This window comes from Macaca fascicularis, chromosome 4 (genome assembly GCF_037993035.2).
Source record: "Macaca fascicularis isolate 582-1 chromosome 4, T2T-MFA8v1.1".
NCBI lineage: Eukaryota > Metazoa > Chordata > Mammalia > Primates > Cercopithecidae > Macaca > Macaca fascicularis.
In genome coordinates, this window is record NC_088378.1 from 142732067 (window position 1) to 142853962 (window position 121896).

Sequence of the window (121896 nt, forward strand, 5' to 3'; positions counted from 1 at the left end):
ATAATCAATGTGCAAAAGTCACAAGCATTCCTATACACCAATAACAGACAGACAGCCAACTCATGAGTGAACTCCCATTGACAATTGCTTCAAAGAGAGTATAATACCTAGGAATCCAACTTACAAGGGATGTGAAGGACTTCTTCAAGGAGAACTACAAACCACTGCTCAATGAAATAAAAGAGGACACAAACAAATCGAAGAACATTCCATGCTCATGGATAGGAAGAACCAGTATCGTGAAAATGGCCATACTGCCCAAGGTAATTTGTAGATTCTATGCCATCCCCATCAAGCTACCAATGACTTTCTTCACAGAATTGGAAAAAACTACTTTAAAGTCCATATGCAACCAAAAAAGAGCCCACATTGCCAAGAGAATCCTAAGCCAAAAGAACAAAGCTGGAGGCATCATGCCACCTGACTTCAAACTATACTACAAGGCTACAGTAACCAAAACAGCATGGTACTGGTACCAAAACAGAGATATAGACCAATGGAACAGAACAGAGCCCTCAGAAATAATACCACACATCTACAGCCATCTGATCTCTGACAAACCTGACAAAAACAAGAAACAGGGAAAGGATTCCCTATTGAATAAATGGTACTGGGAAAACTGGCTAGCCACATGTAGAATGCTGAAACTGGATCCCTTCCTTATACCTTATACAAAAACTAATTCAAAATGGATTAAAGACTTAAATGTTAGACCTAAAACCATAAAAACCCTAGAAGAAAATCTAGGCAATACCATTCAGGACGTGGGCATGGGCAAGGCCTTCATGACTAAAGCACCAAAAGCAATGGCAACAAAAGCCAAAATTGACAAATGGGATCTAACTAAATTAAAGAGCTTCTGCACAGCAAAAGAAACTACCATCAGAGTGAACAGGCAACCTACAGAATGGGAGAAAATGTTTACAATCTATCCATCTGACAAAGGGCTAATATCCAGAATTTACAAAGAACTTAAACAAATTTACAAGAAAAAATCTAACAACCCCATCAAAAAGTGGGCAAAGGATATTAACAGATACTTCTCAAAAGAAGACATTCATGCAGCCAACAGACACATGAAAAAATGCTCATCATCACTAGCCATCAGAGAAAAAACTTAGGAAACAACAGGTGCTGGAGAGGATGTGGAGAAATAGCAACACTTTTACACTGTTGGTGGAAGTGTAAACTAGTTCAACCATTGTGGAAAACAGTGTGGCAATTCCTCAAGGATCTAGAACTAGAAATACCATTTGACCCAGCCATCCCATTACTGGGTGTATACTCAAAGAATTATGAATCTTGGTGCTATAAAGACACATGCACATGTATGTCTATTGAGGCACTATTCACAATAGCAGAGACTTGGAACCAACCCAAATGTTCATCAATGATAGACTAGATTAAGAAAATGTGGCATGTATACACCATGCAATAATATGCAGCCATAAAAAAGTATGAGTTCCTGTCCTTTGTAGGGATGTGGATGAAGCTGGAAACCATCATTCTGAGCAAACTATCTCAAGGACAGAAAACCAAACACCCAATGTTCTCACTCATAGGTGGGAATTGAACAATGAGAACACTTGGACACAGGGTGGGGAACATCACACACTGAGGCCTGTCATGGGGTTGGGGGAGCAGGGAGGGATAGCATGAGGATATATACCTAATGTAAATGATGAGTTACCGGGTGCAGCACACCAACATGGCACATGTATACATATGTAATGAACCTGCACACTGTGCACACTTAAAGTATAATGATAATAAAAAAAGAAATACCTGAGAGTTCATAATTTATGAAGAGGTTTAAATTGGCTCATGGTTCTGCAGGCTATACAGGAGTATGATTCTGGCATGTGTTCGACTTTCGAGAGGGCCTCAGAAAACTTTTAATCATGCTGAAAGGTTAAGGGGAAGCAGGCATGACTGATATGCCTGGAGCAGGAGGGAGAGAGAGCAGGGAGGTGCCACACACTTTCAAACACCAGATCGTGTGAGAACTATCACAAGAACAGCATCAAAGAGATGGCTCTAAAGCATTCATGGAGGATCCATCCCCCTGAGTCAATCACATCCCATCAGGCACCACCTCCAACATTAGGCATTACAAGTGGACATGGGATCTGGGTAGGGACATAGATCCAAATGATATCAGGGGTCATGGTGGACATGAGGGTTGGCTGGTATCCCCACTTCTCATCTGTTACCAGGGACATAGTCACATTCAGACTGCTTGGCAGAAAAAGAAGTCAGAGGCCCTTGAAGTCTCAAAGAGGAGCCATGAACAAATCTTGCATCTTAGTCGCTCACAAGGCAGTCTTAGAAAAAAAATAATCGTGAACAAATTCAAGTCAGCCATGGTAGGTGGTGACACTGAACAGCCCACCACACATTGACAAATCCCAAATCAAAGAATCTCCAGAGCCTAGTTGTGTCCCATCTGCCCCAACTCCTCCTTCACTTCAGGTCCTCTAATGTGTCACTTTTACAAGCCTTGAGGGACACATCAGAGCCCTGGGTACTGTTCCTGTTCAGGGTGGAACAAAAAATCTGTTCAGAGCTCACAGGTGATGTGATTAAAGGAGGAATTGTGGGGTGGTGAGCTCCCTCATGGGCTCCTGTCTACACTATCCCAAGGATCTCAGGGATCACTCTCCCACCCCTACCACACTTACATGAAGCCTGACTATGGCTGCCTCCTTTTCCATCTGTGGAAAGAAAACAAACTGTGAGAGGCCAGGGAGGAGGCAGGGCCATGAGATCCCAGAGGAGTTTCCAGAACTGTGACTGCAGACCCAGGTCAGGATCAGGAAACCTGAGGGAAGAGGATATGTTGAAGCTGGACCAATTGTCCTACTAGGTCTGTCCTCAGCAGGGACCTTCCCCTGACCTGTGACTGCTGGGAGTCAGGTTCCCATGTCCACAATCAAGGTGATACAGTTGTCCAATTTCACAGGTGCTTTACAAAAGAGTAAGAGTTGACAGGGCGTCTGAACAGGGTAAATGTGCATGGAGATGGTGCCTTACAACTAGGCAGGAAATGAACCAACGTCCATCTGGGGCTTGAAATCCACCAATGGAAGAAGAAAACTCAGAGTTCACCTATTTCCTACCTGGGCTCTTATTCTTCCACATCACAGCAGCGACCACAGCTCCCGGGACCACAGCACCAAGAACATCCAGGACAGTAACAATGCCCACAATGGGGAATGTGGGCTGGGAAGATGGCCCTAAGAAAGGAGGGGACCGTGAGGGGCCCTGACCCCCAGGCCTCAGCCCTGACCCGGCTGAAGGGCTCCAGAAGGGCTCCTGCTTTCCCTGAGAAGGGACATGACCCCCTCATTCATCTCCTTAGCCCATCTCAGTGTGAGGGGCTCTGGCAGCTCCTCGTGCTGCACATGGCATGTGTATCTCTGCTCCTCTCCAGAAGACACCACCACAGCTGCCCACTTCTGGAAGGTTCTATACCCTGTAGATCTGGTCCCCACAAGCTCTGCATCCTGAATTTGGTCCTTCCGATCCTGCTGCTGGGTCAGTGTGATCTCCACAGGGTAGAAGCCCAGGGCCCAGCACCTCAAGGTGGCCTCATGGTCTGAGACGGGGTGGTGGGTCACATGTGTCTCTGGGGGATCCTAGTCAAGAGTCAGAAAATTCAGGCACTTTGCATTCCTCATGGGACACTCCAGCAGCATACATGTGCCCATCCTGAGAATGGACAGGACACCAGGGGTGGGGAAGGGAGCACAGAACCCAGACACCATCCTGGACACAATCTCCTATTCCTTAGAAAGTTCTAGTGTCTGAGGCAGGAACAGAGATTTCTGGTCTTTACTTGAGTGGAAGCTGAGGGACTCAGAAGAGCTGGAATCAGACCAACAGATACACATTGACTGTGAGGCAGATAACAAAGGCTGAGAGGAAAATGCCTGGTGCTCAAGGCTGCTGCGGAGTCAAAGGGGACAGCTGATCAGTATTCCAGGGATTGTCTTCCCTCCTTTCCCTCAGAGACTTCATCCTTTAATTGTCCCAGAGCGCAGGGCGAGTCCGCAGTCACTCTCTGGTGTAGGATATGAAACCCAGAAGGACTCTTCTTCCTCAGGACAAGAGGGAGAGGGATGTTTTAGCGTTGGTCCCATTTTCCTCTCCTTTTGGAAGATGGGTCGGGGGGATCTGCAGGAGATCTGGGAGGCGCCCCTTGGCCCCTGGTACCGGCGCACTGCAGTGTCTCCTTCCCATTCTTAAGGCCTTGCTGAGCCGCTCCGGCCACCTTCCCTGCAGGTGGATTTTGACCAGCTCTGCATGGTCAAATGAGCATGGTCATTTCATACACCAGGATATCTGAGCCGCCTTGTCCGCTGCGGTCCAAGAGCGCATCTCCTGGTTTAGGACGAGGTAACTGGCGCCGTCGTAGGTTATGTTCATACCCGCACAAGAGGCTCCAGTCCGGGTCCAGGTCGCAGTTGTGTATACAATGGAGGGTGTGAAACCCTTTTCCCGTGGTCGCTGACAGTCCAGGCCGCTGAGCCCCTCCTCTAAGCCAACTAATCCCTGGGGATTTGGGCCTGAACAGAAAATGGAATCTGGTGTAGGCGCCTGGGGCTCTTGTCCGGTCAAGGGTCTCCTCGAGTCCGCAGCCTCCGGGTGGGTCTCCGATTGTGCTACTGTGGGTAGCACAATCTTGGTAACCCCTGAATGATCACGAATCTAATTTGTAAAAGAGGTGATTTGGGGGCCCTTTACATATAAATGTGTCTATATGCATTGCAATTAGACTCACAAAGCTAAGTTTTACTCTCCCAGACTATGTATCTGTGACTCTGGTGTGCTGTATTTTTAAATTATCTTTATTTCATAGTCTTGAGTTTGTGTGTGTGAGTCCAGGACATCTCAATACAAAGGACGTGTTACCGTATATTGCAATCAGGAGCCTGGACAGAATTTAATCACCTCCGAATTGCAAGTGCCCAATGCAGCCAAAGTGCCCTTCACCAGTGCTCATGAACTGCCTTGTTTGTTTGTTTGTTTATTTATTTATTTCTAGGCAGGGTGTCACTCTGTCACCCTGGCTGGAGTACAGTGGCACACTCATGACTCACTGAAGACTTGACCCCCTGGGATCATGCTACCAATGCTCCTCCCTCAGCCTCCCAAGTAGCTGGCACCACAGGCTTGTGCCACCACTCCTGGCTAATTTTTCTAAGAGAAATATTTGTAGGGATGAGGTCTCCCTATGTTGCTATGGCTGGTCTTGAACTCCTGGGCTCAAGCAATCCTCAGCCTGCCACAATGCTGGAATTACAGGCATGAGCCACCGTGGCCGACCCATGCACCTGCCTATTTTTATGAATTATTCACATCTAAGCTATGTGCATATTTTATTGGGACACTTAGTATTCTTTTTTAACCTATTTAACTTAGGGAGGCAATTAGTTTTTAGACAGCTGCATAGAATGTATTAAAGACCAAGCTGTAAGTAACACTGTGCCAGGCTCTCTGGGTAAATACGTTAAAAATCTATAAAACACTGTATTTAAGTCTGAGAATTCCATCGCTTTCGAATTCTTTCTCTCTGTTCCTTTACCTCACCTCCTGCTTCTCCAGCCCTTCTCTCTGTCCCTGTCATCACTCAGGTCCTCCTCTCCCCTTAGTCTCTACTACCCTGTCACTACTGAATTGTGGCCCTAGCTCTGTCCCCTCTCCTGCTGCCCATGGCTGTTTCCCCCACAATAGTCAGCAATCCTGCTAATGTGAGTCAGATTGTGTCATTTCTTCACTTAAAACCCTCCAATGGCTCCATCTCACTCTCAAGAAGCCTCTAGAATGGAAGGCACAAGCACAGGGACTTTGGGTTGTTTTGATCAAAGTTGTGTCTGCAGCATATAAAAGCATATCTGGCACATAGTAGGCACTAAGTGAATTGTCTTGAATGAATGAATGAAATACAATTGTGTTGAAAATTGCATCACACAAAAATCACAAAATGAAAAATGCAAAGCAAGTTAGGAAACGTTTGGTTTTATGCAACTACTGTGCATATCAGTTCATAAACTCATTCCAGTGGAGAACATGTCATATGTTTAGCTATTGAATCTGTTTGTTAATTTTCTATTAGTACATAACCAATTACCACAAACTTAGTGGCTTAAAACAGCACCCACTTATTTGTCTACATTTCCTTCATCAGAAATCCAGGCCTAGTGTGACAGATTCTTTGTTTAGGGTTTTGTAAAGCTGTATGCTCACTTAAGATTGTGATTCTCCCCCAAGCTTATGTAAAGCTTGTTGGCAGAATTCGGTTTCTGGCAATTGTAGGACTAAGGTCCCTGTTTCCTTTGGGTTATCAGAGTAGACAGTGGGGAGAGTTTCTAATTCCTATTGGCCACCAGTGTTCTTTCCCCATGATCCCTCCATTTTCAAAGCCCACAGTGGAGGAAACCCCTCACACTGAACCCCTCTACACTGTGAGTCTCTGTTCTCAGGAAGAACCCAGTCCTTTTCAGAGCTTACCTGATTAGGACAGTCCAAGCAAGATAATCCCCATCTTCAAGTCAACTGACCGGGGACCTGAAATCTATCTGCAAAACCCCTTCACAGCAGCACCTGCATTAGTGTCAACTGAGTAACTGGGGTAACGTGAGTAACCAAGGGTGGTTATTGAGGTGTCATCATAAAATCAGCCTACCATAGCCTGGATCTTCCTTTTGTGTTTAAATAGAACATACAAATTGAAGATAAAAAAATAGATCATGGTTAATGATAATAAAATATATCTTATATAGCCATGTAAATTTTTATTAAATATTAAAAGCAAATGACATGTTTAGTATCTTATAATGAATTTAGAGCAAATGAAAAAGTTCAACGACAAGTCACCTCAAACTTAGTAGCTCAAATCAACAAATATTTGCCATCTGGCACATCTTCCAATGGTCAGGAATGCAGGAGAGGTTTCTCTGGATGCTTCTGACTCAGGGCCTCTCACAAAGTTGCAGTCCAGTTGTCATCCAGGGCTAAATTGTCTGAGGGCTCAGATGGGCCTGGGGATTCACAAGACACAAGAATCTCTCACATGGCTGTTGGAAGAGGCTTCAGCTTCTTGTTGTCTGGTCCAGGGAGGCCTCACTCCTAGTCACATGGACCTTTCCACAGGCCTGCTTTTGACACAGCAGCCAGCTTCCCCCACGGCTCATGATCCCAGAGAAAGAGAGAACCAAAGTAGAAGCTGCAGTGAATCTGGTGTTCTACACCCAGAGTCACAGATTATTATGTCAGCATTACTCTATCAGTTAGAAGTGAGTCATTAAGTCCAGGCCACACTCACAGGGAGGGAATGAAGCTGCACCTCTGGAAAGGAGGAGAATCAAGAATTTATATGCATGTTAACAGCAAAATTAACATTATTGTTTCAGGATTTTGTGAATCAAATACTTCTTGTATCTGACTAACTTTCATACTTTAAAATTGTTTTTTGTAAAGTGATGATTAAAAATTTGAGACAGAGAAAGGAGATACAACAAGATCTCAGATTTTTTGCAAATGCCTTTGATATTAATATTCTCTTTGACAAGTTGCAACAAAGTTGAGAAAATACAGTAGCTAGATCAAAGAGTCCCAAGACTTTGGTGCCATACAATAATGCCTTTACAATCATAACTACCTTTGTTTTTCCTCAGAAGTTTCTAATGCAGTTTAAGAATGCCCAAAACGCAAATTTTCTGACTCAAGTGTCTACAAAAATATTTGCTTAATCAGGGTGCTTTGCAGTTAGGAAAATGTGAGTCTCACATCTCTGTCTATACACTAGCTTAGCATCATGACAATGATTTGGTTTGATGTGGTAGGCAGAAATGGTTAACTCCAGTCTAGGAACAAGATTTTTCAGTAACTGGCTATTCAGTGGACATCCTATAATTAGTTTAACATCTTTCACTATGTTTTTTAATTAGATGTGGTAGAAGTGATTTGGACTCCCGTATGATTCTGAAAAATGCAGTTATTTTGTACTTCTAACAATGCTTTAGAAGCAGCTCTTTTGTGTTTTCTGTTCTTATTGCTATTTCCTTACCAGTTATTCCTTTGTCTTTTCATTTATTTTGTTCAACAATGCTTTTTTTTTTACGACTCTGTAAAAGTTTAATTATGTGAACAACATTTCAAATTCTCAAATTCTTTGCAAGATACAATTGCCTTGCACATCAGATTGAAGATTGTATATCAGAAAATGTAGAGAGCTGTCAATTAGCCAAGGATCAAATGCCCATTTCTAGCCAAGGCTATTTTTCATGGCATCCTGGTCCTCTCTGTCACATGACTCCTTACAATTGGCTGTGGCTTGTTTTGTTTTTGTTTTTGTTTTTGTTTTTTTGATGGAGTCTCCCTCTGTCACCCATGCTGGAGTGCAGTGGCACAATGTCAGCTCACTGCAGCCTCCACCTTCCAGGTTCAAGCGATTCTCCTGCCTCAGCCTCCTGAGTAGCTGGGATTACAGGTGTGCACCAACACGCCCAGCTAATTTTTGTATTTTTAGTAGAGACGGGGTTTCACCATGTTGGTCAGGCTGGTCTCAAACTCCTGATCTCATGATCCACCGGCCTCAACTTCTCAAAGTGCTGGGATCACAGACTTTAGCCACCGTGCCCAGCCAGCTGCGGCTTTGTTTTACCATGAGTAGTTATCGCTGAGAATCCTTGTGGTGAACTTTGGTATATTCCTTTATCTTTCATTTCCAAATAATCAATCAAGAAAGGCACACACGGTGCATTTTGAAAAATGCCACTTTAAAGATTTGTGAGCCAGGAGCAGTGGCTCATGCCTGGAATTCCAGCAATTTGGTAGGCCGAAGTGGGTGGATCACCTGAGCTCAGGAGTTTGAGACCAGCCTGGTTAACATGGTGAAACCCGTCTCTGCTAAAAATACAAAAATTAGCCAGGAGCTGTGGCGCGTGCCTGTAATCCTGGCTACTCAGGAGTCTGGGGCAGGAGAATCCTTTGAACCCAGGAGGCGGAGGTTGCTGTGAGCCAAGATCACACCACTGCACTCCAGCCTAGGCGAGAAGAGCAAGACTAAATAAATAAATAAACAAAGTTTTACGATCAAGTAACTAACCACCTGGGCATCCCCTCCTGGCATAAAAGACAGAACCAATGAAGCCACCCTAGACTGTTGTCCAATCCTATCCCCCATAAGGAACCTCTGTCTTGAGTCTTGTATTTACTATTCCTTTGCACTGTCACTAAAGATTTTTACAACAAGTATTTATATACCCAAATCACAGTTTGATCTGTTTTTTTTTTTTTAACTTCCCCATACAGAGAACTCACACTATATCTATTCTTCTGTGATGCACGTTATGTGTAGGAGAGTTATCTCTGATGCAGGATGGTGCTTTTCCTTTTAATTCTTTGTTTTATTTTATTTGTCTATTTATTTTTTTTGTGATTGAGTTTCTCTCTTGTTGCCCAGGCTGGAGTGCAGGGGCACGATCTCAGCTCACTACAACCTCTACCTCCCTGGTTCAAGCAATTCTCCTGTCTCAGCCTCCCAAGTGGTTGGGATTACAGGCACCTGCCACCACGCCCGGCTAATTTTTATATTTTTAGTAGAGACGGGGTTTCACTATGTTGGTCAGGCTGGTCTGGAACTCTTTTTTTTTTTTTTTTTTTTTTTTTTTTTTTAAATAGAGTCTTGCTTTGCTGCCCAGGCTGGAATGCAGTGGGGAGCTCTTGGCTCACTGCAAGCTCTGCCTCCCGGGTTCACGCCATTCTCCTGCCTCAGCCTCCCGAGTAGCTGGGACTACTGGCACCTGCCACCACGCCTGGCTAATTTTTTTATTTTTATTTTTATTTTTATTTTTAGTAGAGATGGGATTTCACCGTGTTAGCCAGGATGGTCTTGATCTCCTGACCTCATGAGCCACCCACCTCGGCCTCCCAAAGTGCTGGGATTACAGGCTGGTCTCGAACTCTTGATCTCAGGCAATCTGCCTGCCTTGACCTCTCAAAGTGCTAGGATTACAGAGGTGAGTCACCGTGCCCGCCTTCATTCATTTTCACTGCTAAAGTTTTACTTTTTGCGATTATATCACAATTTTGTTAATTCCCATTGATGTATATGTGATTGTTTCCAGTTTTTGTCATAAACATTGGTGTACATGTCTCCTGGACACATAGCCAAGAATATCCCCAGAGTATATGCTCAGGAGCAGATGGTGGGATTATTTGGTGCATGGATGTTAATCATACTAGATAAGGCTAATTGATTTCCCAAGTGCTTGTACCAAGAATGGGAAAGAGCTCATGTTGCTCAGGTGTTCTGAAAACATTCAGTTGAAGGTGGAGATTAAATGTTAAAAACCACTGTCTTGGCTACAGAATCACTTTAGGCATTTTTTCATATTCCATTAATAGCTTCTGTTTCTTTATTTTTATTCTATAATTTATGGCATTATACTTTTAGCCTAAGATTAAACTAATGCTTCCTTTTAGCCTAACCACATAGCATTTGTGAAAAAAATGGAGGGAGGGAGAAAGCTGTGAGGGAGAAAAGGAGGAAAGAAGGAAGGAAGAACAGAGAAAGGCAAAATAAAAAGTTTCAATAAGGAATAGCAGGAAAGGACTGGAAACGGCAAGTATGGCTAACATTATTAAAATGCAACAAATTAAAGAGATGCGGATAATATTCATAGAATAATAGAAACTTCAGAAAGCCTTAATAGTTATTAACACAAACTACCTAAAAATTTAGTGGCTTAATACAAAAAATACCTGTTAACTCAAACAGATACTACAAACACAAGCAAAATCAGTTCTATGAGGGTGGCAGAAGTTGGATAAAGAGAAGGATTTTACCAGTTGGAATAAGTAAGAGTTATTGACGTGCAGATGGAAATGATTTTTAGTCCAAGTCCTCCAAGGAGCAGATGCCAAGATGAGCTTCAAGTCTGTGGCATTTTATGAGGGAACACACCTGTAAGGGTATATGGGAAATGAGCCAGAAATCCCTGGAAAAAGCGGCAGACCAAGATGCAAGTGTGACCCCAAGTGCAGGACAGAAGGAGAGGAGGTCTGTTCAATGCATCCTAGAGCACAGACAATCTAAGGAGGGTTGAACAAGGCCATGGAGGAGTCCTCCAGCCACAGTTGGCCATCAGAGGAGTCCCGTGTCTCCCAGAAATGGCCTGCCTTAGTGCGCCTGCTGTGCCTTAGCGGTCACTGGCTGGGAACAGCCTATGGGGGAAGCAGGACTTCTGCACCAATGCTACTGAGGGTGTCAGAGCACAGGAGCACAGCCTTAGGAGATTACCCAGGAGTGTGACTCAACCTTCCTTCCTGAGGGTCTGGGCTCTTGAATAGGAAACCCTCTCAGCCTGGGTTGCTGGATGTTTCTGCTCACACTTAACAATGGGACAAGGGGAACCAGGAGGTCCCCATGTGGACCTCTGGTTTCCACACACTTCTGCTGCCCTCATTGTGTGATAGCAGCCCTGCCTCCTCCTCTTTTTACCTGCCTGTTTCTGGGAACATTCTATTCAAACTTCCCTGGGGGCACCCATAGTGTGTAGTTCCATGGACTCCCATTTGTCTCCTTACCAGGGTGCCCCCTTTGGGAAACCAGGACCTCCTACCCTGCAGAGTCCAGATTTTGGAGATGAGAAGTGCAAAATCACCCTGGGGGGGAATATAAGGGATGAGACATGGAGCCACACCTGTTTCGACTTTTTGGTTTTTGGACCCATGTATTCTTCCTTCTGAACACACAGAACCATAGAGACGTGTTGGATTCAATGCTTGCACCACATCCTGAAAGATGGCCCCCATTCCTCAGAGGGTTTCATCTAGGCTGGTACTGAGTTGTGCCTGTAGAGACCTGTCCATGACTCTGTGTGGCTGGCAGCCCCTGGGGAGGTGCAGGTGTTGATGGGAGGCACAGGTGTTGATATGACCAGGGGCTCCCATGGTCATGGCCCACACTTCATCCCCTTCCCTCTGAGGTGTGTCCCGTGGGCAGATAATGTACTGAAATTCTGAGCCAGTGGATCAGGAATGCAGATAGTGATGCTGGCTGAGGGTGTGAAGGCAGAGAGGAAAACCACACCACATCGAATAGGTGCCTATCCCTGTGAGGATGAACCCCTGGCCCTTCCAAGATGGATGGGGCTCAAGCTCTTCAACCTGTCACTTAGGGGCTAGTCAGTTACCTGAAGAAACAGTGCCCTATGGGGCCCATCATTGGTCTGTAATGCTCATAAGCAGAGTATTCAGAGGAAGCAGCAGCTGGACAGTCCTTCGTAAGGGGGAGTCAGTGCTGCTGGACCACTTGTATCCTCATTCTTGCCACTGTGTTTATCCACTTATCAGTGCTTCCTGTCATACCTGGGCTGATCCGTGATGCCGGCTGGCTAACTTCAATTTATCTTCAATTTGTTTGGTTATTCAGGGCCACGTCAGGACTGGGTGTTTTCTGTGGGTGTTAACATGGAATTGAGGCTCAACCCACATGGACCATTTTCATCTCATGATAGATGCCGCTGGGCCTGTCCCATCTATGCCTCTGTGGGTCACATAGAAGCCAATACACACGGTCACTTGGAATCACAAGGTTGCTTGGTGTCCCATGATCAAGCATTCTATCTTATCAGGGTCAGTAATATGCTAAAAGTTGCTTCTAACAGGGAGCATGTTTCTCTGTTGTGGATTCCATGGCCTTACTCCAGATCAGAGGCCCTCCATTCTGACTCTCCCATTGATGCTTGGTTCAGCTCCATCCTGTATCTTTCCCCACACCCCATCCTGCATCTTTCCCCACACCACCACCTCCAGCACCAGGAGTCTGAGGGATGGTGACTGACTGTACCACAGCCTGGGTCTGCTGCAGTGTTCTTTCCTGTCCAGGCCCTACTCAAAGCTGGCCTCCTCCTATATCACCCAGAGTGTGGGCCAAAGAAATATACTTAGATGTGGAATGTGGTGTTGACAGAACCCAGAGAAGCTGGGTAGTGTGCGTCCTTCCTTCTGGTGAGGATACAAGATGCAAGTTTGACTTTTACTTTGGAGGGGAGAACCTTGCATGCCCCTAACCACTGGACTTATGAAACTTCACTGCAGTGTCCACTCTTGAAGCTCTGTAAGGTTAATCTTCACCTTCCATAGTGCACATGTTTTGCCAAGGAATTCAGCGTACTTTCCTCCTCTTGCTCTTCCATCCTGATCTATGTGATATTGCCAATGAAATGAGCAGATTTAGTATTCTGTGATATGTCTGATTTGTCCAGGTCTCTTAAGGTGATATTTACAGAAGGTTGAGGAGTTGAGGTAACCCTGAGGCAAGCTATCAATCAATGTATTATAAATCCCATGTGAATGTGAATCATTCCATATCAATTTTCTACATGGAATGGGAAGGAATGTACTCACCAAATCCACAGCTGCTTGCCATGTGCCTGAGGCCTTATTAATCTCCCCAAGCAGTGATATCCAGCCAGCATGGCAGCTGCAATCAGGACTCCTACTTGGTCAAGTCTGGAGAAATTCCATTCATGCTTTATCAGGTTTCTTCAGGGACAGATTGCTGAATTATATGGAGATAATAGGCAATCCCAACCCCCCCGCACACCATCCTTCAGCTCTCTAATGGCAGTGCTACCCCTACAATACCTGCAGTACCCACCACAAGTCCCACCCTGGTGCACAATATTGCTTCTGGTTAGGCTGGGATGAGGGAAGTTTTAGAGGATTCTCTTTGGGCTTCAGCACAATGAGAACCCTTACTCTCCAGACTAGGGACACAGTGTGAGGGTGACCAAAGTTGCCAGTGTATGAAAGCCAATTATGCATATGGGGAATGGGGAGATAACCAGGACTGGGTTTATGGACCCAGTGGTCCCACTGTGGGCCATAGTGTGTCCAGGTTTATTTCCTGGCCTCCTTAAGCCCCACTGTGGATTCTGAATCTGAAGCTTGGCTGAAGTCTAGGAATTGAGACTGGGATCATGACTTTGTATTTGGTCAAACACCCTCGGCCTCCTGCTCCTCTATTCTTGCATTCTCATCATAGATATGAAGCAGTGCCCTCGCTGGCTGCCCATCTGTTCTGACCCTGGGACACCACCTTTTATTAACCTTCCCCACAACTCCTTGAGGGCCGATCCCTCTTGGCTGCTACTCTGGGTTCTCACAGTAACCGTGACCTCTATCTTTTGCAGGTCACTGCAAAGGAGGGTTCCTAAAGCATTCACTCCTGATCCTGAGGGAGGCGGGTGCACCCACTCCAGGTCTCAGGTCCGCCACAGAGAAGCAAAAACTCCTGACGTTCAAAACTGTCCTGGGCCACATTCAGCCCACGAGCTGCGGGTTGGACAAGCTTCCATCTAGAATGTATGTACCACAATGCCAGAAATTTTTTTGTTTTCACTTTAATGCTGCTTTCTAAATGCAAAAGCAGTCAAATCCCTAGCAGACAACAAATGTCAGTGGAATGAATGATCACTGTAGAGCACCTCCCTATTCTAAAGCCAATATTTTTATTAATGTAGCCTCAGGGCAAATGCTGTTTCATGGCAGCTAAAGAACAACATCATTTCACGTGGACATCGATGCCGCCAGTGCTTTTCTCACCAGGGCTGCTTGTGCATCCTCCCTTCTTCCCCCTCCTCCCACACCAACCCTCCTGCACACTGCAGCACGAAACCATATTTTTCTCTTCAGGAACAATAACCCTAGCCTTATGGGTACAATTTTCCAACCACATACGAATCTAAATTAGACTCTGCTTTATACATCCATGAGTTTGGATTGGAGCCAGCGCTAGGATTACTACAACTCAGGGCAGGAAGATGAGTGGGACAGCAGAAGAGGAGCTCCAACAGAAGGTTACCTATGATGAGAAACTAGGGGACCCATCCTCTCTGCAAATTTCAGAATCTGGTTCCTTTAAAACGATTGGAGACAAGATGGAAAATACAATCCAGGAAAGAGCCCTGGGAGGAGGGCAAGATCTGGACAGGTCTGAAAATTTATCTCTTGATAACACAAGGAGATTTGTATGCAGGGACCGCCCTAGGTGACATCCAACTCCCTGTGATCACAGATTTTGGTTGGACAAGGTTCTACTGAAGGGCCAAGGACAATGAAGGAGCAAAGATGATTCAGCCAAGCAGTGACCACATAAAGCCCATGGTGGCCGGAACACAAACTGGGCACAGCCCCATCTACTCTCCTCTCCTGCAACAAATCAGCATAAGAAACACGTGGACTCTGGAAGGTTCTCAGGTCTTCCATTTATTTTCTCTCTCAAATTTTAGGAATATTCTCCTTTAATTAACTCATCAACCTCTCATGGCAATAATTTGAAAAAGTAAATTTATACTCAGGTTCTAATTGTAATAGGGAAGGAAGAAGATACAGCTCAGTGCACCATGAAGTTGAGACAGTGATAGAGACACCCCAGCCCAACCTCCCTGGAACAGGAAAGATAAATGAGGAGGGAACACAGGTCAGCGTGGGGAAGAGGGTCATGGTGGACATGGGGATGGGGTGTTCTCCCCACCTCCTCACATTATGCCTACAGGAACACAGACACATTCAGGTGCCTTTGCAGAAAGAAAGTCAGGGTTCTTCAAGTCACAAAGAGAAGGCGTGAACAAATCTTGCCTCGCAGTCCCACACAAGGCAGCTATCTCACACTACAGAAAAAATATTCATGAAAAAATTCATATCTGTCACAGTGAGGAGTGACACTTTAAACAGCCCATCACATGCTCAATACATCCAAGTCAAAGAAACCCCACAGCACAGCTGTGTCCACTGTTCCCCCCAACACCCCACACACATCAGGCCCCCCAGGATCTCACCTTTACAAGCCGTAAGAGACACATCAGATCCCTGGGCACTGTCACTGCCTGGAGTAGAACAAAAACAGGACCTGGTCAGATCCCTCTGGAGATGTGACTAGAGGAGGAACTGTGGGCTGGGTGAGCTCCCCCATGGGCTCCCAACCACAATATCCCAAGGATCTCGGGGATCAGCTTCCTTCATACTTACTTGCAGCCTGAGAGTAGCTTCCTCCTTTTCTATCTGTGGGAAGAAAATGTCCTGTTAGATATCAGAAAGGGACCAGGGCCATAAGGTCCTAGAGGAATCTCCTAGTCTTGGACCCCAGAGAAGTTTCCAGAAATGTGTGACTGCAGCCCCAGGGTGGGATCAGGAAACATGAAGAAAGCAGGTGTGGATCCTGGACCAACTGCCCTCCTGAGGTCTGTCCTCAGCAGGGACCTTCCCTTGTGACTTGTGACTGCTGGGATCAGGTCCCATCACCACCGTAATCGAGGTGATCTATCTGTCTTCATTGTAACAGGTGCTTTACAAAAGAGTAGGTGCTGGCACACAGGGCCCAGGCTGGGTCGGCCCATGAGTGTGGATGGTGCGTCCCAGTAACCAGGCAGGGCACACTTCTGCCTGGGGCTTGAAACCCTCAGTGAGACAAGAAATCTCAGACTCCACTCCTCACTCCTTCTTTACCTGAGCTCTTCCTCCTCCACATCACAGCAGCGACCACAGCTCCAGTGACCACAGTTCCAAGGAGAACCAGGCCAGCAATGATGCCCACGATGGGGATGGTTGACTGGGAAGACGGCTCTGGGAAAAGAGGGGAAAGTGAGGGGTCCCAACCCTGCGAAAGGTCTCCAGAGAGGCTCCGGTTTTCCCTGAGACATGACACCCCCATCTCCCTCTTTACCCCATCTCAGGGTGAGGGGCTCGGGCAGACCCTCATGCTGCACATGACAGGTGTATCTCTGCTCCTTTCCAGAAGGCACCACCACAGCCGCCCACTTCTGGAAGGTTCCATCTCCTGCAGGCCTGGTCTCCACGAGCTCCGTGTCCTGAGTTTGGTCCTCCCCATCCCGCCGCCAGGTCAGTGTGATCTCCGCAGGGTAGAAGCCCAGGGCCCAGCACCTCAGGGTGGCCTCATGGTCAGAGACGGGGTGGTGGGTTACATGTGTCTTGGGGGAGTCTGATAGGAAGAGTCAGAAAATTCAGGCATTTTGCATCTGTCATGGGACACTCCACCAGCACACATGTGGCCATCTTGAGAATGAACAGGACACCTGGGGTGGGGAAGGGAGCCCAGAACCCAGACACCATCCTGGACAGAGGTACCTGGGATAATCTCCTATTCCGTGGAAAATTCTGTTCCCTGAGGAGGGAACAGTGACTTCTGGTCCTGACCTGAGTGGAGGCTGAGGGACTCAGCGGAGCTGGACTCAGACCCCCACACACATTGAGTGTGAAGCAGAGAACAGGGCCTGAGAGGAAAAGTCACGGGGCCCAAGGCTGCTGCCGGTGTCAAAGGGAACCCCTGATCAGTATTCGAGGGATCGTCTTCCCTTCATTCCCTCAGAGATTTTATCCTTAATTGTGTCAGATAGCAGGGCGGACCCTCAGAGTCACTCTCTGGTACAGGATCTGGAAACCCAGGAGGATTCCTCTCCCTCAGGACCAGAGGAAGGGCGGTATTCTAGTGTTGATCCCATTTGTCTCCCCTCCTTGTGGGAGGCCAGCCCGGGAGATCCACAGGAGATCAGGGAGGCGCCCCGTGGCCCCTGGTACCCGCGCGCTGCAGCGTCTCCTTCCCGTTCTCCAGGTGTCTGCGGAGCCACTCCAGGCACTCGCCCTCCAGGTAGGCTCTCCACTGCTCCGCCACACCCGCCGCCTCCCACTTCCGCTGGGTGTTCTGAGCCGCCATGTCCGCCGCGGTCCAGGAGCGCAGGTCCTCGTTCAGGGCGATGTAATCCCTGCCGTCGTAGGCGGACTGGTCATACCCGCGGAGGAGGCGCCCGTCCGGCCCCAGGTCGCAGCCGTACATCGTCTGGATGGTGTGAGACCCTTAATTGTGTCAGAGAGCAGGGCGGACCCTCAGAGTCACTCTCTGGTACAGGATCTGAAAACCCAGGAGGATTCCTCTCCCTCAGGAACAGAGGGAAGGCGATATTCTAGTGTTGGTCCCAGTTGTCTCCCCTCCTTGTGGGAGGCCAGCCCGGGAGATCCACAGGCCATCAGGGAGACTCAGTACAGTCCCCGGAGCCCCGCCCCGCCCCGACCAACCGGCGGGGATTTTGGCCTCAACTGAAAATGAAACCGGGCAAAGAGGCCTGGGGCTCTCCCGGGTCAAGGCTCTCGGGGTCCCGCGGCTTCGGGGTGTATCTGGGACCCGGAGACTCGGGGCGACGCGGGCCGTCCGTGGGGAATGTGGAGGGGTCGTGACCTGCGCCCCGGGCCGGGGTCACTCACCGGCCTCGCTCTGGTTGTAGTAGCGGAGCAGGGTCCGCAGGTTCTCTCGGAGAGTCTGTGTGTCGGCCTTGCAGATCCGTGTGTTCTGGTCCCAATACTCCGGCCCCTCCTGCTCCATCCACGGCGCCCGCGGCTCCTCTCTCGGACTCTCGGCGTCGCTGTCGAACCGCACGAACTGCGTGTCGTCCACGTAGCCCACGGAGATGAAGCGGGGCTGTCCGCGGCCGGGCCGGGACATGGAGGTGTAGAAATATCTCAAGGAGTGCGAGCCTGGGGGCGAGGAGAGGCTGAGACCCGCCCGACCCTCCTCCCCGCGCGGCTCCCCGGGTCCTGCGCCCCCGCCTGCGGTCCCGTCGCTGCTCCCCGCAGAGGCCGTTTCCCTCCCGACCCCGCACTCACCCGCCCAGGTCTGGGTCAGGGCCAGGGCCCCGGAGAGCACCAGGAGGAGGGTTCGGGGCGCCATGACCGCCATCCTCGGCGTCTGCGGAGACTCTGAGTCCTGGTGGGTGAGTGGGGACTTTAGAACCGGGACTGCGGCGACGCTGATTGGCGTCTCTAGAAACCCGACACCCAATGGGAGTGAGAACGGGGTCCGCGTCGTGAGTATTCCGGAAGAAGGACACGACGCAGGTTGTCAGAAGAAGAGAAACTGCGGAGATGGGGAATCCCCAACGCTGGCACTCCCCAATCCATACACCGCCTTCGGGGCCTGAGACCCTAAGAGCCACACCTGGAGCCCTGGGACTTTGCCCTGACCCCGCTCCTCCTGTGCCAAGCGCTCTGTCTCAATGTCTCTCTGAGTCTTGGCCCAGGAGCTGTCTGAGAAACCAGGGAGAACCCCTGGGCATGGGCCCCGTCCCTCTCCCTTCACTTTTCATCCCGGAATCTCCATCCCTGAACTGGACTCCCTGCCTCCCACTCCTTACCTGTCCCCCTGGACTCTTCTAGAAGAAAACTCACCCCACGGAGCTTGGTGCCAGAGAGTGAGCTTGCTCTGGGAATGAAGGTATAGAGACTTTTTTTTTTTTTTAATCTGGAAAAGTTGCGCCTGAGTGCATGAGACAGAATAGAGACCAGTTTGCTGTTTGTTTATTAAATATATTGGGTAGTAGAATCTTGGTAACCCTCGAATGATCAGGAATCTAATCGGTAAAAAATGTGACTTTGGTCCCTTGATTTATAAATGTGTCCAAAAGCGTTACAACAGGACTCACAAAGCTCCTAAATTTCACTTTTGCAAATAATGTATCTGTGACTCCCACTTGTCGTATTTTAAATGTACCATCATTCCATGGCTCTGAGTTTCTGTGTGAGTCCAGGATATTTCCTCAATACAAAGTAGCACACTGTGTTATTATATGTTGCAACCACGAGCCAGTACAGACTATTCACCTCACAGTTGTAACTGTTCAATGCAGTCACAATGCCCCTCACCAGTGCTCATGCACTGCCTGTTTTCGGGAAGTATCCACTTGTACGTGTTCTATAATTTTATAGGAACACTTAATATTTTTAAAACCCGATTAACATAAAAACAATTAGTTTTTAGGCCGACCCACATAAGGTAGTAAAGGCCAACTGCCAAGGACACCTTGCTAGGTTCTGTAGATGGATATATTAAAATCCATAAAACAATGTATTGAAACCTAAGAATTCTGCTACTTTCGAATTCTTTCCTCTGCTCCTTTTCCTCACCGCCTGCTTCTCCAGCCCTTCCCTCAGTCCCTCTCATCCTTCAGACCCTCCTCTCCCCTTAGTCCCCACCACACTATCACTCATGAATTGTGACACTAGCACTGTCCCATGACCTGCTACGTGAGTATTGTCTTCACAGTGGTCCTGCTCCTGTCAGTCAGAGTGTGTCATTTCTCCACTTAAAACACTCTGGTGTCTCCACCTCGGTCTTGTGAAACTTCTGGAGTGTCAGGCACGTGAGAATATGAAGGCATACCTGGTTCATCATGGGCACTAAATTAATTTTTGTTGACTTAGTGAATGAAATATGAGTGTATTAAATTGCATCTCAGATAATTATAAAGTGTAAAACACTGAAAAAGTTCAGAAAGATTTTATTTTATGTAACTAGTGTGCATATCAATTCATCAATTCATTCATGTACTACCACCCCTAGCGAAACAACACCCATTTATCATTAGAGTTGGTTGAATCACTGGGGGAAGGTGAATGACCAGGAGCTGGCTGTTGGGGCCATCATAGAATCAGCCTAGCAAGGTTTGGATCTTCCTTTTGTGTTTAATTGGGACACAGTTGGAAATTGAAGTTCAGGTAAAGTGATCATTGCGAACGATATTAAACGACATCGTCTTCGGCCATGGAAATTCTCCTTACCTTTGAAAACTAAGTCACGTGTTTAATGTCTTATAATTACTTTAGGCCATATGTGGTGGCTCACACCTGCTATCCTAGCACTGTGGAAGGCAGAGGAAGGCAGATTTGTTGACTCCAGAAGTTCAAGATCAGCCTGGGCAAAACCCCCATCTCTACAAAAAAATTAGAAAATTAGTCAGGCATGGTGGTTCATGCCTGTAGTCCCAGCTACTCAGGAGGCTGAGATCAGAGGGTCCCTTGAGCCCAGGAGGTCGACACTGCAGTGCATGGTGATCATGCCACCGCACTCCAGCCTGGGTTACAGAGTGAGACCTTGTCTCAAAAATAATAATGATGATGATGATACATTTAGAGCAAATGCAATTTAACATGTAATAATACATCCTCTCTTGTGAAAATGTATTATTTATGATTGCATAATGAATTATGTAACACTTAGCTCAAAAAAACAAATATTCATCATCTCCCATAGTTTCCAATGGTTAAGAATCCAGGATAAGTTTCCCTGAGTGCTTCTGGCTCAGGGCCTCTCACAAGGTTGCAGTCCAGTTGTCAGTCAAGGGCTGCATCATCTGAGGACTTCACTGGGGCTGAGGATTCACAAGAAAGATGGATCAGTCACATGGCTGTTGGAAAAGGCCTAGTTCCTTGTTATCTAGTCCCAGAAGGCCTCAGTTCTCAGTCACATGGACCTTCCTGCCGGGCTGCTTATGGCGCAGCAGCTGGATTCCCCCAGAGCTCATGATCCCAGAGACAGAGAGAGAGAAGGTGGAAGCTGCAGTGAGTTTTATGTTCTACACCCAAACTCGCAAACTGTTATGTCAGCATTATTCTGTAAGTTAGAAGTTGTATTAGTCCATTCTCACACTGCTATCAAAGAAATACCTGAGACTGGGTAATTTATAAAGGAAAGAGGTTTAACTGACTCACAGCTCTGCATTGCTGAGGAGCCTGCCCCAGGAAACTTAGAGTCATGGCAGAAGTGGAAGCAAACACATCCTTCTTCACATGGTGGGTGGTAGGAGAGAGAAATGCAGAATGAAGTAGGGAAATGCCTCTTATAGAACCATCACATCTCATGAGAATTCCCTCAGTATCATGAGAACAGCATGGGGGAACTGTCCCCATGATCCAATCATCTCCCATGAGGTCCCTCCCCCAGTAGGTAGGGAGTACAATTCGAATGACAATTCAAGATGAGATTTGGGTGGGAACAGAGAACTGGGCCGTATCAGAAGTGCCTCATTAAGTCCAAGCCACACTCAAGAGAGGGAATTAAGCTGCACCTCTGGAGGGGAACAGTGTCAAAGGATTTGAATATATGTTAAAAGCAAAATTAAAACTATTGTTTCTGGTTTTTCAAAATCAAAGGCTTCTTTTATCTAATTATTTTTCATCAACTCTTTAAACTTGTCTTTTAATTTTATTTTATTTTAAGTTCCAGGGTACATGTGCAGGATGTGCAGGTTTGTTTCATAGGTCAACGTGTGCCATGGTGGTTTGCTGCACCTATCAACTCATCACCTAGGTATTAACCCTGGCATGCATTAGCTATTTTTGCTAATGATCTTCCCAACCACTGCCCTCTCCCAACAGGCCCCAGTGTGTGTTGTTCCTCTCACTGTGTCCATGTGTTCTCATTGCTCAGTTCCCAATTATAAATGAGAACATGTGGTGTTTGGTTTTCTGTTCCTGTGTGAGTTTGCTGAGGATAATGGCTTCCAGCTTCATCCATATCCCTGAAAAGGACTTGATCTCATTCCTTTTTATGGCTGCATAATATTCCATGGTGTATATGTACCATATTTTCTTTATCCAGTCCATCATTGATGGGCATTTGGGTTGATTCCATGTCTTTGCCATTGTGAATAGTGCTGCAATGAATGTAAATATGCATATATCTTTATAATAGAATGATTTATATTCCTTTAGTTATATACCCTGTATTGGGATTGCTGGGTCAAATAGTATGTCTGGTTCTATATCTTTGAGGAATTGCCACACTGTCTTCCACAATGGATTAACCGCTTTACTTTTCCTCCAACAGTGTAAAAGCATTCCTGTTTCTCCACAACCTCACCAGCATCTGTTGTTTCTTGACTTTTTAATAATTGCCATTCTGACTGGCATGAGATGGTATCTCATTTGTGGTTTTGATTTACATTTCTGTAATCATCAGTGATGTTGACCTTTTTTTCGTATTTTTCTTGGCCACATGTATGCCTTCTTTTGAGAAGTGTCTGTTCAGGTCCTTTGTCCACTTTTTAATGAAGTTGTTTTTTTCATGTAAATTTGCTTAAGTTCTTTGTAGATTCTGAAGATTAGACCTTTGTCAGATGAATAGATTGCACAAATTTTCTCCCATTCTGTATGATGTCTGTTTGCTCTGATGATAGTTTCTTTTGCTGTGCAGAAGCTCTTTTGTTTAATTAGATCCCATTTGTCAATTTTTACTTTTGTGGCAGATGCTTTTGGCGATTTCATCATAAAATCTTTGCCCATGCCTATGTCCGGAATGGTATTGCCTAGATTTTCTTCCAGGGTTTTTCTAGTTTTGGGTTTTACATTTAAGTCTTTAATCCATCTTGAGTTAACTTTTGTGTAAAATGTAAGGAGGGGGTCCAGTTTCCATTTTCAGCATATGGCTAGCCAGTTCTCCCAGCATCATTTATTAAATACGGAGTCATTTCCCCATTGCTTGTTTTTGTCAGGTTTGTTGAAGATCAAATAGTTGTAGATGTGCGGTCTCTTTTCTGAGTTCTCTATTCTGTCCCATTGGTTTATGTGCCTGTTTTTGTAGCCTTGTAATATAGTTCTAAGTGGGGTAGCCTGATGCCTCCAGCTTTTTTTTTTTTTTTTTTTTGCTTAGGATTCTCCTGGCTATCCAAGCTCTTTTTGGATCCATATGAATTTTAAAATAGATTTTTCGAATTCCATGATAAGCTTCTCTTTTTAAATTCATGATTAAAAGTTTGAGACATCACAGAGCTTTGGGTGCTGAGGGAAACACAGTTGGAGACACAGTAGGGAGATACAACAGGATCTCTGAGTTTTTCCTGCCAATACCATTGTTATTAAATAACAGTGTTCTCTTCAATGAGTTAACACAGTTGAGAACATAGAGTAACTAGATCAAATAGTTCCAAGACTTCAGTCCCTTAAAACTAATGCCTGAAAATAAGTCTTTGTTTTGTCTAAGATGTCTCAAACTTAGTTGAAATATGCCCCAAGCACCAATTTTCTTATTGAAATATCATCTTCACTAAACATTTTCCTGCACTTAATAAAAAAAACACAAAAAAACTCTGTGGAGTAGCTGTTCTTTTGTTTCTTTACTTCTCTAATAAAGTTGCATTCACTTAGAAAAAAATTGCCTAATCAAATTGCTCTCCATTTACAAAAACATGAATCTCATAGTTTATTCAGCACATCTAGCTTAACACGATGCCAATAACTTTGGTTTGATGCTGTAGCCCGAAATGGTTAGCTTGAATTGAGAAACAAGTTGTTTTTTCCCCCAAAAACTGGCTATTCGGTGGACATTCTATAATAAACTTAACATCTTTTGTTGTTTTAGTCAATGAGATGTGATAGAAGTGATTTGAACACCACTATGATTCTATATAGCACTCTATTATGTGCTTACGATTTTTTTTTTCTTTTTAGCAGTCCTATTCTGTTTTCCATTCGTATTTACTATTCCATGACTGGATATTCCTTCCTACTCTTTGTTTCATTTGTTTTGATCAATGATGTGCATTTCCAATTCTGTAAAAGTTTAATTCAGTTTTATGTGTGGTAAATTGTAACATCAAATCCTTTGCAAGACTGAATTACCTTGCACAGCAGATTGAACATTGTATCATTGAAAACCTAGAGAGATGCCAGTGAGCCAAGGATCAAATGGCCTATTTGTAGCCAAGGCCATTTTCATGGCATCCTGGTCCTCTCTGTCACGTGGCTCCTTACAGTTCTCTGTGGTTTTCTTCGAATGTAAGTAGTTCTTGTTAAGGATCCTTGTAGTGAACTTTGAAATTCTTTTCTCTTTCATTTCTATAAAAAACAGGTATATTTTAATTTGGAAAACTCTGTTTAGGAATTACAATCAAGTAACTAGCAGGGTGCCCAGCACTGGTGTAAAACACAGACCCTGCAACGCTTCCCCGGGCTGCTGCCCATTCACTTCCCCAGAAGGAGACTCCATCCGGAACCTGTGATTTTTATACCTTTGTATTTCTTTAAAGATTTGTGCAGTAAGTGTATACACACAGACACACACACACATACATACATATATATATAAGCCCAAAGCAAATATCAGTTAGTTTTGCTGGTTTTTAAGCCTCCTATACAGCAAATTCCTACTGCATTTATTCTCCCATGATGCACATTACATATAGGAGTTATCTGTGGTGTGGGAGACTGTCATTCACTCATTTTTACTGCTGAAGGTTTACATTTTATGGTTATACCACAATTTCACTACTTTCCTATTGATGTATATGTGGCTGATTCCACTATTTGCCATATACATTAATGTGCCTGTCTCCTGTGCACATAGGTAAGAAAGCCCCCCAGAGTGGATGATTAGGGATGGGTTGGTTGGATGATACGTTGTATGGACTTTAATCATACTAGATAATGATAATATGATTTCCAAAGTGACTGTGGCTACTTAAACTTTTACAATAAATGTGTAATACTTGATGATGTGTTCTGAAAACACCACGTCGAAGGAATTGAGTTAAAAGTCACTGTCTTGGCAGTAGAATTACAGCAGACATTTTCATTCAGACTCTGTTAATAACTTCCTGTTGTTTACTTGTTTCTTATATACTGTGGCATTATACTTTTGGCATATAGATTCAGAAAATGCTTACTTATAGCACAATCACACCGGGTTATTTTATATTTAGGAAAATTTCATAAGAAAAAGGAAAAAATGGAGGAAGGGAGGGAAAGAAGGAGGAATGGAAGGAAAAGTGAAAGAAGAAAAGAAGGAAGGGGAAAAGGAAGGAAAGGGGAATAAGAAGGAGGGAGGGTGAGAGGTTGAATGGAAATAGAGAAGAAAAAGAGGGAGGGAGGGACAGAAGGAAGGAGAAAGGGAAGGAACAAAGGAGAAAAGAAACTAAAAGAAAAGAATAGGTGTTGAGAAACTAGAAATCCTATGTATGGCTAATATTATCGAAAAGGGAGGAAATAAAACAGGTGTAGTTAACCTCTATAGAATAATGGACATATAAGAGGGCTTCATGAGTTATCCATTGCTGTGTAACAAACTACTCCCAAATTTAGTGACTTAAAGCCACGAACATTGACAAACTCAAAAGCATAATACAAATACCAGCAAAATGGAGCCAATGCAGGTAGAATAATTTGAATAAACAAAAGGATTTTACAAATTAGAATAAGTAAGAGGACACTGGTGTGCAGTTGAAAATGATTTTGTAGTCCAGATACTCCAAAAAGCAAGTTCCATCATGAGATTAAAGTTACAGCATTTTATAGGGGACACACCTGTCAGAAGGTATAGCGAGGGAGACAGGTTACCCTGAGAAAGGCAACAGACCAAGATGCGAGTGTAACACCCCCCTGTGATGGACAGAAGGAGAGAAGGTTTACTGGACATGTCCTAGACCACAGGCAATCTAAGGAGAGTTAAGCAAGGCCATAGAGGAGTCCTCGAGGTACAGTTGGTCATCAGAGGACTCCCCTGTCCTGCCTTAGTGTCACTGATATAACCCATCACTGGTTGGGAACAGCCCATGGGAAGCAGGGCCTCAGCACCAATGCTACTGAAGGTGTCAGAGCACAGGAGCAGGGCCTTGGGAGATTACCCAGGAGTGTGACTCAAACCTTCTGCCCAGATGGGTCTGCGCCCTTTGAAATCAAGTCGTCTCTGGCTGAATTGCTGGATGATTCTGCTCACACTTACAATGAGGCAAGGGGAAAAAGAAGGCCCCCAGGCGGATCTCTGGTTTCCACACACACTTCTGCCCTCATTGTGTGAAAGTAGCTGTGCCTTCTCTTGGGGATGAGGATCTATTACCTGGGCCTGGAGAGGATGAGAATCCTCTATTCACCAGGTGGTCTCTGGGCACACACTGTCCAAACTTCTCTGGTGACAACCATCATGTGTAGTTCAGTGGGCTGTCTTTTGTCTCCTTTTAAGGATACCCTCCTTGGAAAGCAGGACCTCGTACCCTGTTCAAAGATAAAACATGCAAAATACCCCATTGGGTGAATCTAAGGGATTGGACATGGAGCCAAACCTGCTTCCGCCTTTTTATTTCTGGACCCACATGTTCTTCCAATTGAGAACACAGCACCATGGAGACGTCTCTGATTCAAACAATGCACCATGTCTTGAACGATGGCACCCACCCCTCAGAGTGCTTCCTCCAGGCTGGCACTGAGCTGTGCCTGTAGAAGACCTGTCCAGCATTCCTTGTGGCTGGCAGCTTCTGGGTGGTGCAGATGGTGATAGGATTAGTGGAACCCACAGCTGTGGAAACTGTAAAACTTTCCATGCCAAGTGGCTCCTTCAGGCAGATAATGGGCTAGGAGCACCGTCTGGCCTGCAGACCAAGAATGTCAACAGCACCCGGAGAGTGGTGCTGGCTGAGTGTCTGAGAGCAGGACAGGAAAACACCCATGGAATAAGAGCCTATCCCTGTGAAGATGAACCTCTGGCCCTTCCAGGATGGAAGTAGCTAAATGTAGTCAACTTGTTACTTAGTGGCTAGCTAGTCACTTAAAAAATAGTGCTCCTGTAGTCCCAGCTACTCGGGAGGCTGAGGCAGGAGAATGGCGTGAACCCAGGAGGCGGAGCTTGCAGTGAGCTGAGATCCGGCCACTGCACTCCAGCCTGGGCAACAGAGTGAGACTCCGTCTCAAAAAAAAAAAAAAAAAAAAAAAAAATAGTGCTCCATGGCCGGGTGCTGTGGCTCACGCCTGTAATCCCAGCACTTTGGGAGGCCAAGATGGGCGGATCACGAGGTCAGGAGATCGAGTCCATCCTAACTAACATGGTGAAACTCCTATCTCTACTAAAAATACAAAAAAATTAGCCGGGCATGGTGGCGGGCACTGCTCTACCAGTGATATCCAGACAATATAAAAGCTGCAATGGCAGAGCGGTTTGGTCTTTCGTTGGGGTTGTGTCGGTTCTTAGCTCGGCGATTGCGGCTGTTCTTTGGGCAGCGGAAGCGGCGCGGTGGTCGGAGAAGTGGCCTGAAACTTCAGCGTTGGGTGAAAGAAAATGGCCCGAACCAAGCAGACTGCTCGTAAATCCACCGGTGGGAAAGCGCCCCGCAAACAGCTGGCCACAAAAGCCGCCAGGAAAAGCGCTCCCTCTACCGGCGGGGTGAAGAAGCCTCATCGCTACAGGCCCGGGACCGTGGCGCTTCCAGAGATTCGTCGTTATCAGAAGTCGACCGAGCTGCTCCTCCGGAAGCTGCCCTTCCAGAGGTTGGTGAGGGAGATCGCTCAGGATTTCAAAACCGACCTGAGGTTTCAGAGCGCGGCCACTGGTGTGCTGCAGGAGGCTAGCGAAGTGTACCTGGTGGGTCTGTTCGAAGATACTCATCTGTGTGCCATCCACGCTAAGAGAGTCACCATCATGCCCAAAGACATCCAGTTGGCTCGCCGGATACGGGGAGAGAGAGCTTAAGTGAAGGCAGTTTTTATGGCGTTTTGTAGTAAATTCTATAAAATACTTTGGTTTAATTTGTGACTTTTTTTTGTAAGAAATTGTTTATAATATGTTGCATTTGTACTTAAGTCATTCCATCTTTCACTCAGGATGAATGCGAAAAGTGACTGTTCACAGACCTCAGTGATGTGAGCACTGTTGCTCAGGAGTGACAAGTTGCTAATATGCAGAAGGGATGGATGATATTTCTTGCTTCTCATGATGCATGTTTCTGTATGTTAATGACTTGTTGGGTAGCTATTAAGGTACTAGAATTGATAAATGTGTACAGGGTCCTTTTGCAATAAAACTGGTTATGACTTGATCCAAGTGTTTAACAATTTGGGCTGTGAAGTCTGACCATACATCACTGTGATAGAATGTGGGCTTTTTCAAGGGTGAAGATACAAGTCTTAACCACAGTGTAACTTACAGTTTCCTTTAAAAAAAAAAAAAAAAAAGTAAACCTGGCAGCTATAGAATACACTATGTGCATTTATAATAGCTATTTTATATATTGTAGTGTCAACATTTTTAAATTAAATGTTTTACATTCAAAAAAAATAAAATAAAATAAAATAAAAGCTGCAATGATAACTCCTACTTGGTCATACCTGGAGCAATCTAGTTCATTCTTTAGGCCTCATCAGGCTTCCTCAGGTACAGGTTACTGGATTACATAGAGACAATAGCCCCAACACCACCCTGCATCCTTCAGCTCTCTAATGTTGGTGCAACCCCCCTCCAGTTCTTTCCGCGTCTTCCACAAGACCCAACCTGGGACACACTATGATTTCTGATTTGGCCAGGATGGGGGCAGTGTCAGAGGTTTCCCTTTGTCTTTCAGCACATTGAGAGCCCTCACTCCACAGACTAGGGACCCAGTGTGGGGGTGGCTCTACTTAGCAGTGCATCAGTGTCAATTATGCACTCAGGGAATTGGAAGATAACCAGGGCTGGGCCTGTGAATCCAGTGGTCCCATTGTGGGCCATAATGTGTCCAGGTTTACTCCCTTACCTCCGTAAGCCCCACTGTGATGGGAGACATGATGGTGCTGTGGGCATCTGGGCATCAGTGTCCCCTCACAAGCAGTGTCAATAATCCCCCCAGTTCTGCCTGTTTCCTTTCTCCAGTGTACAGTCTCCTGAGTAAATGACTATAGGTTCCTTTGCTGGAGGACTGAGGGAATTGTCCCGGCATATACTTCCACGAGGTTACAGGGTCTTCCTCCTAGGGATATGGACTCCACATCTGTCACTGGGATCTGAATCTGAATCTTGGCTGAGGTCTAGGCATTGAGGATGGGATCATGACTGTATTGGGTCAAAAACCTTTACCCTCTTCGTCAATTCTTGCTTATTATCATAAATATCGACCAGTGCCCTTGTTAGTTGCCTGTCCTAACCCTGGGACACCAAACTCTATTAACCTTCCCCACATTCCCTGCAGCTTGAGTCCTCTTGGCTGCTCCTCTGAGGCTGCCATAGTAACGGTGCTGTCTGGCATATTCAGATCACTGCCACAACTTGGTCTTTGTGTCTTCAGGACCACACCCTCCCCAGGGATATAAATAAATGCAACACTGGGACCATCTTTACTACCGTCACATCCAGCTTGCAGAGGACAACACCCCGACACTTCTTAGTGATGCAGCTCCCTCTCGCCATCACGTTCCTGAGGCTCCGTTAGAAGGTGTGCATTCTGGATCCTCTTGTGGAGCATGGTCTTGGTGGGGCTTCACCATGCCCAGTTCACTGAGCCTCGTTATTCCATCCTCTACATGTTCTAGGGCACCTAAGATATGTCTACCTTGTTGAGATTTAGGAATCATTTTATCTAAATTCACCCCAGCAGTGGGTTTACCCCCACTTATCGAAATTCTGGGGTGTCTGATAAACCCATGCCCTGAGATAGTGCCTCCAAGCCAATGGATTTACATTAATCCAGCCTGACATTCTGACCCCTTGATCACACACCCTCAAATTTCAATCCCAGAAGCGCTCCCCGTGCTCCTATTGGGACACGCCGGCTGGTTCCTGCAAAGCTCCTGAGTGGGATTCCCGCTGCATCACAGGGATGAGGCTTCTGCAGCATCTTCCAGCATAGGGAGTGGGAACCATTGCTAGAGAAGGGTGAGCCTCCTCTGTATGCCCAGAGGATCCGGGCGGCACCCATCGGATGATCTTGTTCCAAAATGCAGAATCTCAGGTTTCCCCACCATGGCCCTGACTTCCTTATAACGGGCCTGCATTGGCTGAGTGTCAGACATCTCTGGAGCACTGTGGCTCTCATAATGATGTCTTCAGCTACTATTCCATGGTATCTATCCTTTTGCTACAGGAGATAAAGGCTTCTCCATGAGACACTGCAGAGGCTCTGACACGTAGCCAGTGACAGCTGTGAACAATCTGCAGATTCTCATTATCCTTTTATAGGGCATAAATACAGCTGGGAAGTAACCAGCCAAATCCACTGTCTTTGTGGGTTTCTCCCCAATTCCATCATTATGTGCAGGGCATTCTAGCACCCCACCTGCCACAGCTTCTTTTAACCAGGACATCGTCTCAGGTTAGCACTGGTGATACCCACAGCAGCTCAGCTGCACCTTGTGCCACGGACTGTCTGTGTCCCCCACTAACCCAGATGGCATCCTCTTGGCCTGCCAGGCAGTGGGAAAGCTTATTTCAAATTCCCATTTTTGCCCATTTTCACCCTTGATACCTCATTGTGGTATCACCCTTGATACCATTGTGTTAGCTATGGTCTCCTCAGGAGCAGACCCCAATACAGTATTAAACGTGCAAGGACTTATTAAGGGAAATGCTTGTGAGAGAAATTCAGGAGAGAGACAGAAAACGCTGGGAAAGCCATCAGACCACACTGCAACTCTGAGCCCCAGTGAAGGAGAGAGGGCAGGAAGGTCAGCTGGAAGCATCCTAGACCCTGTGCAGGCTAAGGGAAATTCGGTAAAGGTGGCAGGGAGCCCTGGAGCCTCAGTCAGCCTTCAGAATAGAAATATTCCTGCCTTCCTCAATCAGGAAAAAGCCAAGGCAGGTGTGGTCTCAGAGCAAACATGACAATAGATTTCAGGCTGCAACAGCTGGAGCATCATCAATTATTCTTCCTCTACCTGAGGGCCTGGGATGTGCATCCTTATGACTGCCACAATGATCCACTAGAGTAAGAGGAAAAGGGATGATGATGGAGGGAAAAAAGGTATTAATTGATGAACTAACACCTTTAAGTAGATGAGATGATGTTCAGGGCACCCACAGAGGTACTGGCTGTGTCTGGGAGCAGGATGGTTAACACACAGCAATCCCCCATGTAGAAAAATGCCTGCCATGTGGTGCAGCTGCAAATGCATGAGTAAACAGTGGTGGAATCTGGGAAGTTGTCTTCTAATGTATTCAGTTTTGTCAGTGAAGTAGGAAGCAAGGTCATCAGCTAAAGTAAGAATGGAGAAGGAGGGTTGGATATGTGAGCACAGAGAGAAGGTGTGTAAGAGTCACCCAGGCCCGGAGCTGGCTGAGGGTGAGCCATGGAGGGAGAGGGTGATTGCTGGCCATGGTGGGGGTTCCCCATGAGGTTTGGGTCGTGAAGGTACAGAGAACAGTCAGTGTGCTGTGTGCTGCTCTCCTGCAGCTCAGGGGGCAGGTGCAGTGTAGGCAGTGGTGGAATCCACCAGCTATGTAGTTTTGCCAAGCAAGTGTGACAATGCAAGGGAGAGGCAAGGGAGGGATGGAAATTATTTACTACAGAATCCAAAATGGGTGAGGAGGTGAATCCAAGCACTGAGGGAGAGGGAGGATATGGCAGGATCACTGGACTAGGAATCCCAAGGGGGTGGAAGGATTGTTGGAATTGATGTACTACAGAATGGACTCCACGCCTGGAAAGCAGGCACATAAGCAATGAGTGTTTCACTGATATTACATCACAGCATATAATAAAATAATAGTATCAGTGTCCTCAGAGCCTGTGGCTACCCTGCAAGGGATGAGTGGAAAGATGGTGGGAGAGTGGGAAGTGTGAAATTGAGAGTGTGGAAGGGCTGGGCTTCTTTGCCATGAGGAAGCCTAAGGGATAAGAAGGGCATGAGATTCAGGCAGAAAGAGGACACGGTTATGAAGGAAAGGAGTTCCAGGACCTGAGAAGCCATGGAGCATGGACATCTTCTGTGCTGTATAGGTGTCTATTGCTGCCATAAAAATTACCACAAACCAAGCGGCTTTAAATAGCACCTAATTATCATGTCACAGTCCTGTGGGCTGCAAGTCCACACAGTGTCATGGGGCTAAGATCATGGTATGGGCAGGTCTGTGTTCCTTCCTGGAGATTCTGGGGAAGAATCCACATCCAGCCTCATTCAGTTCTTGTCTGCATTCACCTCCTTGCAGATTGAACAGAGCTTCCCACTTTCTTGTTGGGAACCACCCTTAGCTCCTAGAGACTTCTCTCTGCCACTCACGTATGGTGCCTAAAGCACATCCAAATCCTCCTCCTTGGAACCTCTGATCTCCCCTTTGCTGTGTCTCCCCTGTCTTCCTCCTCTGCAGCATCTGGCTCCATCCAGAGCAGATTCTCTACTTTTAATGGCTCATGTGATTTGATTGGGCCACACAGAGAGTCCAGGATAATCTCCCTATTTTAAAGTCCTTTACCTTCATTACATGAGTAATGTCCCTTTTGCCATGTAATGCAAGCTGTTCACAGGTTCCAAGGGCTAAGACTGAACCTCTTTGGGGACTATTACTCAGCCTGCCACATCTGCATATGTCAAAGTCACAAAGAATCAAGGAGACAGCCCTGCTGAAGACGGTGATGGTGATCCAGGAGCTACAAGAGTCAGGATTGAAAGGAACGGCCTGAGGCCCACAGAGAATGGCTACAGTGAGGGAAGTGGGGCCTAGTCTGATGACAGCTTAGGGGTTTTAGGGAGGAGGGAGGCAGAAAGGTCTGAGAACCACAGTGAGGAGCAAGGACCCCACCTCATCTCTGAAGCCAGGGGTACAAGTTCCTGGGAAACTCCCCCATATGGAGGAACTTCAGAGGGGGTCCTCAGGAAGGCCAAGGTTCCTGCTAGAGCTTTGAGGTGAGGGAACATCCTGAGAAGAATGAGGAGGTTTTGCTGATCATGGACTGTGGATTCCAAGTGGTGCAGTGGGAAGATTTCTGGAGTTACGTAGGGGGCATGGTGTGGGGACAGAATAGGAGTGTGCGGAGCCTTGTGGGGATGCAAGTGTAGGGAATGTGGGGGATCCACTGTGACTGACACAAACAGGGAAAGGGTGTGAGGAGCTCAGTCCTGGTGGACTCGAGGCAGACGGTGGTGCTGAGGCTGTGGTTGAAGAGGGAGGAGGAGCAGGGGTGGCTCTCACCTGGGCTCTGTCCATGGAGGTGAGGATGGTGAGGTGGTTGGGTCTTAGTGCTGTGTGGACCTTCTGGTGATGGATGGAGTGTCTGAGGGAGGAGGGGTCTTAGAGGATTCATTTGTGACCCTGAGGGAGAGTGTGCTCACTCCAGGTCCCAGGTCTGCCCTGACACCTTTCTTTCTGGCTTAGGGCTCCCTACTGTAAGTTATTTGGGGTTAGTCCATTTTGGAGTCTATAACCTAAAGCCAAAACTAAGATGGTTGAAATGTCATTTTCATGAAGCTTTGTTATTAGCATATCATATAGACTGTCTTGCAAAAGTCTCATTTGTATTTTTTTTTTTTTCCTAAATGACTGTCGATCCTGTTTTAAATTTACAAATGGGGTTAATTTATCTCCACTGTTAATTGATTGTGGGTTGTTTAATTTTGTACTGTGTAGTTTTACATATCTATAACAACAGTAGTTTGGGCCTCTTATATTCTAATAATTAAGACGGGAAGCTGTGTACACATTGCAGTTCACGCATGCGTCATGCATAACCCTAGCACTATGAGACAAGTGGGAAAATTTCTCTCTCCTAAAATTTTGCGAAGGTTCTGAGTTCTTTTTCCACTGAGTGGGAATAAGTCAGCTAGTGAGGAACATGAGGTCTTAGGCCTCATCTAAAGGTGATTCAGCTCCCAACTGTGAGAAGCACTGACCCACAGGAAGCCCTCCTCGCCTGGTTCCTGGACCCCTACACCATGGCAGTGGCCATCTTCCCCCCCAGTGCAGAGTGATGTCCCAGATAGCAAGCTGTTTAGCTGCTGCCAGCTTTGGGGCAGTGTTGTCTTTTAAGGCATGGGTTTTTGTCTCAGGATCTTCCTGTTCCCAGATGACCAAAACTGGGGTCATCTACTCTTTTCTGAACCACCTCTGCCCGGAGACCTGTGGCTATGGCCTCCAGTCACAACAGGACACCCTTTCAGAACACCCTGCAGGAAGCCGACATCTCTATACAGACCCACGTGAATGGTGTGTGCACAGAGCTTGGGTTCTAGTTCAGGAGGTGTGGAGGGAGGCTCACTACTCCAACAGAGGTTGAGGCTAGTACCAGTGTCATAAGCCAAGAGCCTAGATTGCAAGGGATACAAAGTGTCCAGACCTACCAGAGAAAGCAAACCCCTACAGCATGCAGGGCTAGACAGGGACAGGAAACAAGGTCATTCTGGGCCAGCAAGAAGAGGGAAAGGGAAATTACAGACATACCTCAGAGTTATTGCAGATTTGGTTTCAGACCATGCCAACAAAAGAAGTCACAATTGTTTTGGTTTTGCAGTGCATATAAAAATTATATTTATACTCTATTATAGACTATTAAGTGTACAATAACATTATGTATAAAATAGATATGTACATACCTTAATTTATAATTATACTACTGCTAAAAAATGCAAACAGTCATCAGAGGCTTCAGCTAATACTAATATTTTTGCTGGAGGAGGTCTTGCCTCAATGTTGATGACTGCTGACTGACCACAACGGGGGCTGCTGCAACAACTTCTTAAGACAATAAAGTTTGTGGCATGGATTGTAAAGCAGGAACCAGTGCTTACGTAAGGTCAATATGAGTTTTCAATCTGTGAACCTGAATATGAACCCTCCAGGCCCTTCCACCAGCTAGCTATAGAGCCCTGGGCACATCTGGCCCACAATTGGCCCTGACAGACACTTGCCCAGTGAGTGAGTGCTGAATGAACCCATCTGAGTCCGTTTCCTCATCTGCAAACCAGTGATGTAATTCCTGCCTTGCCAATTCAGAAGAATAAATGAGAAGAAACACAGTGCCGAGAAAAACAGACACAAGACCTGTGGAAGGCTGGGCACCAGTGCTCTGAAGCAAGTTCTGCCTAAACTGACAGGAACACTTTTCACATCAGAAACAGGAGTTGGTCTGGATTGTGTCTGAGACCAGGCTGAGAGGGAGGTGGAGGCAGCAGAGCAGGGCAGGCGTGGGGCCTATGCAGGGCCAGGCACTGAAGTAAAGCCAAGGCCTGGAGAGAGCGGTCTCGGACTGTCTTCTGGGCAACTCAGACTGCTCCCTGCCTCACACACCATGGTTTTTCCTCTTCAAGGCTCTCTTACTGCTGTTGTCTTCACCTCCTCCTGCCCTCCTGGTCCCTAACACTCCAGAACTCTGCTCTGGAAACCCCAAGGCAAGCATGGAAGAGCAGAACAGCCCCAGGGGCAGTGGGAAGATGAGGTCACCCCCACATGTTGATGGACACCAAGGGTAGGGGTGGAGGATTTGAAGGGGATCCGCACAGGAGTCGCGGGAGTATCCTCTAAATCCCAACCTGCACCAACCTCACCCCTGCAGCTCCTTGCCTAGTTATAGCTCTCAGCTCTCAGCTCCTTCCCACCCCCACCTCAGCCCAGACCTCAGGGCTCCCTCTCCCCATCCCCTCCAGAGCAGCACAGACCACAGAGTCACTGAACAGGAATTCCCCCTCATCTAACAGTTATTTATTTCTTAGCAGGGAGGTACAGCCGGTCCTCTCTTTCCAGTGACCCCATATCCTTGTTCAAGGAATCCAATTACACTCCCTGAGCCAGGAAACTCTATTTGCCCCCCAGAAGCCTATGCCTGAGGCAGGGAGCTCGCTGGGCCTCTCAGTACAGGGGCCTTAATCTAATGGGCTAGAAAAAGGAAAAGGGAAGTAGAATTCCTCCCTTAGAGCCGACCCTGCAACACAGGTTTTGAGGGCCTCAGCCCCCTGCTCTGGCTGATGTTCCTTTCACCACTCCCTCTCACCAGGGCCTTGAACCCCCCACACAGCTGATCTAGACCAAGCTGTGGAGTTACTGCAGCAGCAGGTGGAGCTGGACCAGGCCCTGGTGGAAGGGCAGAAAGGGGTCAGCGGCCCAGGCTCTGGTGCTCAAGGTCCAGAAGCTGAAGGAACAGATGAGGAGGTACCAGTGGAGTCTGGGAGGAGACACTCAAGCTTCCAACCAGTGCCCATGGCACCCTTCATCCATGGAAATACTGGGCACCACCCCCCAGGAGCCGCGGGATCGGAAACATCCCAGTCTCTTTCAGGCCAGATAAAGCAGAAGAGACCCCAACAAAGGGCCGACAATTGGCAGGTAATGGGGGAGCCAGGGCTCCGCAGTCTTAGTCCCATCCTCCTTTGACCTCACAGCAGGGCACCCAGGCCTTAAAAGAATTTATCCTGGACCATGCCCTAAAATAACCTCGCCCCAAATACAATAAAATGAAAGAGCACCCACACATAATGCAGATGCCCTTGTGTTTCATGTTTAGTTGTGTTAAAAATTCTGACAATCAGTAATGGGGGTTCAGAAGTGGTGCTGATGCAGAAGAGTGAAGCTCTGGGGTAGGGGTGGAGGCTTTCAGGGGTGGGGGCAGCAGGGTCTCCTTCACCTCACCCTGCTGTCCTCTCCTGAAGGGCAGATGGTCAGGTTCCAGAATGAGCGAGTATCCTACTGCGTCTGTTCAACTGAGAAGGAAACATGGCATAGTGAGAATAAGGCATGAAAAGGGCCAAGCCGGGCAGGAACACACAGCACACATGCGGATGCTGGTGTACTGCGTGGGTTCCATGGATGGACTTAGGGATGGGGCATGAGATGTAATATGATGAGGGAAGACAGAGACCCCACACAGAGGCCAGGAAAACATCCCAACATAGCATCAAAGGCCAGGGGGCATGAACCAGTCAAGTGTCCATTATGCAACAGATGCCCATGACCGACATGATGAGATTGAAGACAGACACGCTAAGGAACAGGGAGGACCTAAGGGTTTCATGAGATCAGCACTCACTGTGGAGGAGACGTCTGTCTCATCAGTCATCTCACTATCACTGACCTCAAAGCGATGCTGCCCATCACTGAGGATCCAGGCATCATTCTCATTTGACACAAGCATGATGGTCAAGCCCTATTCCAAACGAGTCTACTCTAGTCACCTGGAAGGAGACAGAGGGTAGAAACAGAAGACCCCAAAGTAGGAACACACCCAGAGGGAGGGATGATTATGTGAAATGTGAAAAGGTACAGAAAATAAGCAGGTAAGAGAGTGAGTGTCCCTCTGTGTGTGGAGCTTACCTGATTCACGTGGGTCTCAGAATCTTCAGGCAAGTCATAGGCAAAGGCAGTTTTCACCTGCTCCATGTCCATGACTTGGCCAAATAGGTTGGTAGCCAAAGAATTAATCTTCAAACATCTTTTGGGGTCATTCTCAGACTAAGTGCAGAACAACAGAAAATGTTAGTCACCTGAGGTGCATTCTCCTTCTCAGGTTCAGAAATGAACCACATGTAAGAGAAACCAAAGGCTGGAATTCTCATGGCACCCAGAAAACTGGACTAGGGACCTGGAGAGTCGTGTGCCTGTCATTGTTCCACCGCTCACGTGCTGTGTGACCTCAGGAGAAGCTCTCTACTCCTAGGGCCTCTTCGATTCTTCTGGGAATCATGGACAACCACTTCCGTTCTAGCAACCTTACTGAAATGCAGGGAGGAACAAGTGATCAATGCGGAGGAAAAAAGTGATGACATTTACTCCTAGAGAAAACTCTTTAGGAAAATGTACCTTAAAAGCAGGAGAAAACATAGTGTACTTGCAATCCCCTGCCAGACAGCCTCTTTAGTTTAGTAATTATGATGGTTCACCATCTTTCTATAAAATAAGGGCAAAGCTATTTCACTCAGTATCTCAAATAAATTAAATACAGTTTGTGATTCTGTGTCAGCTTATGTCCACAACTTTTGCTCTGTGTGAAACTGAAAAGAATTGGGGACACATGCATGTTTGTGTGGTGGCTAGGAAACCCACAAAGGCTTGGAAATGACCCTATATCATCCATTTTCCATTGACTCACTCTATGTTTTGGAATCACAGGCAATTCATACTCTTAAAAAAATCACATGTTGATACGCAGGACAGGGTAGAAAAGGTAATACTTCTGTTTTAATTTGCTAGGGCTGCCATAACAAAGTACCACAGGCTGGGTGAGTAAAATAATAAATACTTGTTGTCCCACAGTTCTGGAGGCTACAAGGTGCAAGGTCAAGCTGCTGCAGAGTTGCTTTTTTCTGAGGCCTCTCTCCTTGGCTTGTAGACAGCCACTTCTGTCTTCTCAACACAGGACTTCAACATATGAATTTTGGTTGGGGAGGGACACAATTCATCTTATAACAGTGTGGATCATCCTTGGTAGTGGATATTCTAAAAAAAAAAAAAGAGAGAGAGAGAGAACATCCCTTTAGCTTGGTGCTTCATCTTGGTTTTCTGAAATTTTGGTCTTGCCGTAAGAACAAAAAAGGACAAGAAGCAAAGTTTTGTTTTTCCCAGAAGGTGAACCCTCCCTAAGTCTGGGTAATCCCAGACACCAAGAAGAGGTGTGTGCAGTTCTCCAAAGTCTTACTTTCTCCAGGAATTCTGTTTCTGCCTTTTTAACTGGGAAGAAGATTCTCTCAGGAGAGCCACCTCTTCTGATGCTGTATGGGCTTCATTCTGCTGGGACTTACAAAAGATAAAAGTTGATATTAATAAAAAGAAAATATTGGCCAAATTTTTAATATGCTCATTATTTTTGTACCGTTTAAAATGTCCCATATTGTGTTGAGTTTGTTTTAAAGTAATACATAACATTTGTACATGTTTATGGGGCACATGTGATCTTTGATACATGCTCAGAATGTGAAATAATCAACTCAGGGTGTTTCGGGAATCCATCGCCTCAAACGTTTATCTTTTCTTTGTGTTGGGAACATTTAAAATCCACTCTTCTAGCTATTTTAAATATGCATTTTTGTTAGCTTTAGTTGGCCTGCTGTGCTTTAGAACATTAGAACTTATTTTTTGTATATAACTGAATGTTTGCACCCATTAATCTACCTTTCTACATCTTCCCACCCCTACGTTCTTCCCCACCTCTGGTAACTGTCATTCTACTCTCTACCTCCACGAGATTAACATTTTCAGCTCACATATATGAGTGACAATGTGTGATATTTGTCTTTCCTTGCCTGGCTTATTTCACCTAACATGACCTCTAGTTCCATCCTGGAGCAACTGACAGGATTTCATTCTTTTTTAAATGGCCGAATTGCATTCCATTGTGTATATACTACAGTTACTTTATTCATTCACCCATTGATAAATTCACCCATTGATTTCACATCTTTGCTTTTGTGAATAGTGCTTCAATAAACATGGGTGTGCAGGTACTCTTTTCATATATTGATTTCATTTCCCTTGGATAAATACCCAGAATTAGAATTGTTGCATGGGATAGTAGTTCCATTAATAGTTTCAGTTTTTTTGAGAAATCACTCTGCTGTTTCCCATAATGGCTGCACTAATTTACGTTACCACCAACAGTGAATAACAGTTCCCCTTTCTCCACATGCTCACCAGCATCTATTATTTTTTATTTTTTAATAATAGCCATTCTAGCTAGGGTGAGATATATCTCATTGTAGTTTGATTTACATTTTCCTGGTATTTAGTGATGTTGGGTGTTTTTCATACACCTGTTGGCCACTTGTATGCCTCCTCTTAGGAAATGTCTATTCAGATCCATTTTCCACTTTTTAGTTGGATTATTTGTATTTTTTATTGCTAAGTTTTGAGTTCCTTGTATATTCTACATATTAGTCTAGAATATACTAATTGGATGAATATACTAGTTGGGTGCATACTTAGTAAATATTTTCACTATTCTGCAGGTTATCTCTTCATTCTGTTGGATGTTTCCTTTGCTGTGTAGAAGCTTTTTAGCTTAGTATAGTCCCATTTGTCTATTTTTACTTTTTCTGCCTGTGCTTTTGAGGTCTTAGCCATAAAATCTTTGCCTAGTCTCATGTCCTTTAGTGTTTCCCATATGTTTTCTTCTAGTAGTTTTGTAGTGTTGGGTCTTACGTTTAAGTCTATAATCCCTTTTGAGTTGATTTTTGTATATGGTGAGGGACAAAGTGAGTGACATTCTTCTGCATCTCGTAGCATTTTCCCAGCATCATTTATTTAAGAGACAGTTCTTTCCCCAGTGTGTATTCTTGGTTGCTTTGTCAAAGGGACTCCTTTGAGAGTTCTTATTAAGAAGCAATGTTTAGTTTCACCAAATGCTTTTTCTGCATCTATTGAGATGATAATACGGTTTATGTCCTTCATTCTGTTGATGTGGTATATCACATTTTTTTATTCACATATGTCAAATAATCCTTGCATACCTGATATAAAACTCACTTGATCATGGTGTATTGTTTGGATCTGTTATTGGATTTGTTTGCTAATATTTTCAATTACTCTTTTTTATTAGTAACATTTAAATTTTTATTGTAAGCATTTAAACTTGTAAAATTTACATATATCAGATCTGTATCAAATTCATCAATGAATTTTGACAAATACAGCCATATCACCCATGCCACTATCCAGATACATGGAGTTCTCTTTATTCTGCATTCAACCTAGCCCCTCTTTGCCCAGCAGCCATTGATGTGATGACTATCATGACAGAGTAGTTCTTCCTGTTTTAAAACTTCATACGTATCCACTCATGCCATGTGGCCTCCCTTGTGTCTGGCTTTTGGCACTTGGTGTAATATCTATGTGGTCCAACCGGGTTGTTGCATGTATCAGTAGTTCATTCATTTTTATTGCTGGTAGTATTCCATTGTATGATTGAATCACAATTTTTTTGTACATTGTGGGGCTATTCTTGTTTTTTTTATTGTTACAAGTAAAGGAACTATGGAAATACTTGTACAGGAATTCTTGGACATAACTTTATTTCTCTGGAGTAAAAACTTAGGAGTGGAAATGCTAGCCATAGAGTACTAACTTGTTTAACTTCATCAGATGATACAAAACTGACTTTCAGAGTGGCTGTTTCATATTCTTATAGGCAACAGATGAGACTGTTTCACATCCTTGCCAACATTTATATTTATTAATCATTGAAATTTCAGCCATTCTAATAAGCACTTAGTGGTTTCTCACTGTGGTTTTACTTTGCAATTTTCCCTGATGACCGTTGGCTGTTTGTATATCTTTTTTGTAATGTTTCAGAGATTTCTCTAAAGATTGTGGAAGGAGATAAATAAATGTGATTTCTCTTTCTGTAAGTGCTAGACCTAAAACGGAATGTCCAGAATCCATCCACACTTCCCAGTCTAACCCACCCAACCCCATATTTGCTCCCTGAAGTCCCCACTCCTTCATCTGTCTTTATATTCTATCCACTTCATTCTGGCTCCAGCTTACTCTCCTCCAAAAGGTCTGTTACTGTGAAGGTCACTGACATATTCAGTATTGTCATCACTCCATCTGACTGTACCTCTCCGTAGCTTTCCTCACACTCAATAACTCTTTTCTTATTTTGCTCGATTCCTGTGGATTCACTTCACAAATATTAATTCAAAGTAGTTGTAGCTGGAAGAAAGAATAGAGTTATAAAAAAATCTTTGTGAAGGTACCACTCAGGTTTGTCAATTGGTGACATTTTAATATTATTGGCTGTATGTAGTATACACAGAAGAATAACAGAAATGTATGTAGATAGCCTTGATTTTTCACAGTTCTGATATGCATGTGCTTCAGTCAATACTGAGCAAAGCAAGAACTGCAGGAGGATGTGTGTCTTGAATGTGGTGCATGCCTTTATATTTTTACTAAGTGATAAGAAATCTCTTTGGTTGAAGTCTTTTAGAGTTGTTTTTTAGACCGGATCTTACTCTGTCACCCAGGCTTGAGTGCGGTGGCACAAACACAGCTTACTGTACCTCAACCTCCCAGGCTCAAGCGATCCACCCACCTCAGCCACCCAAGTAGCTGGGAGTATAGCCATGCTCAACAATGCAGGGCTAATTTTTGTAGTTTTTGGAGTGAGGGTTTTTGCCATGTTTCCCAGGCTGGTCTGGAACTCCTGAACTCAAGCAATCCACCCACCATGGCCTTCCAAAGTGCTAAGATTACAAGTGTACACCACTTTGCCTGGCTTTGTTTTTTGACTTCTTAGAAATTGTTTCTTGCTAATTTTATCATTCATTTGCTTGCTTTTTCAGTTAACATGTTCTATGACATGAACCCATGTTCATAAAAATAATTAATTTGCTTTCATTGCTGGATAGTATTCCATGGGAGGAATATAGTACAATTTATCTCTTTCCCTCTTCATTGACCTTTAGGTTGTCTCTATTGTAGACCTCACTGCAATGAACATCCTGGGACATTGCCTTCTGCTCTCAGGGATATGTGAGTTCCCCTACGATGTGCGTGTGGGAGTGGGGTCACTGCACTTTTTCCACGTGATGCTACATGATGCAAAATTGTTCTCTGAAAGAAATAATCCAAATGTCCATCAAGAGGGGGCTGGTTAAAAAGCACCACACTCAAAAGAAGCAATCTCTATTTTTTAAAAAAATATTACATATGTATACAATGGAGGATCATGAAAATTTCAAATGAAGATGTAGCGAAGCTCTTGGTATTTCTTCATGTGATCGTCTTTGTGATACAATGTGAAGGCAAAAGGGAAGGTGCTGGAAAGCAGATGAAGTTTGCTAAAATTTGTGTCAAGTGGGAGAAAGATTATATACCTATACATTTAGATTGACTCGCATATGCACAAAATGTCTTTGAAAGAATAAGCAGGAAACTGATAGAAATGGCTGCCTGTCAAGATAGGCTAGCATAAGAGAGAGACTTTTAACTTTTTGAATTTTGAGCCAAGTCAAAACATAAAATAGAAGATAATTCCAAGGCAGACAAAAGAAACAAAATCAAATCCTTCAAAATAAAAAACTTAAAAAAAAAAAAGCCTGACAGAATTAATTCTCTTACCTGTTTCCTGTCACTTTAATTCAGTATGTTGTTTTCTTTTTCATTGCACTATCTCTCTTTATGTGTGTGTCTGTCTGTCATTCATTAAAAGGCAAAATGAGGGCATGGTTAATTAACAAATGCAATTGGCTTGATGTAGGAAATTTAGACCAAATCCTGATGTAAATGGTGAAGCCCAATCTACAAGGAACTCTACAGGGTCCAATGTGCCAATTGTGGCTTCAGCAGGCTCAGAACTCCCTCTACTGTCCACGTGGGCTCAAGGATGTGATATTTAAAAGAGAGAACACTTGGGTAATTCTCCTGGAAAACATGTGATTGAATCCATTTGCCGAATTTGGAAGGTCCTCATTATGAGCCCATTCTAAGTATGTGTCATATGAGGTCATCCTGTATTTGGATCAGAAGGTACAGTCAGAGCTCCCAGGGTCACATCTCAGGCCCAAACATCCCAGGACAGCAGAGCAAGGCCTATAGGTCAGTTTCATAAGGGGTGGGAAGGATTGAGGGTGTGGGGACCAGTTGTGAAGTAGTCGGAGCCCCAGATGCTGTGTGAAGCTGAGCCTCTGGATTGCCCTGTAATCCCATATTTGGTTCCTTCCTGGGTGTCTGCCATTCCCTGTATCCCAAGGAAATCAAACGCTGCAGCCTTGGCTGGGGTTCTCTCCAGGATGGGCCAGGCATGGTCTAGTGTATCCTATACCTCTGCCTCTCAGCCCTCTTCTGATATTAGAAATCAATATGGATTGCCATACGGTACTGATTCTCAAAGTGTGGTCCTGGGACAAGTAGCATTGACATTACCTGAGAACTTGTTAGAAATGCAATTTTCAGGCACTGCCTCAGACCTACTGAATCAGAAACTGCATTTTAACAGGCCCCCAACAGAATTCTGCATTTCAAATCAGGCCTCTCTCTCTGTGTCTCAAGGCTTAATATTGAGCAGCTGTGACTTCTGGATGGTCAGATGTGGGACACACTTCCTTTCCAGGAAGCTTCTGGCTCCTCAGTCAGTGTAGTCTGAGTCCTGGCCTGGCCTAGGGGAGAAAAATTCATGTTCCTGGGTTCTGAGCAATGCTCTTCTATCCTGGATACCTGTCGGGTTCCTACTTATACTTCAAAACACAGCTCAAATGTTGTCTCTTATGAGGCTTCTGTGACTCCTTGGACAGAGCAGTTGGTCTCCTTGTGCATCTGCAAAGAGAGTTGCTTGTTCTGTCAACCATTTGTGTAAGAATTTCCTTACTGATCTCTTCCTGAGCAAGACTGGCTCAACCTTGAAGACAAGGGTGTTTGGTTCCTCTTTCCTCAGCCCCAGTTCCTTAAACACAATGCCTGACACATAGTAGGTGTTTGATAAATGTTTACCAAATGAAGGAATTCCCTGCAATGACCTAGGAGACAAGAAGGTGGAATAAAAACTCACAAGCCAAAAGTGGCTGGGAGAAGGTTTTCCAAATCCCAGTGCTGTGTGAGCACAAGGCCCGCTGATGTTCGCTTTTAGAAGCTTCCCATCTGCCTTGTTCTCTTCTCATCAGAGACATCTATGCTTCCCCGCCAAGGTCTACCTAATCACACATTACCTTTCAGAACCACCTTTCAGATTAGCCAGGTGCAAACCCCACATCAACGTCCTGCCTTAGCTCCAAATACTCAGCGTCAGGCCTGGTGTGGGGCTTCATGCTAATCCTAACACTTTGGGAGGCTGGGGCAGCAGATCACTTGAGCCCAGGCCTTAGAGACCAGTCTGGGCAACATGGCACAACCTCATCTCTACAAAAAACACAAAACATTAGCTGGAGCTTGTGGCGCACACCTGTAGTGCCAGCTATTCAGGAGTCTGAGGTGGGCGGATCCCTGGAGCCGGGGTGTTCGAGGCTGCAGTAAGCGGTGATCATGCCACTGCATTCCAGCCTGGATGACAGAGTGAGACCCCTTCTCAAACAAACAAAAACTACACCTCTGAGGCTAATTTGGTGGGAGTTAAGAGCTTATCCTACTGCGGTGTCACTATGAGTGATATTTGGTGGCTTTAAGATTGGGGGGTGTTTACATTTCTAAAAAGAAAACTGCTCCACAAAGAATGTAGAGTTTTGGTGTGTGCAGGGGTCTTCAGGAGAAAAAAGGCAATAACTCCAGTAATATTCAGTAGCTGACTGTCCCGCCCACCTGTCACCCACAGCCTAGGCAGGGGCTGGACTCTTACCTCAGCCCCTCCTCTGTGTGCCCTGGATGTGGATGGTCCCTCAGTGTGAACCCACCTGGGCTCTGACCCTGGCTGCTCTTCCCACTGTTATGGAGCCTCTGTGGGTGTGGCACGTGCAGGGGGCCTGCTCAGGAGACCGAGTGCCCTTTAAGTCTCAAGGCCTACATTTTTGAAGCACCCATGTCAGATGTTCAGGATGGAAGAGACTCAGATGCTCACATCATAATAAAAGAAAGAATCCATCCCACTCTCTCAGGTGTGGTGGAATTAAAATTAAATGACAATCGATAATCTAAAATGGTCATATTCTCAGTGTTGACTTTATCATTCAGCCGATGCCTATAACCAGGGATGGATCAGACATTGTGGAGGAAGAGTGTATTTCTTCTTTCTGAAGGCTCCATCAGCTGGAGTTTTTGTGCTGTGATGTTGTGAGGAGACTTTGCTTCAAGGTAAGTTAGGACTGAGCACAGTGGCTAACCTATGTCATCCTAGAACATTGGGGAGCCTAAAGGAGGAGGATCACTTGAGCTCAGGAGTTCAAAACCAGCCTAGGAAACAGTGAGATGTATTCTGTTCAATTTTTTTTAATTGGATGGTAATTTTGGTGCTTTCCTGTAGTCTTGGCTACTCTGGAGACTGATTCTTCACTTGAGCCCAGGAGCTCAAGACAACAGTGAACTATGATCAACTTGCTGCACTCTAGCCTGGGTGGCAGAACAAGTCCCTATCTCTAACAAAAAAAGAAAGTGACCTGACTTGGGACAGGACATTTGGACTTTTTCATTAAAATTGTATTTCAAATGTTGTAAAACTTCATAATCAGCATTTTATCCTTTTAGAAAGTAGAATCTGCTCAGTTACAGAAAATATAAAAAATATGGAGAAGCAGAAATGTGGAAAACACTTGCCTCCCCACTGGGGGGATCAGGATGAACCTCTGCCTGGCAGAGCCTCAAAGACTCCAGTGAAGAGGGGCCCTGGAGCTGTGCTTTGCAGCTGCCCCCTGAGTTTCCATCCCTGGTTTCTGTGCTTGTGGTGTCTGTGCAGGACGACTTAGTGTAGTCACACTGTATGAGTTATTTTGAATCTTTCTTTTTCAAACTTCGTTATTATCAATAAGCAACTTTATATGTTATCACAAATTCTTCTTAAACAGTACTGTTCCTGGCTGTATACTATTTCCAAAAAATGACCTACCTACTTTTCTTTTGCAAGTTCTTCTTCCTTATTGTCAATAATATCTGATTAATATCCTTATACCTAAAGATTCTTCTATATTTTCGATTTCATTGTAGAATTATAGATTTCTCAAATATAAGTTATTTGGTCAAAGTGCACGAACTTTTTTTGTTTGGTTTGGTTTTTGAGACGGAGTCTCACTCTGTCACTGAGGCTGGAGTGCAGTGGCAAAATCTCAGCTCAGTGCAACCTCCACCTCCCAGGGTCAAGCCATTCTTGTGTCTCAGCCTCCCAAGTAGCTGGGATTACAGGCGTGCACCACTACACCTGGCTAATTTTTTTATTTTTAGAAAAGACAGAGTTTCACCATGTTGATCAGGCTGGTCTCGAACTCCTGACCTCAGGTGATGCACCCGCCTTGGACACACATGTTGTAAAATTGCTTCTCAAAAGCAGCATACCAATTATATTCACCCATCTTTCACCCCTTATTTTTCAAGTCCCTCCTCTGTACTGGGATATTCTAGATGCTGGGGATGCAAGTGGTGACTGGACAAGGTCCTGGCCTCAAAGATGTTTCAGTGGCATAGATGACAACTTTCAAATTTATTCTAATATCAGTCATAATTGTTATGGAGAAAATATACCTGGGTTAGAAGATTGGTGGTGGTGAGGATGGCAGGAGATGTATTTTGTTGGGTAAGAGGTTCCTGAAAACTTGACCAAGGGACATTTGAGCAGAGAACTAATGGCATGAAGAGTGAGCCATGTGGATCTCTGGGGAGCAGGTGCCTGTGGGAGTCCCAGCAGGGGCCAGTGGCAGAGGCAGGATGAAGCAGTGACAAGAGACTGGTGCGAGTGGAGATGAGTGAGCTGGACTGAGAGTGATGGGATGAGGCTAGAATGGCCGGAAGGGCCCTGTGATGAGGGGCTGATAGGAAATGGTGAGAGGAAGGGAAGAGGCTGGAGTATCTCTGGGAAGTGGTGTTGAGGATGTGCTCTAATTCCCATTTGAAAGGTTCATTGTGCCTGTCGTGTGGGTGATGGACAGCTGCATGAGAGGCCACAGGCAGCCCAGCTGGAAGGCCCTTCTGGGTTACTATCCTACAGAGGGTGGCTCTGGGGAGGAGGCAGTAGAGGAGCGTGAAGTGATTGGATTTGGGGTTAATACATTTTTCAGATGGTCTTAGCAGTTATTTAATAGAGAACCACACATTTATTTACCGATCTTCATTCCACAATTGATTCCAGGTAGCTTACTGCAATAAACCTAATTAATAAATATACATGAATCATTTAAAAACCAACAGTTACAAAAAAATAGACTTAAAATATTACAGCGGTGGTAAAGATAGAACATTGCTAGGCAAGAAGGAACCGCTGAAACATTTGCTGAAATGGAGTTGACTGTTTACCTAGCCATGGATTTGTTGGCTCACAATTTTATTGCATCAGGGAGCCACAGAGGGGGGTGACAGTGCAGGTCACCTGGCCCTTGCTTCCTGTTTCAGGAATATTTTCTTGTTTTACACTTAAAGTTAAAGCAAATTATGTAACTGTAATTTGTTCAAAAATGAAGTCAACACCTAAAAAGTCAGAAAGTGAATGTACAAACCCCAGGGGTCTAAGGACAGTCTACATTTCTCCCCCAAAATATCCATACCCTGCACTATTGAATGGAGAGGGTCCTTTCTAAGGGCCCTAAGATGCAGGGGCGATTGGGCTAGAGGTGACCTTCTTTATGCCTGCAGTTTCCTTAACACCTGACAGCCAACTTCAGTGATCTCACCTGAGCTAGGAATTTATTTATTTATTTATTTATTTGATATTGGTTCTATTTGAGCCATTGTGCAGGCTTAAAAGTGTGACATGGAAATTTTGCTATAATTTTTTTTCTTTGATGGAATTTGACATGCACGGTGGCTCTGGCTTGCCTGTCGGTCCCAGGAGAGAATGGAGTGTCCTGCACTTTTTTTTTCAAGATCCTTGTGTGTAAGAGGGATCGGGAGACTTGGAGTCAGGGAACCCTCCAATCTCACCCTCCTCTCTAACGCTTTCCAGTGTGGGGGCCTTGGCTCTCTGCACATCTGATTAATATAATTGTCCCAGCTCCTGAAATAAAAGCACAGGTGCACATAACACTGACTCCTGCGTGCAGTGCCAAGGTGGGGAGGTTTCCTGGATGCCAAGTTTAGCACTTTGACTCCCATTCTCACACACACACACACACACACACACACACACACACACACACGTACACACTCTCTCACAGACACACATGCTAACTCATACACACAGGCACACACAGTCGCACACACATTCACACACATATTTAGACAGATTCACACACACGGGCACACACGCACAGGCACACACTCACACACACACACACAGCCTGAAGGAGCGTTGTGGGGCGGGCTGACTTCAGGGGCGGAGTAACAGGAGTGTCTCAGGTCCCTCCCAGTGGCCTTTGTCTCTTTTTCCTGGAGGTGGAGGAGTCTGTACTCCATGAGGCGAAGTCCTCTGAAGAAGGGGGGAGATACTCAGGAGTGGGGTCCAGAGATGGACAGGGATGGGAAAGTGGAGACAAAGTGGAGGGGGCGGGGCAAGAAGAGAGCACGCGAGGAATGGGGAGGGGGAGGACCTTCTAGCGGTCAGAAATATCACAGGCAGAATTTGGTTCTTGGTTTTTGTGTTTTATTAAGATGGATTTAGTAAACCAGCCGAAGCGCGAGATACGGAGTCTACATTGCAAAGGACGAGTCTTAGTCTCCTCCTAGTTTGAACTCATCAGGAGTAGCTGGGAGAAGGGTGCCAGAAGCCTTGTGTGGGGCGCGCAACGCCCCTTTGCAGAGACCCCATTCTCTGCACCCCACGGACCTCCCATTCAGGGACCATGCTGGTCCCCTCCAATCCAACTGGAAGGAAAGGAAGGAGAAGTTAAAGGCTTTGGATCCTTCCTAGCGCGCCTTTTTCTCTGCCACTTATTCCCAGAGTGTCCTTGCCTGTGCACCGCTACCCCAACCTCACTATGACAAAGCACATCCTGCGCCCTCTGGCCAGAAATCCTCCTTTGGCCTCTGACTCACTGGTGCCATTTCACTGTGTCCTGTCCTTTCGCCCATTGTCACTGGGTGAAGCTCCAGAGAGCTTGGAGCCCAAGTGAGCTGGATTCTTAGAGCGTCGCTATCCGCACAAACATTCTTGAGATTTCTTCAGATCTGAAAGTCAGCCTGAGTTTTTAGACTTGCTTCGAAAGGCTTTGGCCCTTGGAAAAAGGAAATCAACACTCCAGGAACAAGATTTTCCTCGACTTTGTCTCAACTCAAAGACACTATAGCAGTGCAGTTTTCAAACGTCCTTTGAAAATAAATGGGACAGTCAGCGTGTCCCCACTGGATTTTGCGTTTCCCTTTTTATTACAGCCTGCCCCTTTTGTAAAATGGTTACACATCTCCCTACTGCACTAAAAACAGCTCTATCAAAGACACTTTGAGAAAGATTTAATGACCTGAAAATATGAAGTCCCCTTAAAAGTGAGTTTCTGGAGTTGGGTTTTAATTAACACTTTGGTTTTTAAAATCCTGTAACTATTTGGGTGTGCAGCTTACATTCATAATATTTTCAAACAAATATTTTTCTTAACCACCATACAAAGCCAAGTTTATTATTTTTATTTTTAAATTTTCTTTATTTATTTTTGAGACAAGTCTCTTTCTGTCACCCAGGCTGGAGTGTAGTGGTGAGATCCTAGCTCACTGCAGCCTCCAACTCCTGGGCTCAAGCTATCGTTCAGCTTCCAGAGCTGGGATTACAGGCCTGAGCCATCGTGCCTGACCAAAATCCGAGTTTATACTGTAATATAAAATTCCAACATTTCAGAGAAAGCAAAAGTCACAACGTTACCACAGTCCCTAGGGTCCCTGCCAAAATTTTGGTGAGTAATCCTCCGGGTTTTCCCTACTTAAAATATATATTATGTAAATGGCATTAGTGGTACATCCTTACATCCATACATCCTTATCCTTTTAAAAATGAGTAAAAGTAGGCTGGGCACAGATCTTCTCATAACAATACTTAAAAATTCATCGTCCTCTTTTTAAGGACTGCATGGAATTTTAACGCATGACTGTTCTTTAGAGGACTATGGAAATGTTATTTCTTTATCTCCATTGTGGTAGCAGATATGTGGTTGTGTAAAACAGCGAAGCAGTACAACTCCATGAGCTGTACATTTCAAATACATAGATTTATTGTATGCAAAGTATGTCCCAATAATGGTTTAAAAATATTACCCTATTTGAGGTTTGTACTCTGACTTTGTAAAACAAAACAAAACCCTTGTTTTTGTACCCAAGAGATACACCCTGGCACATCTGGAGGTAGAAGCTTGTGTTCTCTGCAGCTGGACCACCTCGCAGACTCTGAAATAAGAATAATAAGCCATATATTTACAGATTCACACACAGAGAGAAAAAAGCTATGGTAAAAATGTTCATAAATAACAAAACTAGATAAAGGGCAAAATTAAAAGTTAGAAATAATAAAACTACATCTTTCAAATATTATTCTCACCTTCACCTTTTCTCTCCCCTTTTCTCCCCCTCCCTTCCTTTCTTCGAAACGTTCCCCCCATTCTTCCCTCCTTTCTCCATTCTCTGCTTTCGATCCCCATGTATTCCAGCCTGGAGGCCAACACACATCACCGCGTCCGCCTGGGGCAGGTCAGGGAAGGGGCGCGAGGCAGCGCTATCACCGGATTCCGTGAGCCGCAGCGCCCTGGGCCCCGCTGATCTTGTATCATTTCAGTGACCTTCGCTCCAGTCTTTGATGGGGCCACACGCGGGGAGTAAATTAGGATCCTCACTGAAGGGGCGGGACCCTGGGAGGCTTTTTCCTGGCCTGTTAGTTGTGGGTTTTCCTTCGGACGGCTGAGCCCCTTTCCATCAGAACGGCTCAGAGGCGGTCTCTGCCTTCCCGGGGAGACGGAGCAGCAGGAAGCGTTTTCGGATCCTGGAATCAGTGGGCGGCCCGTGGGAGGGACTAAGGCGCATTTCCCTACTCACCCGGCTCCGAATCCACCGCGGTGCTGTTTCAAGCGAGTCAGATTCCAGATCGCGCTCCAGCCCGGACTCGGAATTCCTGCCCCGCGGGTCTGCATTTCACAGCGGCAGGTGTGAGTGACCCGCAGCTGGAGACCAGAAGCCTGAAGGCAGCTCCGCCCTCCCCAGCCCGCAGCGCCGTTATTCCGTTTCTACATCAGTAAACACATTTCATTTTCCGTAGACCAGGGCGGGGTGACGGGTGATCCCAGTCCTCAAAGTGAACTCCGGGCCACAGACTTGAAAAAGCGCGCGGGCGCATAGCGCAGCCTCGTCCTGAGTTACACAAGCGACCGTGCTGGGACGTTTCTCTTTCTTTTCCGGACCCAGCAGTGGCGCCTAAAGTCTGCGAGGAGAAAATCACCTGTGTGCTGGTAAGTCCAGGAATCTAAGGCAAGTGCTGAGGGTGAAAGCGTCGTTGATGGGCCTGAAGAGAAGAGGCTGGAGATGGGATAGAGGGGGAGGGCTTTGGACAGAAAAGACCTGGGGGATTTGTTTAGGGAGGGCAGCCAGGCCTAGACCTGGGGAGCCACTCGCCCAAAGTCCAAGATCATCAGGGCCTCCCCTACCCCAAAAAGGGAGGGATTGGCTTCCCGTCTTGTCGTGATCACCTCTAAATGCGTAGGAACAAACTGCATATTATTATTATTATTATTATTATTATCGCCATTGAAGTATTAAAAGTCTTTTGGGGGGTGAGCTGAATAAGACCCTTTGCTGGAACTGGAACAGGGAGAAAAAGTCCTTGAGAGAGGGTAGACACTGTGGAGGGAAGAGCTTGGGACCAGTGTCAGGAGAGCTGGGTCTGTCTGCCTCTCTACCCTCACTACCCTTGTGACCTTTAGCAGTGTAAATAATCCCTCTAAGGTGGGGACAGGACCCCAGTCCCTGCTGTGCTCAGTAAATTATGATGATCAAAATAAATAATCAGTGAATGTGGATGGGAAAACTGAGTAATTGTTAAAACTCTGTGATGTATGACATTTTCATCTACAGAAAAGTGCAGGCTAGGGGTTTTGGGGAATGGTTAGTAATCATAGGTAGAGTTCCGCTTAAAAAATAATGTTCGTAAGGCTGACGAAGATGGAATGGACATGGTTCCTGATCATGGATTGTTCATTGTCTAATGGGGGCTGGTACCAGATGGTAAATGACAGTTGGGCATGGTGGCACTCGCCTATAGTCCCAACTACTCAGGAGGCTGATGTGGCAGGATTGCTCCAGCCCTCGGCGGAGCGGGAGCGGCGTGGCGTTTCTGGGGTGTCCGAATTTGTCGCTGCGAGCGCTCTGTGGTCGCGTCGGGGCTCAGGTGCGATGTCGGGAGTGGCGGAACTGAACGCGACTGGTTGCCGCCACTCCTCAGCCCTGCTTTCTCATCTCTTTTCGGTCCTCCTCGGGGTCGCGCATCACCCGCCCCCTGCACTTAATGGTCTCTTCTTGCATTTGGTCTTCTCACCTCTCTTCCGCCTCCTCTGACTTTTCGGACAAACCAGCCCTTCTGACGTCACTGGGTCCCCGGGCTGTTCCTGTGAATGGCATTCGAGGGCCCTTCCAGCTCTGCCGCTGAGGCAGCCACATTTCCCGGTGCTCGGAGCGACTTTCGGGTCCCTGAAGCCCTGTCCTGTCCCTAGAGTCCTCGTGTTCTCAGCTCCCGGGCGGGCCGCCATCCCTGGAGTTGGGGCCCTCCTTTTTTCGGGACCAGGAGCTGGTGCTTCCTGTTGCTGTGGGGACTGTGGGGCTCCTGACTCTCAAGCTGAGGGGTTGGAGTCTGCAGGCTCCGGGCAGAGGATTCTTCATGCGACTTCTCCCATCCAGCTCATTCTCCCCTGGCCGGCCCTTCCCAGGGTTCCTTCCTCTCTGGCAGCCCTCCCCGCTGCTGTGGACTCCAATGATCTAAGGACACCAGGTTCCCTCCAACCTCCTCCCTGTCCCATCTCAGGGCCCCCTGGGTCCTGTTGTCCTCCCTGCTTCCTGCTACCCCTTTCTGTCTGCAGTTCTCTGATCTATTTGTAGGATATCCTCTGCCCTCATTCCCTGCCCTGCCACCGCAGGTCCCTCTTGCCTCCCTTATGGGCCATTCCTACAAGCAGCCTTCACCCAGTGCTGCCCCTATGCCTCCCCCTTCCCAACTGTCCCTGACCCTAACTTTCTGGTGCTGCCTTTTGCCCCGTGGTCTTCCCTCCATCCGACTTCCCTCCAGGCCACTTGAGGGGAGCCCTGGTGCTAATGAAAGTTGGGCCTTAGGCAGGGGACAGGGCAGCACAGATGCTTCCTCCCCTCCAGTGCAGGTGCCTGCTCTGGGCCCTGCCTCACGGTGGCCCCTTCCCCACTCCATCCTCAGCCTCACCCACTTGAGGACCCCACCCCCGCAGCACACAGGTGCTGGACCATCCCTCCCTGGTCCCTCTGCCCCTCTCCGCCTTGGGACCTTGTGTTGCTCCCACCTCTTGCCCAGCTGCCTTGGGCCCTCAGCAAGTTCTCACCTTCCCCAAACCCCACCCTCCCCCACAGAACCCCTCCCTTCCTGTTCTTACTTTACCCCAAGTTCTCCCAGAGTCACCCCCACTCCATGCTCATGCCATCCTTTAGTCTTTGCCCTGCCCATCTCCTCACCCCCACCCAGACCCAACACAGGCTCTGGTCCAAGGGCTCCTTGACCTTCATCCTCTTTTGGTTCCTTGACCCCAGTGGGCTCTCAGTTCCTAGACTTGTCCAAAATCTTCACTTACCACATAGTGGGCTGTGATCTCCTCCTCTGGGCCTTCTCCCAGCACCACCTTCCTCCAGTGAGGGTTTTGTAACCTGAACCCTCTTTTGGAGGGTGACTGCTCCCCTTCCAGCACCACTCCCCTCTGAGGGCCCTTCCTCAGGCGTTAATCTCCTCTGCCTTGGTTTTTTTCTCTCTGACCAGGACCCCAACCTCTTTCTAATTCTATGTTATTGTTTGGTACACTGTGACAATTTCATTTTGTTGTTTAATTGTGGTAAAATATACATATAAACTTCACTATTTCAACATTTAAAAGTGGACAGTTCAGTGGCATTAAGTACATTCTCATTTTTGTGCATCCTGAAACTCTGTGCCCATTAAACAGTAACTCCCCATTCCTCCTTCCCCCTGGCCCCTGAAACCACTGTTCTACTTTTTGTCTCTATGAATTTGGCTATTGGGAATTATGCTGCTATGAACATGAGTGTTCAAATATCTTTTTAATGTTCTGCTTTCATTTATTTTGGGCAAATACCCAGATGTAGAATTTCTGGATCATATGGTAATTCATTGTTTAGTTTTTGGAGGAACCAACACACTGATTTCCATAGCAGGTGCCCCATTTTGTCTTTCCCAGTGTAGTACACAAACATTCTAGTTTCTCTACCTTTTTGCCAAACTTGCTGTTTCTCTCTCTCTCTCTCTCTGTGTGTGTGTGTGTGTGTGTGTGTGTGCGTGTGTACGTGTGTGTATGTTTGATTATAGCCATCCTAGTTGGTGTGAAGTAGTAGCCCATTGTGGTTTTGATTTGCATTTCCCTAATAACTACTGATGTTGAGCATATTTTCATGTGTCTATTGGCCATTTGTATATCTTCTTTGGAGAATTGGCTATTCAAATTCTTTGCCTACACAGTTTTTTTGAGTCTTGTGTTTGTGTTATAGGAGTTCTTTATGTATTCTGGATATTAATCTTTTATTAGATATACGATTTGCATATATTTTCTTCCATTCCGGTGGCTGCTTTTTCACTCTGCAGATTGTGTTTTTAATGCTCTTTTTTTTTTTTTTATTTTGATGAGTCCAACCTACCAATTTTTTCTTTGTTGTCTGTGCTTTGGTGTTATATCCATAAATGTGTTGTCAAAACCTATGTCATGAAGATTATTCCCAATGTTTTATTCTAAGAATTTTTCAGTTTTAGTTCCTGAGTATAGGTCTTTGATTTATTTGGAGTTAACTTGTATATGTGGTGTAAGTTAGGAGTCCAACTTCATTTCTTTTTGTATGTGAACGTCCAGTGTTCCTAGCACTGTTTCTTGAAAAGATGCACTGACCCTCCCTTACTCCCACCTTGTCCACGATGAGCCTTCTTCAAAGGCAGCGGCCCTCGACTCCCTCTCACCCTCACCTGTGCAGCACAGCCATGCTGGTCATGAGTCACCCTGAGCCTGGGTACCTTCCTGTTTCCACCCTCTTCTCTGGCAAGACCTTCCTTCCACCACTGCCTTCATGCTCCTCCCTCACCACTGCAGGGCAGCCTCTCTCCTTGGCCTCCTCCCTATACCCTTAGGTGGCCTGTGGCTGCCCCGCCTTGGCACCTGGCCTACATGTTTGCCATCTCCGTTCCCCCATCTTCCGTTCCTCAGTCCACTCCTCCATCCTCCTGCCCTCCCAGTTTTCCTTGTATCTAAAATCCTCATTCTTGTCCCTTTGCCTGTGTGCATTTCCTGCCTCCTCAGGAAGGTCGGGACCGCAGACCTGTGTGTTAACTTCGATGTAAAGTTGCTTCCAGGAAGAAGTTTCATCTGTGGTTTCCTCTTCCCCAGAGCTCCACAGTCTTCATTACAACCGCACAGTGCTGTCCCGGGATGGATCTGTGCAGTCAGGGTTTCTCACTGAGGGACATCTGGATGGTCAGATCCAGGGACATCTTCCTGCTCTTCAACAGGCAGAAAGGCAGGGCTGGGTCCCAGGGACAGTGAGTGGAAGCGGTTCTGGGAGCTGAGACCTGGGACACAGAGACTGAGGACTTGACAGAGAAGGGGCAGGACCTCAGAAGGGCCTGGCATGTATCAAGGGCCAGAAAGGAGGGGAGAGTAGGCAGCAGGCAAGAGTGATGGGAGAGGCCTTTTCCAGGAGAGCTGGGGGCAGAGAGCAGGGACCTGTCTGTTCCCGCTGGATCTGGCTGGGGGTAGGGGTGAGGAATGGGGGTCAGCAGAGCTCAGCGGGGAGGTGAGCCGGCACTCAGCCCTCACAGAAAGGCATGGAGGAAGGCCAGCAAGGGGTCCCCTGTGGTCTGAGTTCCTCACTTGGACTGGAATGGAGAAGTCACTGCTGGGTGGGGGTAGACTTGCATTCCCTCCAGGAGATTAGGGTTTGTGAGATCAGGAAGCCTGCAGCACCAGGGGCTTTAGGCATTCCTACTCTTATGGGTAGCTCTTCCTCTCTCTCAACCTGGAGACTCAGGAATGGACAGTTTCCCAGTCCTCCAGAGCTCAGACCTTTGCTACGAACATCACAAATATCTAGAAGGAAGATGCTATGCAGGCCAAGATACACTCCCGCCCTGTATGGGCAGACTTCAGGTAGAAACTACAGTGCATCTGGAATCCTATGTGGGTGTCAGGAGAACAGGTACTTGGTCTGGGTAGGGGCTTTCCTCTCCACTATTCCACTAGAGTCACCCCTACCTCCAGCTCCATCCAGGGAAGCTCTCCTTGTGCTATGGATGCATGTGTTTTCTGTTGGTGTATTATATCCTGATTTTTCTCTCCTGTTAGAGCCACTGGAAAAAGACAGGGGTTCAAGGATGGAAGAGTCCAGTGTCATAATCTGGGGAAACAGTGGGCCCTCTCACAGAAGCCTGAACCTGGGTGGGTGTCAGGCAGGAGAGGAAACCCCAGGCCCAAGGCTGCCCCATCTGCCTCCCAGCCTGCCCATCCCAAAGAGTTCCTCTGGCCCCACGTACCAGGAGCCCAATCCTGACTTCCCCTCCTCAGCATCAATGCAGGGGTCCCAGAGCATAAAGACACAGTCTCGAGGCCCATCCTTCTGCCAGCCTAGAGGAACTGGGCCCCAGGGTGAGGACAGGCTTGCAGAAGGTCTGGGGTCTGTGAGGACTTCTGCCAGAGTTGGAACAGTGGAGTGGACCAGCCCTGTTCCCTGCATCTCCAATAGAGGGGAGCAGGGTTTGGCCACGTGCCTCATTGTCTCTGCCCTTTCTTCTCCAACCTCCCCTCCCCCACCATGAATGTGACCTGCAGCGAGGCCCTGGAGGGCAACATGACCCTGATATGCTGGGCTCTGGCTTCTATCTCCAGAATATCTCTCCGACCTGGTGTCTAGATGGGGCGTCTTTGAGCCAGGATGCCCAGCAGTCTGGGGGTATTCTGTCCATGGGGTGGGACCTACCAGACAGAGGTGGCCTGCAGGATTCCCCAAGGAGAGGAGCAGAGGGTCATCTGCTCCATCGGATACAGTAGGAATCACAGCACTCACCTTGTGTCCTCTCATGAACCTGGGACCACCCTTGAGGGTTCCAACATAAGGAGGATCAGGCTGGGGTGGGGGAAGCAGGAACGACTGTGGCTTTGGGTACCTGGTATGTAACAGGCCGTTTTTTCCAGGGATGGCCCTGGTGCTTCAGAGTTGATGACAAGCCATTCCATATGTTGCTGCTGTTGCTGCTTTCATCATCATTAGTATTATTATTAGTATTATTATTCTCTGTGTCCTTTGATACAAGAAGAAGACAACATCAGGTGCAGCGGGTCCAGGTCAGAAAAGGGGACAGCTGCTAGAGATGGGAAGGTCCCTGGCTGGGCAGTAGGGTCCCCTCATACCTTCTGTACAGATAGGCATGTAGGTGACAAGGCTTCTGGAACAGGCGATGAAAGTTGGGGTATTTGGGAGGGGAATGAGAACCACGTTGCCATCTACACCCCTGTGAGAAAGAAATTTACCCATTCAAACCCAAAGAATAGACTCAGAGACCCAGAGAACAGCGAAAGAGAGACTTTTAATGACAGTCTTGCAAGATCAGGTGTCTGGAGTGCAGGCACACCTGGGAGAGTTTCAAAAAACAATTTATTCCCAAGTGTGCAAGCCCCTCCCCCAATTCCTCATTAGCTGAATATTATGGGGTTACAGTCTTCCTGGGCATCACTTATTGGTAGTTGGATTAAGATTTCAAGTATGTTCTTCAGGGTCTTTTTGCTGCATTTTTTGCTGCATTTTGTTGCAGCCCATAATGCCTGGTGACTGTCTCAGGACTCTTGGCATTTGACTTATGGCCCTAGTGGCTGCACTTAGGTGATGGCAAGCTAGCCCAAAGTAAATTCTTTGGTAAGGTGGGGAGGGGGGTCATTGGAGGGGCCCCGACCAATAAGCTCCTGGACACTGGGTCAAAGGGAAAGCAGGAAGGAGGGGATTGTGGCTTAGTACATTTTGCTTCTTTATCTCTTTATTTCCATGTGGCCTGCTTAAACATATTCTAAGGCACTTATGAAAATGAGCCATCACGTGTAGGTTATTTTTTACAGTTCCCTCCTCTTTTTCTTTTTACCCTTTTTGGTCTTATTTTCACTTAGATATCTGGAAGTTTTTACTTTCTTCATTATAGGAGGAGGAGTTTAGTTTGACTTTTAATAATAGTAAGTCATTCTGTTGGGACATTAACGGCATTTGTTTATTAATAGCTACTTTAATTAACCTTTGTGTTAAGCCCTTCACACAAGGGATGACACAACATCCTATGGCTGTTAAGACCCCAGCCTTAGGGGTCTTATGAGAGATGTAAGAACTGAAGCTACCATTCCTTTCCATTTTTCAAACCAACCTTCTAACCAGTTAGTAAAAGGGTCATTTACTCCTGTGTTTTCTGCCAGCTCATTGACTAGAGTTGTTAGTCCCTGCAGTCCCTTTATGATGGTTCCATTTGAGGCAGCATTGTTGTGAATTAAAGTGTCACATTTTCTGCCCAGCGTATCGCATGTACCACGTTTCTCTGCTAATATTATCTCCAGTGCAATTCTGTTTTCCCAAGCCATTTAGCTAGTGGCCTTTAGTTATCTGGTTTCTCCCTTAAGGGCATTTGGAGTGTAATTGATGAATCTTTGCTGATTATAAGAAATGTAATTAATCCAATTTACATTCTTGTTAATAGTTGACCACCAGAAAAGTGCTCACTCAAATCCAGCAGGTATTTGATTTCATGCTTTGAATGTATTAGGCTGTCCTCTAGGTACTCCTATGGAGTTTAGATAGATAGATAGATAGATAGATAGATAGATAGATAGATTAATAGATAGATAGATAGATGGATAGATAGATGAATAGATAGATAGATATACAAAGTTTTCATCCCCGATCCAGAAGCCTTGTGTGTATGTGTGTGTGTGTATGTGTGTGTGTATATATATATACATATATATATATGTATGTGCACGTGTGTGTGTGTATATATATATGTGTATATATATGGGTTAGAATGAATTGCTAAATTTCTCTGATCTCGATGACCATGTGTATTTTTAGCTATTTTATGGAATGCCAGGGTGAACGGAATGGCCAATTGTACTAAAGCACAAGTCCCAGTCCAATTGGACAGTAACAAGTTACAGAGGGTCCCTTTCCTGATGAGTGGTTGCCTCATTCTGGGTTCCCAGTGATATTTAGGATGTGGGTACAGGTTGAGAGTTTTCCCACGGGTTTATCGAGCTTCATCTTCTGTCTAGAGGGGCAACAGGAGTGATTTATACTCCCTATAGAGAACGAGGGGATTGCTTTAGGATCTGATCTCTGCAAAGTGGGAAAGAGCAATGACAGATTTTACAAGTCTTATTTCCCCATGCATCCTCGTCTTGGTATACAGCCAACATGCAATGCATTCCTTTGGGATTAGTATCCCATCCAAGGGGAAACGGGACTACCTGTGCCTGAGGTTGACCAGCGGCACACACATAACAGTTACTTTTATTGAGGGCTTGTGCTGAAAATTTCACCCATTTAACCCAGGCATTTATGTCTCTATATCCTGTTTTAATTTTTAAAGTCTGCCTTAAGTCAGTTATTTTAATTGTTTTTACTCTCTTGGGGTTATTGTTTGGTGGGTTAAAGGAAGTTAATGGGACCGGGAGTAACAGTAATTCTGGGTGGGCTTGGGGTAGAGTTGGTGACTAACCTAAAATCTAACTGTTCCATGGAGTTGCTTTTTGAGATATTTCTTTTTAATCTATACCTTCAAGTTTTCTGCTTTAAGTAGCTGGGTTCTTTATGGTAATTAATATAGGATTGCATTTTAAATTTTTACAGTTAGGTGGCATGTGGTTCCTATACTTAGGTTTCCTTTCACCCCTTGTGTTAGGATTAATTCTAACCATATCAGCCCCCAATGTTGGAGCCTGCGTATAGCTTCCTTTTAGGTTTTCCTTAGAATTAGCTTGAAGGGTTTTCCTTAGAATTAGCTTAAAGGGTTTCTTATGTGATCTATACACTTCCAATTTACCTTCCTTCTGTTTTTTTTTTTTTTTTTAACCAGTTTCTTGACCCGAGTGTAACGTGTCCGCCCCGATCAGCTGTTTGTACAGCTGTCTCACTTGCCAGGGACCTTCCCAGCTTGGGTGGAGCTTGTCTTCTTTCCAAGTCTTAATTAGCACTGAGTTGCCTGGCTGGAAATGGTGAACTGTGAACTCAAGGGGTGGGGTTTGAGTTACAATTTCTTTTAACCGAAGTTGTTTCCTGGGAGTTCACAGAATTCCCACATACTTGTTTAGCAAGGGTATACATTTCTTTTTTTTTTTTTTTTTTTTTTTTTGAGACGGAGTCTCGCTCTGCCGCCCAGGCTGGAGTGCACTGGCCGGATCTCAGCTCACTGCAAGCTCCGTCTCCCGGGTTCCCGCCATTCTCCTGCCTCAGCCTCCCGAGTAGCTGGGACTACAGGCGCCCGCCACCGCGCCCGGCTAGTTTTTTGTATTTTTTTAGTAGAGACGGGGTTTCACCGTGTTAGCCAGGATGGTCTCGATCTCCTGACCTCGTGATCCGCCCGTCTCGGCCTCCCAAAGTGCTGGGATTACAGGCTTGAGCCACCGCGCCCGGCAAGGGTATACATTTCTATACACCCATAATTCTTTAGCATTTCATCACACATGGCCTGGGGACCCCAATGACTTCCCTTATGCAATATAGACATTCAATTTTTTATTATGGGTTTATTTATTATTTCTCTCCCATGAGGAAGCACTCATCTTCCATTCTTAGTATGAGTGGCTCCTATCTTGCCTAGCTTTTCCTCCTCTTTTGAAAATTGGGGTTTTGATATCACCTTAGGGATATCTGAGCTAAACAGTTTAAATTTTTCCTCCAGACTTACTTAGCAGCCTTATCTACAAGTCTGTTCCCTACAGCTTCCATAGTGTTTCCTTTCTGATGGCCATGTGCATGAACTATGGCTATCCCTGCTGGAAGCAGGAGGCTTTCTAAAACTTGTTCCCCACCTACCAATTCTTTTGCCCTGCTATTGACTAGTCCCTGCTCTGTCCAGATTTTTTCAAAGGTGTGTACTACTTTATAGGCATATTTTGAATTAATATATATAGTGTTTCCTTGGTCTTCTAGGAGCTTTAGGGTCTGGTTAAGAGCATATAATTTACAGGTTTGGGCTGACCAGTTATTGAGTAATTTACCTTTTTCACGTAAGGATTGTTTGTTTTTATTAATGACAGCACAACCATTGTGTCCTTTACCATTTATTTCTCAGGATGTCCCATTCACAGACAACCTCATCCCATTATGTAGCAGAGTTTCTTTAAGGTTTGCTACTAACTTGAGTTTGATACTCTATGATCTCTAAACAGTTATGGTCTGACACGTTCTTATTCTCCTCTCCTTTTCATAAGAAACTGGTTGGCATTAGTTTAGGAACCTCCCCAGGGTCCATGGACCCCAGGAGGAACTTGGGGAGGGCAAGAGACTGACCAGCTGGCATCCCAGAGTGCCCTTGGCCCGGCCCTGCTGGGTTTGACTTTGGGCCAACAGCTGCTGGTTTGAAGAGCTGCCAGCCTGTGGCGCCTTCCCTGATGGGCACTCTCATTAGCAAAGGCATTTCTGGCTCCGCCCTCCCTTCCTTTTTTTTTTTTTTCTTTTTTTTTGCTTCAAAGGCACCATTCCTCTCCCTGGCAGGCCTAGAGCTGCCCTGTTTGTGTTTCATGCAACCCCCACTGGTGACCCAGCAACTGCAAAGTGTCTCCAGTTTGTCCCGCCCTGGGAGGGGACTTACTGCTTTTCCTCCTCCTGGGCTGCAAGGACCCTTCCCTGGTCCAGCCCGGCTGTGGGAAACAGAGCTTTTATACATGACTCCTTGAAGCATTTTGGCAGACTTTTCCCCAGCATGAACTGTCTCTACTTCAGGGATTGCAAACTGATATCCTCTTTTGCCTGTGTTGGGTTTTTGAGTTATTTGAACTGATTATCAGTATTTAAAAGTTATATTTTACATAAAAAGTCAGAATTTTGTTCTCTGACAAAGCAGACAATCTGGCAATGCATGACTGGCATTGTGAGAACAGCTGAGCAGCTGCAACAGTTCCCACCCAGCCCTGCAACCCTCCTTTTTATTGTTTGCTGACCCTGTAGTCATTTGAGTTTACAACCCTAGTGCTGATTCTCCTTATGTAGCGTCTCTTCTGCAGCCTTACTGACAGCTAACTGCCCCTGGTGCCCTTAAAAGGGCACCGTAAAACAACAGTAAAACAGTAAAACAGTAAAAAAACAGTAAAAAAAAAAAACAGTAAAACAGTAAAACAACAACAAAACCTTAATGTCATCTTATTCATTTACTCTTCCATAACTTGAATCCTTTTGACCACCTCCTGACAAACAGCCATCTAGTTTTTGCTGTAGGCAACCCATTACACCTCAAGCAGCCTGATCCTAAACTCTTCCACATCCCTTTCTCCCTTACATAACCCAGTTCCCAGGCTCTGTCCTTCCTCAGTGGTTGCACTGCATGCACCCTTTCCTTGCAACTCCTTGTTGCTTAACCCCCCAGAAATTTCCCCCAGCCCTGCCAACCTCTCCGCATTCTCTCACTTCGTCGTGTACTCTTTTTTCCTTTTACATTATTTGTCTCCCCAGTTTTACCTTCTGTGTTTCTCTTTGATCTCTGTCTCTTTTAGTCTCTCTCGCTAATTTTCCTCTTCTATTTTCTCTCTGTCATCCCCTGTTTCCTTTCTCTCTCACACTCAGTTTCTTCCTCTTTCTCTCTCTGGGCATGAGCCGAGCCATGCTGTGTCCTGGCTCCCCTCGTCTGTCTGCAAAAACAGGCAGCTCTGCGGAAATGACTCAGCAGTAACCTTTATCAACACTTTTTAGAAGCCAGTTGCCACACACAGCTGTGCCACTGGCTCTCTCTTCCTTCAGATATAGCAGCTTAACTCTCTCCCTGTCTCTCTTTCTCTCACACGCATACACACACACACACACACAAACTTTTTGAGCTTCCCTCAGTATTTCCTTAATTGTTTGTTTATTCCATCCATTAATCTTTTGCAGTTTCTTAGTAATATTAGGTCAGCTTTTAGTTACAAAATTAACCTTTAAAAGGCCTTGCCCTACTGGGTCTTCTGGATTTAATCCTGAATATTTTTCCACTTGATCCCTGAGCCTCTGCAGAAATGCAGAGGGAGTCTTCTCTTCTTGTTGTTGGATCTCGAATGCTTTTGGGACATTTTGTGTCCTAGGAGTGGACTGTGTAATCCCTCTAATTATTAGCTCCCTAAGGTCTTGTATTTGGACCCAATCCCAGGGGTCATTATTATCCCATCCAGGATCTGCATTTGGGAATTTCTGCTTAGCTGGCAGGACTCCTTACCCAGGAGGATGCTGCTGTCTCTCCCAAATGATTCTGGCTGCCCTTCTAATTATTCCCCTGTCTTTCCCGGTAAACAGAATATTCATGATTGAATTATCTCAGCCCAAGTATAAAAATTGGGTTCTAAAATCTGATCTAGCTGCTCTGCTAAACTGAGGGGATCTTCCAAGAGTGGCCTCATTTCCTTTTTAAAATTCCTAACCTCAGTACTTGTTAAAGGCACATTTACAAACCCATTATTATTATTATTTTTATACTTTAAGCTCTGGGATACATGTGCAGAACATGTAGGTTTGTTACATAGGTATACACATGCCAGGATGGTTTGCTGCACCCATCAACTCATCATCTACGTTAGGTATTTCTCCTAATGCTGTCCCTCCCCTAAGCCCCCAACCCCCAGACAGACCCTGGTGTGTGATGTTCCCCTCCCCGTGTCCACGTGTTCTCATTGTTCAGCTCCCATTTATGAGTCACAACGTGCGGCGTTTGGTTTTCTGTTCCTGTGGGTCTTTCTCTGAGAGACCCTGAGAACACATAGCTGAGGGTTTCCTGAGAATGATAGTTTCCAGCTTCATCCATGTCCCTGCAAAGGACATGAACTCTTCCTTTTTATGGCTGCATAGTATTCCATGGTGTATATGTGCCACATTTTCTTTATCCAGTCTATGGGCATTTGGATTGGTTCCAAGTCTTTGCTGTTGTGAACAGTGTTGCAATAAACATACGTGTGCATGTATCTTTATAGTAAAATGTTTGTAATCCTTTGGGTATATACTCAGTAGTGGGATTGCTGGGTCAAATGGTATTTCTGGTTCTAGATCCTTGAGGAATTGCCACATTGTCTTCCACAATGGTTGAACTAATTTACACTCCCACCAACAGTGTAAAAGCGTTCCTATTTCTCCACACCCTCTCCAGCATCTGTTGTTTCCTGCTTTTTTAATGATTGCCATTCTAACTGGAGTGAGATAGTATCTCATTGTGGTTTTGATTTGCATTTCTCTAATGATAAATGACATGGGTGGGGCTGCAAGAGTGATTCCACTAGGTAACTCCCTCTCTTTTACCTGAAGAATCAAGATGATGCTGTTACGACTATACATACAACTCTTCTGAAGGGGAGAGGATGCTGGAATAATGACTACACTTCACCTCAAATTTCTTTTTTCATATGTGATGCAGTGGTACCAGGAGTAGGGATGCAAATAAAAGTACCAGAAACAGGAATTATCTTTAAGCCAAAAACCATAAGTATAATTTTACACCTTTATGTAAGAATTCCCAAGCAACTCAAAGATTGTGCTATGCCTTTGCTTCATTTGGCAAAGTCAGGATTAACACTAAATAGAGCTATCTAGCCTGGTGGTCAGATGGCCCCCACTAGTTCCCTACCTACATAACCTACCCTTTATGACCAAGAGTAGACTGAGGGAAGACATGCTAGGATACTATTGCTGCCTGCAGTCTAGGCCAGCACAGCAGCCAAACCTGATGTCACCTCTAAAACTGGAAAAGATTGATATAAAGGGACAGAAGGAGGAATAGTGGCTGAGGGTTAAGAGAATAAATTAAAGGGTTATGAAATGAGTAAAATTCAATATTAGCTTAACTCCTCGAACGTGCTGTGAGGAAGAGAAGATATTTTCTCTTAGGTCAATTATACTGGATGCCTAAAAGAGTGAAGCCACATGTCCCTGAGACCATTCTTGTTTTTGGAACCCGGTAAGGTTGAGTGGTGTCTGCAAACATGAGTGACTTCATTCTGGGAGACATATTCATACAAGAGGATGATAGACTGTTCTAATTCTGAATGACTGAATGATACTCTGTTGTTTTTTTTTTATTTTTATTTTTTTTGAGATGGAGTCTCGCTCTGTAGCCCGGGCTGGAGTGCAGTGGCCGGATCTCAGCTCACTGCAAGCTCCGCCTCCCAGGTTTATGCCATTCTCCTGCCTCAGCCTCCCGAGTAGCTGGGACTACAGGCGCCCGCCACCTCGCCCGGCTAGTTTTTTGTATTTTTTAGTAGAGACGGGGTTTCACGGTGTTCGCCAGGATGGTCTCGATCTCCTGACCTCGTGATCCACCCGTCTCGGCCTCCCAAAGTGCTGGGATTACAGGCTTGAGCCACCGCGCCCGGCCATGATACTCTGTTAATATGCCAATACCTCTTTACTTTTGTAATCCTTTTCCTGTAAAAGATATGTGGTCAAAGAAAAGTGAGTAATGTGAGTTATAAGAAAAACATTTAATCTTTGTCCCTGGTTTCTCCTAAAAACCTTAGAATCTCTTGAGTGATAAGAATTAGAATATTGATGAGAGGACTCATGGCTGAGTGGACCCTGGATATCTTGAGAATGGGGGCTGGCTGCCAGAGACACATACCTGTGATGAGAGTGCTGTCTTATTCCATCTTGTGTTGCTATAAAGAAATGTCTGACACTGACTAATTTATATAAACAAGTTTCATGTGGCTTGGGATTTTGATGTCTGGAAATGTTTGAGCATTTGGTGAGGGCCTTAGACTGCTCCCACTTCTGCCCTGTGGAGATCACACTGACCCAGTAACGGGATAGGGAGGACCAAATGTAGGATGCAGTTTATGGAGACCAGACCTGCAGGGTACAGAAACTTCCAGAAGTGGGTAGCTGTGGTGGTGTCTTCTGGAGAGGAGTAGAGATACACATGCCATGTGCAGCACGAGGGGCTGCCAGAGCCTCTCACCCTGAGGTGGGTAAGGAGGGGGAGAAGGGAAAGGGGAGCTGGTATGTGCAGAGATGACATGGTAACAGAGGAACAGAGAGTGTAAGAAGTTGCCAGGCTCTTTTTAACAACTAGCTCTCTTGGAAACTAAAAGAGTAACAATTTATTCACTCACAAGAGAGGACAGTATCTCTCTATTCATAAAAGATTGGCCCCCATGATGCAAACAACACCCATTAGGCCCCACGTCCAACATTGGGGGTCAGATTTTAACATGAGGTATCAGGGGGTAGATATTTATATCATTATATCCTGCCCCTGGCCAGTCAGAGCTCATGTTTTTCTCCCACTGCAAAATACGATAATTTTCCAGTTGCTCAAATGTGCTAGGTTGTTCCAGCATCAACTCAAAATTCCAAAGTCTCATCTGAGACTCAAGGTAAGTCTCTATAGCTGTGAGCCTGTAAAGTTTTAAAAATGTTATTTACTTCTAAAATATTAATACAAGAGTGGAAGGGACATTTCTTATACATTTCCGTTCCAAAAGGAATAAATGGGCCAAAAGAAATGAATGCAGTGTCCTCACAAGGCTGAAACTCATAATGGAAGATGGTAAAACTTAAAGCTCTAAAATATTCTCCTTTGACTCTATATCTTGACACCTGAGCACACTGGTGCGAGTGGTGGGCTCACAATGCCATTTGCAGCCCCACATCCTTGGCTTTGCTGAACCTAACCCATATAGCCGCTCTCATGGGTGAAAATTGAATGCCTATGGCTTTTCCAAGCTCAGCTTGCACATTACCAGTGACTCTACCATTTAGTAGTCCTGGCGGGGTCCTGCTCCTGCAACTCCATTAGGAATTGTCCTGGATATTAAATTTCCCCTTTAAATATCAGTTCCAGTTTCAGATCGCTTCTTTGCTCACAGGTATGTGCATAGGCTATGACAAACAGCCAGGCCAAATATTGAAGGCTATGCTGCTTAGAAACTTCTTCTATCAGATACCCTTAATCATCACTCTCATGTTCAAAGTTCCACAGATCCCTAGGGAGGGGGCACAATGCCTCCAAGTTATTTGCCAATGCATAACAAAAGTGACATTTCCTCTAGGTCCCAGTTAGGTCCCAGTAAGTTCCTCATCTCCATCTGAGACCTCATCAGCCTGGACTCTATTGTCCATATCACTGTCAGCATTTTGATCACAACAACTTAACAAACCTCTAGGAAGTTCCAAGTTTTCCCCCATTTTCTTGTCTTCTAAACTCTCCAAACTATTCCAACCTCTACCTGTTACCCAGTTCCAAAGACATTTTCACATTTTTAGCTCCCTTTTTTGCAGTACCCAACTCCTAGTACCAATTTTCTGAATTATTCATTCTCAACTGTTATGAAGAAATACCTGGCCGGGCGCGGTGGCTCAAGCCTGTAATCCCAGCACTTTGGGAGGCCGAGACGGGTGGATCACGAGGTCAGGAGATCGAGACCATCCTGGCGAACACGGTGAAACCCCGTCTCTACTAAAAAATACAAAAAAAACTAGCCGGGCGAGATGGCGGGTGCCTGTAGTCCCAGCTACTCAGGAGGCTGAGGCAGGAGAATGGCGTGAACCTGGGAGGCAGAGCTTGCAGTGAGCTGAGATCCGGCCACTGCACTCCAGCCCGGGCGACAGAGCGAGACTCGGCCTCAAAAAAAAAAAAAAAAAAAAAAAAAAAAAAAAAAAAAAAAAGAAATACCTAAGACTGGATAATTTATAAAGACAGAAGGTTTAAATTGGCTCACGGTTCTGCAGGCTGTATGAAAGTATGATTCTGGCATCTGCTCAACTTGTGAGAGGGCCTCAGGAAACTTTCAATCATGCTGGAAGGTTAAGGGGAAGCAGGTATGACTTACAAGCCTGGAGTAGGAGGGAAAGAAAGCAGGGAGGTGGCACACACTTTTAAACACCAGATCTTGTGAGAACTATCACAAGAACAGCACCAAAGAGATGGTTCTAAACCATTCATGAAGGATCCATCCTCATGAGCCAATCACCTCCCTGAGGTGCCACCTCCAACCTTAGAGATTATAAGTGAACATGAGATCTGGGTGGGGACACAGATCCAAACAATATCAGGGGTCATGGTGGACATGAGGGTAGGCTGGTCTCCCCTCTTCTCACATGATACCAAGGATGTAGACACATTCAGATGCCTTGGCAGAAAGAGAAGCCAGAGACTCTTGAAGTCACAAAGGGGAAGCATGAACAAATCTTGCATCTCAGTCCCTCACAAGGCAGCCTTAGAAAAAAAAAAGTCATGAACAAATTTAGGTCAGTCATAGTAAATGGTGACACTGAACAGCCCACCACACCCTCAAGAATAGCAAATCAAAGACTCCAAATTCTAACTGTATCCCCTCTGCCCCAACTCCTCTTTCACTTCAGGTCCTCTAATATGTCACTTTTACAAGCCTTGAGAGACACATCAGAGCCCTGGGTACTGTCCCTGTTTGGGGTGCAACAGAAACAAAATCTGGTCAGAGCGCACAGGTGATGTGACTAAAGGAGGAATTGTGGGGTGGGTGAGCTCCCCCATTGGCTCCTGTCTACACTATCCCAAGGATCTCAGGCATCACTCTCCCACCCCTACCACACTTACATGAAGCCTGAGCACGGCTGCCTCCTTTTCCATCTGTGGAAAGAAAACAAACTGTGAGAGGCCAGGGAGGAGGCAGGGCCATGAGATCCCAGAGGAGTTTCCAGAACTGTGACTGCAGACCCAGGTCAGGATCAGGAAACCCGAGGGAAGAGGACGTGTTGAAACTGGACTAATTGTCCTAGTGAGGTCTGTCCTATGCGGGTACCTTCCCCTGACCTGTGACTGCTGGGAGTCAGGTTCCCATGACTCCAATGAAGGTGATAAATGTGTCCTTCATTTTCACAAGTTCTTTACAAAAGAGTAAGTGTTGATAGAGGCACAGAGATGGTGCCTCACAGCTAGGCAGAATACAAGCCAACTCCTATCTGGGGCTGGGAATCCACCAATGGAAGAAGAAAACTCGGAGCTCACCCCTTTCCTACCCGGGCTGGGCTCTTGTTCCTCCACATCACAGCAGTGACCACAGCTCCAGTGACCACAGCACCAAGAGCAACCAGGACAGTAACGATGCCCAAGATGGGGTTGGTGGGCTGGGAAGACAGCTCTAAGAAAGGAGGGGAACGTGAGGGGGCTCTGACCATCAGGCCTCCAACCCTGACGTTGCTGAAGGGCTCCGGAAGGACTCCTGCTTCCCGTGAGAAGAGACGTGACCCCTCATCCCCCTCCTTACCCACCTCAGGGTGAGAGGCTCTGGCAGCCCCTCGTGCTGCACATGGCATGTGTATCTCTGCTCCTCTCCAGAAGACACCACCGTGGCTGCCCACTTCTGGAAGTTTCTGTACCCTGCAGGTCTGGTCTCCATAAACTGCATCCTGCATTTGGTCCTTCCCATCCCGCTACTGGGTCAGTGTGATCTCCACAGGGTAGAAGCCCAGGGCCCAGCACCTCAGGGTGGCCTCATGGTTGGAGATGGGGTGGTGGGTCATGTGTGTCTTTTGGGGGATCTGAGGGGAAGAGTCAGAACATTCAGGCACTTTGCATTCCTCATGGGACATTCCAACTCATGGGACCATCCTGAGAATTGATGGGACACCTGAAGAGGGGAAGGGAGCAACTCAGACACCAGTCTGGACACAGGCACCTGGGGAAATCTCTTATTCCTTGGAAAGTTCTAGTGTCTAAGGCCAGAACAGAGACTTCTGGTCCTGGCCTGAGTGGAGGCTGAGGGACTTAAAAGAGTTGGAGTCAGACCCACAAATACAGATTGAGTGTGAGGCAGAGAACAAGTCCTGAGAGGAAAATTCCTGGTGCCCAAGGCTGCTGCGGGGACAAAGGGGACAGCAGATCAGTATTCCAGGGATTGTCTTCCCCTCCTCTCCCTCAGAAACTTCATCCTTTATTGTCCCAGAGTGCAGGGCGGGCCCGCAGTCACTCTCTGGTATGGGATATGGAAACCCACGAGGACTTTTCCTCCTCAGGACAAGAGGAAGAGGAATGTTTTAACGTTGGTCCCATTTTCCTTCCCTTCTTTTAGAAGGTGGGTCGGGCAGATCTGCAGGAGATCAGGGAGGCGCCCCGCGGCCGCTGGTACCCGCGCACTGCGGCGTCTCCTTCCCATTCTTAAGGCCTTTGCTGAGCCGTTCTGCCCGCCTTCCCTGCAGGTAGGTTTTGAGCAGCTCTGCGTGTTTCTCCGCCAGAGCATCTGAGCCGCCTTGTCCCGCGCTGTCCAAGAGCACAGTTCCTGGTTTATGATGAGGTAACTGGCGCCTTCGTAGGGTGTGTTCATCCCCGCGGAGGAGGCTCCAGTCCGGGTCCAGGTCGCAGCTGTGTATACAATGGAGGGTGTGAGACCCATTCCCAGTGACCGCAGTCAGCCCAGGCCACTGAGCCCCGCCTCCGCCTCGACCAACCCCCGGGGATTTGGGCCTGAACTGAAAATGGAATCCGGTATAGGCGCCTGGGGCTCTTGTGGGATCGAGGACCTCCGCTGGTCTCGCAGCAGCCTCGGGTGCCTCTCCGATTGTGCTACAGCGGGTAGTACAATCTTGGTTAACTACTGAATGATCATGAATCTAATTTGTAAAAGAGGTGATTTTTGGCCCCATTATATATAAATGTATCTAAATGCATTGCAATTAGACTCACAAAGTTAAGTTTTACTTTCCCAGATTGTGTATCTGTGACTCTGGTCTGTTGTATTTTTAAATTATCTTTATTTCATAACCCTGAGTTTGTGTGTGCAAGTCCAGGGCATCTCAACACAAAGCACAATGTGTTACCATATATTGCAACCGGGAGTCTGGACAGAATTTAATCACCTCAAAATTCCAAGTGCTCAATGCAGCCAAAGTGCCCTTCACCAGTGCTCATACACCGCCTTTATGTATTTACTAGTTAGTTAGTTAGTTAGTTTTAGACCGAGTATCACTCTGTTGCCCTGGCTGGAGTGCAGTGCCATGCTCATGACTCACTGAAGTCTTGACCTCCTGGGCTCACACTATCAATGCTCCTCCTTCAGCCTACCAAGTAGCTGGCACCACAGGCTTGTGCCACCAACCCTGGCTAATATTTCTTTAAAAATATGTGTAGAAATGAGGTCTCTGTATGTTGCTCTGGCTAGTCTTGAAGTCCTGAGCTCAAGTGATCCTCCCGCCTCAGCCTTCCAAAATGCTGGTATTACAGGCATGAGCCACAATGGCTGACCCATGCACCTGCCTATGTTTATGAATTATTCACATCTAAGCTATGTGCATATTTTATTGGGACACTTGGTATTCTTTTCTAACCTGCTTATCATAAGGAGGCAATTAGTTTTTAGACAGCCCCACAGAATGTATTAAAGACCAAGGTGCAAGTAACACTGTACCAGGCTCTGCAGATAAATGGATTAAAAATCTATAAAATCTATAAAACACTGTGTTTAAGTCTGAGAATTCTATTGCTTTAGAATTCTTTCTCTCTGTTCCTTTACCTCACCTCCTGCTTCTCCAGCCCTTCTCTCTGTCCCTGTCATCACTCAGGTCCTCCTCTCCCCTTAGTCTCTACTACCCTGTAACTACGAATTGTGGCCCTAGCTCTGTCCCCTCTCCTGCTGCCCATAGCTGTTCCCCCCACAATGGTCAGCAATCCTGCTAATGTGAGTCAGATTGTGTCATTTCTTCACTTAAAACCCTCCAATGGCTCCATCTCACTCTCAAGAAGCCTCTAGAATGGAAGGCACAAGCACAGGGGCTTTGGGTTGTTTTGATCAAAGTTGTGTCTACAGAATATAAAAGCATATCTGCCACATAGTAGGAACTAAGCTGAATGAATGAAATATGATTGTGTTAAAAATTGCATCACACAAAAATCACAAAATGAAAAATGCAAAGCAAGTTAGGAAACGTTTGGCTTTATGCAACTATTGTGCATATCAGTTCATAAACTCATTCCAGTGGAGAACATGTGATATGTTTAGCTGTTGAATCTGTTACTAATTTTCTATTAGTACATAACCAATTACCACAAACTTAGTGGCTTAAAACAGCACTCATTTATTTGTCTACATTTCCTTCATCAGAAATCCAGGCCTAGTGTGAGAGATTCTTTGTTCAGGGTTTCGCAAAGCTGTGTGCTCACTTAAGATTGGGATTCTCCCCCAAGCTTATATAGAGCTCGTTGGCAGAATTCGGTTTCTGGCCATTGTAGGACTAAGGTCCCTGTTTCCTTCGGGCTATCAGGGTAGACAGCAGGAAGGGCCTCTAATTCCTATTGGCCACCAGTGTTCTTTCCCCATGATCCCTCCATTTTCAAAGCCCACAGTGGAGGAAACCCCTCACACTGAACCCCTCTACACTGTGAGTCTCTGTTCTCAGGAAGAACCCAGTCCTTTTCAGAGCTTACCTGATTAGGACAGTCCAAGCAGGATAATCCCCATCTTCAAGTCAACTGACTGGGGACCTGAAATCTATCTGCAAAACCCCTTCACAGCAGCACCTGCATTAGTGTCAACTGAGTAACTGGGGTAACGTGAGTAACCAAGGGTAGTTATTGAGGTGTCATCATAATATCAGCCTAGCATAGCCTGGATCTTCCTTTTGTGTTTGACTAGAACATACAAATTGAAGGTAAAAAAAAAAAAAAAATAGATCATTGTTATCATTGTTAATGACAATAAAATAGATCTTATATAGTCATGAAAATTCTTCTTAAATATTAAAAGCAAATGACATGTTTAATATCTTATAATCAATTTAGAGCAAATGAAAAAGTTCAATGATTCATCCTCTCTTGTGAAGGTATATTAGTTATCTACTGCTGCATAACAAGTCACTTAAAACTTAGCAACTCAAATCAACAAATATTTATCATGTCCCACAGTTTCTAGTGGTCAGGAATCCAGGAGTCATTTCTCTGAGTGCTTCTGGCTCAGGGCCTCTCACAACGTTGCAGTCTAGTTGTCATCCGGGCTTTATCTTCTGAGGACTCAAATGGGGCTGGGGATTCACAAGACACAAGAATCCCCAATGTGGCTGTTGGAAGAAGCTTCATCTTCTTATTGTCTGGCCCCAGCTTCACTTCCTTGTCACCTGGACCTTTCCACAGGCCTGCTTGTGACACAGCAGCCGGTTTCCCCCAAGGCTCATGATCCCAGAGAAAGAAAGAACCAGAACCGGAGTAGAAGCTGCAGTGAGGTTTTTGTTTTGTTTTGTTTTGTTTTGTTTTTGAGACAGTCTCACCCTGTCGCCCAGGCTGGTATGCAGTGGCTGGATCTTGGTTCACTGCAACTTCTGACTTCCAGGTTCAAGCAATTCTCCTCCCTCAGCATCCTGAGCAACTGGGATTACAGGCATGCACCAACACACCCGGCTAATTTTTGTATTTTTAGTAGAGATGGGGTTTCACCATGTTGGCCAGGCTGGTCTCAAACTTCTGACCTCATGATCTGCCCTCTTGATCTCCCAAAGTGTTGGAATTACGGGCGTGAGTGACCACTCCCAGACTTAGTGAGTCTTATGATCTATACCCAGAGTCACAAACTATTATGTCAGCATTACTCTATCAGTTTGTAAGTGAGTCATTAAGTTCAGGCCACACTCATAGGAAGGGAATGAAGCTGCACCTCTGCAAGGAGTATCAAAGAATTTATGTGCATGTTAAGTATGCACAGTATGCATGTTAAGTAATGTACAGAATGTAATCACCTCAAATTTGCAAGCACTCAATGCAGCCAAAGTGCCCTTCACCAGTGCTCATGCATTGCCTTTATTATTTATTTATTTATTTATTTAGTTAGTTAGTTAGTTAGTTAGTTAGTTATTTTTGGACAAAGTATCACTCTGCTGCCCTGGCTGCAATGCAGTGGCATGCTCATGACTCACTGAAGCCTCAACCTCCTGGGCTCACGCGATCAATGCTCCTCCTTCAGCCTCCCAAGTAGCTGGCACCACAATTAACATTATTGTTTCAGGATTTTGTAAATCAAATACTTCTTGTATCTGACTAATTTTCTTTATACTTTAAAATTATCTTTTGTAAAGTAATGAATAAAAATTTGAGACAGAGAAAGGAGATACAACAATATCTCAGATTTTTTTGCAAATTCCTTTAATATTAATGTTCTCTTTGACGAGTTGCAAGAAAGTTGAGAAAATACAGCAGCTAGATCAAAGAGTCCCAAGACTGGTGCCATACAATAATGCCTTTACAATCATAACTATCTTTGTTTTTCCTCAGAAGTTTGTAATTCCGTTTAAGAATGCCCAAAATGCCAATTGTCTTACTCAAGCTTCTACAAAAATATGTGCCTAATCAGGGTGCTTTGCAGTTAGGAAAATGTGTCTCACATCTCTCTCTGTGCAGCTAGCTTAGCATCACAACAATGATTCGGTTTGATGTGGTAGGCGGAAATGGTTAACTCCAATTTAGAAACAAGATTTTTCAATAACTAGATATTCAGTGGGCATCTATTGATCACTTTAACATCTTTCACTGTGTTTTTTAATTAGATGTGGTAGAAGTGATTTGGACTCCAGTATGATTCTGAAAAATACAGTTATTTTGTGCTTCTAATGTTGCTTTAAAAGCAGCTCTTTCATGTTTTCCATTCTTATTGCTATTTCATCACTAGTTATTTCTTTATGTCTTTTCATTTAATTTATTTTGCTCAACAATGCTTTTTTTCTATTCTGTGAAAGATTAATTTACTTGTGTGTGTAGTAAAATGTGAGCAACATATCAAATTCTCAAATTCTTTTCAAGATACAATTGCCTTGCACATCAGATTGAACATTGTATACCAGAAAGTGTAGCGAGTTGCCAATTAGCCAAGAATCAAATGACCTATTTCTAGCCAAGGCTATTTTTCATGGCATCCTGGTCCTCTCTGTCACATGGCTCCTTACAATTGGCTGTGGCTTTGTTTTTGTTTTTTTTTTTGTTTTTTGTTTTTTGTTTTTTTTTTTGAGACGGAGTCTCGCTCTGTCGCCCAGGCTGGAGTGCAGTGGCCGGATCTCAGCTCACTGCAAGCTCCGCCTTCCGGGTTTACGCCATTCTCCTGCCTCAGCCTCCCGAGGAGCTGGAACTAAAGGCGCCCGCCACCTCGCCCGGCTAGTTTTTTGTATTTTTTTAGTAGAGACGGGGTTTCACCGTGTTAGCCAGGAGGGTCTCGATCTCCTGACCTCGTGATCCGCCCGTCTCGGCCTCTCAAAGTGCTGGGATTACAGGCTTGAGCCACCGCGCCCGGCCTGTGGCTTTGTTTTAAGGCGCGTAGTTATCGCTAAGGATCCTTGCAATGAACTTTTGTGTTTTCTTTTCTCTTTCATTTCCAAATAATCAGGAATGGCACACAAAGTGCATTTTGAAAAATGCCACTTTAAAGATTTGTGGGCCAGGGGCAGTGGCTCATGCCTCTAATGCCAGCACTTTGGGAGGCCGAAGTGGGTTGATCCCCAGAGATCAGGAGTTGGAGACAAGCTTGGCCAACATGGTGAAGCACAGTCTCTACTGAAAATACAAAAATTAGCCAGGTGCCATGGCAGGTGCCTTTAATCCTAGCTACTCCAAAGGCTGAGGTAGGAAAATCACTTGAGCACGGGAGGCAGAGGTTGCAGTGAGCTGAGATCACACCACTGCACTCCAGCCTGGGCAACAGAAGTGAGACTCCATCTCAAAAATAAATGAATAAATAAATAAATAAATAAATAAATAAAGATTTATGATCAAGTAACTACCTGGACATCCTCTCCTGGCATAAAAATCAGAACCTATGAAGCCACCCTAGACCGTTGCCCAATCATATCCCCCAAAAGCAACTTCTATCTTGAGTCTTGTATTTACTATTCCTTTTCACTGTCTCTAAAGATTTTTGCAATAAGTACATATATACCCAAATCACAGTTTGTGTTTTTTGAACTTCCCGGTACAGGGAACTCACACTATGTGTATTCTTCTGCGATGTGCGTTATGTGTAGGAGAGTTATCTCTGATGTGGGAGGGTGCTGCTCATTCATTTTTACTGCTAAAGTTTTACTTTTTATGAATATACCACAATTTTGTTAATTCCCATTGATGTATATGTGATTATTTCCAGTTTTTTGCCATAAACATTGGTGTACACGTCTCCTGGACACATAGCCAAGAATGTCCCCAGAGTGTATAATCAGGAGGCAGACGGTGGGATTATACGGTGTATGGACGTTAATCATACTAGATAAGGCTAATTTGATTTCCCAAGTGCTTGTACCAAGAATGGGAAAGAGTTCATGTTGCTCATGTGATCTGAAAACATTCAGTTGAAGATGGAGATTAAATGTTAAAAACCACTGTCTTGGCTACAGAATCACCCTAGGCATTTTTTTATATTCCATTAATAACTTCCTTTTCTTTACTTTTATCCTGTAAATTATGGTTTTATACTTTAAGCATAAGATTCAAATAATGCTTCCTTTTAGCCTAACCACATAGAGTTTCTGAAAAATGGAAAGAGAGAGAAAGCGCTGAGGGAGGAAAGGAGGAAAGAAGGACAGAGAAAGACAAAATGAAAATTTTCAAAAAGGAATAGGAGGAAAGGATTGGAAACAGCAAGTATGTTTAACATTATTAAAATGCAGGGAATTAAAAGATGTAGATAACATCCATGGGATAATAGAAACGTAAGAAAGCCTTAATAGTTATTAACTGCTGTGTCACAAACTACCTCAAAATTTAGTGTCTTAATACAACAAATACCTGTGAATTCAAAGAGACACTACAAACACAAGCAAACTAGATTTTATGGGGGTGGCAGAAGTTGGATAAAGAGACAGATTTTACAGGTTGTAATAAATAAGAGTTATTGGTGTGCAGATGGAAATGCTTTTTGATCCAAGTTCTCCAAGGAGCAGATGCCAAGAGGAGCTTAAAGTCTGCAGCGTTTTATGAGGGAACACACCTGTAAGGAAATATGGGAAGCGAGCCAGAAATCCCTGGAAAAGGCGGCAGACAATGATGCAAGTGTGACCCCAAGTGCTGGAGAGAAAGAGAGAAAGTTTATTCGACGCGCCCAAGACCACAGGCAATCTAAGGAGGGTTGAGCAAGGACATGGAGGAGTCCTGGAGCCACATTTGGCCATCAGAGGAGTCCCCTGTCTCCCGGTAATGGCCTGCCTTAGTGTGCCTGCTGTGACCGGTCACTGGCTGGGAGCCACTCATGGGAAGCAGGGCTTCGGCACTAATCCTGCTGAGGATGTCAGAGCACAGGAGCGGAGCCTTGGTACATTACCTAGGAGTATCACTCAGTCCTTCCTTAGAACCCAGAGGATTCTGGGCTCTTGAATATCAAACCCTCTCAGGCTGGGTTGCTGGATGATTCTGCTCACACTTACAACAGGCAAGGGAAACCAGGAGATCCCCAAGTGGATCTCCTGGTTTCTATGCATACTTCTCCTGCCCTCATTGTGTGATAGCAGCCCTGCCTCCTCCTCTTCTCACCTGCTTGTCTCTGGGTGCAACCACAATGTGTAGTTCCATGGACTCTCATTTGTCTCCTTGCCAGGGTGCCCCCTTTGAGAAATCAGGACCTCCTGCCCTGTGGAGTCCAGATTTTGGAGGTAAGAAGAGCAAAATCACTTTGGAGGTGAATATAATGAATAAAATAAATAAATAAATAAATAAATAAATTCTTTTACTTATGTTATTTATGTACTTATTTACTTATAAATAAATCAATCACCCTGGGGGTGAATATAAGGAATGAGACACACTTGCTTCGACTTCTTGGTTTTGGACCCACGTGTTCTGCCGTCTGAAAACAGCACCATAGAGATGTCTTTGATTCAATGCATGTATCACATTCTGAGAAATGACACCCATTCCTCAGAGGGTTTCATCCAAGCTGGTAGTGAGTTGTGCCTGCAGGGTCCTGTCCATGACTCTTGTGTGCCTGGCAGGATCTGAGAGGCACAGGTGGTGATATGACCAGGGGATCCTATGGTCATGGCCCATGCTTCATCCCCTTCCCCATGAGATATGTCCCCCAGGCAGATAATGTACTGAAATTCTGAGCCAGTGGATCAGGAATTCTAATAGGGACGCTGGCTGAGGGTCTGAGAGCAGAAAGGAAAACCACACCACATCGAATAGGTGCCTATCCCTGTGAGGATGAACTTCTGCCCCTTCCAGGATGGATGGGGTTCAAGCTATTCAACTTGTCACTTAGGGGCTAGTCAGTTACCTGAAGAAATAGTGCCCTATCGGTGCCCATTGGTCTGTAATGCTCACAAGCAGAGTATTCAGTGGAAGCAATAGCTGGATTGGTATTAGTAGGGGGCAGTCAGTGCTGCTGGACTCATTTGTAGCTTCATCCCTACCACTGTGGCTGCTCCACTCATGGGTCCTTCCTATCAGGCCTGGGCTGATCCATGATGTGGACTGGCTAACTTCAATTTATCTTCAATTTGTTTGGTGATTCAGGGCCACGTCAGGGCTGGGTGTTTTCTGTGGGTGTTAACATGGAATTGAGGCTAAACCCACATGGACCATTTTCATCTCATGATAGATGCCGCTGGGTCTGTCCCATCTATGCCTCTGTGGGTCACATAGAAGCCAATACACACAGGCACTTGGAATCACAGGTTGCTTGGTGTCTCATGATGAAGCATTCTATCTTATCAGGGCCAGGAACATGCTAAAAGTTGCTTCTAACAAGGAGCATGTTTCTCTGCTGTGGATTCCATGACCTTACTTCTGATCCCAGGCCCTCCATTCTGACTCCCACTAATGCTTGGTTCAGCTCCATCCTGCATCTTTCCCCAAACTGCCACCTCCAGCACCAGGGGTCTGAGGGATGGTGACTGGCTGCACCACAGCCTGGGTCTGCGGCAGTATCCTTTCCTGTCCAGGCCCCACTCAAAGCTGGCCTCCTCCTATATCACCCAGAGTGTGGGCCAAAGCAATATACTTAGATGTGGAATGTGGTGTTCCCAGAACCCAGCGAGGCTCTCAGGCAGTGTGCATCCTTTCTTCTGGTGAGGATACAAGATGCAAGTGTGTCTTTTACCTTGGAGGGGAGAGCCCTGCATGCCTGTAACCACTGGACCCATCACACTTCACTGCAGTGGCCACTCTTGAAGGTCTGTGAGGTTTATCTTCATCTTCTATAGTGCACGTGTTTTGCCAAGGAATTCAGCTTTCTTTCCTCCTCTTGCTCATCCATCCCAATTTATGTGATATTGCCAATGAAATGAGCAGATGTAGTATTCTGTGAGATATTTGATTTGTCCAGGTCTCTCAAGGCGATATTTATAGAAGGTTGAGGAGTTAAGGTAGCCCTGAGGCAAGCTATCAATAAATGTATTATAAATCCCATGTAAGTGTGAATCATTCCATTTCCATCTTCTAAATGAAATGGGAAGGAATGCACTCACCAAATCCACAGCTGCTTGCCATGTGACTGAGGCATTATTAATCTCCCCAAGCAGTGATGTCCAGCCAGTATAGCAGCTGCAATCAGGACTCCTACTTGGTCGAGTCTGGAGTAATTCCATTCATTCTTTAGCCGTGTCAGGCTTCTTCAGGGATAGATTGCTGAGTTATATGGAGATTACAGGCAATCCCAACACCACCCCGCATCCTTCAGCTCTCTAATGGTGGTGCTACCCCTACGATACCTGCAGTACCCTCCACAAGACCCACCCTGGGGCAAATTATTGCTTCTGGTTTGGCTTGGATGAGGGATGTTTCCCTTTGGGCTTTAGCACAATGAGAGCGCTTACTCTCCAGACTAGGGACACAGTGTGGGGTGACTCCTGTTGAGTGCATCAAGGCCAATTATGCACTTGGAGAATGGGGAGATAACCAGGACAGGGTTTATGGACCCAGTGATTCCACTGAGGGTCATAATGTGTCCAGGTTTATTCCTCGGCCTCTGTAAGCCCCACTGTGATGGCGACATAATGGTGCTGTGGGAATCTGGGCAGCAATGTCAGCTCACACCCAGTGTTAATACTTATACCATCTCCTGATTAAATGGCTATAGGCTCCTTTGCAGAAGGGCTGATGGAATTGTCCCAGCATGTAACTGTCATGGTGTCGCAAGGTTCTTTCTTTTAGGGATATGGATACCTCCTCAGTCACTGGATTCTGAATCTGAAACTTGCTCCTCAATTCTTGCATGCTTATCATAGATATATGAAGCAGCGCCCTTGCTGGCTGCCCATCTATTCTGACCCTGGGACACCATCCTTTATTCATCTTCCCCACAACTCCTTGAAGGTCAAGCCCCTTTGGCTGATACTCTGGGTTATCACAGTAAATGTGCTCTCTATCTTTTGCAGGTCACTGCAAAGGAGGGTTCCCAAAGCATTCACTCCTGACCCTGAGGGAGGTGGGTGCACTCACTTCAGGTCTCACATTCACCACAGATAAGCAAAAAAGTCCTCACATTCAAAACTGTCCTGGGCCACATGCAGCCCGCGAGCCGCAGGTTGGACAAGCTTGTATCTAGAACGTGTGCACCACAAGGCTAGAAATTTTTCTATTTTTACTTTAATAATGCTTTCTAAACGCAAAAACAGTCATATCCCTAGGAGACAACAAACGTCAGCTGAAGGAATGATCACTGTAGAGAACCCCTCTATTCTAGAGGCAATATCTTTGTTAATGTAGCCTCAGACAAATACTTTTTTTTTTCATGGCAACTACAGAACAACATCATCTCACACTGACATCAGTGCCAGCAGAGCTTTTCTCACCAGGGTTGCTGGTGTGTCCTCCCTCCCTCCCTCTTCCCACACCAACCCTCCTGCACACTGCAGCACACAAACATATTTTTCTCTTCAGGAAAGATAACCCTAGACTTATGGGTCCAATTGTCCAACCACATGTGAATCTAAATTAGACTCTGCTTTATAAATCTATGGATTTCTATTGGAGCCAGCACTAGGATTACTACAACTCAGGGCAGGAAGAAGAGTGGAAGTGCAGAAGAGGAGCTCCAACAGAAACTTACCTATGATGAGAAACTATGAGACCCCTCCTCTCTGTAAATTTCAGAATCTGGTTCCTTTAAAAAAATTGGAGAAAAGACGGAAAATACAATCCAGGAAGGAGCCCTGGGAGGAGGGCAAGAGCTTGAAAGTTCTGAAAATTTGTCTTTTGATACCACAAGGACCCTTGTATGCGGGGACCACCCTAGGTGACATCCAAGTCCCTGTGATCACAGGTCATGGTGGGACAAGTTTCTACTGAAGGGCCAAGGACAATGGAGCAGCAAAGATGACTCAGCTGAGCAGTGACCACATAAAGCGCACGGTGGCCTGAGCACCCACTGGGCACAGCCCCATCTACTCTCCTCCCCTGCAACAAATCAGCACAAGAAACACGTCGACTCTGGAAGGTTCTCATGTCTCCCATTAATTTTGTCTCTCAAATTTTAGGAATCTTCTCCTTTAATTAACTCATCAACCTCTCACGGCAAGAATTTGAAAAGTAAATTTATATTCAGATTCTAATTTTAATAGGGAAGGAAGAAGTTACAGCTCAGTGCATATAAAGTTGAGACAGAGATGGAGACATCTCAGCCCCACCTCTCTGGAGGAGGAAAGATGATTGGGGAGGGAGCACAGGTCAGCGTGGGAAGAGGGTCATAGTGGACACGGGGGTGGGTTGGGCTCCCCACCTCCTCACATTATGCCTACAGGAATACAGACACATTCAGGTGCATTTGCAGAAAGAAAGTCAGGATTCTTGAAGTCACAAAGGGAAGGCGTGAACAAATCTTGCCTCTCAGTCCCACACAAGGCAGTTGTCTCACACTATAAAAAAAAATATTAATGGAGAAATTTCTATCTGTCATAGTGAGGGGTAACACTTTAAACAGCCCATCGCATGCTCAATACATCCAGCTCGAAGAAACCCCATAGCACAGCTGCATCCACTGTTCCCCTGAACACCCCACATACATCAGGCCCCCCAGGGTCTCATTTTTACAAGCCGTGAGAGACACATCAGAATGCTGGGCACAGTTGCTGCCTGGGGTAGAACAAAAACAGGACCTGGTCAGAACCCAGAGGAGATTTGGCTAGAGGAGGAATTTGGGGTTGGGTAAGCTCTCCCATTGGATCCCGACCACAATATCCCAAGGATCTCAGGGATCAGCCCACTTCATACTTACTTGCAGCTTGAGAGTAGATCACTCTGTTTCTATCTGTGGGAAGAAAATGTCCTGTGAGAGGCCAGAAGGGAGTCAGGGCCATAAGGCCCTATAGCATACCCCCTAGTCTTTGATCCCAGAGAATTTTCCAGAAAAGTGTAACTGCAGATCCAGGACAGGATCAGGAAACATGAGGAAAGCAGGTGTGGGTCCTGGACCAACTGCCCTCCTGAGGTCTGTCCTCAGCAGGGACCTTCCCCTGTGACTTGTGACTGCTAGGATCAGGTCCCCATCATCACAATCATCAAGGTGATAAATCTGTCCTTCCTTGTCACAGGTGCTTTACATAAGAGTAAGTGCTGGCACACAGGGCCCAGGCTGCGTTGGCCCATGAGTGTGCTTCCCAGTAACCAGGCAGGGCACACTTCTACCTGGGGCTAGGAACCCCCAGTGAGACAAGAAAACTCAGACCCCACTCCTCACCCCTTCCGCACTTGAGCTCTTCTTCCTCCACATCACAGCAGCGACCCCAGCTCCAGTGACTACAGCTCCAAGGAGAAACAGGCCAGCAAAGATGCCCATGATGGGGATGGTGGGCTGAGAAGACGACTTTGGGAAAAAAGGGGAAGGTGAGGATCCCTGATGCCCAGCCCCCAGCCCCGACCCTGCTGCTGCTGAAGGTCTCCAGAGAGGCTCCGGCTTTCCCTAAGAGACATGACCGCCCCCCTCTCCCCTTCCAGGCTCATCTCCTGCCTTACTACATCTCAGGGTGAGGGGCTTGGGCAATGCTTCATGCTGTACATGGCACGTATATCTCTGCTCCTCTCCAGAAGGCACCACCACAGCTGCCCACTTCTGGAAGGTTCCGTTCCCTGCGGGCCTGGTCTCTACAAGCTCCATGTCCTGAGTCTGGCCCTCCCCATCCCACTGCCAGGTCAGTGTGATCTCCACAGGGTAGAAGCCCAGGGCCCAGCACCTCAGGGTGGCCTTATAGTCAGAGATGGAATCGTGGGTCACATGTGTCTTGGGGGTGAGTCTGACGTGAAGAGTCAGAAAATTCAGGCACTTTGCATCTCTTATGGGACACTCCAGCAGCACGCATGTGGCCCTCCTGAGAATGGACAGGACACCTGGGGTGGGGAAGGGAGCACACGACCCAGACACCAGCTTGGACACAGGCACCTGGGATAATCTCCTATTCCGTGGAAAATTCTAGTCCCTGAAGAGGGAACAGTGACTTCTGGTCCTGACCTGAGGGGAGGCTGAGGGACTCAGAGGAGCTGGACTCAGCCCCCTACACATATTGAATGTGAAGCAGAGAACAAGGCCTGAGAGGAAAAGTTACGGGGCCCAAGGCTGCGGCCGGTGTCAAAGGGAACCACTCATCAGTATTCCAGGGATTGTCTTCCCTTCATTCCCTCAGAGATGTCATCCCTTAATTGTATCAGAGAGCAGAGTAGACCCTCAAAGTCATTCTCTGGTACAGGATCTGGAAAGAAACCCAGGAGGATTCCTCTCCCTCAGGACCAGAGGGAGTTAGACATTCTAGTGTTGGTCTCATTTTCCTTCCCTTCTTGTGGGAGCCCAGCCCGGGAGATCTACAGGCGATCAGGGAGGCGTCCTGTGCCCCCTGGTACCCGCGCGCTGCAGCGTCTCCTTCCCGTTCTCCTGGTGTCTGCGGAGCCACCCCACGCACATGCCCTCCAGGTAGGCCCTGACCTGCTTTGCAAATTCCTCTGCCTCCCACTTGCGCGTGTCAGCTGCGGTCCAGGAGCACAAGTCCCGGTTCAGTGCGATGTAATCCTTGCCATCTTTGGCGTGCTGTTCATAACCGCGGAGGAAGCGCCCTTCCAGCCCCAAGTCTCACCCATACTTTATCTGGAGGGTGTTAGACCCTGGCCCCGCCTCCACGGTCAGCCCCGCCCACCAAGCCCCGCCCCCGCCCCGACCAACCCGCGGGGATTTTGGCCTAAACTGAAAATGAAACCCGGTAAAGGCGCCTGGGGCTCTACCCGGTCGAGGATCTGGGCGGGTCCCACAGCCTCGGGGTGGATCTCGGGGCCGGAGACTCGGGGGGATCCGGGCGGTCCGTGCGGATGGGGAAGAGTCGTGACCTGTGCTGCGGGCCGGGGTGACTCAGCGGCCTCGCTCTGGTTGTAGTAGCGGAGCAGGGTCTGCAGGTTCACTGTCAGTCTGTGCATGGGCCTTGATGTTCCGTGTGCTCCGGTCCCAATACTCCGGCCGCTCCTGCTCTACCCACGGCGCCCGCGGCTCCATCCTCGGACTCGCCGCGTCGCTGTCGAACCGCACGAACTGCGTGTCGTCCACGCAGCCCACGGCAATGAAGCGGGGCCCCCGCGGCCGGGCCGGGACAAGGCGGTGCTGAAATACCTCATGGAGTGGGAACCTGGGGGCGCGGAGGGGCTGAGAGCCTCTCGATCCTCCTCCTGGCGTGGCTCCCCGGGTCCTGCGCCCCAGCTGCGCGGGCCCCTCGCTCCTCTTGGCAGAGGCCATTTCCCTCTGGATCCCGCACTCACCCTCCCAGGTCTCGGTCAGGGCCAGGGTACCCGAGAGCAGTAGGAGGAGGGTTCGGGACGCCATGACCCCCTCCTTGGGATCTGGGGAGAATCAGTCCCAATGGGTTCGCGGGGACTTCAGAACAGGGACCCCAGCGACGCTGATTGGCTTCTCTAGAAACCCGACACCAAGTGGGAGTGAGAACTGAGTCCACATCGTGAGTATCCAGGAAGAAGGACCCTACATAGGTTGGGAGAGGGAGAAGAGAAACTCTGCGGAGATGGGGAATCCCCAACGCGGGGCCTCCCCAATCAATACTCAGCCTTTGGGGCCTGAGACCCTGAGAGCCCCGCCGGGGGCTATGGGACTTCGCCCTGACCCCGCTCCTCCTGTGCCAAGCCTCTGTCTCAATGTCTCCCTCAGTCTTGGCCCAAGAACTGTCTGAGAAACCAGGGAGAAACCCTCGTCATGGGCTCCATCCCTCTTCACTTTTCATCCCGGAATCCCCATCCCAGAACTGGGCTTCCTGCCTGCCACTGCTTACCTGTTCCCCTGGACTCTTCTAGAAGAAAACTCACCCCAGGGAGCTTGGCGCCAGAGAGTGAGCTCCTCCTGGGAATAGAGGTGTAGAGACAGGTTTTTTTTTTTTTTTTCTTTAAACCCGGAAAAGTTGTGCCTGAGTGCATGAGATAGAATAGAGACCAGTTTGCTCTTTGTTTATTAACTACAGTGAGTAGCAGAATCTTGGTAACCCCTGAATGATCAGGAATCTAATCGGTAAAAAATGTGACTTTGGCCCTTTGATATATAAATATGTCTAAAAGGGTTACAACAGGACTCACAAAGCTCCTAAGTTTCACTTTCCCAGAGAATGTATCTGTGACTCCTGCTTGTTGTATTTTACATTTACCTTCATTCCATAGCCCTGAGTTACTGGGTGAGTCTAAGACATCGCCTCAATACAAAGAAGCACACTGTGTTACTGTATGTTACAACCAGGAGCCGGTACAGACTATTCACCTCACAGTTCAAGTGTTCAATGCAGTCACAGCCCCGCTCACCAGTACTCATGCACTGCCTGTTTTTAGGAAGTATTCACGTCTAAGTGGTGTGTATATCTTATAGGAACACTTGGTATTTTTAAAACCTGATTAATAAAAAAAAAAAAATTCATTTCTAGGCAGTCCGAAATACGGTATTAAAGGCCAACTGCAAAGAAGGAACATTAAGTATTTTTTAAACTTTATTAACATAAAAAACATTAGTTTTAGGCAGTCCTACATTAGGTATTAAAGGCCAACTGCAAAGAACACCCGGCAAGGCTCTGTGGATGGATGTATTAAAAATCTATAAAACAGTGTATTTAAACGTAAGAATCCTACTGCTTTCCAATTCCTTCCCTCTGCTCCTTTTCCTAACCTCCTGCTTCTCCAGCCCTTCCCTCTGTCCCTTTCATCCCTCAGACCCTCCTCTCCCCTTAGTCCCTACCACCCTGTCACTCCTAAATTGTGGCTCTAGCACTGTCCCATTACCTGCTACGTGACTGTTCTCTCCACGGTGGTCCTGCTACTGTGAATCAGAGTGTGTCACTTCCTCACATAAAACACTCCAGTGGCTCCACCTCCGTCTTGTGAAGCTTCTAGAATGTCAGGTACATGAGCATATGAGGGCATACCTGGTTCATCTTAGGCACCAAATTAATTTTTATTGACTGAATGAATGAAATATGAGTGTATTAATTGCATCACAGAAAGTTATGAAAAGTAAAACACTGACAAGTTAAGATTTTATTTTATGTAACTAGTATGCATATCAATTCAATTCATTCCATGAGTCTGTTGAGCCTGTGTATGAATTTTATAAGATTGCATAACAAATTATCACAAACGTTGACTTGAAACACCCAATTATTGTTGATTTATTTATTTTTAGAGACAGAGTCTCTCTCTGTCATCTGGGGTGCAGTAGACTCACATGACCATGGCTCACTGCAGCCTCAAACTCCTGGGCTCAAGGGATCTTCCTGCCTCAGTCTTCAGAATGGCTAGGACTGCAGGCAAGTGACACCACGCCCAACTAATTAAAAAGAAATTGTAGGGATGAGTGTCTCACTATTTTATCTCAGCTAGTCTCAAACTCCTGGCTGCAACAGATCCTCCTGTGTCAGCTCCTCAAATGTTAGGATTACAGGAGTGTGCTACCATGCCTGGCCAAACAACACTCATTTATCTGCTTATAGTTCCTCAGTCAGAAATCTGGGCATGATGTGGATAAAATCTCTGTCCTGGGCTTCCCAAAGCTGTGTTTTAATTTTGAATCCTCCTTCAGGCTCTTACAGAGGTGGCAGAACGCAGTTTCTAGCAGTTGTAAGACTGAGGTCCCTGTTCTTCGCTGTCACTGTAGAGAACAGGGAGGGCTGTGCTCAATTCCTGGTGCCCACAAGCATTTTTTCTTATGCAGTCCCTTCATTTTCAAAGCCCACAGTGGAGGAAACCCCACATGTTGGATCCCTCTCACACTGTGAATCTCTATGCTCAGGAAGAACCTAGTCCTTTAACGGGCTCAGCTGATTAGGACAGTCCAAGCAGGATAAACCCAGCCTAAAGTCAACTAATTGAGGCCCTTAATTTTATCTGCTAAATCCCTTCACAGCAGCATCTGCACTAGAGTTGTTTGAATAACTGGAGGAAGGTGAATGGCCAGGAGGTGGTTGTTGAGGCCATAATAGAATCAGTCTAGCAAGGGTTGGATCTTCCTTTTGTGTTTCATTGTGACACAGTTGGAAATGGAAGTTCAAGTAAAGTGATCATTGTGAATGGTAATAAAATACATCCTCTTCAGTCATGGAAATTCTCCTTACCTTTTAAAACTAAATTACATGTTTGTATCTTATAATTAAATTAGGCCAGGTGTGATGGCTCACGCCTGCAATCCTAGCACTGTGGAAGGCAGAGGAAGTCAGAATTTGTTGACTCCAGAAGTTCAAGATCAGCCTGGGCAAAACCCCCATCTCCACAAAAAAATTAGGAAATTAGTCAGGCATGGTGGTTCATGCCTGTAGTCCCAGCTACTCAGGAGGCTGAGATCAGAGGGTCCCTTGAGCCCAGGAAGTGGACACTGCAGTGCATGGTGATCATGCCACCGCACTCCAGCCTGGGTTACAGAGTGAGACTTTGTCTCAAAAATAATAATGATGATGACGATACATTTGGAGTAAATGCAATTTAACATGTAATAATACATCCTCTCTTGTGAAAATGTATTATTTATTTACGATTGAGTAACAAATTATGTAACACTTAGCTCAAAACAACAAATATTCATCACCTCCCACAGTTTCCAATGGTTAGGAATCCAGGAGAAGTTTCCCTGAGTGCTTCTGGCTCAGGACCTCTCACAAGGTTGCAGTCCAGTTGTCAGTCAAGGGCTGCATCATCTGAGGGCTTCATTGGGGCTGAGGATTCACAAGAAAGAGAGATCAGTCACATGGCTGTTGGAAAAGGCCTAGTTCCTTGTTATCTAGTCCCAGAGGGCCTCAGTTCTCAGTCACATGGACCTTCCTGCAGGGCTGCTTATAGCACAGCAGCTGGATTCCCCCAGAGCTCATGATCCCAGAGACAGAGAGAGAGAGAAGGTGGAAGCTGCAGTGAGTTTTATGTTCTACACCCAAAGTCGCAAACTGTTATGTCAGCATTATTCTATAAGTTAGAAGTTGTATTAGTCCATTCTCACATTGCTATAAATACCTGAGATTGGGTGATTTATAAAGGAAAGAGGTTTAACTCACTCACAGTTCTGCATTGCTGAGGAGCCTGCCCCGGGAAACTTAGAGTCACGGCAGAAGTGGAAGCAAACATGTCCTTCTTCACATGGTGGCAGGAGAGAGAAATGCAGAAAGAAGCAGGGAAATGCCCCTTATAGAACCATCACATCTCGTGAGAATTCCCTCAGTATCATGAGAACAGCGTGGGGGAACTGTCCCCATGATCCAGTCACCTCCCATGTGGTTCCTCCCCCAACAGGTAGGGATTACAATTCGAATGACAATTCAAGATGAGATTTGGGTGGGAACACAGAGCCAGTCCATATCAGAAGTGCCTCATTAAGTCTAAGCCACACTCAAGAGAGGGAATTAAGCTGCACCTCTGGAAGGGAACAGTATCAAAGGATTTGAATATATGTTAAAAGCAAAATTAAAACTATTGTTTCTGGTTTTTCAAAATCAAAGGCTTCTTTTATCTAATTATTTTTCATTAACTCTTTAAGCTTGTCTTTTAATTTAATTGTATTTTAAGTTCCAGGGTATATGTGCAGGATGTGCAGGTTTGTTACATACGTAAACGTGTGCCATGGTGGTTTGCTGCACCTATCAACTCATCACCTAGGCATTAACCCTGGCATGCATTAGCTGTTTTTGCTAACGATCCTCCCAACCACTGCCCTCTCCCAACAGGCCCCAGTGTGTGTTGTTCCTCTCACTGTGTCCATGTGTTCTCATTGCTCAGTTCCCAATTATAAAAGAGAATATGTGTTGTTTGGTTTTCTGTTCCTGTGTGAGTTTGCTGAGGATAATGGCTTCCAGCTCATCCATATCCCTGAAAAGGACTTGATCTCATTCCTTTTTATGGCTGCATAATATTCTATGGTGTATATGAACCATATTTTCTTTATCCAGTCCATCATTGATGGGCATTTGGGTTGATTCCATGTCTTCTCTGAAGACTATTCACTATTCACTATTCCACTGTGAATAGTGCTGCAATGAGTGTAAACATGCATATATCTTTATAATAGAATGATTTATATTCCTCTGGGTATATATCCGGTATTGGGATTGCTGTGTCAAATGGTATTTCTGGTTCTAAATCTTTGAGGAATCGCCACACTGTCTTCCACAATGGATTAACTGATTTATTTTCCTCTAACAGTGTAAAAGCATTCCTATTTCTCCGCAACCTCGCCAGCATCTGTTGTTTCTTGACTTTTTAATAATTGCCATTCTGACTGGCATGAGATGGTATCTCATTTGTGGTTTTGATTTGCATTTCTGTAATGATCCGTGATGTTGACCTTTTTTTCATATTTTTGTTGGACACATGTGCATCTACTTCTGAGAAGTGTCTGTTCAGGTCCTTGTCCACTTTTTAATGAAGTTGTTTTTTTCATATAAATTTGCTTAAGTTCTTTGTAGATTCTGAATATTAGAACTTTGTCAGATGAGTAGATTGCACAAATTTTCTCCCATTCCGTAGGATGTCTGTTTACTCTGATGATAGTTTCTTTTGCTGTGCAGAAGCTCTTTTGTTTAATTAGATCCCCTTTGTCAAGTTTTGCTTTTGTGGCAGATGCTTTTGGCGATCTCATCATAAAATCTTTGCCCATCCTTATGTCTGGAATGGTATTGCCTAGATTTTCTTCCAGGGTTTTTCTAGTTTTGGATTTTACGTTTAAGTCTTTAATCCATCTTGAGTTAACTTTTGTGTAAAATGTAAGGAGGGGGTCCAGTTTCAATTTTCTGCATATGGCTAGCCAGTTCTCCCAGCATTATTTATTAAATAGGGAATCCTTTCCCCATTGCTTGTTTTTGTCAGGTTTGTTGAAGATCAAATGGTTGTAGATGTGCAGTCTCTTTTCTGAGTTCTCTATTCTGTCCCATTGGTTTATGTGCCTGTTTTTGTAGCCTTGTAGTATAGTTTTAAGTCGGGTAGCCTGATGCCTCTAGCTTTTTCTTTTTGCTTAGGATTCTCCTGGCTATACAAGCTCTTTTGGGATCCACGTGAATCTCATACTTTATTCAACACATCTAGCTTAACATGATGCCAATAACTTTGGTTTGATGCTGTAAGCCCGAAATGGTTAGCTCGAATTGAGAAACAAGTTTTTTTGTTTTTTTTTGTTTTTTTCAAAAACTGGCTATTCGGGGGGCATTCTATAATAAACTTAACATCTTTCGTTGTGGTAGTCGATGAGATGTGATAGAAGTGATTGGAACACCACTATGATTCTATATAGCACTCTATTATGTGCTTCCGAATTTTTTTTTTCTTTTTAGCAGTCCTATTCTGTTTTCCATTCATATTTGCTATTCCATCACTGGGTATTCCTTTCTACTCTTTGCTTGTTTCATTTGTTTTGGTGAATGGTGTGCATTTCCAATTCTGTAAAAGTTTAATTCAGTTTTATGTGTGGTAAATTGTAACATCAAGTCCTTTGCAAGATTGAATTACCTTGCACAGCAAATTGAACATTGTATAATTGAAAACCTAGAGAGATGCCAGTGAGCCAAGGATGAAAAGGCCTATGTGTAACCAAGGCCATTTTCATGGCATCCTGGTCCTCTCTGTCACATGGCTCCTTACAATACTCTATGGTTTTCTTCGAATGTAAGTAGTTCTTGTTAAGGATCCTTGTAGTGAACTTTGAAATTCTTTTTTGTTTCATTTCTATAAAAAACAGGTATATTTTAATTTGGAAAACTCTGTTTAGGAATTACAATCAAGTAACTACCAGGGTGCCCAGCACTGGTGTAAAACACAGAACCTGTAAAACTCCCCTGGGCTGCCGCCCATTCACTTCCCCAGAAGGAGACTCCATCCTGAACCTGTGATTATTATTCCTTTCTATTTCTTTAAAGATTTGTGCAATAAGTACACACACACACACACACACACACACACACACACACACATATATATATATATATATGCCCAAACCAAGTATCAGTTAGTTTTGCTGGTTTTTAAGCTTCCTGTACAGCAAATTCCTACTGCATTTATTCTCCCATGATGCACATTACATATAGGAGTTATCTGTGGTGTGGGAGACTATCTTCATTCATTTTTACTGCTGAAGGTTTACATTTTATGGTTATACCACAATTTCACTACTTTCCTATTGATGTATATGTGGCTGATTCCACTTTTTGCCATATACATTAATGTGCATGTCTCCTGTGCACTTAGGTAAGAAAGCCCCCCAGAGTGGATGATTCGGAATGGGTTGGTTGGATGATACGTTGTATGGACTTTAATCATACTAGATAATGATAATATGATTTCCAAAGTGACTGTGGCTACTTAAACTTTTACAATAAATGTGTAATACTTGATGATGTGTTCTGAAAACACTGCATCAAAGGAATTGAGTTAAAAGTCACGGTCTTGGCAGTAGAATTACAGCAGGCATTTTCATTCAGACTCTGTGAATAACTTCCTGTTGTTTACTTGTTTCTTATATACCGTGGCATTATACTTTTGGCATATAGATTCAGAAAATGCTTACTTATAGCACAATCACACAGGGTTATTTTATATTTAGGAAAATTTCATAAGAAAAAGGAAAAAATGGAGGAAGGGAGGTAAAGAAGGAGGAATGGAAGGAAAAGTGAAAGAAGAAAAGAAGGAAGGGGAAAGGGAAGGAAAGGGAAGTGAGAAGGAGGGAGGGTGAGATGTTGAATGGAGATACAGAAGAAAAAGAGGAAGGGAGGGACAGAAGGAAGGAGAAAGGGAAGTAACAAAGGAGAAAAGAAACTAAAATAAAGAAAAGAATAGGTGTTGAGAAACTAGAAATCCTATGCATGGCTAATATTATCAAAATAGGAGAAAATAAAATAGGTGTAGTTAACCTCTATAAAATAATGGACATATAAGAGGGCTTCATGAGTTATCCATTGCTGTGTAACAAACTACCCCCAAATTTAGTGACTTAAAGCCATGAACATTGGCAAACTCAAAAGCACAATACAAATATCAGCAAAATGGTGCCAATGCAGATAGAAGTTGAATAAACAAAAGTATTTTACAAATTGGAATAAGAGGACATGGGTGTGCAGATGAAAATGATTTTGTAGTCCAGATACTCCAAAAAGCAAGTTCCATCATGGGATTAAAGTTACAGCATTTTATAGGGGACACACCTGTCAGAAGATATAGTGAGGGAGACAGGTTACTCTGAGAAAGGCAACAGACCAAGATGCGAGTGTGACCCCCCTGTGATGGACAGAAGGAGAGAAGGTTTACTGGACGTATCCTAGACCACAGGCAATCTAAGGAGAGTTAAGCAAGGCCGTAGAGGAGTCCTCGAGGTACAGTTGGCCATCAGAGGACTCCCCTGTCTCCCAGGAATGTCCTGCCTTAGTGTCACTCGTATGACCCGTCACTGGTTGGGAACAGCCCATGGGAAGCAGAGCCTCAGCACCAATGCTACTGAGGGTGTCAGAGCACAGGAGCAGGGCCTTGGGAGAGTACCCAGGAGTGTGACTCAAACCTTCTGCCCTGACCGGTCTGGGCCCTTTGAAATCAAGTCGTCTCTGGCTGAATTGCTGGATGATTCTGCTCACACTTACAATGAGGCAAGGGGAAAAAGAAGGCCCCAGGTGGATGTCTGGTTTCCGCACACACTTCTGCCCTCATTGTGTGAAAGTAGCCATGCCTCCTCCTGGGGATGAGGGTCTATTACCTGGGCCTGGAGAGGAGGAGAATCCTCTTTTCACCAGGTGGTCTGAGCTCACACTGTCCAAACTTCTCTGTTGACAACCATCATGTGTAGTTCAGTGGGCTGTTTTTTGTTGCTTTTTAAAGGTACCCTCCTTGGAAATCAGGACCTCATACCCTGTTCAAAGATAAAACATGCAAAATACCCCATTGGGTGAATGTAAGGGATTGGACATGGAGCCAAACCTGCTTCCACCTTTTGATTTCTGGACACACATGTTCTTCCACTGAGAACACAGACCATAGAGACGTCTCTGATTCAAACAATGCACCATGTTCTGAAAGATGGCACCCACCCCTCAGAGTGCTTCCTCCAGGCTGGCACTGAGCTGTGCCTGTAGAAGACCTGTCCAGCATTCCTTGTGGCTGGCAGCCTCTGGGTGGTGCAGATGGTGATAGGATTAGTGGAACCCACAGCCATGGAAGCACTGAAACTTTCCCTGCCAAGTGGGTCTTTCAGGCAGAAAATGGGCTAGGAGCACCGCCTGGCCTGCAGACCAAGAATGTCAACAGCACCTGGAGAGAGGTGCTGGCTGAGTGTCTGAGAGCAGGACACGAAAACACCCATGGACTAGGAGCCTATCCCTGTGAAGATGAACCTCTGGCCCTGGTGGTAGGTGTGCCCTCTGGGCCCTCTTGTGGAGCATGGTCTTGGTGGGCCTTCACCATGCCCAATTCGCTTAGTCTCGTTATTCCATCCTCTACATGTTCTAGGGCAACTAAGACATGTCTATGTTGTTGAGATTCGGGAATCATTTTATCTGGATTCACTCCAGCAGTGGGTTTACCCTCACTTTTCAAAGTTCTTGGGTGTTTGATAAACCCGTACCCTGGAAAGTGCCTCCAAGCCAAAGGATTTTCATTCATCCAGCCTGACATTCTGACCGCTTGAACCAACACCCTCAAATTTCAGTCCCAGAAGTGCTCCCCATGCTCCTATTGGGACATGCCAGCTGGTTCCTGCAAAGCTCCTGAGTGGGATTCCCAATGCATCACAGGGATGAGGCTTCTGCAGCATCTTCCTGCATAGGAAGTGGGAACCATTACTAGAGAAGGTGCATGCACAGAGGATCCTGGCAGCGCCAATTGGATGATCTTGTTGTAATTTGCAGAGTCTCAGGTTTCCCTACCATGGCCCTGACTTTCCTATAACAGACCTGCATTGGCTGAGTGTCAACACCTCTGGAGCAGTGTGGCCCTCATCATGATGTCTTCAGCTACCATTCCATGGTATGTATCCTTTCGCTGCAGGAGATAAAGGCTTCTCCATGAGACACTGCTGAGGCTCTCACACGTAGCCAGTGACAGCTGTGAACAATTTTCAGGTTCTCAGTATCTTTTTATGGGGTATCAACATAGCTGGGAAGTAACCAGCCAACTCCACTGTCTTTGTAGGTTTCCCCCCAATTCTATCATTATCGTGCAGGGTCTTTTATCACCCCACCTGCCATAGCTTCTTTTAACCAGGACATCTCAGATTAGCACTGGTGAGACCCATAGCAGCTCACCTGCACCTTGTGCTACAGACTGTGTCCCCCACTAACCCAGATGGCATCCTCTTGGCCTGCCAGGCAGTAGGAAAGCTTATTTCAAATTCTCATTTTTGCACATTATCACCCTTGATGCCACTTGCGTTAGCTATGGTCTCCTGAGGAGCAGACCCTAATACAGTATTAAATGTGCAAGGACTTATTAAGGGAAATGCTTGTGAGAGAAATTCAGGAGAGAGACAAAACACTGGGAAAGCCTTCAGACCACACTGCAACTCTGAGCCCCAGTGAAGGAGAGAGGGCAGGAAGGTCAGCTGGAAGCATCCTAGACCCTGTGCAGGCTAAGGGAAGTTCGGTAAAGGTGGCAGGGAGCCCTGGAGCCTCAGTGAGCCTTCAGAGTAGAAATATTCCTGCCTCAGTTTCCTTGCTTTCCTCAATCAGGAAAAAGCCGAGGCAAGTGTGGTCTCAGAGCAAACGTGACAATAGATTTCAGGATGTGAAAGCCGGGGCATCATCTATTATTCTTCCTCTACCTGAGGGCCTGGGATGTGCATCCTCATGAGTGCCACAATGATGCACTGGAGTAAGAGGAAAAGGGATGATGATAGAGGGAAAAAAAGGTATTAATTGATGAACTAACACCTTTAAGTAGATGAGAAGGGATGATGTTCTACCTTCATGACTCAGGCGCCAGCAGAGGAACTGGCTTGGTCTGGGAACAGGATGGTTAACCCACAACAGTCCCCCACGTGGTAAAACGCCTGACGTGCGGTGCAGCTGCAAATGCATGAGCAGATGGTGGTGGAATCTGTGAAATTGTCTCCTAATGTGTTCAGTTTTCTCAGTGAAGTGGAAGTAAGAATGGGGAAGGAGGGTTGGATATGTGAGCACAGAGAGAAGGTGTGTAAGAGTCACCCAGGCCAGGAGGGGCTGAGGGTGAGCCATGCAGGGAGAGGGTGATTGCTGGCCGTGGTGGGGGCTCCCCATGAGGTTTGGGTCGTGAAGGTACAGAGAGCAGTCAGTGTGCTGTGTGCTGCTCTCCTGCAGCTCAGGGGGCAGGTGCAGTGTGGGCAGTGGTGGAATCCACCAGCTATGTAGTTTTGCCAAGCAAGTGTGACAACGCAAGGGAGAGACAAGGGAGGGTTGGAAATTATTTACCACAGAATCCAAAATGTGTGAGGAGGTGAATCCAAGCACTGAGGGAGAGGGAGGATAGGGCAGGATCACTGGACTAGGAATCCCAAGGGGGTGGAAGGATTGTTGGAATTGATGTACTACGGAATGGACTCCACGCCTGGAAAGCAGGCACATACGCAATGAGTGTTTCATGATATTACATCACAGCATATGATAAAATAATAGTATCAGTGTCCTCAGAGCCTATGGCTACCCTGCAAGGGTTGAGTGGAAAGATGGTCAGAGAGTGGGAAGTGTGAAATTGAGAGTGTGGAAGGACTGGGCTTCTTTGCCATGAGGAAGCCTAGAGGATAAGAAGGGCATGAGATTCGGGCAGAGAGAGGACACGGTTATGAAGGAAAGGAGTTCCAGGACCTGAGAGGCCATGGAGCACGGACATCTTCTCTGCTGTATAGGTGTCTATTGCTGCCATAAAAATTACCACAAACCAAGCGGCTTTAAATAGCACCTAATTATCATGCCACCGTCTTGTGGGCTGCAAGTCCACACAGTCTCATGGGGCTAAGATCATGGTGTGAACAGGTCTGTGTTCCTTCCTGGAGATTCTGGGGAAGAATCCACATCCAAGCTCATTCAGTTCTTGTCTGCATTCACCTCCTTGCAGAGAGAACAGAGCTTCCCACTTTCTTGTTGGGAGCCACCCTTAGCTCCTAGAGACTTCTCTCTGCCACTCACGTATGGTGCCTAAAGCACATCCAATCCTCCTCCTTGGAACCTCTGATCTCCCCTTTGCTGTGTCTCCTCTGCCTTCCTCCTCTGCAGCATCTGACTCCATCCAGAGCAGATTCTCTACTTTTAATGGCTCATGTGATTTGATTGGGCCACACAGAGAGTCCAGGAAAATCTCCCTATTTTAAAGTCCTTTATCTTCATTACATGAGTAATGTCCCTTTTGCCATGTAATGCAAGTTGTTCACAGGTTCCAAGGACTTAGACTGGACCTCTTTGGGGACTATTACTCAGCCTGTCACATCTGCATATGTCAAAGTCACAAAGAATCAAGGAGACAGCCCTGCTGAAGATGGTGATGGTGATCCAGGAGCTACAAGCGTCAGGATTGACAGGAATGGCCTGGGGCCCACAGGGAATGGCTACAATGAGGGGAAAGGGGCCCTAGTCTGATGACAGCTTAGGGGTTTTAGGGAGGAGGGAGGCAGAAAGGTCTGAGAACCACAGTGAGGAGCAAGGACCCCAACTCACCTCTGAACCCAGGGGTACAAGTCACTGGGGAAACTCGCCCACGTGGGGGAACTTCAGAGGGGGTCACATCCTCAGGAAGACCCAGTTCCTGGTAGAGCATCAAGGTGAGGGAACATCCTGAGAGAGAATGAGGATTTTTTGCTGATCATGGACTGTGGATTCCAGGGAGTGCAGAGGGAAGATTTCTGAAGTTAGGTAGGGGACATGGTGTGGGGACAGAATAGGGGTGTGCAGAGCCTTGTGGGGATGTGAATGCAGGTGTTTGGGGGACTCAGTGTGACTGACACAGACAGGGAAAGGGCATGAGGAGCTCAGTCCTGGTGGACTCGAGGCAGACGATGGTGCTGAGGCTGTGGGAGACGAGGGAGGAGCAGCAGGGGTGGCTCTCACCTGGGCTCTGTCCGTGGAGGTGAGGACTGTGAGGTGATTGGGTCTTAGTGCTGTGTGGATCTTCTGATGATGGATGGAGTATCTGAGGGAGGAGGGGTCTTAGAGGATTTTGGTCTTGGCATAAGAACAAAAAAGGACAAGAACCAACGTTTAGTTTTTCCCAGAAGGTGAACCCTTCCTAAGTCTGGGTAATCCCAGACACCAAGAAGTGGTGTGTGCAGTTCTCCAAAGTCTTACTTTCTCCAGGAATTCTGTTTCTGCCTTTTTAACTGGGAAGAAGATTCTCTCAGGAGAACCACCTCTTCTGATGCTGTATGGGCTTCATTCTGCTCGAACTTACAGAAGATAAAAGTTGACCTTAATAAAATTTTGTACTTTTAAAAATGTCCCATACCGTGTTGAGTTTATTTTAAAGTAAGACGTAATATTTGTATATGTCTGTGGGGCCCATGTGATCATTTGACACATGCACGGAATGTGGAGTAATCAAGTCAGGGTGTTTAGGGAATCCATCTAAAGCACTTATTTTTTCTTTGTGTTGGGAACATTTAAAATCCACTCTTCTAGGTATTTGAAATACACATAATTGTTAGCTTTAGTTGGCCTGCTGTGCTTTACAACATTAGAACTTATTTTTTGTATGTAACTGTACATTATTTGTACCCATTAATCTACCTCTCTACATCTTCCCACCCCTACGTTCTTCCCAACCTCTGGTAACTGTCATTCTACTCTCTACCTCCATGAGATTAACTATTTTAGCTCACACATATGAGTGACAACATGTGATATTTGTCTTTTCTTGCCTGGCTTATTTCACCTAACATGACCTCTAGTTCCATCCATGTTGTTGCAACTGACAGGATTTCATTTTCTTTTTTTTAATGGCTGAATTGCATTCCATTGGGTATATACTGCAGTTACTTTATTCATTCATCCATTGATAAATTCACCCATTGATTTCACATCTTTGCTATTGTGAATAGTGCTTCAATAAACATGGGCATGCAGGTACTCTTTGATATGCTGATTTCATTTCCTTTGGATAAATACCCAGAAGTAGAATTGTTGCATCAGATAGTAGTTCTATTAATAGTTTCAGGTTTTTGAGAAATCACTCTACTGTTTCCCATAATGGCTGCACTAATTTACATTACCACCAATAGTGTGTAACAGTTCTCCTTTCTGCATATGCTCACCAGCATCTATTATTTTTTGTTTTTTAACAATAGCCATTCTAACAGGGTAAGATATATCTCATTGTAGTTCAATTTACATTTTGGTATTTAGTGATGTTGGGTGTTTTTCACACACCTGTTGGCCACTTGTATGCCTCCTCTTGGGAAATATCTATTCAAATCCTTTGTCCACTTTTTAATTGGATTATTTGTATTTTTTACTGCTAAGTTTGGAGTTCCTAGTATACTAATTGGATTAATATAGTAGTTGGATGAATATTTAGTAAATATTTTTGCTATTCAACAGGTTATCGCTTCATTCTTTTGGATGTTTCCTTTGCTGTGCAGAAGCTTTTTAGCTTAATATAGTCTCATTTGTCTATTTTTACTTTTTTTGCCTGTGCTTTTGAGGTCTTAGCCATAAAATCTTTGCTGAGACTCATGTCCTGTAGTGTTTCCAGTATGTTTTCTTCTAGTAGTTTTATAATTCTGGGTCTTATGTTTAAGTCTACAATCCCTTTGAGTTGATTTTTGTATATGGTGAGACACAGGGGTCTAGTGACTTTCTTCTCCATTTGGTAGCATTTTCCCAGCACTGTTTATTTAAAATACTGTTCTTTCCCCAGTGTATATTCTCGGTTCCTTTGTCAAACGAACTCCTTTGAGAGTTCTCATTAAGAAGCAATGTTTAGTTTCACCAAATCCTTTTTCTGCAACTGTTGAGATGATAATATGATTTATGTCCTTCATTCTGTTGATGTGGTATATCACATATTTTGATTCACATACGTCAAACAATCCTTGCATCCCTGGTATGAAACTCACATGATTATGGTGTATTGTTTTGATCTGTTGTTGGATTTTGTTGCCAAAATTTTCAATTGCTATTTTTTATTACTAACATTTAAATTTTTACTGTAAGCATTTTAAACTTGTAAAATTTACATATACTGAAATGATCAGATCTGTATCAAATTCATCAATGAATGTTGACAAATACAGTCATTCACCCATGCCACTATCAAGATACACAAAATTATCTTTTTTCTGCGTTCAGCTTAGCCCCCTTTCCCCAGCAGCTATTGATGACTATCATGATAGAGTAGCTGTTCCTGTTTCAAAACTTAATACATGTCCACTCATCCCATATGGCCTCCCTCGTGTCTGGCTTTTTGCACTTGGTGTAACATCTATGTGGTCTACCCAGGTTGTTGCATGTATCAGTAGTTCATCCATTTTTAATACTGGTAGTATTCCATTGTATCATTGCGTCACAATTTTTTTGTACATTGTGGGGGTATTCCCAGTTTTTTATTGTTACAAATAAAGGAACTATGGACATTATTGTACAGGGATTCTTGGACATAATCTTTATTTCGCTTGAGTAAATACCTAGGAGTGGAAATGCTAGCCATAGAATATTAGCTCGTTTAGCTTTATTAGATGATATAAAACTGATTTGCAGAGTGGCTGTTTTATATTCTTATAGGCAATGGATGAGACTGTTTCACATCCTTGCCAACATTTATATTTATTAATCATTTAAATTTCAGCCATTCTAATAAGTGCTTAGTGGTTTCTCACTGTGGTTTTACTTGGCATTTTCCCCTGATGACTATTGGCCATTCATGTGTCTTTTTTGTAATGTTTCAGAAGATTTCTCTAAAGATTGTGGAAGGTGCTAAATAAATGTGATTTCTCTTTCCCTAAGTACTAGACCTAAAGCGGAATGTTTAGAATCCATCCACACTTCCCAGTCTGGCCCACTCAATCCTATATTTGCCCCCTAAAGTCCCCACTCCTTCATCCCTCTTTTATATTCTATCCTCTTCATTCTGGCTCCAGCTCAGAGTCCTCCAGGAAGTCTGTTACTGTGAAGGTCACTAACATGCTCAGTATTGTCATCTCTCCATCTGTCTGTACCTCTCCACAGCTTTCCTCACACTCAATAACTCTTTTCTTATTTTGCTCAGTTCCTGTGGATTCACTTCACAAATATTAATTCGAAGTAGTCCTAGCTGGAAGAAGGAATGGAAAATTATAAAAAATATTTGTGAAGGCACCACCCAGGTTTGTCAATTGGTGACATTTTAATATTATTGGCTATATGTAGTATACCCAGAAAAATAGTAGAAATATATGTAGATAGCCTTGATTTTTCACAGTTCTGATATGCATGTGTTTCAGTCAATACTGTACTGAGCAGATCAAGAATTGCAGGTGGATGTGTGTCTTGAATTTGGTGTATTCTGTTATATTTTTACTAAGTTTTAGGAAGTCTGCTTGTTTGAAGTCTTTTAGACTTGTTATTTGAGACCAGGTCTCACTCTGTCACCCATGCTTGACTGCAGTGGCACAAACACAGCTCACTGTACCTCAACCTCCCAGGTTCAAGTGATCCGCCCACCTCAGCCACCCAAGTAGCTGGGAGTATAGCTGTGCTCCACCATGCCGGGCCAATTTTTGTGTGTTTTGGAGAGAGGGGTTTTTGCCATGTTTCCCAGGCTGGTCTCAAACTCCTGAACTCAAGTGATCCACCCACCATGGCCTCCCAAAGTGCTAGGATTACAAGTCAAGGCCATCTTGCCTGGCTTTGCTTTTAGACTTCTTTTAAATAGTTTCTTTCTGATTTTGTCATTCATTTCTTGCTTTTTCAGTTACCATGGTCTGTGAGATGAATCTGTGTTCATACAAACAGTTAATTGGTTTTCATTGCTGGATAGTATTCCAGGCAAGGAATATGCTACAATTTATCTCTTTCGCTCTTCATTGACCTTTCGGTTGTCTCTATTGTAGACCTCACTGCAATGAGCATCCTGGGACATTGCCTCCTGCTCTCAGGGATATGTGAGTTCCCCTAGAATATGCATCTAGGAGTGGGCTCACTACAGTTTTTCACATGATGCTACATGATGCAGAATTGTTCTGTGAAAGAAATAATCCAAATGCCTATCAGAAGGGGGCTGGTTAAAAAGCACTGCACTCAAAAGGAGCAATCTCTATTTTTTTTAAATATTGCATATCTATACAATGGAGTATCATGAAAATTTCAAACAAAGACACAAAGATGTAGGAAAGCTTTTGGTATTTCTTCATGAGATGGTCTTTGTGACACAATGTAAAGGGAAAAGGCAAGTTGCAGGAAAGCAGATGTAGTTTGCTAGAATTTGAGTGAAATGGGAGAAAGATGATATACATATACATTTATATTTGCTTGCATATGCACAAAATGTCTTTGAAAGAATAAGCAAAAAACTGATATAAATGGCTACCTGTCAAGATGGGGTAGAATAAGAGAGAGTCTTTTAAATTTTGAATTTTGAGCCAAGTCAAAACATAAAATAAAATATAATTCCAAAGGAGAGAAAACAAACAAAACCAAGTGCTTCAAAATAAAAAAACAAAAGCCTGACAGAATTAATTCTTTTACCTTCCTTAATAGAAAAAACACCGTTTCAAAGTTATATCACTCCTTAAACAAGGATGTTTATTACCAGTATAATTCAGTATGTTGTTTTCTTTTTTATTGCACTATCTTTCTTTATGTGTCTGTCTGTCATTCATTAAAAGGCAAAATAAGGATATGATTAATTAACAAATGCAATTGGCTTGGTGAAGGAAATTTTGACCAAATCCTGATGTAAATGGTGAAGTTCAATCTACAAGGAATTCTGCGGGGTCCAGTGCCCCAGTTGTGGCTTCAGTGGGCTCAGAACTCCCTCTGCTGTCCATGTGGGTTCAAGTATGTGATATTTAGAAGAGAGAACACTTCGGTAATTCTCCTGGAAAACCCATGATTGAACCCTTTGCTGAATTTGGAAGGTCCTCATTATGAGCCCATTCTAAGTATTTGTCATATGAAGTCACCCTGTATTTGGATCAGAAGGTACAGTCAGAGCTCCTAGGGTCACATCCTAGGCCCAAACAGCCCAGGACAGCAGTCAAAGGCCTGTAGGTCAGTTTCGTAAGGGGTGGGAAGGATTGAGAGTGTGGGGGCCAGTTGTGAAGTAGTGGGAGCCCCAGATGCTGTGTGAAGCTGAGTCTCTGGATTGCCCTGTATCCCCACATTTGATTTCTTCCTGGGTGTCTGCCATTCCTGGGATCCCAAGGAAATCAAACGCTGCAGCCTTGGCTGGGGTGCTCTCCAGGATGGGCCAGGCATGGTCTAGTGTATCTATATCTCCGTCTCTCAGCCCTCTTCTGATGTTAGAAATCAGTGTGGATGGCCTTAGGGTGGTGATTCTCAAAGTGTGGTCCTGGGTAGCATTGGCATCACCTGAGAACTTGTTAGAAATGCAATTTTCAGTCCCTGCCTTGGATCTGCTGAATCAGAAACTGCATTTTAACAGGCTCCCAGCAGAATTTTGCTTTTTCAAATCAGGCCTCTCTCTCTTTGTCTCAAGACTCAATATTGAGCAGCTGTGACTTCTGGACAGTCATATATGGGACACACTTCCTCTCCAGGAAGCTTCTGGCTCCTCAGTCAGCTTAGTCTGGGTCCTGGCCTGGCCTAAGGGAGAAAAATTCATGTCCTGGGCTCTGAGCAATGCTCTCCTGTCCTGGATGCCTGTCAGGCTCCTAGTTATACCTCAAAATACAGCTCAAATGTTGTCTTTTATGATGCTTCTGTGACGCCTTGGTCAGAGCAGATGGTCTACATGTGCATCCACAAAGCTAGTTGCATGTTCTGCCAACCATTTGTGTAAGAATTTCCTTACTGATCTCTGCCTGTGCAAGGCTGGCTCAACCTCGAAGGCAAGGGGAGTTTGGTTTGTCTTACCTCAGCCCTAGTTCCTTTAACAAAATGCCTGGCACACAGTAGGTGTCTGATAAATATTTACCAGATGAAGGGATTGCCTGCAATGACCTGGCAGACAAGAAGGAGGAATAACAACCCACAAGCTGGGCCAGGCAGGCCACCATAATCCAAGCACTTTGGGAGACTGAGGCGGGCAGATCCTGAGATCAGGAATTTGAGACCACCCTGGACAACATGGTGAAACCCCATCTCTACTAAAAATACAAAAAATTAGCCAGGCCTGGTGGCGGGCGCCTGTAGTCCCAGCTACTTGGGAGGCTGGGGCAGGGGAATCGCTTGAACCCGGGATGCAGAGGTTCAATTTTATTGCATCAGGGAGCCACAGAGGGGGGTGACAGTGCAGGTCATCTGTCCCTTGTTTCCTGTTTCAGGAACATTTCCTGTTTTACACTTAAAGTCAAAGAAATTATGTAACGGTAATTTGTTCAAAAATGAAATCAACATTTACAAAAAAAGTAAATGTACAAACCCCAGGGGTCTAAGGAGAGTCTACATTTCTCACCGAAAATTGCCTCACCCTGCACTATCGAATGGAGAGGGTCCTTTCCAGGGGCCCTAAGATGCAGGGGCGATTGGGCTGCAGCCCTAACTAGAGGTGTCCTTCTTTATATCTGCAGTTTCCTTATGCCTGGCAGCCAACTTCAGTGATCTCACCTGAGCCAGGAATTCGTTTTTTTGATGGTGGTTCTATTTGAGCCATTGTGTAAATTTAAAAATGTGACATGGAAATTTTGCTATAATAGTTTTTCTTTGATGGAATTTGACATGCACGTTGGCTCTGGCTTCCCTCTCGGTCCCAGGAGGGAATGGAGTGTCCTGCACTTTTTTTCAAGATCCCCATGTGTAGAAGGAATCAGGAGACTTGGAGTAAGGGGCCCCTCCAATCTCACCCTCCTCTCTAATGCTTTTTGTGGTGGGGACCTTGGCACGCTGCACATCTGCTTAATATAATTGTCCCAGCTCCTGAAATAAAAGCACAGGTGCACATAACGCTGATTCCTGCATGCAATGCCAAGGTGAGGGTTTCCTGGATGCCAGGTTTAGCACTTTGACTCTCATTCTCACACACACACACACACACACACACACACACACACACACTCTCTCTCTCTCTCTCTCTCTCTCGGTATCTCACATAAACACAGACTCACACACACACTAACTCATAACACAGGAACACACACTTGCACACACACTCACACACATATTTAGACACACTCTCACACACAGATTCACACACACATGCACACACACAGGCACACACACACAGGCACACACTCATTCACACACGCACAGCCTGAGCGAACCCTGGGACAGGCTGACCTCGGGGGCGGAGTAACAGGAGTGTCTCAGGTCCCTCTCAGTGGACTTTGTCTCTTTTTCCTGGAGGTGGAGGAGTCTGTACTCCATGAGGGGACGTCCTCTGAAGAAGGGGGTGATACTCAAGAGCAGGGTCCAGAGATGGACAAGGATGGGAAAGTGGAGACAAAGCAGAGGGGTCGAGGCAGGGAGGGAGCACACGAGGAATGGGGATGGGGAGGACCTTCTAGAGGTCAGAAATGTCACACACAGAATTCAGTTCTTGGTTTTTGTGTTTTACTAGGATGGATTTAGTAAACCAGCCGGAGTGCGAGATAAGGAGTCTACTTTGCAAAGGACAAATCTTGGTCTCCGCCTAGTTTGAACTCATCAGTAGTAACTGGGAGAAGAGAACCAGGACCCTTGGGTGGGGCGTGCAACGCCCCTTTGTAGCCACTCCATTCTCTACATCCCACGGACCTCCCTTCCCTGTACCACGTTGGTCCCCTCCAACCCAACAGGAAGAAAAGAAAGGAGAAGTCTGAACGCTTTGGATCCTCCCTAGCGCGACTGCTTCCTCTGCCATTTATTCCCTGAGTGTCCTTGCCTCCGCTTCCCTACCCCAGTCCCACTATGACAAAGCACATCCTGCGCCCTGGGGCTTGGAATCCTCCTTTGGCCTCTGACTCACTGATGCCATTTCACCGCGTCCTGTCCTTCCGGTTATGGTCACTGGGTGGAGCCCGAGAGAGCATCACCAAGATGGGCTGGATTCTTACAGCTTGGAGGCCTGCACAAACTTTCTAGAGACTTCTCTAGATCCGGAAGTCAGCCTGAGTTTTTAGACTTGCTTCGAAAGACTTTGGCCCTTGGAAAACGAAAATCAATACTCCAGGAACAAGATTTTCCTCGACTTTGTCTCAACCCAAAGACACTATAGCAGCGCAGTTTTCAAACGTGCTTTGAAAATAAATGGAATGTCCCCACTGGATTTTGCATTTTCCTTTTTACTACACCCCGCCCCTTTTGTAAAATGGTTACACATCTCCCTACTGCACTAAGAACAGCTCTATCAAAGGCACTTTGAGAAGGAATCAATGCCATGAAAATATGAAGTCCTCTTAAAAGAGAGTTCCTGGAGTTGGGTTTTAATTAACACTTTGGTTTTTAAACTCCTGTAAGTATTTGGTTACCTTCATAATATTTTTCAAACAAATATTCTTTCTGAACCACCGTACAAATCCAAGTTTGTTATTTTTATTTTTAAATGTTATTTATTTATTTTTGAGACAAGGTCTCTTTCTGTCACCCAGGCTGGAGTGTAGTGGTGAGATCATAGCTCACTGCAGTCTCGAACTCCTGGGCTCAGGCTATCCTTCAGCTTCCAGAGCTGGGATTACAGGCCTGAGCCATCGTGCCTGGCTAAAATCCAAGTTTACACTGTGATAAAAAATGCCAACATTTCAGAGAAACTGAAAGTCACAAAGTTATCCCAGTCCCTGTCAAAATTTTGGTGAGTAATTTTAAGGTTTTCTCCGACTTAAAATATATATTATCTAAGTGGTATTACTGGCATTATAATTCCATATATCCTTGTCCTTTTAAAAATGGGTAAAAGTAGGCTGGGCACAGATCTTCTCATAGCAATACTTAAAAATTCATCCTACTCTTTTTAACAACTGCATGGAATTTTATTACATGGCTGTTCTTTAGGGCACCATGGAAATGTAATTTGTCTTCATTGTGAGAGCAGACACGTGGGTGTGTAAAACAGCCAAAGAGTACAACTCAATGAGCTGTACATTTCAAATAGATACATTTATTGCATGCAAAGTGTGCCCCAATGACGGTTTAAAAATAGTATTCTATTTGAGATTTGTACTTTGATTTTGTAAAACAAAACCAAACCCTTGTTCTTGTACCCAAGAGATGCACCCTGGCACATCTGGAGGTAGAAGCTCATGTTGTCTGTAACTTGATCTCGCAGGCTCTGAAATAAGCATAATGAGCTGTATATTTACAGATCCCCACTCAAAGAAAAAATAGCTACGGTAAAAATACTCATAAATAACAAAATTAGATAAAGGGCAAAAATAAAAGAAATAATAAAACCATATATTTTAAATATTATTCTCGCCGTCACCTTTTCTCTCCCCTTTTCTCCTTCTCCCCTCCTTTTCTCAACACGTCCCCCCATCCTTCCCTCCTTTCTCCATTCTCTGCATTTGATCCCCGGTGTATTCCAGCCTCCACGCAACACGCGTCACTGCGTCCGCCAGGGGCACGTCAGGGAAGGGACGCGAGGTGGCGCCGTCACCGCATTCTGTGAGCGGCAGCGCTCTGGGCCCGGCTGGTCTTGTATCATTTCGGTGACCTTCGCTCCAGTCTGTGACTGGGCCACAGTCGGGGTGTAAATTAGGATCCTCACTGAAGGGGCGGGACCCTGAGAGGCTTTTTCCTGGTCCCTTAGTTGTGGGTTTTCCTGCTGGCAGTGGAGCCGGTTTCCATCAGAACCGGCCAGAGGCGGGCGCTGCCTTCCAGGGGTGGCGGAGCAGCAGGAAGCGTTTTCGGATCCTGGAATCCGTGGGCGGCCCGTGGGAGGGGCTGAGGCGCATTTCCCTACTCACCCGGCCCCGAATCCACCGCGGTGCTGTTTCAAGCGAGTCAGATTCCAGATCGCGCTCCAGCCCGGACTCGGAATTCCTGCCCCGCGGGTCTGCATTTCACAGCGGCAGGTGTGAGTGACCCGCAGCTGGAGACCAGAAGCCTGAAGGCAGCTCGGCCCTCCCCAGCCCGCAGCGCCGTTATTCCGTTTCTATATCAGTAAACACGTTTCGTTTTCCGTAGCCCGGGGCGGGGTGACGGGTGATCCCAGTCCTCGCAGTGAACTCCGGGCCGCAGACTTGAAAACGCTCGCGGGCTTCCACCGCATCCCCGTCCTGAGTTACACACGCGACCCGCGACCGTGCTGGGCCGTTTCTCTTTCTTTTCCGGACCCAGCAGTGGCGCCTAAAGTCTACGAGGAGAAAATCGCCTGTGTGCTGGTGAGTCCAGGGATCTAAGGCGAGAGCTGAGGGAGAAAACGTAGTTGATGGGCCTGAGAAGAAGCGGCTGGAGGTTGGGTAGAGGGGGAAGGCTTTGGGCAGAAAAGAGCTGGGAGATTTGGTTGGGGAGGGGCAGCCAGGACTAGACCCTGGGGAGCCACTCACCGGAAGTCCAAGATCATCACGGCCTCCGCTATCCCATTAAGGGAGGGATTGGCTTCTTGTCTTGTTGCGATCACATCTAAGTGCGTTGGAACAAGCTTTACATATTATTATTATCATCATCGTCATTGAAGTATTAAAAGTCTTTTTGGGGGTGAGCTAAATGAGACCCTTTGCTGTACCTGGCGCAGGGAGAAAAAGTCCTCGAGAGAGGGTAGACACTGTGGAGGGAAGGGCTTGGGACCAGTGTCAGGAGAGCTGGGTCCATCTCCCTCTCTTTCCCTCCCTACCCTTGTGACCTTTAGCAGTGTAAATAATCCCTCTAAGGTGGGGACAGGACCCCAATCCCTGCTGTGCTCAATAAATTATGATGATCAAAATAAATAATCAGTGAATATGTATGGAAAAACTGAGTAATTGTTAAAACTCTGTGATGTATGACATTTTCATCTACAGAAAAGTGTAGGCTAGGGGTCTTGGAGAATGGTTAGTAATCATAGGTAGAGTTCCATTTTAAAAATACGTTTGTAAGGCTGACGAAGATGGAAGGGACACAGTTCCTGATCACAGATGGTTCATTGTCTAATGGAGGATGGCACCAGATGGTAAATGAAAGTTGGGCGTGGTGGCACTTGCCTGTAGTCCCAACTTCTCAGGAGACTGAGGTGGCAGGATTGCTCCAGCCCAGGCATTCGAGGCTGATGTGAGCTGTCATCACGCCACTGCACTCCAACTGGGTGACAGAGTGAGATCCCCCAGATCGTTCTAAAAGAAAAAAAGAGAAAAAAAGCAAAGATAATAGATGAGATTGAAGGCAGGCTGAATTGGTACCATCAGGGATGTTCAAACTGTGGGCTGGAATAGTGGTTCTAAAACTCGACTACACATTGGAGCCATCCAGGGAGCTTTAAAAGATACTAAGGCTTAGATGTAACCTAGGCTTTGTGATTCCATTGGTTTTGGCTGTGGCCTGGGACCGTGGATATTAAAAACTCTTCAGGTGGTTCTATGAAGATAGGTTTGAGGACTCCTGGCTAGGTGCCCTGAACACTAAGAAATGTGTATTGGAGAGGAGGCAGTTCTCTCAATCGAAAGAGGCTTTCTGAATGGCGTTATTATTTTTGAGGTATAATTCATGTGCCTAGTAATTTACCTGTTTCAAGTGTACAGTTCAGTGGCTTTTAGCATAGTCACGAGGTTGTACTACAGTCGCCGTTATCTAATTGAGAAGACGTTTTTCTTTTTCTTTTTCTTTTCTTTTTTCTTTTTTTAGCAGTGGGAGCGGAGAAAGAACAAAGAAATCTGTAATTGGTCGTGGACTTTGTATTTGGCGTGTGGCCCCACCCTCCCCACTTCTGATTGGTCCTCAGCTCCAGGCGTCCATTTTCATTGGGTGAGCAATCGCTGGGGTGGGGCTGGGTGACTTGAAATTTCGGTGGGGACTTCTCCACAGCCAGGCTGAGTCCCCGCTTCTTGAGCCACTGTAAGGTTGGCAAAGTTGAGGCCACGGAGATGGGACCCGTCCTGCTATTCCTGACAACACAGTGACACAGTGCCGGCACTGTAAGAACAGTTGAGCAGCAGCCACAGGTCCCATCCAGCCCTGCAGCCCTCCTTTTTATTATTTGCTGACCCCGTAGTCACTTGAGTTTGTGATCCTAGTTCTGATTTTCCTTATGTAGCCCCCCAGGCCCTCTGCAGCCTTACTGAGAGCTAGCTTCTAAGAGTGACGTCATTTCCATTTTAAAATTCCTAACCTCAGTACTTGTTAAAGGCGTACTCACAAATCCAATTTTTCCCTGTCCCATAGGGACTTTTCTGAGAGGATACATGTTAGACCCCTGCTGTTTAGAAGGAATAGGGAAATTATTAATATCCTTTTTACATTGTTCTAATTCTTCCCTTAAATTTGGACAAGGATTTTAGGGTTTAGCTCCTTCATGACCCCCAGATTCCTTCTCCTCCAACCTTCCTGTTGCCCCCTGATCTCCCTGTCCTCTACTTTGTGAGATGTATGGCCTGAGGGCAAGCGTGTTAGGGGATCCCGAGGCTTTTCATTGGATGAGGGCTCTTTACTATGCTCTTTTTATTTCTCTTTAAGGGGAAACATGGGGTTAATTCACTAATTCAACAAACAGCATAATCCATCGCCTCTTGTGAGGATGGCGATTTATCATTCACATAAAGAATTAAAGCTTGGCATACACAGTCCTTATTTGGGCTAAACTTAGGCCAAAAGACTGACGAATGGGCTCTCTAGGCTGGAGAAAACAGCAATATTTTATTATTATTTTTTTTCCTTATTCCTGGTTCCAGTGTTATTCTCCCAAGCCTGTAACATCCTCCCCAGTGGACTATCTAGGGGGAAGCTGGAAGGGGCCTCCTCGCTTCCTCCTTCCTTTGTCCCTAGTCCTAGAATTCTTGCTTCCCATTTTCGGTTGCTCCCTGAGTCTGAGTTCCCCTGTGTACTCAACCCCCCTTACTGGAGGTCTCTTCACAACCCGCAAGTCAACTGCTTTGTAACTGCTTTGTCCATCTCTGGCCGTTTCCTTCCTGGGAGAACAGAACCATGGATTGAGTCTCCGCACTCGCTTCATATCTAGGATATGTCTCAGTCACACACACTTGACCTCCGAAAATGCCCAACCACCAAGGCAGTGCTCATAGTCCAATCTTCCTACCTGGGCTTGTGCACAAGTTTGCCTGGTTGCCGCGGTGCCTGCTTTTCTGTTTTTCCCTGTGTCACTTTCGTTGTCTTCTGAATAACAGTTTCAAGTTTGTCTGTGGCTTCTGTGGGGAACCTGGACATCTGGACAGAATGGGCCACATGAATCCAGTGGTACACTTTTCCTCTTTCCGCCAAAGTCTCACTTCATGCAAGCTCAGTGATCCCCATACAGGCCACTAGATTGTAGGAAACAAACCCACCCATCCAAACCCAAAGAATTGTCTCTCTCAGAGAACAGTGAAAGTGAGACTTTTAGCAACAGTTTTGCAGTATCGGGTGTCTGGAATGCAGGCACACCAGGGACGGTTTCGACAAAAAATTTATTTCCTAGTGCCCACGTCCCTCCCCTAGTTCCTCATTAGCTGAGTACTGTGGGGTTACAGTCTTTCTGGATGTTGCCTATTGTAGTTTGATTAAAGCTTCAAGTATGTTCTTTACAGTCTTTTTGCTGCATTTTGTTGCAGCCCATAATGCATTGCGATTGTCTCAGGACTCCCTAAACATTTAATTTATGGCCCTAATGGTTGCATTTAGGTGATAAGAAAGGGTACAATTATCTACATTGCAAGCTAGCCTAAACTGAATTCTTTGGTGAGGTGGGGAGGGGGTCGTCGAGGGGGCCCCAACTGATTGGCACCTGGCCCGTACATGAAAAGGAAAGCAGGAAGGAGCTGGGGGATGGCTTAGTACATTTTGCTTTTTTATCTCTTTGTGTCCATGTGTCTCTTTATGTCCATGTTGAACCTATACTGAGGAACATAGAATTGAAAATGAACCATCATGTGTAGCTTATTTTTGACGCCCTTAAGTTCTGCCCAAGCCAAGGCTGGGCCAAGGACCTTGAACGTCCAGCTGTGGCCTCCTCCTGCTGCAGGTGAGGACTGGCACCTGCTCTGTCCCCATCCCAGTCTGTCTCTCAGACTTACCAGGGTGCATCTAGGTGGATGAGTTGGGAATTGCGTGCTGATTGCTGAGAGCCTGAATGATCATGGACTCAGAGGGAGCCAATAGTAAAGACAGATGTGATCTGGTGACAGGTTAGAAACTAGAAAGGAATCCGAGGAGAGGCAGAGCCTCTAGTCCCTTGCTCTCTGCATCACTCTCCCCGTTTCTCCAGCCATCAGAAGGACACCAAGAAAAAGACCCACGAGGCTGACGGAGGGCTCTGCATGCGCAGTTCTCTTTGTGGCCTCCCTTGTACCAGGGAGGGTCCTGAGTGCAAACGGCCATCCTCTTCCACCTTGCAGCTGCCCATGCGCCTCATCCGGGAGCTCTCTCTCGGGAGTGTTGTGTCCTCTGGGTCACTCAAGGCTGTGCTTTTTCCAGGTTCCCACCATGTGGCCCCTGCCGCCCTATGTTTCCTTGCAGATGATATGGACGAGTAGATAAGCAGGTGTCCCTGGGCAATTTGGGGAGTGGGGACCAGCACCCTGCCAGGGCAGCTAGTTCCCTGTTTTCATCCTATGTCCAGATATTTCTTTTTCCAGCCCCCAGAGTCCTAATCCCCGTTTTTGGGGCTTTGTTCTGTGCTTTGTGGCCTCACCTTGCCTTTCCTGAGCCAATGTTTTTCTTAACGTCTTCATTGCCTGGCAAGTTTAAAATAAGAGACAGTCAGAATTGTTTTCCCCACAGTCAAGTTGTTTGAGGGGAGAGGAAAAAGCAGAAAGTTTGTGTTTTTGTAAAGACAGAGGCAGTGCAGGTGACAGTGAGAGGCTGGGGTGTCCAGGAAACCCGAGTCTTTCTGCCATTTCCCCACTTCTGTGTGTCCGGCCAGTGGGGTAGTAGTGACTCATCCTTGAACCTAATTGCACTCAGGCCTCAGCAGATGGGATGGTTCATCCCCTACCCTGCAGCAAGAGGGCCCCCGTCCAGGAGGCACTCACAGCAGGGGCAGTGCAGGTCTGTGGTCCCTCCTGCTCTCACCTGTGGTGTCTCCTGTAGAGCGACTGTCAATTTTGCTTCCCTGTAGGCAGGAATGGTTTTCTCACAGGTCACTGGAATATTGGCCAGAAAAAGGGTATGAAAATCACAAGTTAATTTCTCAAAATTCCTGCTTTAAATGTTGATGTCCATCAACATAATTTCAGCTGGATAATCTTAATAGGATGTCCTCCAATACTGATGCTGTAAAGCATGTTGAATGGAACAGGAACTAAAATTTGGAGCTTCCTTTCTCGGAGGGTCCATGTGGGAGACTGTGGCTGTGGCAGTGGCAATAACCAGGTGCAGAGGGTGGAGGCAGCCTCAGGATGAGGGGTCTGAAGAAACCCTCTGCTCCACAAGGAGAAGGAGAAGATCCCCTGTGGGCTGCAATGGCAGTGGCCTGGGTGGAATCCCTGTTAGGAACACGGCAGGAAGGCTGTGCAGTCTCACGAAGCAGCAGTTCTGGGATGGAGCTGCGTTTCCAGGGATGAGTGCACCAGGCAGGGGCAATCACAGCCCAAGTGTAGGTTATGGGGAGGGGAGGGCTCCTTGAGCAAGGGGGTCCCCAGCATCAGGTCAGGTGCAGACTCCATCCAGCCACGTATTTCCATGCTGGGCCTGTGAGCCCCAGGGCTTCCTGATGGGATCTCCAGTTAGAAGCTGCCTGCTCAGAGCTGGGAGGGGAGGAACACTGAGCTGCTGGTGGAGGAAAGAACCCACAATGTGCAGGACCTGCCCTGGTGTGCAGGTGCCTCTGCAGATAAGGAGGGCCTGGGGACTGAAGGGGAGAAGGACCCTGTGTGTGTGTGACCCAGCCCAGGCCTGGAGGGACATGGAGAGAGGGCCAGGGCCTCTCTTTGGGGAGGCCTCCCACTGTGTCAGGGCTGGTCAGGCGTGAGAGGAGGGGAGGGCACTGAGTTTCCTCCTGGGTCTTGTTCCTGAGTCCTGGGGTCCTTTCACTCCCTGCACGATGGGTGCTGGGCACAGGGCAGGTGCTGATGCTGATGGAGTCATGGGAGGGGACTGGCAGGGGCTGGGAAAAGTGCCATGGTAGGGAGAAAAAAGTGGGGACGTCATCTTCCCTCAGAGAAAGGGTGAATCTGATTTTGGAGTGACTGAGGAGGGAGAAGTCCTCAGGGAATAAAAAGCAGCGCCCTGCACCCAGTGGAACATTTACTGTTTCTCTCTTTTCTCCAGAGCATGGGAACCTACAAGACCCGGATCAACACCTGGCTGGGACAGGAGAACACCAGGGCAGTGCACAACTGGGATTTCAGTCTCCCGTGTCATCTCCTGCGTCCACTGGTGCCACTGAGGGCAGCTAGACTCTGCAGCCAGGCGTCCTGGATTCAACTGCCTGCCTGGGTCTCACCAGCACTTTCCCTCTTGGTGCCTCAGTTTCCTCATCTATGAATTGGGGAAATTAACAGTATTTATTTCTTGTGGTTGGATGAATGATAAGGGTTACCATATATGAGGTGTTTGCAGCTGTGCCATGTTATTTTTGTTATTTTGTTATTATATTTTAATATATCACATGTGCAGTAATTGTATTATTATAGATGAGCTTTATGAGTGAGTGTCCTGGTGACGGTTCCTCCTGGGGAGCCAGGACCAGCTTTTCTGGCACCTTGAGGTCCCCTCATCCCTGTTCCACTCTCCTGCATTACCCTATTCTGCTCTGTCTTCATATTTTATACTATAGATATTTAACGTTTAAACAGACATTTCTGGTCTGCGTTTTATTTCAAGTGTCTGGGAAGGGAGAGAGTGTGAGGTTCAGGAAAGAAGGAGAGGTCTGTTTCGATGCCTTGACACAGCACAGAGAAATCTCCCCTCCTCCCCCACATCTCCCCAGCAGTTCTCAGTGAAGAACAGATTCACAGCAGCACTGGAAGGGCTGAGAAGGGATGGGGGACATCTGGGGCCAATGTTCAGGGGCTGACCCTGTGGGGGAACATCTGCCCTGCAGAGTTGGAGCCCACATGTGATGATGTAGAGCTGAAGATGGTATCCGGGAGGTGACAGAGAGTGCTTTGGGGTTTCCTGATTATGAAGAGCAGAGGTCAGTGCTTCTGGGGTGAAGTGACTGCTAGGGACATGTGAATGGAATTAATGCAGAATAAATGAGCTGGGAATGAGGATGAGTAAAGCAAGCATCAGTATCTCCTGCCATCAGTTCAGACTGATTGGGGAGGTGGGATAGTTACTGACTCTGTTGCGTGGTTCTTCCTAACTTCCTGGTTTTGGGGGCACAGGTGGGTGGTGCTGTTCTTGGTCAGGGCAGCCTGAGCTCCATCCAGGTAAAGCAGTGGAGGCAGAGAGAGTTAGGGGAGCACCTGTGAAACAGACCAAGGCAGGGATGGGAGCCCCCTGTGCAGCAGTAGCAGATGCAGAACCTGCCTGGATGCAAGAGAAAGATTAGGAACCCTAGCTGGGTCCTGTTTCCTGCCTGCCTGTGTTCACAGGGTAACCAGTAAGGGAGCTGGGGTAGGGAATTCGTTCATAAGCTATCTATCCAGAGATGTGTTTATAGATATATTGTTTCATGTTTGTATTCAGGTTTGTTGTCACAGACACATTTATCCATGCGTGTTTTGTGTTTAAGTTACTTTAGAATGTCTCAGTCACACAATCTTCATTGGTGCTGCCTCTCTCTCTACACACACACACAGACACTCACACACACACACATATTCACACATGCTATACAAACATACCTACCTGTATCTATAAAGAGATATGTTATTTTATTTTTTATTTTGTAAATTCGTATACATTCATGGGGCACCAGCGCAATTTCGCTACATTGCTATATTGAGTTGTGGTAAAGTCAGGGCCTTCAGTGCATCCGTCACTGGAGCCGGCCACATTGTACCCACCAAGAAACCCTTCTCATCATATACCCACTGCCAACCACCCTTACCCTTCTGGGTCATTATTGGCCATCATTCCACATGCTGCTTTCATGTATATAAAGAGATATTAAGCAAATATGGCAGAGTGGTAACTTGAATTTTACTGCACTATTCTTTCAGATTCTTTGCACATTTGAAAATTTATACAATTATAAGTTGGAAGAATGAGGGAAAACAGAGAGAGAGAGAGAGAGAGAGAGAGAGAGAGAGAGAGAGAGCGCTGAACTGGAATAGGCTAGGGGTTGTGTCCCACTAGGAACCATAATTGATTTTTGGCATTTTGAAAGTGTGTCCCCTGAGCTGCCTTCAGAGAGTCCTGGAGGGAAACCTGTTTTCACATAAATACCAAGATGCCATCTGCCTGTTTCATTATGTTGACTTTTCCATTAATGCTGCAAATGCCAAGGTAAGTAACACAGCCAGCACCTTAGCAGAACCAAGGCAGTATCACCAAACCACAGTCCCACTTCAGATTATCTTTGATGGAGCAGTAAAAATTTATGTTTATTAAATTTTGATCCCTCAGTACATGTCTTTAATATTATTTGAGAGAAAGTGGGAAATATGCATAAAACACTTACTACACAGAGAAGTACAATGGTAGCCTTGAGGAAGGGCACTTGTGTTGACTCAGTTATGAGTTCAACCAGCAGATCTCCTTCACCCACTGGAAGACAATTTCATTATTTTCAGTTTGAAGGTATTATGGATAAAGCTGCAAGAGTATTTGTGTACAGGTGTTTTGTGAACGTAATGTTTTCCCTTGTTTGAAATAAGTGCCTAGGAGGTCAGTTGCTAGTCATAAGGTAAATTGCATATTAAGTTTGAAGAAAACTGCAATACCCATTTCCAGAGTGGCTGCACCATTTTAAAATCCATTCCTACCAGCAACATAAGAGTGACCCAATTTCTCTGCATCCTTGCCAGCATCTGTTGTTACCTTTATTTTGTATTTCAGCCATTCTCATGATTGTGGTTTTAATTTGTGTTTTTCCTACTGGATAATCATGTTGAGTGTCTTTTCATTTGCTGGTTAGTCCGGTGTTTATCCTCTTCAGTGAAATGTCTGTTCTTGTCTTGCTCATTGCCTTTTTTGTATTTGGATTTCATTTTTACTGTTGGGTTTTTAAATTTCTTCATACAATCTGAGTGCAAGTCTTTACAGAATATGTTGTCTGTAAATATCTTCTCTCATGCTGTAGCTTGCTTTTTTATGCTCTTCACAGGTCTCTCACAGAGCAACAGTTTTTAATGTTGATAATATCTAATTTATTAACTTTTTCTTTTATGGATCATACTTTTGGTGTTATGTCTAGGAACTCTTTGTCCAGTCTTAGTTCTGATGACTTTTTCTTCAAAGGTTGTAATTTAAAGTTTTTAATTTATTTATTATTTATTTTAGAAAAAAAAAATTTGGCCTAGGCTGTCCTTGAACTCCTGGGCTCCAGGGATCCTCCCACCTCAGCCTCCCGAGTAGCTGAGAGTACAGGTCTGTGATACCAGGCCCGGCTCAATATTTGCCATTTTAACTCTGTGTCTTGCATTAAAGCTTGTGATTCATTTTGAGTTATTTTTTGTATAAAGTGTGAGATTTGGGCTCAGGGTTTTTCCACTGCGGTTGTCCAGTTGCTCCAGCACCGTTTGTTGGGCAAGCTCTCCCTCCTTCATTGAATTGCTTTTGTGCTTTTGTAAAAGTCAGTTGAGCATATTTGTATGTTTTGCTCACTTTCAGTTGAGTTGCTTGTCTTCTTACATTGAGTTTAAGAACTTGTCACATGTTCTGGATACATGTTCTTCATCGCAAATGTGATTTGTGATAAATTGTGAAATATTTACTCCCAGTCTATGGCTTGTCTTCTCATTTTCTCAATTACGTCTTTTGGAGCACTCAAGTTTTAAATTTTAACTAAGCCCAATTTCTCTATCTCTCTTTTTTTTTTTTCACTTATAGATCATGCTTTTGGTATTTTTATCTAAGAATCTTTTGCCTAACTACCCAAAGTCACAAAAATTTTCTCTTATATTTTCTTTTAGAAATTTTATAGTTTTAACTCATAAATTTTAGCTCTATAGGTCTCTAAATTGTTGGAGCTGATATTTTATATGGTGTTAAGTGTCACATTGAATTACCTATGCAACTTCATTGAAAATCAATTGACAAAAAAAAAAAAAATTTGTAAGAAGGTCTTTCTAGATTTTCACTTCTGTTCCTTTCTGTTCATTGATCTCTATGTCTCTCCGTTCCATACTGTCCGGATTTTTATAGTTTTATATGACATTCCTTTTTTTTGTTCAAATTTGTGTTGGCACTTCTGCGTCCTTTGCATTTTCATATACATTTTTAGGCTTATTTTGTCAGTTTTCTATGAAATATCTGCTGAGATTTTGTTACCAATTGTGTTGAACCTATAGATCTATTAGGGGAGAACTGCCATCTTAACAATATTATTGAGCTTTCCAACCACATCTCTCCATTTATTTAGACCTTTAATTTCTCTCAGTAATTTTTTTTTATTTTCAGTGAACAAACACTGCTCCTTTCCTAAATTTATTTCTATTTCACCCTTTTGGTAACTACTGTGATAGGAAAGTTGAGATTTTCATTGCTTGTATAGATAAATATGTTAATAATTAATTTTTATATTGATTTTATATACTATGGGCCCTTCTGGATTCATTTCTTAGTGCTAGCAGACTTTTATCTGCTTGTGAATTCTACAGACAAGGTCATGTTATCTGTGAATAGAGTTTTATGTTTTACATTTTATCTGGATGCCTTTAATTTTTAATTTTCTGCCTTAGCGCACTGGCTACTATCTCCAGTACAACGTTAAGTGGAAGTGGAAGTACAATGTGAAGTGGAAGACTGGACGTCCTTGCATTGATCCCCATCTTAGGAGAAAAGCATTCAGTCTTTCTTCATTAAGCATGATTTTAGCTGTGGGTGTTTTATAGATGCCCTTTATCAGAGTGAGGAAGGTCCCCTCCATTCCTATTTTGTTGAAACTTACGAACATGAGTGGTGTTAACATACCTGTCAACTGTTTCTTCTACATCTTTTAAGATAATTATATCTTTTACTTCATTAATACAGTGCTTTCCATTCATTGATTTCAAATGTTAATCCAACCTTATTTTCCTGGGATGAATCTCATTGGTCATGGAGTATAATCCTTTTTTATGTGGCATTTTATTGTCTGCCAATGTTTGTTGAGGATATTTTCATTTGTGTTTATGCTGATACTGGTCTCTGGTATTCTTTTCTTGTGAGTCTTGCTCTGACTTTGATATGAGGGTAATGCCAGTTGCGTAAATGCGCTGAAAAGTCTTCCCTCTTTTCTTGTCTGACAGAGCTTTTGAAATATTTGATAGAATTCACCAGTGAAGATATTTGGGTTTTGGCATTTCCTTGTGAGAAGGTTTTTAAACTACTGACTTAGTGTACAGTTCTATTCAGATTTTCTCTTTACTTTTGATGCAGTTTTGAAAATTTCTTTTTATTTTATTTTTTATTTTATTATTATTATTTTTTTGAGACGGGGTCTCACTCTGTCAGCCAGGCTGAAGTGCAGTGGCGCATCTCAGCTCACTGCAAGCTCTGCCTCCTGGGCTTAGCCATTCTCTTGCCTCAGCCTCCCTAGTAGCTGGAAATACAGGTGCCTGCCACGTCTGGCTAATTTTTTTTTTTTTTTTTTTTTTTTGTATTTTTAGCAGAGATGGGGTTTCAGCGTGTTAGCCAGGATGCTCTCGATCATCTGACCTCGTGATCCACCTGCCTCGGCCTCCCAAAGTGCTGGGATTACAAGCGTGAGCAACCACACTCAGCCAGTTTTGGCAATTTCTATCTTTGTATGAATCTGTCCATTTTATCTAAATGGTCTAACTTGTTGGCTCCAGATTTCTCAGCCTATTCACTTATAATGCTTTTTAACTTCCTAAGGGTCATTAGTGATAATCTCTCTTTTGTTCACAATTTTGGTAATTTATCTCATTTCTCATAATCTCTGTTTTGACTGTTGGTCAAGAAAACAGGCAGAGGCAGCAGATGGCTCTGTGACAGATTCTCTAGTGGGAAGGCTTTGATCATGTATAGCTGGCAAGCCAGACTGGTGCTAGCAACCCCAAAGGAGCTGCCAATGGATCTTGACAGGAAAGTCACTGATTCTGGATTGGGCTATGCTCAATCAGAGGTAGATATCAATGCTTCAAGGGCCATAGAAAAACAAGAAAAGAAGAGATTGCACCAATTTGGACTGCTGTGTCACATTTCTTTACACAGGAAAACACACTTTACAGCCTCAAACAGCCAACAATGCACAGGGAGATGTCCTCCTCAGGAGAAAACTTTAATAGAAAATTGAAATGGTCAATTGAAACACTGATTGTCTAAAAACTGCCAATATAATTGTTGGGCAATATAAACACGAAGGACTGGCTTTTATATCTCCATAAATGTGCTCACTGTCAACATGGGTGGCGCTGCAAGAGTGACTCCACTAGGCAGCTTCCTCTCTTTGTCCTGATGGATCAGGATGATGCTGTTATGACTATACATACAATTCTTCCTAATGGGAGAAGATGCTGGAGTAATGACTACACTTCACCTAAAATTTCTTTTTTCATATGTGATGCCCTGGTACTAGGAATAGGGATGTAAATAAAAGTGCCAGAAACAGGAATTATCCCTAAGTCAAAAACCATAACTGTATTTTTACACCTGTATGTAAGAATCCCCAAGCAACTCAAGGATTGTGCTATGCCTTCATTTCATCTGGCAAAGTCAGGTTTAAATGCAAGTAGAGCTATGTAGCCTGGTGGTCCAATAGTCCCAACTAGTTCCTTCCCTATGTAACCTACCCTCTATGATCAAGAGTAGACTGAGGGAAGACATGCTAGAATACTATTGCTGCCTGCAGTCTAGACCAGCACAGCAACCAAACCTAATGTCACTTCCAAAACCTGAAAAGACTGATATAAAGGGACAGAAAGAGGAATAGTGGCTGAGGGTAAGTG

At 45.5% G+C, this 121896-nt stretch overlaps 2 protein-coding genes, 7 long non-coding RNA genes and 1 pseudogene across 13 annotated transcripts; 4 read left to right on the forward strand and 6 right to left on the reverse strand.

Annotated features, from left to right (window-relative positions):
- Positions 1-6785: 6785 nt before the first annotated feature.
- On the reverse strand, positions 6786-19089 carry LOC135970343 (putative HLA class I histocompatibility antigen, alpha chain H). The gene is given in 10 exon segments (XM_065543035.2): positions 6786-7043; positions 15855-15902; positions 16045-16077; positions 16522-16638; positions 16739-17014; positions 17611-17886; positions 18292-18561; positions 18691-18757; positions 18759-18945; positions 18947-19089. Coding segments are annotated over 10 exon segments (1371 nt in total). The 5' UTR covers positions 18985-19089; the 3' UTR covers positions 6786-6984.
- Positions 17728-28658, forward strand: LOC102144553 (histone H3.3A-like). Its single transcript, XM_045390024.3, has 2 exons — positions 17728-19297; positions 26813-28658. The coding sequence occupies exon 2, from the start codon at positions 27902-27904 to the stop codon at positions 28310-28312; it is 411 nt and encodes a 136-aa protein (XP_045245959.2). The 5' UTR covers positions 17728-19297; positions 26813-27901; the 3' UTR covers positions 28313-28658.
- A 17442-nt stretch (positions 28659-46100) lies between these two features.
- On the forward strand, positions 46101-50352 carry LOC141410142 (uncharacterized). The gene is made up of 2 exons (XR_012434065.1): positions 46101-46222; positions 49658-50352. It is a non-coding gene; the product is annotated as an uncharacterized lncRNA (long non-coding RNA).
- Positions 50353-50610: 258 nt separating this feature from the next.
- LOC107128593 (uncharacterized) lies at positions 50611-52207 on the reverse strand. Of its 3 annotated transcripts, none has more exons than XR_012434061.1 (3): positions 52019-52207; positions 51306-51376; positions 50611-50807 (listed from the first exon to the last, which is right to left on the reverse strand). It is a non-coding gene; the product is annotated as an uncharacterized lncRNA (long non-coding RNA). The 3 variants fall into 3 exon arrangements; XR_010586044.2 differs by having other exon boundaries at positions 51528-52207; XR_012434060.1 differs by lacking the exon at positions 51306-51376 and having other exon boundaries at positions 51528-52207.
- A 162-nt stretch (positions 52208-52369) lies between these two features.
- LOC135970353 (uncharacterized) lies at positions 52370-79070 on the forward strand. The gene is made up of 2 exons (XR_010586049.2): positions 52370-52428; positions 77488-79070. It is a non-coding gene; the product is annotated as an uncharacterized lncRNA (long non-coding RNA).
- LOC141410144 (uncharacterized) lies at positions 67478-70103 on the reverse strand. Its single transcript, XR_012434067.1, has 3 exons — positions 69978-70103; positions 69075-69617; positions 67478-68740 (listed from the first exon to the last, which is right to left on the reverse strand). It is a non-coding gene; the product is annotated as an uncharacterized lncRNA (long non-coding RNA).
- A 2834-nt stretch (positions 79071-81904) lies between the features above and the next one.
- LOC102146055 (uncharacterized) lies at positions 81905-86187 on the reverse strand (annotated as a pseudogene). Its single transcript, XR_012434054.1, has 4 exons — positions 85539-86187; positions 84010-84135; positions 83548-83580; positions 81905-83188 (listed from the first exon to the last, which is right to left on the reverse strand). The product of XR_012434054.1 is annotated as an uncharacterized protein (transcript).
- A 228-nt stretch (positions 86188-86415) lies between these two features.
- Positions 86416-87616, reverse strand: LOC141410145 (uncharacterized). Its single transcript, XR_012434068.1, has 3 exons — positions 87576-87616; positions 86588-86655; positions 86416-86484 (listed from the first exon to the last, which is right to left on the reverse strand). It is a non-coding gene; the product is annotated as an uncharacterized lncRNA (long non-coding RNA).
- Positions 87617-89292: 1676 nt separating this feature from the next.
- On the reverse strand, positions 89293-108951 carry LOC123572780 (uncharacterized). The gene is made up of 3 exons (XR_006697300.2): positions 108736-108951; positions 94501-94653; positions 89293-89497 (listed from the first exon to the last, which is right to left on the reverse strand). It is a non-coding gene; the product is annotated as an uncharacterized lncRNA (long non-coding RNA).
- LOC135970350 (uncharacterized) lies at positions 108744-120126 on the forward strand. 2 transcript variants are annotated; one of them, XR_012434056.1, is made up of 6 exons: positions 108744-109152; positions 110588-110707; positions 112084-112153; positions 112805-112916; positions 115163-118372; positions 119686-120126. It is a non-coding gene; the product is annotated as an uncharacterized lncRNA (long non-coding RNA). The 2 variants fall into 2 exon arrangements; XR_010586042.2 differs by lacking the exons at positions 112084-112153; positions 112805-112916.
- Positions 120127-121896: the final 1770 nt, after the last annotated feature.

What these genes read in the sequence shown, in the direction of transcription:
- LOC102144553 (XM_045390024.3), top strand. Translation starts at nt 27,902, where the DNA reads ATGGCCCGAACCAAGCAGACTGCTCGTAAATCCACCGGTGGGAAAGCG.